Source organism: Melospiza melodia, chromosome 6, assembly GCF_035770615.1.
Source record: "Melospiza melodia melodia isolate bMelMel2 chromosome 6, bMelMel2.pri, whole genome shotgun sequence".
NCBI lineage: Eukaryota > Metazoa > Chordata > Aves > Passeriformes > Passerellidae > Melospiza > Melospiza melodia.
In genome coordinates this window covers 20,575,152-20,719,330 of record NC_086199.1, presented here as the reverse complement: position 1 = coordinate 20,719,330, position 144,179 = coordinate 20,575,152, and the positions used below count along the sequence as shown (strand labels likewise).

Below are 144,179 nucleotides of genomic sequence, written 5' to 3'. Positions count from 1 at the left end.
TAATACTTATTTCAAATTATATATGCTGCACTTGTGTTCTACATGGTATGCGTAACATTGAGAATTTTATATCCTAGTCAACTACCAGAAATAATAGCTGAAATCAGAGCTCTTTACACAAACAGAGCTTTTTCAAGCACAATGTTTTCCAAGGGAAACAGCTACTGGAAATAAGAATTGACTAAAAATCTAGATTAAGAAAGAGAATGCAGGAAAACGATCACATTTCAGACTTGAATTTGGCATGCTACTTCATACTAAAAGTTTATTCACTCTTAATGGACAGTTAATGTTTTCCTAGCCAACATTCTAACCAACTGCAACTAAAAAATCCTTCTCTGATCCATTCCTAGGAGGAGCACATGTAAAGCTATGCTTTCTGTGCCAGTTTTGAAATTCATTTAATTTGGAGTCCATTATAACAGTTGCAGTTTTGGCAAAGTTATCGCAGAGGTCCCCTGCAACAGAGGTAACTCATTAAACTGCAAAAGATTATGAAACTGGTCCAAAACCAGAAGTGTATTCATTCCTTTCTTATGCCTATAAAATTCTTCCCACTGTCACACCTCTGGGCAGTGAGTGGACAGATGAGGTATAGTGAAAAAAAAAGGTATTAAGAAGGAGTGAAAATAGGAGGGATGGGAGGGAGAGAGATGAAGAAGAAAATTTCTTAACATGGAACCCACATATGGGAAAAGGACATAGTACAAACAAATATATATATATTTGTTTGTATATATAACATCATCTCATTGTGATGCAACTGATTAATCTCACTGGAGGTCACACAGCGTAGGAAGAGTTTTCAGTTTCATTTGGAGAAAGATAAAGGTCACCATTCAAACAAACTAGCTGCGGGAAGCTTTCTTGTCTGTGTTTCTTTTGCCAAATAATCTTCAAAATGAGGTTTGGCTCTCAATCTTGTTTAAGGGTGGGACCCCTCTTGTCTTCTTTTCTTGTGGAGACTAGAGAAAAGCAAATAGCTCTTTGGGATGTTTTGTTGTCATGCTAAACCTTTCCCAGGTTTGCTCCCTGAAGGTACACAGAAAACAAGGGTAGACTAGGTGCCCCAACAAGTGAGAATTTCCCCAGCTTTAACTTACTTTGGAGATTTTCACTGATTGTTTTAGGCAAACCTTCCTGACACATAAATCTCACTGCTGCAAACTTATCCAGCTCCTTAGGAGGACCCTGAAAAGATAACAGCAACTGTGTTTGCTATAGGATGGCTTTCAGCACTGATGCTTACATCTTCTCTAGCACATACGTGAGAGAGGAAGGGAGGACCATATTGCTTATCTTTTGAAGATCAGGATAAACAGCAGAACTATATTTGATGTTAAGAGGTTTCAGAAACAGTTTATTTTAATTATGAAAAAGTGAAATTATGCAACAATTCTGTAGTGTGAGTTTGACAAATACTGAATTTAAAAATATCAGATTGCATTAAACAGCCACTGAATCCGAACTCCAATACTTAACGTTAGTTTGAAAAAAACCTAAGTATAAAGAGTTATAAAACTGCCATCTTTGTTGTTTATTTTCACTTTTTGGTCTTCTGTAACTACTTTAGGCCAAGTCTAACTTTCTCTATTACACTGAAAAACATTAGGCACAGACACAAGCCAGGTTCAGAGAATAAATTATGAAAGAGCTATCATATTTCACCATTAAAATAATTCTCTCTTTAGAGAAAAGATTTGAGCATGGTAGATAAGTGACATTACAGACCCACTCTCTGAACATTTTAAAATAATAACAATCCAGCTTTTTACTTGAGTCCTTTCTTGCAAATTCAGAGCAATTGTTTTCAGTGCTGTTACATAGCATCTGTGCTGAAAAGCTGAAGTTGTCTTCTCATATTTAGTGCCACGGTTCAGTTCCAGAAGCATTTCCAGTTGATTCTAGGCTGATGTAAATTCAGGTATGCTTTTCTCTTTATTCCCCTCAGTATAGCTGGCACAATATACAACCCCTAGATAGGTGCACATTGCTGACCTAGCAGTTCCAAACAGAACAAATCCCTGAGTGGAGCTGGAGCTCCGCAGCACAGTGACACAGCATCTGCAGGCTCAGGAACATCGCCACACTGACCTGCCCTCTCCAGTGGGCTTGCATCCATGCACTGACTGCAATCCTTGCTGGTCTGCCAGTGATGGTTCTTATACAGCAGTTAGAGAATCCAAAGAGGCCAGAAATCTTTAGATGGTATTTCCTAAAGATTCTCATTTCCTTGTTCGGCTTCACATACCCTCCCAACATATTTACAGATAAAGCATTAATTTAGATTTCGTAATGAACTGCCTGTGACTTCCATTATGAAGTACTGCAGAAAGATCAAACCAGAGACAGGTGTCCCTTGCCTACTTCAAATTGCATCACATCATTAAATGCCTTTTGTTTCAAGCAGTGACAAGCAGAATTGGAAAATTAAAGCAAAGGAAAGGAGAAAATGCTATGCAATGGCAGAGCTATTACCACCTGCATGATTAGGAGCAGATGCAGCTACTCAATCTCTCCAACTGATAGAGAAAATATTCTCTATCTTTAGAGGAAGGTTGTAGCCATAAAAATATACTTAGACCATGCTATTCCCAGGTCACTGATATCTCAGGAGGCAGACTTTGCCCTCCTGTACTAGCTACTGCTGTGCTGTAAATATCCCTGCTCAGTGGGGAGTGAACAGTACCAAAAAAAGGAGGACAAAATACATTCAAGGCAGGTCTCAAGGAAAAGCTCTTGTGTAGAAGATATGCTGCATATTTGCTGAGGATGTGGGGAAACAAAATTACACAGAATGGACTAAGCAAGAAGTATCAAACAGAAAATGGAATGCTGTTTTTTTCAAAGCTGTTAAACCTTCCATTGACTCTCAGTGTAAAAATAATTTTGTTTTCAAGATTAGGTCAATGACAAAAGAACAGTAAATAGTTCTGTGAAAGAGTACAGTGCATATCAATTCCACAGCCATTACCAGCAAAATGGGAACAAAATATACTTGTTATTTCCAAGTATATTCCATAAAAAACTGAAGTAACACCATTCCACAAGACAATGTGAAAGACAGTCCACTGGGATGACAGAATGTTTACTCCAATTATCTCTCCACCAGAGGGTCCTTGTCCAAAATTAAAAATTCTGCCCTGATAGAACGAGTGCCAACTCAATCTGTCTAAATGACTTCTCTTCACAACTGGTAACAACTGAGGAAAGCAGGGAATCCTAAGGATGACTTTGATAGAGGCATTTCTTTCTTTAGTAGGTCTATCAGTCAGAGGATTTTCTGTGAAAAGGAAGGAATTACCTTACTACAATCAAAGAAGTGTGCTACTTCCCCACACTAATTTGTTTCCTTCTTTCAAGTTTAAAATTAATAGAATACTGCATAGAAGAGAAATTCTAATGAGAATACTCAGACTGTAGTAGTTCTTTGTTGTTCAGCTATTGGCAATTAAAGTATTAATGTTAAATATAAAAACAAGGAAGAACCACATGGGTAGAACTAAATATGAACTGCTAAGGAGCTCTAAATAGAGGCACAAGTCAGATTTCTTTCTGAGCTTTCTAAAAGAAAATGTATCCGGGGTTATGTAACTATAGAGATTGGGTTTTTACTTAGCTCAGAAGTTAATTTTTATATTGCATGTAGCAATTTTTAAAAATTACTCTATGGCATTATTGGCACACGTGAGTTAATGTCTAATAGGTCTAGTGACAAAATTGATCATAGTATACCAAATATATTTTTTTCTGAATTAAATCCATGAGAATCAGAAAGAAAAGCAGCCAAGGGTAGCTACAGCTGAATGATAACAATAGAATACTAAAGAGAGTTTGCCCAAGAACAAAGTCCAACCCAAAAACAAATTGTAGAGGAAGAAACCAGATTAAAAATCCATATAACAGTAATTGCCCATAGCATAATGGGACAAATTAATCCCTGGAGTTTATGAGAGTTGAATTTGGCTTTAAGCAAGATTCTTGTTTATGGAAAATTCTGAGGATGGGAAAGAACTATAACATAATACCACTTTCAATGAAAGCTAACATTCAAAACTCAAAGTAGCATTTCAGAATGTTATCTGAATCATGCAAGCTGTTCTTATCCACATGTTCATTTGTCTCAGATTCAGGCAGTGAAAAAACTATATCTATTCATTAATGAAGCATATCCACAACTACTGGAGCCACCTGCTTGTGTAAAAGTACCAAAGGAGCAACAAGTCACCTACAGGAGATTTCTATACCTCAAGTATTCATGTGCCTCCTAGATATAGTACTGTATGGAGAGCAGACATACTTTATAGAATATTTGGCGTTCCTAAATTCTCACACATCCAATGTATTTGTCTGTCAAGGTATATGGATATTCATCCCTATATGCTTATATATGTGCATTCATGTGCCTTTCTGTCTCTTACTTCTCCATCCCTCACTAAAAACCAGATAGAGTGATGCTTCAATTTTACTACACAACTTTTTGGTCTGAGACAGAAAAAAAGCAAAGCTACAATAAACACAAAAATAATTATGGGACTTGTAAATATGCAAGCACTGAGGCTTTCTCCATTGTGTATCTCAGAAAAAAAGATCTGTCACTACTAGAAGATACTGCAACATAAATATACATGGGCATACACGTCAACATATTAATTTACCTCAAAATCTATAAGGAAAGTCTACAGCCTCAGCATAGTTAACATTTTCACCTGTAGGGGAAAAAACACACACTGCTGCATAATCACTGTTGATTATAAAGAGCCTACAGTGGATGAAGTTGAAGACCAGAGGCTTACATGTTTGATGTTGCTTTATTAAGCCTCAAGGCAGCTTTTAAGTTACTCCAGCCTTCTACACAAATAAAGGGATCACAGCATGCTGGAAGAAGGACAGAGCACTCACACTGTAGGGAGTCTTCAGTGGTAATTCCCAGCACTGAATCCATTTCACAAAGTATTATACATGATCATCACATGTAAGTAGGTCCCCATTTTGCTCACCTAATCAAAGAATTTGAAGACCAACAATGGGAAAATGTAATGGAGAAAAAAGCCCTCTCTCTTAGAGGAGATCCCCTGTTAAATGTGCAGAAGACAACTCTAGACAGGCCTTTTCAGCAGCTGCTTGTGTGTCCTGACCCAAACTTCCAATAAATTGGCTCCTCATCTCTTGTCTGTAAGCATTCCCAGCCCAGAGACAGACATCCTTGCATCACATGGTCCCTTTAATTCCCACTAGTAAATATGTTTTGGTCTTGGTGGAGTCAGTTTTTCCTCAGAATTTCCACGCACATGAGAGGGAACTCTCAGCCACCACAATACTCACAGCCATTAGCTCTGGCCAGCTGCAGTAAATCCTCCCCAGTTCAGTCAGATTATTACTGGAATGAAACATCAGCTTCATTCTATCACTCTCTTTGTTCCTCAAGTGTAAAATCACAAGTCAACTGAGGGTCATACATTACCATAACACCAAAGAACAGGAAGTCTGATAAGAGCCAGAAGAATGACTCATACACATTTTAAAGGATTTTGCCTCAAACCTTGAACAACTTCACACTGGAGAAGTAGATGCAGTCCACAAGGTTAAATCACAGGAGGAGAAAACAGGAGAGTGCCTGCAACTTGGACATAATTCAGGAAGCAGTGCTTGGTGTTTCAGTGTCCATAAGAACCATGGAGGAGACTTCATGGGTACTTCAGTGAGTTTGTGCTGCTCAAAGTGTTAGGAACAGCAAGAGCAGACCCACTTGTGAGGATCCTCCCCTTCAGCTTTTCTTTCAGGTGTGACATTAACTTGTAAAACATCACTGTAGTCACACTTAGTCTTTATTAAAGGCCTCAGTTTGGACATCAGTACATCTTCTTGGAGACCAGCTGCTTTAAAACAGCTCTAACATGGTCATAGACCACTGTGGAAACACCAGGGAGAGGCTACCCTCTCTATCATGAAATCTAAAAACATTCAAAACCAGTCAGAAAACTAGCAAGTCAGCAAAAGAATGCATTACATCACATATGATTTCTTTGTGGCTATCTATAGATACAGGATTAGTTTTTGCTATGTGTATGAGCATTTTAAACCACAGTGGTGATTGAATTTTCCCAGCAGCACCTTTAAGACTAGATAACACTGAACTGCAGTAGAGATAAATTAGGGTCTAAAATTACTTGTGTCACTGAAGTTCATGCTTGGTGCTAGTATGTATGCACATTTGCAAATGTACATCCTAATCCTTCTATGTTGTCTGGTACTCCCTATCACTCCTGAAGCCAGTATTTCATTTACACATTGGGATCTTGGTATCCAGTATGATTTGCAAGCTTCTGAGGAAAGTTCTCAGCTTCAGTTCTCCACATTACCTCACCTTCCAAACATTAAAAAACAATAATTTTAAAGCAGGAGGTTGAATGTGTAATCTTCTCACTGGCCTGACTGCAAATTAAAATGAGACAGCATTGGAAAATCATGCTTTATACCAAGCCATGGGAAACAGACAAAGGTCAAATCATATCTGGAAATTCTTTCAGACATCCTGCAAAGGCCCTACATGACAATGTTGTTTCTGGCTGGTTTTTTCACTCTGGAAAGTGATGTGACCTGGGTGTACATGAACAGGAAAAGGTAATATAGCTCTGCACTGGCATTCAGCCATCTGTGATGTGCTCATATGCCCTTACTTAAAATTACACTAGATATTTAAGCTGATCCAATGGGATATGGATGCTGCAAGAAGCAATACTACATTTCTCTCCCTACTATCACCTGCATGGTACCACCCAGTCTCTTGTCCCTGGAGTGTTTCAGATCCTTTTCAGAGATGTTCTGAAAAAACATCTTCAAAAATAAGCATGTGTGTTTGCTGTACCCCCTTTTGGCTTGTGGTCCTTCTCATGAAATCTCACCCTCTTTGTGTCCTTCCTCTTTTCAAATACATCCATCCTGTGACTTTCTTTAAGGCTTTCTGCTCCATAGCCCTATACTGCTGATTATTGATAGGTTACATAAAATCCCTGTGTGCCAGTTGGAGAGGCAAAAAATGTAACATAAAAAGCTGAAGGGCCTCAGGGCAAAACTGAGTTAACCCCATGAATTGTTACACTTAACTTCCCTACACATACCCAAATCTCTGTCTTCCTCTTTTTTCTGTCTTTACTAAGGGCATTTTATTAGAGTAGAAAAACCTTCATGACTGCAAAAGATGGAGTAATATTTGGCATTATTCATATTTAGAAAATATTCAAGACATTGTGTTTGTTCTCTTGTGCATCTTTTGTGAACATAAGCATTTTGTCACACCTAGGAGTGGGAGCATCCAATTCTACACTATACATGCTAAAGAAAATACTATATTTGTATTACCAGACCAACTGGCAAAGTCATTCTAAAGAAAGAAACTTCAGGTATGGACACCAAATTAAATTATCATAAATAAATTCTTGCTAATCCAGTAGAAGAAATAAAAATATGCAAACCTGCTATGCCTGAACAAGGTGTAATAATCAAGTAACAACATTTGTCAGTGTCACTTCAGCATTGCAGAACTGGCTCAGCCAGTTCAGAAAAGCTGTGGGAAACACACTGAGGTCTGAGCAGTTGCAATTACTGTGGACAATAAATGGTAAACAGCTGGTAATCTCCTAAAAACAGGTGCCAGGAACCACTAAGTTAGCTCTGGTGGCCAATTTCCTAGTAATTCAAGATTTATTTTAAATTCATAAATGTACACATTAAAATTAAAAATACATAGAAATAACATCACATACTTAGTATATACTTTCCTTCCAGATACTTTACACTTGACTGGAAGAACCACACCTAAATGTACTCAGATTCCATTAGGGCATCTGTTACAATCAGTGCCCCTGGTATACCAACAGACAGGGAAATCAAATTCATTTCATGGTGTCCCAAACATTCCAACTGCTGGACGTGGTTTGTTTGTTTATTTTCTCAACTCGCACAAAGGAAATCCATGAAATTCTCTATTGAAGGGAAATCTTTCCCAAGATCTAGTTACAAAAAGAAACTCTCCAAGCTGTGTGTGGCCACATTCCCAGCTGTACCATTGTTCATTAGATGTAACTAAGGAGGAGGCTGAGGATGAGATCCATGAAAAACCAATGCATTTCTCCTATCCTGGGGGCAGTTTTTCACCAGCCCTGCCCTTCCATAGATGAAAGCAATCCAAGGGCTCTTCTAATCTACACCAGCTGCTTCACCAAAGCCCCATGTTGGTCAGGACTTGCTGCAGCACACCAAGGTCAGGTTCCCTTCTCCCTCTCCCCTGCTGCAATCTCTTCATGGAAGGTTGGGAGGCATGAGGCAGGAAAACATCCAACATAGGAGGGAGGTGTGCACAGAGAGCATCACTGTGCCAGAGAAACCTGACTGCTTCCCCTGCTCCTCTTAACATAGCAGCAGTGAAGAGGGAAAGAAAGGGAGATCGGTCTCTAAAATCTGTGCCTATCAGATCTGTTTATTCTTACCCATGGCCCCAGCTCACAGTGGTCCTCAACACAAGCCTGCAGAAATGACCACCTCAAGACTAACAAGAACATGACCCATGAAAACTTATCATCATTCATATGCCACCACTCTCCCCTGGGGATTTTACTTTCTGAATATCTCAGGATTTATGAGAATCATGAGTTCATAATACACATTAAAAGCAAAATTTTTAAAAAGTATGCTAACTTAACACAATTAAACAAATATAAATGGTGCAATGGTTGAAAGGCTGGTTTTGTTCTGCAGCTATGAGGTAATCAAATGCTGCAAACCAAAGTTCACCTGGGAAATAGGGGACAGGGTGGGATGGGCAAAGTCTCTCTGGTAGCCTGATGCCAAGATTTTGTAACCCCAGTGAGAGTAAAGTCATTGCTGCCTGCTTAACAGATCAGAGGCTGCAAAGCCACACAGCATTAAGCATTTTTAACTCTCTGTCCCTGCAATCTACCACATCAACACAGCAACATATTTGTTACAAGGGGGGTAAAAATAAAAAGAAAGAATAAAATTAAAATGCCACCAAAGGCACCGAACTTCTAGTGAGAAAAAAGTATTTCTGTGCAGAAAGTTTCTGAAGATGTCAGAGTGGGAACAAAGCCCAGTGGACCCTTGAATACCAGTAAATGATTTATTATCAAATGGTCACTACTGCTTCTTCTAAGACAGGATCAAAAGTTGTGGACTTTACAAAGGCTGAGAAAAAGGCTTACAGCTCATTGTGAGATCGTCTTTAGAGTACTCAACCATATTAAATCCATCAGGAAAGTTAGCACACGTGGTAAACAGACAGAAAAGAAATTTTAAAAGGTGGGGAGTGTTAAGATTGAAGTAATTTTAAAACTGTGCAGATTTACTTTTTTTTTTTTTTGCTTTCTGATGCTGTATTGAATGTGCTGTTGTATCCAGTAAAACCCTGATATTCCTATTCTTAACCATACAATAGAAAAATGCTGTTTTTTCAAAAAGCGGGAAAATCACAAATGCTACGTGGTACAAGAAAATACTTCTTGCGCTTATTTGGTCATTTATATCTGTGGGGGAACAAAACAAAAACATCCAGACTGGTGAATTTATGCTTACACTAAATGCAGATTAAAAGAGAAATGACCACAATAAAAAAAATTGCCACTGAAATTAAATTTCCACAAAAAGTAATCTTTGGTATCAACATTTTCTGTGTTTTGCTCAAAAAACTCCAAAGACTCCCAAAGTACACAAACATAAAAATTTTCATAAAGCTCTCTGGTGAAAAATTGTTGATTATCAAACCTTTGACAAATTCAAGCTTTACTTCTCTGATTTATTTAGCTTAGTCGTTAAAAACCATTTTCATAGAAAATTAATATATTCACTACTACTCTGTGTATGTAGCTGTTCCTTAGAGTAAAAACAGATTCTTATCAGATTCCTAGGCTGACAGAAATCCTAGGGGTGTAAGACTCTCCAGCACCGGTCATCTCATGGCCTACCTCAAAGGTCAGGCTCCACAGTGACATTTAGTCTAAAAGGTTTTGCTTAGAGATAGAAGGGGAAAGCCCAGATTGCATATTTAAACACTGTTCATTCCATCAGAAAATCTCCTGCCAGCATCGAAAAATAAGTAAAAACTCAATCTCTATTGGACTGAATACAAGACACATCCATTTGTATCTGCATGAGAAAGCAAAAATGTTGGATGGCCAAACTCAAGTACCAAGTTCTCATTATTCAAGAGCAGAAAGTACAGTCAAGTAGGGAGGTACTGGGAGTATGATGAAATATACTGAAATTTGGACAATTTTTTTTTCTAAATAATGGCTGTGAACTACCATAATAAGTGAAGAATAAGTCATATCTTTGAAAAAGTGCCCAAGTGAATTCCATTTTATCCAAACTGTACTGAAAAGACACAGATGCAGACTGATTCCAAATACATGATGACTATTTTTTTAGTAGTTTTAATAAGGGAGAAAAATAAGCTATTTCGTATTTCTATTGTTATCTGCAATAGCCTGAAGTGAATGAACACCATGGCTCCTGCCCAGTATCCCTGTTAATTCCATTTGTACTTTTACAAATCAGTACAAGGGGGAAACATGACAAAGCCTGAAATGCGAAACATCAAACTTTCTGCTTTAACTATTCAGATCTGGCACGAATACACACAGCTTTTACACTCCAGCTTGTCCCCAGAGTGCATCACAGCAGCCCGAAGATTGTTCCAATTAACACCTGCTACTATTGGTCCCAAAGGGTCATTCTGAGATCTGAGGATCTCACAGCAAAGAACAGCTTCAGCAGCTGTAAAGAAAAGGGGACTGGACCTTACTACGCAATTCTTGCTGTGAGAGGGGAGAGATCTTCCAGTGTTTGGAAGAACTCAGCTAAAGGAAGTCTCGAGACAAAGAAAAGTCACAAAACACATTTTGCAGCACTGGAAAAGTCAGGTCTGTGATATATCTTTTTCTGCAAGTAATCAAAATAATTGTAAAACCTTTCAGTATTAGTCAGCTTCTTCAAGTGATCCAGTCTTTGCAAGTGAAATTACTTTTTGGAGACAGGAAAAGGGCTAATTTTTCTCAAAATATCTAAGCAAAAAAAGATGAAAATTGATCAGCCCATCTGAGACAAGATAGATAAATTTTGTTTTCCTTACAAGAGCAAAAAGTAACCTTTCCCATAGCAATCCAGCTCCCTGAAAGTTTCCTAAAGTTAGCCTTCTATCTTCCCATGCTATACAACCACCAACCTGTGGAGCAACATATTTCCATTTAACACCCTCAATGCCCCCAGTCCTCCTCTCCCCTCGTGGCATTCATCCTGTGGACTTTTAGTCTCCCTGGTCCCACTGCTCAGTGCTTGGCAAGAAATGAGTGAGGGGCAGGGGAACAGCAGGACAGCCATGTGCCATCTGTCCATGCTATTATTTTGTCTCCTATTGATTAATGAGTGTCAGGGAAGTCCCATCTACTGACCTCCTTCAGCTTTGGTAATCCTCCTTGGAGTACTTTTATGATAATTTTCAAGCATTTCTTTTATCTTAAGGAAAAATCTAGAAAATTAAATGATAAAAAGCCATCGTGAACGCACTGTTATGTTCTTGCAGACATTTATCTAATGACTAATGTTATCCAAGTATATACAAAGTTATACAGAGGCATAAATGTTTCAAAATCTGATCCAAGTCTGGTAAACCACTTTCAAAATCAGGAAATTCCAATGGAAAGGTTAGCTTCATTTGCATCTGTATTATTTTCTGTTCTTGCTTCCATTTTTGGTGAAAATTTTAATATAACTGTAGTCCCTTAATCTAAAGTATAAAATAAACAGCAGGTTTAAGCTGTCATGGAGTCTGAGGCTAATGATGCCACTCAAGCAAGTAAGAGACCATGGAGAGGAATTTTGTTTGTTCATACTGAGAATATTTTTTAAAAGCTGAAGGAATAAAAACATGCTTTATAGTACAAGGAAATCAGACTCAAGTTTTGCAGAACAGCTGTGGTAAAGACCTCAGATCTGGGAAATTTCTGACTAAGAACCTTTCATCTTAAAAGTCCATTTATAACAGTGGACAAGTCTGTCTCTTTGAGCCTGCCTCAGCAGAGATGAGCTTCAGCACAATAAAGGAAACAAACAAAAAACCCAGAAGAAAATCAGACTGCAATGAATTATTCTTCAAGCATAACTGGTCCTCAGAGTACATCCAGGAACCTGTCAGAACTGAACACCAAACACTGGCTTACACATTCAAGCAGGATGTCTTTACAGACATTATTCATAATTTTTAGTATATTATCAGCACTGATATACATCAGAGTACTCACTGTACTTGAAATTTGGCTCAAATACTATACTACATATGAAAAGGGTAAAGAAGAAAAGGACAAAGGGGAATGAGAAGAAACAAATACTACAGAGCAGTTTGTACTTAACTACAGCCACTCTACGTTTATTGTTCAGAGCCATTTTCCAGATGCACGTGTGCCTGCAAGCAAGAGGAACTTGTCTGGTACACGAGTACACCAGACCAGCTCCTTCTGCTGCTACACATGCAGCAATAGCTAAACCATAAATGAGACCTTGACAGATTAAAAATTTACCCCATTCAGTATTCGTAAACCACCAGTCATTCAAGTTAGATACTAATGTTCTTTAAAGGCCTAGTAAAGATTAAAAAAAAAAATACAGCAAGTTACTTGCATGTCATACCTTAGGTGGTACATGAATCAGCATCATCACAACTTCACATTTTTCTCAAGGATTAATTCCCTCAGCTAAGGAAAGAAAACTATTCTTTTCCTCCACTAGTGATGTACTTGGTTACTAATGAAGCAAATGCAAAGCTAACCAAGAAGAGTGTTAAATTAAAGACAATTTGAAAGATTAACAGCATTCAGCTGTGCTGCTGAAGCGGGGGATTATCTGCTTAGTGCCACACCCTAGCTGTGCTAATTGAAGTGAAGATCAGGAGGGAAAGACCAAGCCTCAAAAGACAAGTCCAGGCTCTGTTTCATAATGCTTCCCTTCAACATCATCTGTTCTACAGACCTTAAAAAACCCAAAATCCAAACACTAGGACCAGTCTCAAATAAATTCACTCAATGAAAGTTGTCAGCCTAAACCAGTGAAGCTTTATTTATTCATAGAAAATGTACAGTGTAGGAAGCTGAACTGAAAGCTTTCTCCATGCCTTCTTGCCAATGGGCCTGCTCCCTGCCCTGGAAGAATGCTAGATATCTTCAGAAATAAGAACAAACATAATTAGAAATATGAGGCGTACATACATTTTCAGCGCATTTATTCACCACCATCCCTCAAAACTGAGCAAGAGTCATCAACATACAGCCTGGATTGGTGTTTACACCCTCTTTTCCAAGCACTGGTATTGTTCACTCTCTCACAGACCATTGCCAGGGGCAGGGACAGTGGGCAGAGGGAGGGGTTGGGTAAGGCCCGTTCCAAGCAATCACATGTCAATCCTTTGTCTGCCCTGTACACTTTGATATTAGCACTTTTGCTGTTTCTGTTCATTTTTTAATCTCATTGCTTTTCCAGTAAATTGTCCTTATCCCAACCTGTGATCCTTACCTTTTGTGCCTCCAATTCTCCTCTCCAGCCTCCCGAAGGGGAGAGGACCAGGGGAAAGGGGGAAGTGAGCAAGTGAGCGGCAGCTTGGTTTGGAGAATTTCTGGGGAAGAACTAAATGGGGAAGCAACATTCCCCATTTGGAATTCCTAAACCACAACAGACTTCTTTGATGGATTATGAAGACAACAACCTGATACAGTTTACCATGATCTGATCTCAAAACTACTTTTCCTATAATTCTCTTTCTAATTATTCATTCCTTTTGCCTTCTTCCAAATTGTACTGTGAAGTCTCTAGAGGAGAACCACTATTTTCATGTCTTTCCAGTTTTTTTTTTTAATTATTAACAAACATGCACAGCTTTTCTGAAGACATCATAACATGTCCTTACACTCTGGAGATTTCCTAGGCTTTGAACTCAATGCATGAAGGATATTAGTGCCTATATGCCCTCTGTGGTCTTTCAGTAGTAAAACAGTTTTATCCAACCAGTGATCAAGTGGCCTAGATCAGAATAAATTTTCCATCCAGAGTTAATGAAGTTTGACGTATTCCACCTCCACCACTCACTGCTAGAAAGAGGTGTAGTATCCCTTCACCGCTAATGGCACAACTGTTTGTAGTGTCTCATTTTAAACAGAAAAAGGGAAATGGTCCTGCTTCAAAATAACCCGTCAGAAAAGAAGGGTGTTGTTTTCAGCCCTTGATCCAGTTTATTAAATGGTCTCAGAAAGATTTGTGCAAACAAACCTGAGAGGGAAGTGCCAATGATAGCAACAAAGTAGGGCAGTGGGTCCTTTGGTTTTTGTCCCATAGGGCATGGCCTTCTAGAATGAACTAGGCTTTTTGGAAACCGATTTTAACATTTGGACAGCACTCAAGTGTCAGTGAGAGCAACCACTGAGCTTTTTTAAGCACCTGGAAGCAGCAGACAAATGATGCAACACATTCTCCTGTTACATAGCTAAAGACAAGACTAAATATTAGGTTGGAGTTGTTTTGGCCTTTTTTTTTTTTTTTGTTAGGAGCTCATCCAAAAAGAAAGCAGCCAAATACTTTTAAACTCATGGCCTTTATGTAAGATGTTTTGTTCTATGTCTTAATTTGTCTCTTTTGTCACTTTCATTCCATTTAAAAGTTTCTGTGTTATAGTAGGTCCATTGTCTATCTAATCTAAGAGGCTGGTATGCAGAGCTTTGAAGAAAAATTAACATCCTGGTGTGCTCTGTCCATCAGAAGCAGCTGCACCCTCAGAGAGTTTCAAGACCACATAGCTGTGCTTCTCCTGCTCCCAAGTCCCAGATTGTCAGGGTTTCAGGGTGCAGAATAGCACAGTCCATTAGAGGGGCTTGTGACATGAGGATTGGCATTTACTCCATTTCATTCAGGACATTATATCAGTTCCTGACACTATTTTCACTGGAAATGCATTACTCAGGAAAGCCTTTACAGAGGTGAAAGGATTTCACACATGGGAAGCTTATCTCTGCTGCTCTTCCAAACTTTGTACTATATTCCAGGAAGTATTGATTTTTTATTTATTTTTACATTTCTGGAATAGATTCAAGAGAGTCCTATTCTGAACATTGAAAGAGGTGAAGGTCCTGCACTTTATCTGGGAAAACCTGGAAGGTCCCAGCATTTCACAGTATTACCTTATCACTTTGCTCAGGCCAGGGGCATATTTAACAAATGTTTCATGTTTAAAAGTTTCAGGGTAAGAAAATTATGGAAGCTAAACTGAATACATTATGTTGCCAGGTACTGTAAAATTATTTTCTTTGCTTCTGATGGCTTGAGGATTGGCAACTTCTAGAGGGGATTGTAACTACAAATTCACTGCACTAAAGTTGGTAGCACATAGAATGTCACAATAAATCTACAAAAACAGGAATAAACTCATTTTTAAAAAGGTGCTTCTGAGATCTAAGTTGTAAAGAAAAATATCTAGCTCAGCTGTCTTCAGTACAAAATAAATGTTAATTTACAACTGACTAATAATTTTCAAGTTATGGCAACAACTAAAAATGGTATTCATATTTGTAGTGCAAAAGTGCATATATTTAAATTACCTGAAGTACCTTCTTTTTTTCTCTTTCATTTCCCTTTCTCCTCTAAAGAGTCTTATGCAGAGGCAGAGATGGCACAAGCCACAAGGGTTTAAAGACAATTCTGTATATCTGAAAGTTGTATCTAAACTTGCTGTCCATTCCTCCATTGTACTTCAGCATGGCCCAAGGCAAGGTAGATCCAAAACTGAACAATGGGTATGAGGCATCTTTAAATGTTTTATATTAAAACTAAATGTATAACTTGTATAGCTTCAAAACACTTATAATAGCATACAATTCTAAAGTCCTTTTTTTTAACTTTTAATTAAATGCTTTTAAAAGTAAGTATATGACCCGTAGTATTTAAGCCAGAATTAACAGAAATGTAAATATGAAAATGCTTTGAATACAAAATAGTAATTGGTAGTTTCCAGTTCCTGTGGAAATGGACTACAAAAGTCAAAGTGGGTCCAGATAGCTTATCTTCATATAGACTTACTACTGAAAAAGAGGAAACTAAAAATACACAACACATACTAAAATCTGATCATGCTGAGGACTTATGACACCAGTCATTTAATGGAAGATGGTTACAAGCACATACAGTAAAAATATTTCACGTTGCATTATGAGTTCCAATTATTTCTACAGCTGGAACATACAAACTAATCAGAGCCTGAAGCAGGAGCAGAAGAAAAGTATCAAATTCTGCACCCCATTTTTAATCAGCAGATAGGATAACTGCAGGTAAGAACCATACATAGAACCATAGGGAAGAACAAATACATCTCCCAGTAAACATTTTTCATTAGCTGATTTTTTATAATGCCCCATAATTTCACATACAAAAATAATGTTCTTAAATTCCATTAAAATAAAATTAATTCTTTATATGAGCGTATTGACATTTTTTTCCCTTCATTCTATGTCTGTTTTTCTACTATTTGCATCTAGCAAAATTAAATCCTCAGAATAAACAAAAATATTGTCATGGATCTTTTTTCTTTGACATTGTAAGCTAGCAGAATAAAGCACTTTTTCTTCCCAAATATTTCCACGCATTTTTTCAGTTTTCTTTCTCAAGGGAAACTGTACACATCCCAGTTGCATCTCTTATACTTCCCCTATTTAATCCTGTTTTCCCACAGCTGCTTCTTGAAGCAACCAGCTAAATGTTTAAGAAAAGAAGCATGCTCCTTGAAAGCCACTGGTCCTGATCTCTCTGGTTTTATTTTCTTTTTTCTATAGTTCATTTGTAATAATATTCAAGCCACTGTTCTAGTGAAAATGCTGACTTGCTAACAGGACTAAGATCCTCCCAGCAATGGCACTTATTAAAAGAGCAAGAGGGACCCATCTGGCGCTTTGGCTGTGTGACAGTCCTGGACCTTAAAGATCTGAGTTCAATTTTCTACTCTGCAGTAAACAACCTGTATGTCTTTTCTAGCAATATCATGAGTCTATCCAAACTCCATTGCTGGAGCATAGGTAACATTTTCCTGCTGTCCTATAAAGCAACATCAAGATGCTTGGTCACTAGAAATATATTCCTTTCCTCTTCACTGCTTTTTTCTTTTTACTTTGTTCTGTTCTACAGCCACTCCTCCTATCAGCAGCTTCCAACCATAGCTTGGAATAGCCACCATCTATTGGATTCTCAGAACAAAGAAGTACTGCACATAAAGAAAGCCTCAGAAAGCACCAGAAGAAAACAGAATAAAATCAGTTTTTAAAGTGTGAAAGCACCCCTTCAGAAAATTTCAGTGGCGGCATGCTAAGTGAAAAAATAGCACAGTAAGGCCAGTCAAAAAGAAGAAGGAACATAAGAAACATAGTAAGAAACTTGCAAAAGACGTAAGAAATTAATTATAAGCTATCATCAACTTCTGTTCACCCTAAAGCACTAAGGTAACTCAAGATGAAGAAGGGAGGCACTAATTGTGGTATATCGCATCTTGTACCTAAAACTGCTATGGTACTAGGAGATGGCCAACAGGACACTGATTATTTTCCAGAAATTTCAGAGACACCCAAGGAAGACCTCACCAATGACCCTCCCAGCCCTCTGAAATGTTAGTGGAATTTATCCTACATATTAAAATTAATGGACATGTGGATGAATACGAATAGAGAAGAGTCAACACTGTTTCTTGTGGGTTTTTTTACAGAAAATTTGTGCCTTGCAAATTTATTTAATTTTTCTGAAGAAGCAATTAAGAATGTGGACAAGGAGTAGACCTTTGATATGGTCTACTTGTATTTTCAAAAGGCCTTCAGTAATATTCCTCACCCAAAGACGCTTAAATAATCTAAGCAACATGGGAATGTCCTTGGATGGATAAAGAACTGTTTAGGAGATCAGAAACAGAGCCAAAGAACAAAAAGACAGTGGAGTCTCACAGGGTTTTGTGCTGAGACCTAAGGTCCTCAGTGTATTCATAAATGAATTAAAGGGGGAAGAATACTGAGGTGACAAAGAATGGTGCTGACACTAAACTATTCAAGGCAATAAAGAAGAGAGACAGTTTCAGACAAGCCTTATGATAATGAGTGGCTTGGCAAAGAAATGACAGTTGAAATTCAGCTTAGATAAATGCCTATGGGGAAAAACAACCTGAACTTCACATATAAACTCTTGTTCTGGGCTGACTAATTCAAGGCAGGATGAAAATGTTGAGGATTTACTGAATAGTTTGATGAAAACATAATCTGAATAATTTGTAACAGTCAGAAAAAGACTGTAGAACACCAGCAGTCATAAGAACAGGATTATCCCACTCTATAACTCCCTGACTCATTGGTATTGTAAAAACTGTGAGTAGGTCTGACCTCTCTTCCTCAAAAGAAGAATTGTAAGAGATATCAAAAAAGGGCATGTAGTAGTATTGTAGGGAGCCCAAACCAGAAAAACACTAATTAACTAAGGTTCCACAATCTGAAACTGAGACCATTTAATCTGAAATATAGTAGTGCTTTAAAAGATAAAGAGTAAAATGTGGAAGAATTTTTAGTAAACTTTTCAATGTAATAACTAGAGAACAGCAAGATGATAAGGGCTAGATTCAAGAGTATCAGAAGGAGGTACTTCTTGATCACTGTGCTCTTTAACCTGTGGCCATAGAAGACAAAGGTCATACAGGTTCAAAAAGGGAATGTACAACCTACAGAAAAAAATTCATCAAAGTCTTAGAGTGATGTGTAGACTCCTGATTACTGGGAGAATATTCTGGGGAAATATCAGTATGGAATTGCCTGTACTTCCTTCTCTTGTCATTGTCTACTGTTTCTGGTTTGGTTTGAAGACATTCATTGGTGCAGTCATGCTACAAATTTAGAACTGCAGATTCTGGAATAAATTCTTGTTCTCACGTTTCCTTCAAACCTTACCCCAGCTTCCTGCTTGGCATCACAAATTAGTATGCAATGTCTGAATGCACTTTTATTGACAGCAGTGTTATGCAAGGGAGCATCAACGTAACAGGGGTGGGCATAAGGTTGTTGTAGTTATAAATCTTAATAGAATACTTCATCTGGAACTTTCTCTACCTTCTCCTGCCCATTGCAGCTGCTTGCTTCCCTGAATAGCAGTCAATACTTGTCATCTTGGAGTTTATATTCTGCACTAATTGTGGTTCTGTGCAGGGAGCAGCAGGTGGTTCCTGAACATCCCTGTCTCAGAGATCCTGGTGCAAAAAGGTTCATGTGAGGGAACCACTTCTCTGCTGACCATTCACATTTTGACTCTTGTGCATAACTTCTGCTTCTTTTCCTGATATGAATCCAAGCAGGAAATGTATAAAGTAGCTGAAGAAAGTTGAGTAAAAGTGGGAGGATGCTGAACAAGGGTATTTCCCAGCCTCCTGTCTAGGCAGCAGCAGCAATAATTATGACTTTCTAGCTCTTTCCAAACAGACAGAAAAAACGAGAACCCTGTTTTTTCATTATTCCACTTTGACAGCTTCTTCTGTTTACAGTGTCAAGTCTTAGCATCGTACTCTCTCTCAGAAGTCTGTACCACTGCTAGCACAAAGGGGCCTTGACACTTGCAAGTGATGTTGCAATGCATGAAGTCTGGTAGTCATGGCTGTTCTTGGTATCTTGACCTCCTGTCCCTCTGCTAATGGGATCTGCATAGGATCCTTCAGATCCTGTTCTGCTACTTTTCATAGCTTTCCGGGCCAGGGAAGTAAAATGGGTGATCTGGCAGAAGGTTTTAATGCAAAAAACAAGAAACCACTTTTCACTCGACAAGTCATTACAATGGGGAATCCATTACAATATGAATTGAGCACTAAATAAATAAATAAAAAGGGTCCAGGAATCAGAATAATGGAAAGTATTATCATTGCTGGAAGTGTTCTGGACGCAGTTTCTAAACCACTGTTTAAGGAAAACTGAATACAGAGTTCACTCAATACATTCATTCCTCTCCAGGCCTTTTCTGCTGGGCAGTGCCACAGACAGGATGACAAATTACATAGATCACTGCTCAGACAGGGAATGGCTGTTCACATGTTCTTATACTGTAATTTCTGTAATTGATTGACATCTTTAACTCCTTGTCAAGTGTTAAAGAGATGAAGGACAGATTGACTAGTAAAGTAATCTTTGGCAGAAGACAGTTTGAAATCCTTGGATGCCATTATAAAAGTCAGTCATTAACATTTTATCAGACTGGGCACTACCAGCACACACCAGTTAAGCTGACAGATTGATACTGAACCTAATAATATCTGCAGGGTGAAAGTTAAAGCAAGAAAGCTAAGATAACTTTATCAAACAATCTGACTGCATTAGTAAGAAAAGGTGTTTCCTACTTAAAAGAGCTAAAGGTTCTAAATAGAAATATATCTGTATTTCTTCACCTAAATTTGAAATAATACACTAAACTATTTGTTCCTTTATGAACAAATTTAGGCTAAATAGTAGGGGGAAAATATTCCTAGGTATCAACATATTGCTATATTATTATTATTTCGTATATGGTTGTAACATCCTTCTGAGGGCTCTGCCAGTACCAGGACCCACTGTATTCACAACATGACACAGATCTTTCCTAAGGCAGTATTGCACTACAAAAGTTTTAGCCCAAGAAAGCACGTACTGCACAGAAGATGAGAAGACAGAGAAGCAGCCAGACAAAATATTTTTGTGAACTTCATATTTAAAGTCAATTACTCCCACTGGGGCAGCTGTGCACTATTGCTCCCTGTGAACATTCAGGAAGAAATGAATAGTGATATTCAAAAATGAACTGTGATCAGTCATGTCAAGGTCTGGATAAATATCAATAGTGGCTGCAGGTACATGACGTTAAAGGCATGTGCTAAATCTGAGATATTTAGCATAAGTTCTTCTTCTCTCAACAGAAATTCATCAGTGAGCACGATCAGATCCCTTCCTAGAGCATATATAATTGTGTGTGAAACTCGTGTGTTGCTGGAGACCCTACACCATGTCTTAAATGAGATTGAAAACTTCAAAATAGAGACATGCTGAAGATTTTTGTTAGCATCAGAAAACAGTTATCCATTAGAGAAGCCAAGGGAAACCCAGAAAAAAAAGAACTCAAAGGAAATTGGCATCTTGCCTTTTAGATGGAAGGCGTTCAAAAATAAGCTTCAGACAATGGCTCTAACACCTCCCTACTGATTTTTACCAGCCAAGTAACAATTTGCAGCCACAGCTCAAAACTGTGCCTGCAGCTCTAAAATGTCATTATGGAGAACTGTTTAATACTAAAGCAAAGATGACAACTGCATTTGTCTCCACAGGACTGAATTCTACAACAATGGAAGCAGACACTGTGGTCCAGATTCCAGAATCTTATGGACTCCTTTCCATTACAGGATATGAAACAATGCAAATTAAACACAATGCTCATAAGCAAGATGTGTTCTACCAGCTACTCAGTAAAAGTTATTTTCAGCTTCAGAGTTTCAACTATTGTTTCAGCCTTGATCTTAAGTAGTATATAAGGTAATGGAGGTTAGCCTACAAGTTACAGAAAGCAGGCTGTAATTTCATTTAAAGCTTCCCCACACAAAGAAAATTAAGAGGAGAGACTGGTCCAGACTCTTGTTCATTAGAAACACATCTGGATAGCAAAACCTGTAATACCAAGTTCTTCTGCAGAATGCAAACAAAACTATCCGGATTCTGCCATACAAATATTAGTCACCTTGCCTCTGAGTTTGCACTTTTTCTGTTACAAAATTACTGAAGTAATTTTTTTCCGATCTTAAAAGTAGATTGTACAAGAAGAAAGTAGAAAAGTACTACTGAAAGTACTTAGGACATTGTTCTGTATGGAATATAAACCAACAAATATCTCTGCACCCTACCAATACCTCTTCATCTTAGTTGAGAGTTATCAGCAATGATTTTCATTCTATTTAATTGTCCTATTCACCCTACAATCTTGACTGTGGCAGAATCAGTCAAATATAAAATTTTTTAGTAGCTCTATTGATGCAAACCTGGGGATGTTGAGTAAAACTTGCTCAGGCAAGGCCATTGGCCATGATGACACCTCTAGTTCCCAAATTTGTGCTGAAAAGTACACATGCACATGCTTTTAATCAGAGCTAGTTAAAAGCTGTAACAGTTCCATAAACTTTCTGGTAAAGAAAGTAAATGCAATTTAGATAAAAGGTACATCCACTAGAAGAGAAATGTACCATATTTTCAGATAATAACCAATAAGAAGTTATAATAATGGGAAAGGAACATTTGCTTCTTAACTTACAACCTTTTCATGTTCAGTGTTGACTTCATAATGTTCAGAAGGTGCCCTGATTTTTACAGCAATCCATACCAGGGATTTTGATGCAGAGCTGGTAAAGTACTCAAGCTTTCAAAGGTGGGTTGGGAATAGAAATCAAAAGTGCTCACCAGTTATTTTTTCAAGGTTAAAGAAATATTTGAAGTCTTTCTTTTTTGTATCTATGGCTTGAAGCAAAGCTCTTTCTTTCCTATAAACATGGAGTTGCATCACTTATGAACCGTAAATGACAGATCAGCTCTTTGAAAGAAGTCTCAGTTGCTGCCTCAACAGTAACAACTGATCCTATTTGCAAGGGCCAGCTCTGGACTTGAACACACTCCATGTCTATGGAGTGGATATCACACTTCTGACTCTGCTCCTATGTTTGGACATACAATCCACAAATGGTTAATGGGGGAATGATTAAGGATCCCACAGCAGAAGATGCCCTTCAGTTGTTGCTAAGTAGTGCTCAGAACCACATTTAAAATATTTATAATTAAAAAATTGTAGCACCAGCCTTAGCATGCCTAAATTCAGTATCTATGAAACAGAAAAAAAACACCAAAGAAAACACAAGAAAACAAATTCAAAAAATCTACACAATTACATTCTCTTTCAAAAGCAAAAAACACAAATACCAAGAATTTTTCTTTTAAAAACAGCTGGAACGAACATCTAAGAGTGGTAGAACCTTTCAAGCAGTCCAGTGTCTATCCAAAGGTGCCTAAAGAGGCACCTGGTTAATGCACACTGACTATTAGGAAGCTTTATGACAAAGCAAAATTACACCAACATGGCCAAGTAAAAATCTGATACACATAATAAGTAAATTCAGAAAAATAAAATGCTATCCAAAAACCCCAACCAAGCAAGCAAAATCATCAACTCATATAAGTCAAAAAATACCATGAAAACTGCCATGCTGAAGACATCAATGTTGGAAACAATTTTCAAAAAACTAAAAAAACTTGGAGAAAAATAGCTACACATGTCATGTAGCCTCTTGTTTCATATGAGCTTTGTCCCTTAGAATGGGAAGGTGACATGTTTTATGCCAATTTTAAAGTAATATTGCAGTGGAGACTGCCCATCTTGTGGAAGTGCCAGCCATCTGAAAGGCTGCTTGGCAGCTCAGAGCAGACATGTATTGTTTGCCCTATTCAACCATGTTCCAGGGCACCAAACTTCTTGGAACACCACTTAAATTTGTTTCCTGCCCCAAGGGACCTTGGTTTGCTCTCCAGAAGAAATAGGACTGGCAGATTCCCCCATTAAAAATCCGTCTCAGAAAGAGTGAATCACTAAAACACAGTCGCTAACCTGAGATCATTTAAGGAAGAGTATGGATCAGAAAACATTCCAGTTTCACAGAGAGAAGATTTCAATTTTCACTCTGAAGCCTCTAGTATTCTGTTCCAATATCCAACCTTTTCTGTTTCTCATCAAAACCAGAAAAACCAGACATTGTTTTCATCTAGATGGTCTCAATTTTAAGAAGATTGAAAATTTCTTTTGCATTCAAGCGCAATTCGGACCATGAAAGACCAGGTATCCTCAGTTGGCATGGCCTGAGTACATGCAGGATCCTCGCACCATCTGTCAGGCTTTGAATGTCATACTCATTTCCCAGATGCTTTGGGGCACTGGGAGGACACTTCTGTGCCAAAGATTTAGCAGGAATTATATTCTGTTGTTTAGCTGGCTGGCTGATTTGCTTATTACTTCTCCCTTCAGATGGCTGTTTCTGATTCAAACCATATGCAGACATTTTTTCAACCACCTTCAGTGTCCTTCTCAAAACTAACTACTCCATAAGGAAAAAAATCCCTGCCATTTATACTGCAGTCCAAAGATAAAACAGAACTGATAACAATATTCAGAATACCTCAAGCTATGAATAATAAATTAAAGTTTTGCTAATATTATGTGAAGGCATCTGAAGTCAACTACACCAACTCTTCAAACTGAGTCACTCATCCTAAAGGATTGACTATTCCACTATAGATATTATTTACTTAGAGCTGTGAATTTTTTTACAGAGCTTTTCAAAAAACATAAACCCAAGATGTATATTAATATTACAGAGTGATCAGCAAGAGTGGAACTGGGATGATATATATGAATTTTAGAAGGTTTCAGGGTCAATAATAGTGAAGTTTTTAAGATAACCAAAATTTGAAGAGAAGAAAATCTCATAATTTGACACTAGCTTCTAGGTTGCAGCATGAAAAACTGTATTGCTACTATTGTGAGACTTCCAAAATCATGCCCATATGGTCAAAGAAAAGATGGAACCTGGTGCACTAGATCCTACACATGAGAACTGTCAGGGTTCCATTCTTATCAACTTACACAAATCAAAAACTGAGATTGAAAGGCTCCTCAATGGCTCAAGTAGGTATAGTCAAGATAAACAAAGGGAATCCTAGTTGTTTGTCCTTCCTGAAACTGATGATAATTTTGGAATGTACTTTACTGTGATGAGATTTCACCCTAATGTGACATCCATAAACTGAACTTTGATGCCTATCTTGCTTTCCTTTTGATTGCAGAGGGTTTATGTTTCTAACTCATTTAATTTCTAATTTTGTTGAAGAGTGGAAGTTCTGCTTCCTACCTAGATTCCTAGACTTCTCTCTCTTCTTTTCAAATGTCAGTTATTATCCAGCATCTCAGAAACAAACCAGTGGGTATTTAAAACATTTGCCAACAGAAACACCTTAATAAAGAAGTCACACAAAGTACAAGCTCAAGCATGACCTAATCAGTTTGGATTAAGCACATCAGGTTTTGTTCACTCAACTGGAAAACTAACATTTGTTCAGCTTGGAAATTCTAATTCTTTGTGCTTACTGGTGCTAAAAATGTGCAGTTATCTCCAGCACAGTGTTTATTCAGTACCTGTGCAAGCATCCACTGCTTGGTTAGATTAAGCTGACAGAATTCCAAAGGTATTTGAAATTCCCAAAGAAAAGTTTAAACAAAAAATCTTTAATACTTGGGAGGATACTGTTTTCTTCTCTTCCACATTCTCTGCTGTGAAAATCGGTATGCTTCTACTGTCAGTAAAGGTTTGACCCAGTCCTATTTTTTCCTTAACGTATGCCATCAAAGATGAACAATTCAGTTAATAAATGCTGCTCTTCTTTTACCAGCAACACAGCAGCTGTGAGCAAGGCTGTTCTACTCAGAAAGGAAACTAAGACAAGCTTTGAGTTACCTGGCTTGGGAGGAAGTCCTGCTGCAGAAGTACAGATTATATATACCCTGGATTAGTTGAAAACCCTGTCATGCTGGCTAGCAAAACATTGTCCTTCATTAAGAGCGTTTCTGAAGAAGGTTGACTTGTTCAGGAGCATGAGAGAAGGTATTTTAGGTTAGGTTCTCATTTCCAGGACAACTCTGGTTGTTGTTTCTCACAAAGCTTTCCATAAACAGCAAACTGTTTTGATCTATTAGTCATAATCTTGCGTTATCTCTTACCTGTTTGCCAATAAACAAAATCATGTTTGCAGAGATATTTTTATATCTCAGCATACTTATCTTTTCACTCTTTTAGGAAGATGAAAAACAATCTAATTGTTCTTTTTCCTCTTCCTAATAAAATCGATATTTCTTCCTTAAGTAATTTCATTGATTTCAGCATGCTCTGTTTAGTTTTTGACTGAGATACTGTATTGGGTCATGTATTATATTAGATCTTAAATCTCTTCCTTCTTTTTTCCCTGCATCTTAACTTCAATTTTCACTCATATTTTTTAGCTCTGTTACTCTTACTCCTTTTTCTATCACTGATAATGTGAAGTTTTTTCTACCTCACATATATTTTTGTCTCACATATATTTTCTTGGCATTAGCAAGGACTTCTCACTTTGGCATTATTGTTTTCATCTCTAAATTTCTCTCCTTGAACTCCCAACTGGTTCCAATTTCCTTAGCAAAAAGCACAGGTTCTGGAACTACTGCACAAACACAAGGCAATGGATGTACGCAGAGCATTCTTAGGTGATCAAGCTGAATTTCTGTCCTCACAAATCCTCTGTCTCTCTCATTTAACATCATATTCTCACTTTGCATTTGATGAATTCTTATTTCACTGTCTCCTCAATTAGACTTTTGCAGCCATCTTGCCAACAATTCTGCTGTTCACAAGTCTCTGACCTTCCTAATTCTTTCCACTCAGTTTCATGCAGATTCCCTATATGCATTCCTCAGTGTTTGATAGTTTCATTCTGCTTGCTGGACATCCATCCATCCATCCATCCATCCATCCATCCATCCATCCATCCATCCATCCATCCATCCATCCATCCATCCATCCATCCATCCATCCATCCATCCATCCATCCATCCATCCTTCCCTCCCTTTGTCAATTTTTGCTCATGCCTTACGGGCAATGCCTTCAGGATGGCAGATTCCCATGATTTTGACTGCATTCCTCTACTCTCTTCATACAGAGAGAGTAAAGCAGATAAGACTCACTGTATTGAATAAGGCAGGATGAGAACCCATTCCAGCCCAAATCAGTGAGTGTTCTGCTTAAGAACCTGGCTCTTTACCAGTTTCTTTTTTGGCTCAGCTAAACTACAAGGCAGAAATCACAGAGATATGTGGTACTGCCTTTTTTTTCTCTGTATGTTGTATAATCTATCATGAGATTCAAATCATACTGTCTTAAACTGCAGAATAATCTGAAATTTTAATGGAAAATACTAGACATACTGTGATAATGGAAATGTAGCATGATTCTTCAGTACAATAAAAGTATTATGTCTGCAGAATTGCAACAAGCAGATAAGGAATATAGTAACTGACTTGTATTATGGTCTCTACACACACAGTATCAAACTTCTGAAGCTCATTATTTTATCAGAATCACAGAATCACTGAATATCCTGAATTGGAAGAGATGCACAAGTGTCACTGAGGAAAACTCCTGGTCCAGCACAGTACCAGCCCCAAGAATCACATCACATGCCCAAGTCCAAATGTCTCTTGAGCTCTTTCAGGCTTGGTGCTGTGACCACTTCCCTGAGGAGCCTCTTCCAGTGCCCAACCACCTTCCAGGTGAAGAACCTTTTCCTTATACCCAACCTAAACCTCCCTCATCAGCGCAGCTTCAGGCCATTCCCTCAGGTCCTGTCACTGGTCACCAGAGCAGAGATGAGTGCCTGCCCTTTCTCCTCCCCTTGTGAGGGAGTTGTAACTGCAATGAGGTTTCCCCTCAGTCTCCTCCAGGCTGAACAGACCAAGTGACCTCAGCCACTCCTCATACAGCTTCCTCTCAAGGCCCTTCACCATCATCACACTCTTTTGGATGCTCTCTAAACAGTTCAATGCCTTTCTTATATTGTGGCACCCAAAACTGCCCCCAGCCCTGGAGGTGCGGCCACCTCCCCCCAGTGCAGAGCAGAGCAGGACAATGCCCTCCCTTGCCCGGCTGGTGATGCTGTGCCTGATGCACCCAGGGCAGGGCTGGCCCTCCTGGCTGCCAGGGCACTGCTGGCTCAGGTTCAACTTGTCAGTGACCAGGATCCATGGTGCTGCTTTCCAGTCTCTCATTCCCCAGTCTGTCCATACATCCAGGGTTGCCCCATCCCAGATGCAGAATCTTTCCCTTGCTGAACTCCATTTAATTTTGGTGACTGTCCAGCCCTCTAATTTGTTGAGGTCTCTCTGCAGAGCCTCCTTGCCTTCTATGGAGTCAACAACTCCTCCTAGTTTTGTATCATCCACAAACTCGCTTAGCATCTCCTCCAGTTGTGCATCCAAGTCATTTATGAAGATGTTGAAGAGCAGAGCCCTGTGGAACCCCACTAGTGACAGGTCACCAGTCTGATGTCACTCTATTTACTGTAATCCTTTGTGCTCAACCTCTGATCCAGCTGCTCACACATCATATGATGCATTTATCCAGCTATATTCCTTCAGATAGTTTGTATGTAACTGTGGAGGTGAAAGCAATATTCAAGAAAACAGTAAATACTGCCAACTGCTTTAAAAAAAGTGCTCACAGAAAACTGAAACTTCACAAAGTCACAAAGGCTGTCTGCATTAGCAAACAATACAAGTGGATCTCTAGATCAAAGCAGTATGTTCTGAACATCCCACATCTCAGCTTTCTGCTTTTTATGGAATTTCATGTCAGGCTAGGTTCATTTTGGTCACTTAGAATGAAAGTGGTCATGAATATGGTTGGAAATTGTCTCAAGGCTCAGTTCCCGCTGCTCGTGTCTCTCAGAGGCTGCTTTGCATTTGGCATGTGGAATGAAACTTCTAATTTAATTTCCATTGAATGGAGCCTTGTTCTTATGCACCAAAACTGATAACTGAACTAATATTTAACACATTTTTTTTTAATCTCTAGAAAACTATACTCACTTTACTTTGACTAGTGGATCTGTGTTGTGGTAAGGTACAATTATCTTAAAAGAAATCATCAATCTCTCCAGTTCAGTATCTAGACAAGCACCTGGAAAATACTAAGAGAACCATTTGCAATTCTGACAACTGAAGTTAGGGAGGAGTGGGCTGGTGGTGTTTGTTTTATTGGAAAGATTGGTGTAAATTAGTTGACTGAATTCAAGAAGTTTGTAAAGTGTCTAAAACTTATTTCACTTTAAAAATCCACAAAAAATTAAAGGAAGCAGTAATGCTAGCTAGCATCTTGTTACATTCTCATCTCTGAGCTCTGATGCTGTTTGTCTTTCATGCGCTCCAAAGTCTCTCTCTGAGTAGATATTTATCCTCCTTCATTCACAGATGATAATCTACTTTGAGACACAGGATGTAATTTATAAATGAATACAGAAAAACTCAGAATGACACTTAACAGCAGTAGCTCCACTTGCACAGTCCCTGCAGCAAAAAAAATTGGAAACAGCATGGGAAAGCCAATGCAATCATTGTGGTATTTTAAATTATTCACGATATTGTGCAACACAAGCATGTTACACTATATTGGAAAATAAATGGTTTTATAAAGCAGACAAAGGTATAAAGGATAAAATGGTTTTATGCAAGATCAAAATTACAACTGGAACTACCAGTTATTCCCTGGAACTATCAGTTATTCCCTGATTTTGTGTTTTTGAACCAGCAGAAATTGTATTTCTTCTCGCAGCCTTCTTTTTTTTTTTTTTTCTTTTTTTTTCCTTTGGCCGGGATATGTGCCAATGGAAAGTCTGATCAACTTTAAAAAACAAATAGTTTTGTGTGGCTGCTAGTGATATCCACTGGCCAATTTTTAAGAGAGGTTAGTGAAATTCTGGGAGCCAAAAGGTAATCATTATTTTTTAAAAGTTCTAATTAAGATGTCAGACTGGGCAGTGGAATGTATTTAGAATCCCATGTAATTTGACTGTGTTGGCCTATTTAGATAAATTGTTTTGGAAAGACAAATAAACCAGCAACTTAAAATGTCCAAGAGGGCCAGGCTTCATTCCAGTGTTTCAAGCAATGACTGAAGCAATAACCTTTTGTAACTATCAGCCAGCCCAACAACAGACATACAAGTGTCAAATTCTGATAGAAAAAATGATACAAGCACGTGGATCACTACCACTAATAGAATAAACAGTACAAGTGTCATTTAACTGCAAAGGCTCAGCTTTTTTCTTTTGCCTTTGAACTGCAGACCTTTGGAGACCATATTAAAGGAAATGAACACCCAGAGTTTGAAGCACCTGAAGCCGAGACATCATCCCACATAAACCCATGGGATTATTTGGGTTTGTTTAGTTCCATTCACTACATGTGCTACATCTGTATAGCAGACCCAAGATTTAGAACATATTAATACTGTGCTATCAGTAACCTGAAGCTCTTAAATCCATACTACTATCCTTGAAAACCAACATAGAATTTCACCCAGTAATGTAGCCTTTTTATTACTTTGTACCACAAAGAACTTTACACACACTCTGTTGCTTTTTCCTTTCATCAACAGGGAGAGGCAAGGGTAGAAAGGGTTGGAAAAGGGTTTTGTTTTCCAGAAGCAGTAGCTTTCTAGCTTCTTGTCCTTGCCTGCACCATTGCAGGGTAGGTTTAGGCATGGACAGCTTTCCCAGGAGGAGGCCAATAGACCTCTTGGTAGCTTATCCCAATGGCACACTTTTGGTGCTCTTGGAGCAGCTTTTCTTTTCTGACTGCCGATTTTCATCTGCTGCACCTATGCAAAGGGCAGAATTTTTTCCAATATTCATGATCCTATGATTTAAATTCTTGGTAGTCTTTAGATTCACTTGTGCTTTCAGATTTTTGTGCTGTTGATCCCAACCCAGTTTCTCCTGCCTTTGCATCTCATGTGACACAACCACAGCTCAGTTTCAGGAGCTTACAAAGGAAACTGTGAAGTTGCCAGAACAGATGAAACAAAACTTCCTCTCTGAGCTGGGGGCACAGCAAACACAGTAGTGCTCTGTAGCACTTTGGCATAGCAGCAGGGGTGTGCTGCCTCCCCAGGCATCCTTCCTGTTCTCAGGCTGTTCCAGGGTAGCGGGACACTCAATTACTGTCATGCCAGGCAGTCCCAAGGAGGAAGGAAAAAGTATTTGCTCTTACTTGGGCAGACCTTAATCATTCCCTTGATTTCTTTTGTTTGTTTGTATATTTTTGCTGCTGCTGTTGTTAAGTGGGGAGAGAACATTTTCCTAGCTGGAAGGTGAAAAAAAGAAAAGCAATTTTGCATGTCTTTGCAGCTGAAGTACCTGTTCCAACACTGCCTGCAAATTTTTTTTTGGGAGGGGTAATTTACACTCAATTTCTGTCCCCTCATTGGCATCTGAGTTTCCACAGCTTAATGAAACAGTTATATTGAATTTTAACCTACTGTTCTTCTCTGCCTTTCTTCAATGACAACAGGAAGAATAAGGCAATATTTACTGGGAAAAAAAAAAAAAAACCAAGTTTCTGCAACCATTAATTTTATGCTGGAACCTGAAGTACTAAATCAACTCAACTTCCAATTCATTAATCAGGTTTAAAGCAATAGCAGTTGAGTGCTATGGCACAAACCTGAATAATCCCAAAGCCTTGGGGAACTGCAGTTCATGTGACAGGCATGTATAGCAGCCTCTGAGCCAGGACAGCAAGCAAATTATGCGAAATATTAGATGCAGAGTAGGCCCTGGCATGGCCTACTTCCATGGCATGTCATTTTACATAATTAAAATTAAATTCTTCATATTTCTTTTCTTTCCTTAAATAGCAAAGAAGGTTGGGAGCAGTATCGATGTTTCCTGACAGCTGTAAACAATCACAGGCTCCTGCCTTTTGAAGGGTTTTTTCTTTTCCTTTTATAACTCATGCATTTGCTTTCAAGGTCTTCCTGTGTTGATTTATTCCCTCAACTGATATCTAATTCTCCTCTGTGCTTGACATGGCTGTTACTCCCAATTGCTCATTACACAAACTGAGAAAAGCAAAATCTACAGACACAATTCAAGGCTCCTGCCAGTTTCAAAAATTTCAAAACTGCAGAGTAGAATGATATCTTACATTTTATGATGAAAAAAGCGCCACTGTGCTCTTTTTCTGTTTAGCCTACTAACAAAGACAACTTGTTAGATTATTTAATGTCATTTTTAGTGCAGATAAAGACCTTTACCCATAAATACCTACATAGATTACTGCAGAGTCTTTCAGATAATGCAATTATCTGAAAAATAACTGGAGACCAGGACTCTTTCTGGTTTAGCCACAAGTTTGCAGCTTTGGTCAAGACACTCTTCATACCTGAAAATTAAAATGAACATTCAAAGTAGATATAACTCCTCATCTGCCATAAGAAACAAGAGGGAAGGTTTCATTACAGACTTGGCACATAGGAAGAAAAGGTACAGAATGACTATGAATAGTAAAACTATGAAAAGTAAAAAAAATAGTTTTGCAGAAGTACCAGCTCACTCATGCCATTCACTGTGCAAGGGGCCATTATTCTCGAGCATAATACTAATTATTTTATTTACCAACCATCTCCATTGCATCCCCAGTGTTTGGCATATAGCATTAACAATATAATAAATAATAATTAAAACTTCATCAAACACACAATAGAGAAGGCAAGCAAACACTAAATAGAGTAATGGAGCATTGAAAAGGAGGCTTTTACATCTCATCCCCCATGTAGCTTCCAGCATCCTGCTGTGGCATTGTTTCAGTACCGAAACAAATGGAGCAACCCCTGTTGAGTCACCCCCATCAGTCCCTCTGGCACCGCGGCAGACACCGCTGTCAGCACCGACTTCACTGCAGAGCAGCCCCTCCCTGCTCAACCTCTCTGCTGCCTGTAGCACACGCATGGACACAAGTAGGTCAAGACTCCAGTGGTCATAGGAATTGTTAAGGAGAAACCCTCCTCTATTCCACAAAACAATGGACTTCCCCAGAACCATTAAGTTTGAAAAAACATGGATCCTTCCAGAAAACACTTCCAGATAGGCAGAGATGAGAACTGATTTAAGAGCTCAGTTGTGCACAGCAGTGGCTGCTATTCTGCAGATTAAGTTTTGTGTGTGCCTGAAAAAAAAATTTAGGTTTGCATGCATTCTGTACTGTCTCACAAAGGGTAATTCCTTTCACGCATCTAACAGGGAAGAAGTTTCCTTCCTAGCTGCAGAAAAGCAGCAGCCTCCCCACACATGCCTAACCAGAAAAACAGAACAAAATTGCAAGTTTCTGTTTAGGAGGTTTCTGAGATACAGTTTGCCAGAAGCTGGGAGAAGAGTTTGAGGAGGCAGTGCCAGATACTTGCCCAAACTCTTGCCTAGCAATGTATTTCTTACCCATGTTGGAGGCAGGACACTGACCTAGATGGCCCTTTGCTGTAGAGCAATATGGAGTGACACACACTTGCTCCCAGCTTTGAAATTAGTAAGTTAGCTCTGAAAAACTGTGAATTAAACTTTCTATTTTAAATCACAGTAAATATGATATTTACTGTCCAGGAGACTGCAGAAACACCTTGTAACATGGTACATTCTGAGTAGGAATGGACAAGGTTGGGCTTGATGATCTTGGAGATCTTTTCCAACTTTAATAATTCTATGATTCTTAATGATCCTGTGTTAGTGCAATCTGCTGAGATCCAACAAAAGATTATATGGGCTTTGAATTTCAGTATAAAAAACCAATCCAATATGAAACTGTGAGATAAAAAGACACAGTTACAGTTATTAGTCCATACCTAATTAGTCTAGGCTATGTGAGGGAACAGGGAACATTGATTCTTCCCAACTTCATTCAGAAACTCCACTTTGAAGAAAGCAGTTTTGCTATGCCCCAGGTATCTTCTGTCCATCCATCCCCTTTGACCATCAAAATGAGCTAGTCTCATTTATTTTATTAGCCAGTCTTATCTGTTCAGAACAGCCTTGGTTTCTCAGAAAAAACAGGTGTTCTCTTGAAACTAGGTTGTGCCTAAGGAACATACCCTCTACCAAAGTTCACAGAATCTGTTTCACATGTTGTCTTCAAAATGCTGTAGAATAAAACCAGAAAATTCCAACCTCTGTTGAGTAGCTAACAACTCTAACAGATCTTTCTTCCTTATAAAAAATTCCCCATCCAGATGGGATCCTTGCTGCTAAAGCACTTGCAACATACCAGGCAGCCACAGGAGAAACTGATGATGAAAGAAACAACTTAAGTCTCTGATTTTCCACATTATTTTTGAAGAGCACTTTTCATCATAAAGTAAGGGTCTTCAGAAGACATAATTCTGTTATTGCACTAAGAACTAGGTCACTTGAATTGGAAACTTGCAGGAGGCATAGTCAGAAAGCTAACCACATCCACACTGCATGACTATGTCACCAAACTCTGCTAAAGAATCTTACAGATGATAAAACTCATACAAGTTCTAAAAGTATCAGAACAAATTCATGGCAGCAAAAAGAAACCTCAAGGCTATCATTAACTAGGAGACTATCACCACAGGTTCAGGAATTCCATGAAACAAAAATTGTTACATGTTGGAAACATATCCCTAAAAACCCACATCATATATTATCATAATTCTAAATATTTTCTTGATGTCTGGAGACAATTCCAGATTAATGAAATATTGTTTGAAATGGTACCACTCTTCCTGGGTTAACACACCCCAGAAATATTGCCTTGATTTGCATTCAGGTACTTTTCGTTTTTAAGAGAGCATTTGCATGTTAGGCAGCTTCCTCTGAGCTCTGTTCTTGCCAATAAAGTATGGGGAAAGTTGGCTAAATCAGGGGTGACTGCCAGCCAGTGACATCTGCAGCCATAGCCTCAAGATACTTCAGCTCAGCAGTAATGGAATATGTGGAATGGCTGGAAATGAGCAAGAAAGGTTTCCTTCCTGAGTCTTAACTGGAAAGATCCCAAAGGAGATGGAAGATATAATTTGCCCCAGGAAGGACTAGGAAGAAGCTCCCTTACTGGGCAATTACGTGCATGTTAAGTAAGGACATGATATCAGGAAGAAGAAAAATCTCAAACCAAATTGTGACTAATTTAATAGAAGACCTAATAGAAGACCTGAGTTGCTGCTTCCTCCAAGGACAGAGGCTGGGGCTAGAAACAGGAAACAGGAAGGAGAATTAGGGGACAAACTAGAATAGCTGTCAGGGAATGAACAGGAACAAAAAAATAAGTGGACAGGTGCATGTAAATAGTCCTGCTGAGCAGAAGGCTTCTGTAATTGTTAAATGTTAAAGGTTAAAAGACTTAAACAATTGGACGTTTGCAAAAGCAGCAGGTGCTTTGCTAAGGCCAGATTTGCACCTCCAACCAAATGGGAGGAGAGTTTTTGTGTGTTGTGGCAAAACCTCAGATCTGCAAAGGAACAGCCCAGGTGCAGAGAGGGTGCACTCCCACCACCACAGGATGATCTAAACAAACCTTAATCTTTGTTTAGCAACAATCTGGGATTTGAGCCAGGTAAGTGAAAAGGTAGATAAGCAGCAGATCCTCCGAGGTGGGAAAATGCTTTTTATCATGCCAATGTACTCCTTCCCCATGGGGCTCAGGTGTAAAATTTCCCTCCCCCCACCTCCCGGGAGGCACTGGGACACCTACACAGAAGTCTGAAGGTGTTCATCACTTCTGATAAGGCACAACTGGCTCAACTATGCAGGTGTGAGAAACAGCCATCATGTCCTAGAAGGGATCATCAACCACCAAAGACCTCTCAAGTGCCCCCAACTAATTTCTGGGGCTTTCCACCAGAGAATTAAGCATGATCCATAGTGCTGCTATGTACAGTGTAAAACAGTGTAAAACTCCCCAACCAAGGCAGGTACCTAGGTGTTTCTACCTGAACCTGAATGTATGGAACTGTTGAACCCATTGAACTTCTTGTTTTACAGGCTCCCCTCACTCCCAACGGGTCAAGACAGCAACCATCACTTCAACCTATAGATATCTAAATTGCATGAACCAAGTATTGTCTGTGGACCCAGGGGTTCCTCTCACACTCTACTCTTGTCCTTTCTTTTTACTTTTCTCTTTTCCTTATGTGCTATCTTTATACTTTAATATTGTTATAGTCCTATAGACAATAACAAAAATGGCTACATACTCCTTTCTACTGAAACCAAATTGTCCCAAAATATATAGATACAGATATATGAATAAAGATATAGATATATGCACATACACACACTGGTTATTCAGTGTTGTTTCACTCTAATGCAGCCCAGTGGATCTATTAACAAAAACCTAAGTTATCCTGCCTCAGGGGTGGGTCCTAACAAATGTTTAAGCAAAACAGAAGAAGATTGAAAGTATCTGTAAAAAAATTTTCTCCTGCTCACAAATGAGTCCTTTCTTTCAGGCTTGGTCTTAGATCAACAACATGATGGTTTTCTGAGATGCAGCACAGTGCCTCCCAGATCCCCAGTAATTATAATTTCAATCACTGCTCAGGTATGGCTTTGTTATCTGTTCTCTCATCTCTGCAATGTCCTATTTTCACCTAATGCTGAGTTCTTCCTGTCCAAGTGCCCCATCTCACATATTGAAAATTTTCTGCCTAAGCACATTCAGTTACTCCTTGGGGAGAAGTCATCTTCCTGCCTTTTTTCAAAGGTTCCTGACCCCATCAGTCTCAAACAAACAAAGCAAATGTGACTCATTGCATGGGGATTACAAGACAAAAGGATTTGAGAAATGGAAGGTTGCATATGCCCTGAGGGTAAGATCAACAGAAGCGATGTCAAGAGACAACTCTCAGGAACTCTGATAAAATTACTAAAAACCTGGCTACAAAATCCGAAAATATATCCTCCTAGCCTACATTATGCTAGCAAATTTTATTATTTTGGTGTATGCCTGTATCCGCCTGTATTTGGTGCATATCTTAAAAGTTGAGTTTATTCTATTTCTACCACAAACATAGTTTACAATAAACTAAGATAAATAACACTGCATTTCTACGTGGGATATATGTGGGAGAATTTCTGGGACCATCTGTTAGTAAAGTCATAGTACAGTTTTTTCTAAGGGATGGTAAGGAAATCATAAGCTGCCATCTATCACTGTTGTTGGTTGCAGGTCTATGCTAGATTCAGTGTTAGATGCATCATTGCCTGTTTGGAAGTTTTGTCACAAAACTGACTATTGAAAATTACTATATAAAATTGACTGTGCTTGCACTTTCCTATACATAGACTGTTTCAAAATTCTCAGCTCCTGAGATAAAATCAAAATTGTAATTTTCAGCACTGTCTGTTGCTTTTATTCACCAGTTTTGGGGAATCTTTTGTAGACCCAATCCTGTACTCTGGTTTAGTTCCTATTGGAATTTGAGTCACCAGGAGGTACACAGGGTCAGGCCAGGAAGAACCATCACTTGATAGTTCAGTGGGTTCCTGGCTTATAAAACAAGGATAAGTTAAGGTCCACACTAACTGAGGGCCAGCTGGGACTTTTATCAGAGGTCACAGCATTTTTCTGAGACTACAACTAAAATTCCTATTAAACCAATTTGTCCACTCTTTTTATCAACCTACTTTCCTTACCCACTGAGAAGTGCTGTTTGAGCTGTAGTGGTTGTCCATTGTCAAGAGCATTAGAAATGTTGACCGACCTGTCCTCATAGGCTTCCTGTCTCCTGTAGAACCATTGATGCGTCCAGCAGTAGTTTTCAGGCAGTTTTCCAGACTTTTCCAGTAGTATGTTCTGCTTTTAAAATTCTACTTAAGGATCACATTCGGAAGGTATCCAAAAGGAAACCAGAATAAACTACTTGTTTTCACTTGTAAAGGAGCCTGTAGGGTATTTACATCACAAGAGCTCAATTCTCAGGGCCAAGGCAATGGCGGTAGAGCCTCTGGAATAGCAGATTTAAGAAGGAGGCAAAAGTGTTGTGCAACAGCTGCTGGAAGAGAGGAATAATCATGTGTGAAAGAAAGAACTCTGTTATCATCAGTGAAAATAGTGAAAATTTCTGGTCCACAGAAAAGTAAGTTTGTCATAATAACTTAATAATTGCAAATCAAAAAACAATGTTAAATACTTGCAAAATCTCTTAATTTCCAAAGGGAAGGGAATATGTAATTGAGGAAAATTAAATTAGTAAAATAATTACAGGTTTTCAGTAACTGATTTCTCAGTATATAAAGAAACTATATTTTGACCAGCTTGTTGTGAGAAACCCGAATCAGAAAACTTCATTATATGCAATTATGCAATACCTTTTGGTTTGGTTTGGTTTTACTTTGTATTTTAAAATACAAGGCTTTGTTTTCCATTAAATGCTTCCATAGAAATTTAGCTGTGTGGAACCTCCCAGCAACAATGATTTTTCTTTCATTAAACACTGTCATGGCTCAATCTCTTTGCTTGTTTAACTGCATCCCATTTCAATGCCTCCAGAGGTGTCTCTTATTTAAGGTAATAAAGAATTTATCCTGGAGTTCAGATAAAGCACACATGGATAGACCCCACTCTGTGGATGGACATGGTTCCTATACTGCAAGCAATAACCATCTAAGGCAGATGCCTGATTCTCCTTTTTACTAAATGGAGACTTAAATTACCTAGTTAGAGCAGTTCACTGCAATTTGATCAAACTCTGACTGCTTACTTTGGTCTGAGATGAAGGACGCTACAGATCCCATTGACTACAAAGCAGGTTCATTTAGATGGAGGCATGTGTTCCATCCACACTCAAGCTCAATCAGATTAATCTTGTTCACACTCCCTAAGACTACAGGCACAACAGCCTCTTCTAATTAAGGGCACCTCTGGAAACACTGTCAGTAATGGCCAACATAAAGACCCACTCCAACTGTAACACCACAATACATTACCAGATTTTTACACAGTGGCATACAAATGGCATACAAATCTTTGACTTAAATAAGTATTTTGAATACAAATATTTGAAGAAAATTATTTATTCTCATAACAAAACTATCATCTTAGTTTTTAAACAAATATTACAGTAGGAGAAAGAAAACAAAATAAAAAATCCAATTGCTCCTAGAGATAAGAAGAAAACTGGGCAATATAATTCCATATCACACATCTATACTTCACAAAACTAAAAAAGATCAATTACATAAAACAGGCCTTTACATAAGTTTGGCAATGTTAGGTAAATAAATACAGATGCCATGCATTGCTTAGAAAAATAATTTATTGTGTTAGCTTAGAAAAATTACAAGTTTTTATGTTATACTTTAAATTACAAGTACAGCTAGCAACTTTGGTCCTGCATAGGCACCAGCTATCTCTGAGATGCAATGAAGACTTGCAACCCCGCCTTCAGGAATTGCTTGGACTAAGCCCCAAGTCAGCAGAAGTGCAATGTAGTTTGATATTTTTGTTACTGCCTCATTGGCTAACATTTTACAGTCTAATTGCAGAAAGTAGGTACAAATGTTGACATTAAATTAACATATGAACTTTCCTAGTACAGCCTTAACCAAACTTAAACATACCTGCAGACTGTGCCAAGATTTCAGCTTGCAGCAACATACTCAGAGCACAAAAGACAGCTTTCATATACTTCGTACTGCAATCACTTGACAAGATCTCAGCACTTCGTACTTTGATTGGTACTTAGGCTTTATGCAAGAGATTTCATTCTGGCTTCATATTGGTATAAATCAGGCACAGATGTTCTGAAGTCAGAGAAGCAACTCAACAATAAAACTGGTGCTCTGGTGCGACATGAGTCACAGCTCGTGTGTAACCAAGTATCTCAAATTTCACAGGTTGGTAAGGACTTGTGCATCAAACCAACATGGTAACAGTTCTTCCTTTTATACTTCTACAATGTATTGTTCCTAAACCTGCATGAGGTGTTCTGAAAATCCAACCTGTAGACTTACTTTTATGTGTATCCATGCGATTTACAGGAAGTAATAGTCAAGCAGTAGTTTGGCTGAACTTGATCGAAAGGATCTTTTTTAACCTAAATGATTCTAAGATTTTTGATTTTGTTTTTTTTAAATTCATTACATACTTCTCAAGATAGTCAAGCTGAACTTTCTTCCTCCTTGAAGATGGCAGATAATGGAAAAAGTGGACTGCAAATAACTTGTGAAGCTATCTATCTTGGAACTAAAATATCATAGGACAAAAAAGTCAAAACTGGTTTTATTTTGTGAGTCTTTTGTTAAGAAAGAATACCAACAGTACTGGAATTTAGATCTAAGATGTAATTGCCTTCTCCCTACACACACAAAAATCCCCATTTTGAGTTCTCATTAAATTACTAGATCAGTTGAAAAACTGTTACACAACAAAACATTTAGTCATGACTCTGAAATACAATTGATACATATTAACAGATGAGCCATCTCTCCTTGGAGATGGCTTCATTACTTTGAAAATACTATTGTAGACCACATAGAAGTGGATCAAAGAGCTGCTTCAGAATTTTTCAAATTTCATAAGCTTGGATTGATGTTATTCAGAAGTACTATGGTTTTCATGATATAACTAACTTTGATTTAGTCTTGAAAAAAACATAGTAACCTAAATGAACTCAAAATCTCATTTCTTAGATTCTGAAAAAAATTAAAATATAAAAATGAGATAGTGTCAAATTATTCCAAGTGTTTTGGAGTTTGTTACCATATGATTTTTATAAGATCATGTATTTTTCGGCAAGCATTTGTTCTTCATCAAACCAACATATATTGCAGACTTGCATACCTTCAGAATGCAATGAAAACAGACAAAAAAAATATTTCTCTCCTCTTTTCTAAAACTCAGCACAAAATTGTAACTCTACTGATAGTAATGGCAAGGCCTCTGCTAGCCTTACTGCAGTCAGGATTTCAAAGCATAAAAGGCAATCTTTCTTTTTGAGCAGTAAAATTTTACACTGCATGAACGTGTTTATATATGTCAATGTCTATAAGAAAGAGATATAATTATGTGGACAGGATATACCTGATGCCTACACAGCTATTAGAAGTCTGAACACACCTTTATGTTACAGAAATCAAGTCTGAAGGAAACTGCAGTAGTTCTGGTTACTACACTAAGGTGAACATCAACATGTACAAAGAGCTGGACTCCTTGCTAAACACTCAAGGACTTTATCTCAAGAAATTATTCAGTATTGAGGAATTTCATTCCACTATGCCTATTTCTATCACGTTAACCAATACAATAAGTTTTAGAAGTATTAAACAGACCTTTCTGACTTCATATCAGCACAGAAACATTTCTCATCCATATTATTTGTTGAAATTCTGCAGATTCTTTGTTGTTACTTTATACTATACTGTAGTGACAATAGTTGACTGGGAAATATGATGTAATATATTCAGTGTCACATGTATGAATTGCCTGGGAAATCTTAGTTGTGGAATGTCCCAACCAAAATGCTAGTTCACAAGAATAATTTTGCTCCAGTTTTAGGACATTAACTGCAAAATACCACTGTATTTCATTCAAATGAAATGAAAACAAAAGATCTGGAGGAAAGTGACTCATGTATTAACTAACTTAATTAGGAGCGCTTGTAATGAAGTATCAGAATTAGATGGTAAAAGTTTTTAGCTAACACCAAATTAAATAGAAATCGACAGCATGAGATGGCAAAACATGTTCCAGAAATCAAAACCAAATAACATATTTTCTTCTCATACGCCCCAAGGGAAAAAAAAATTAAAACAGAATATCAGCATTTGCTAATAAGCACAGATAGAAATGTCAGCCTTAAAAGTGATACACCTTCAAAACCTCAGTAATACACTGTTCTTGTATTGACACCCTCACCTACAATTCAAGTATTTTTCTATTTGTTGCTTTCTTCTGGTAATGTAATACCACAACAGAAATGTGAACATTTGAGCTATTTGTTAAAATACACTGCAAGAGCCAGTATTCCTTTTGTAGCGTATCAGCTGCATCCAGTGGAATTATTTCCACTTTGCTACTCAGTGCACAGCACACATAAGAGACTTACCCTAAGTATGGAACGTAGTTAAGTCTAAATCAAAGTCAGCAAGTCTCACATGTTAAGAGATGATATGCAGTGGGTTGATGTCTGCTGATTAACATATTCAGGAGCTTCATTTCAGTCTGTCACTCCACTGAAATTAAGCAATTACTCGCATTCTGGAAAAATGAAGTGTTTCTTGACTTTGGTACTTCATTTTTTCTTATTTGCAGAGATTTTTTTAACTACCATATAAGAATGATTTGTCTCACTTTTAAAAACCTTTTAGATTAGTTTTTTGTTAATTTGTAGACCTCTAATTGATCAACTAATGCATTCACATTCCATAGCCAGCAAGCCTCCCTGCTAATGGTAGCTCACACTAAACAAAGGTTTCTGCATCTTCCAGCTCTATGACTGCACTGGAGACTGCTCCAGTGAAGACAAAACAAACAACTCCAAGGTTTCTGATGGACTTGTTGACACTCTGTTAGTCAAAACATGTAACAAAAGTTCTGCCAGCTCCATGATGTCTTCATGGTTGCAGCTGTTTGAGTGAAATGGTGCTGTCAGTGCTGCAGAAGCCAGGGAGAGCCTAAATAAAAATGGTGCACACACTGAGCTCCCTACACCAAAAAGTCATAGATGCAAACTGTTCTCTTGGCCACCAGCAAAACACAGCTCATCCTCATCATTTTCCACATTAAATACAAAACTGTACCACTGGTGGTTTCTGTGAAGAGCCTCATACCAGAAACATAAATTGGGCCGTTTCCCAGTTCCATGCTTGTTTAACAGAGTGAGTGATACAGAAATCCTTTTGATCACATTTAGCAAATTTCAGTAGCACTTTTCAAAAATATTTTAGGTGTCAGCAACTGTTTATAAGGAAGATGATTTGATATTAATACACTGAAGAAATACACTTTTTAATATGAGTATTTTAGGTTCTAGAATAAGCACTTAGACAGATGTCCTAAATTTGTAGTCTCTTTTTTTTTGCCTCAACTCAATAATATTTCAGGGGTATTGTGGTAAAGTCTATCCTTTACTATTTCCTTCTACAAACTGATAGTAGAATCAATGCTGGCAATCAGAAAATCTAGATGAATGTAGTAAGAGATATTTACTTTGGCCTGTAGAATAATCTTTAAAATTAGACAGCATGTGACCTGATGTTAGTCCATTTACTATGTAGCTTTTATTTTAGTAAACAAACAAGAGTGTCAGAGTTCATATGAAAAGAGCTTATAAGAAACAACTGCCATCAATACTAATGTAATTCCATGGGAACATAAACTACCAAAATTATTGACAGTGGGTAGGTGAAGAAATTATGGTATGTCTTCTGACACACTAGTGCACTTTAGATGGCAGATGAGAAAAGCAGTCTAACATCAAAACAACTCTGGTCTGAAAAGACAAGAAAATAACAAACTACTCAAGAACAATTGTTGTACTTACTCCCATAAAACACCTATCAAGGAGCCATGTCGCTAAAAACAGACAGCAAAATTATCCTAAAAGAGGTATCTCTATGGAGTTTGTGTTTTTAAATGTAATAATTTAACAAAAACATGTTAACAACTGTGTTAGTTCCAAATAGCACCTCGTAGATTCCCAAATAAAAATACTAGAAATTTAAAAATATGTTCACTGCATATTCTCACACTACAGATTTTGTCATTGTTAGGGGAAAAGAAAATAAAATCTCCTTATTTCAGCCAGAAAAATTACAGAAGTGCAACTTCAGCTTTAGAAACAGGAGAGCTATTGTCGTTAGCACAAATGATAAAAGTTGGATGTTGCTGGATTTTAACCACAGCAATGTCCTTCATTTTTGCCATCAACATTCCCAGAAGCATTGCAGATTTTTGAATGACTTGGTTATTGGATTCTGCTGTGTTGTATTCTTGTACAGAGCACAGAAATATTGTTCAGATTTAAAATCTAATTTAGTTATTTACAGAGAAAAGCAAATAAGTTCATATTCACAGCAGCCCAGACATGCTTACAGTAAATAGTAGAGTTGTGCTAGAGTAGAAAGTACTTAAACATGAAAAAAAGAATTGTCCACCATGGAATTTGGTTTAGGGATCACTTTCATTCAGATGTAAATACTAGCTATAAGACAGTTTTTAAGCTAAGGCAACAAGAATAAAAGTGTTCTTAAATTTTAATTTGATCATGAACTGCTTTCCATCCCTTCCACTGTTAAGTTTTCCTCTACAACTGCTTCTAAATTCCACAATTACGTCAAAATCACAGGACTTTGCATGACGTCCTCCAGCACACCCATTTCCGAGAAGGCTGTGTCATCAGCTATTGACCTGCAACTCACATTAACTGCAGTATCAATTACCTCTGTGGGGTGACAAGGGCTTAGACAGATAAATTTGTTACTAACACACTGCAGACACAAGGAGTTTAACATGGACACTGTAAAATTCTACTGTAAAAGCAGCGCCACAAAAATTTATGAAAAAGTTCTCCTGCATGTTATAGACATGAGAATGCATCCAAGTTGCAGACTTCTCATATTAAGCCATAAAAATTATAATCAGTGTAACAAAAATACCTACTGATCTCCTTTCAGAGTAATACTGGCATTTTCATTCATGAAAAACCACTCAGTGCTATCCAGTGCAAAGACTATGCCTTGCAAGCCGCAGATGAACTGTAGATTCCTTAGCTGAGAAATGGATTTGAGAATTGTAGTTTCTTTGTTGTATGGGGTTTTCATGTATTTTCTTTATTTACTTTGCTGTAATAGTCAGTAAAAATGTGGCTGAGCTTTGAATATCCAAGGAGTATTTTCACCATCACTGAAGACCAGTTTCCATCAAAAATTTGGGAAGTAAATGTAAGAAATTGCTTTGTTTTGCACCGTAAAATTTTATTGTTTATTTTTATTTTGACATTTCTTCTTAGGATGACATAATTACACAATAAAAATAAATTATTTTGTCTGTTTAGTAAATATAGTCTCAAAAGTAATTAAGTACTCTCAAGTCTGCTATAAAACATTAGGAACTGAAGGGCATAAAATTTCTAGCTTATTCATGTGACAGCTATTTGATGCTAAAATAGAGGGCCAATACATTTTGAAAGCACAGTACTGAAGCACTGTATTTCACTGCAGTATTAAAAAAAAGAGTGCCTGATACTAGCTTATAAAATCTGTATGTACTTAGTACATACATAAAAAATATCCTGATTTACCAAATGCTAAACAGAACAAACATCATTTTTTGTGTGTACAATACCACATTTTTGATTATTGAAAATGACTGTTTTGGGTATGAATTGAGTAATAGGTCGTTAAAGGGTTAAAGTACAAAAACATCTGGCTACCAGAAGGGACAGTAATTTTAAAGATGTGAAATATACAAAAAGTTGTATTTAAAAATTTCTGCTTTTCTACTTTAAAAACTGAAATTGTGCAGAAGAATATTATTTCAGACTAATATGGAAAAAATATTATTTCTTAAACCACAAAGGGACAGTTTCATGTAATGTCATGAATGGAACTTTAGCCTTCAGTAAAGAGGAAACAAAATTCACTTTGTAATATGAACCTCTATCAAAGGAGAAAGAGAGACAAATATTACATGCTATCTAGACTGCCATGCCAAGAGGGTAAACTTAAGAAAGGGACTCCAAAGCCAGGAAATTCTAAGTCTACTCAGTAAGAATTTTTTGCGAGTGTGTGTGTGTGTGCATGGTTTGACATCTCTTCTGTTCTTCCACTCCTTTTAGAAAATTTTATAAAAGGATATAAAACTGATGAAAACCCAGTCACATGGGCAAAGGCAAATATACTAAGCACTGAACATACCTAAAGTTTTAAAGCCAAAATTGTTCACCCAGTAGTAATTTCTGTCCTATGTAGTACAGAAGTCGAGTCAATACTTGATGTAATAGTGAGGGAGATAAGACTGCTCGTCCTTAGTTTTCTAACAATATAAATCTGTGGTGATCCTGTTTTAGGAACACATACTTCAGATTTCTAAGTTACAAGTCAGGAAAAAAAGTATAAATACATAAAATGGTACGATTTTTACAAATTTCTTAGGAAAAAGAGAGGACATTATATTTCTGGTCTTACTTCTCAGCTAAGACTCTCAAAGGCCCCTTTATTTACCTACTTTCATGTCACAAAATCATTTAAACTTTGGTAAAACAGTTAGGGTATACATTTATCCATCAGCAATCCATGCACCAGACCTCATTACCACATAAGGTGTTTTGAGAACATGATTTATTGCTTAATAATATATTTTAAAGTGATCATTCTATGTTTTGGCCCTAATTTGTAGGTACCATAAAGTCTGCAAACTGCTAACATTTTGTTTTGCAATTTTTAAAGTTTCAGCAGACCAAACCAGTTAAAGTGTTTTAAATGCCATATTTTCACCTCTGCTCTGATCTAATAAAAAAATAAATTCCAAATGTTGGATCCACTTAAAGTAAGTTTAGTTTACAGTAGCCATGGCTTGAGCTAAACACTGTTTCATGACATCCACACTCTTTGTAGAGAGCAGTTTATTTGTTGATTTTTTTTCTTGTTCCTGTCATGGCCATTGAGATCAGAACAGATGGATGTGCCTGTTTTGTTTTCTTGACCCTCTGAATGAGGAGATATGCCAGAAGTTTGCAAAAAGCCAATGCCAGCACTACCATGCACAGCATAATACACAACAAAAGGTAAAGAAAACTTTTAACCGTGTCAGATTTTTTTTTTTTAGTTTTAAGCAATTTAAGTTCATGGAAAATGAACAGAGAATAAACTCAATCTTTTTCTCATTTCTGTGTCTGATTTTGATGTTCTCAGCATGTTGTTCTGTTTGAAACAGGACGAACACAAGGTGATTGTCAAGAAGCGCAAGGTCCAGAGCACCCACTGGGACTACAGAACACTTCATCAGAGTATTGGAAAAAAAAAAACAAAATAGTCCCCTTTTGTGATGGCACATCGTGGCCTATGAATTATACCTGAGACACCTACAGTGCTAAAAAATAACAGTGGTTCAGAGAAGAAATAGACTTCCTAAATATGACAGAAGTCTGCAAAACAAAATTGTTTGAGTGGTGTTAATGTTGCTACAGTATCCTGGTAGCTTTGGCAAATCTTTTAAGGCACACTAGCAGTGATCCAGCCAGAAGTAGCTGAGAGGAAAATGAAAGTAGAACCATCAGAAACACTTGCATTTCTTTAGACAGCAGAATTCTTACACAGAAAATTCTTTGATTTGCTCTTTGAGACCACTGTAACATAAAATTGTGTCTAATTTGTTTAGAATAGTGATATGTGAACAAATACAAATGAGCAATATTCTATTTCCATAGTATTTTACAATCAATATAACACATCTTTTGTAATAGAGAACAAAAGAGAATAAATAAATGAACATTAAACATTGCTTTTAAAATTTACACAGCCACAAAGAAGTGCCATTCAACACTCCTGATACAGATGGGTGAGATTCAGATTCTTTAAAGTGCCTAATTGAGGCCATCTAATAAAAGTGTTCTGGCCAAAAGAATAATTCTAGACAACTTATAATACATATATGCTGAACCCAAAACCAAGCTGTCAATTTTTAATTGCTTTGAGAAAAATTTGTTTTATCACTTCTTTTTGAAATGATTTTTTCAAACTGAGGGACCTAAAACCACAAATGTATCTGTACAACACTGTATAATTATTCTCTATCATAGTAATATGCAATTTCTGAATGTTTTTTTCATTATTAATAATGTTATTAAACATAATTAAAAAACAAGTGTCAGAACAATTCCTGTATAGGGGTAAATAAGCTCATAGCAAAGACTAATGTCACAGGTATTTCACTTCACAGTATTTCAGGAATACAATAAATATAGTCTAAGAGGACTGCAGAAACAAATACAAGAGAATAGCAAAATCTCAGAAAGCCTTTGGTGTGCAAGTCACCTAAATTATCAAAAGAGTTCATTAGAATTAGTCTTGGTGCTCTTTCATTTGAGTGTTTGGCAATTGTTGAATCATTAAGGGTGCATAACTCCTACAGCAGATGGAATTACTACAGTTCAAAACCAAAAAAAAATTGGAATGGAATTTACCACAGAGAAAACTGGTGTGGTTTCATAAAATATTCTACTGCTTTCCCCCTTCTGCTTGCAGCTTCTTTTCACTAACAGCAACATTAGTAGCATCTTCCTTGGTGCCACTTGTATCCAAAGGAACCATCCCTTTCGTAAGTGCTAGAAATAAGTCACACAAAAAAGGTGATTAAGCATTTTCAGAATCATACATTACGTCAGTTAGACTCAATGATCTTAGAGGCCTTTTCAAACCTATGATTCTTGGATTTGGTTGACTGGCCATTAGTTTTTATTTAAAACATGTATTTCATTATATGATATTAGAATTTATTCAGCAAGTAATATGTTCAATATTCATAACTGAGAATATAATATTTTGTTTTCTAGAGAAATCTATTTTAATACTCTATAATACAGGCATAGCCATGAGCTTTCTTATACACAAGAAATGTAGACGCTGTTTAAAAAACTTTGATTCTTACACTAAGAAATATTTTCCATTTATTTTTCCAGAATTTTTGTTTAAATAAGAAAAACCTCTCAAAAATTTGTGAAGGAATATTTTTACCAACAGAATGGACTTAAGTCACCAAGTGACACTGAAGAGGTGCTCATACAATGTCATACTGTGTATATACCTTCACAGCAGGGCACACATATGGTGCTTATTTCTAGAAATATTATATTGCATCAAAATCCAAACAATATCAATTGACAAAACATCTTAGCATAAAAAGCTGAAGAAAAAAAAATCAAATACCCAAACATTTAGCAAAAGGCAGAAATTAAGGGAAGGAAAGTGGCTAGCAGCTTATATATACCCTTCTTCTAATGGCCTTCTTTATAGCACAAGCATGGAAGAAAAGTCATCCTGCTGAATATCCAGAGTGCAATTTCTAACAATCCAGTAAAATTGTAGCAATACATAACCATAAGTTATTTAACAAGGAGCAAGACTTCACAGTTTGGTTAGGAGGGGTGAGATGTTTTCACTTTCAGAAGAATGAAATCACTGTGCTCGGGACACTGGTATAACAGTGAGTTCTAAGTATTCACCATAAAGTTTTCAGAATTGGTTCAAAGCTCTGCTGCTGTATGTTATGTCAATGGTACCTCCTGTGGACAGTATTAAAAGCAAGGCAAAAAATCATAAAGTTCATTGCTTAACTACTTCAATTTGCATTTTTCTAAATGATGATGTCAAGTTTCCAGTCATTCCAAGTTCTTATGCTTAAGCAGACCTAGGTTTTGTTCTAGAAGGGTGCCCACAGCATAGTCACATTGCAATGTCTTTTTACTTGTAAGTACATTACATTATTTATAAATGCCAATAAAAATAGTCTTAAGAATTTATGAAAAAGTATACATAGAGGGATAAAGACAGGCACCACCAATACAGTGCAGAAGTTAATTGTTCTGACAATAAAGCCTACATTCAGGACAGCTTGGTTTTATTCAGCTGTGGTATCAGTCCTACTACATACCATGTTGACACAAGAGTGTTGTCCATCACAACTTATGAAGCCCTGCAACATAAATTCCCAACAACAATAGAAAACCTCTAAGGCATATGGTTTCTGGGAAACCATCCAGGTTAAAACCTCAAAGGGATGAAATGTGCAAAGAGAAAGGCAGGACTCAATGCACAAAGTTAATGCAAAGCATGTGTAACCCAAGGGACTTTTGTACTTAAAATTTCAGGAAAATACAGTGGCCGTAAAAACAGTTTCTGAGGATTATTCTTTAGATAACAACCAGTGACTGGCTGGACCAACCATTCTGGTCTGATAATAATATCGACTGCAAACCACATCTAGTGAATGTTTCCTTGAATAAATTACTTTCTCATTTCAACTTCTTAATTTCTAAGAAAATGGGTACAGAAATAAAAGCACATTCCCTCAACATATTTTAAAATATGTTTATAATGGAAAAGCTGTTATAACTGAAGAAATTATACCAGAAGCAAAACACAATGTTGATGTTCATTACTTTCCTTTTAACTACATTGGCAAATTTTTGGTAAACATATATATATATATATGGAAATAGATTGTTGTTCCCTTATTTATTTTCCCATGCTATTTGTTCTTCTTTCGTCAACCAATTTCAAACTTAAATCCCACAATCTCCCTCACAAATAAGTTAATTATAACAATGAGTCTGCTCTCCTTCTGGGTACTCTCCACAAGTCATAGGAAACTCACATTGGGAAGGAAGCTTCTAGTATTAGTTATTGAATCTACAGTCTGTAAGGCTGCATGAGTTGAAGAGAGATGGAATGGGGAAATATAAATCACAAAGGCTTGCAAACTGCTCCAAAAGGCAAATGAAGGAAAAAAATTTCCATCCTTCTGTTTCTGAAGAAGGAGACAATTAATCACAGAAAATAGATGATGACATGTATAGGAAGATTTATTAAAAGCTACAGTAGGTTTGGGAGCAAAGATGTCAAATTATACTTCACTGTCAAAATCTCAAATGAGAATTAATTAATACCATTACTGAAATTTAAAGTTCATTATGTTTTTGTGACTATCATGAGTGAAGTAGCTGACTTTTCATTTGCCACTCACTGAAAAATCTCCTTAATGCTCATACCACAGCAGAATTTTCACTGTCCTCAAGAACTATACCAACAACTTCAAAATACACATTTGACTGGTGGAAATCAGTTTCAGCATAAAGTGACAATCAGTCAAAAACCAAAGTCTGTGGAGTAATCCACATGTTTCAGTGCCATAAGGACTAAGTAGTGAATTGAATCACCACTGTCTTTTGTTAATAATTTATTTTTTTATTTCCAGAAAATTTAGTTGAAACTTAGTTCCAGAAAAACAGTTGAATCAGAGAATAAACATGCACAACTGCTTCATCAGATTGGTATTCAGATCACATGGATCCTATTTCTCTTAGAACCCCGTAAAATTTATTAAAAAGTTTTAAAGCAACAAAGTTCTAGCTTGTTTAATTCAGGTTAAGCAGTATAAAGATATTGAAATAGTTTAGGAACACTTATGCTGTATTTTTAAATTTCAGTAAATTTTTGCAGTGAACAGTTTTGGAATTCTTGGGACAGGAAGGGACTGGTGGAGGCCATTCATCTGAATATTCTGTGGGGCATCTGTTACTTCTTTTCTATACCCAAAACAGGTTCAGCTGTACTTTGATTTGCAAGACTTTGACAGGGATGAGGTTTGGGAAAACAGAAAAATCAACTCTGAGTCAAGGTAAAGTGTTTATGCAGTACAGATGATACAGAGGTATTATCTCCTATGCTGTATTCCCACTACTCTTATTCAATATGTTCTGCAAAAAGATACTAACTCCAGCCCATAGATTCTGAAAGGAAGAGAAACCAATTACCTTTAACCTCATCAGATCAGCTCAAGACTTACTGGTGAGCAGAATATACCACAGCACTCATAGAAAGATGCAACATTTCAAAGTGCAATGAAGCCTGAAATAGGCTTCAAGAGAATGCAACTTTCTAAATAGGTTCCCAGTACACAAACTGGCTATACTGAAAATAAAGGGAAGATGATACCCTTCTGAAGAGAAGTATTTTGATATCCTTGTACTGATATGCTTAAAAACCCCCTTAAAAACCTGGGTTTTATGTTACTTGTGACACTCATGCAAAGGTGTGCTTACATACCCAATCAAGACCTAATACGCCCTATGTTTTATTGAGCATTTCTCAGCTGAATCAAGAGATCCCATGACTTCACATGAACACAAGTTGTATATGCACATGGGGGTAGAGAAAAAACAGTTAAAAACACTATTGAAGTAGAATTAGTGAATTCAACTTTCCCTGAGAAAATGCTACACAAGCATGGGACTAACTGGCACACATAAAAGATCTTGGAAAGAATCCATGTCTGAGGATATCTCTGTGGTCCCTCAGAAGACCAGAGAGTCTACACAGCCTACAGAGGGATGACTTGTTAAGCAGAGATTCAGAATTCAATGGCAGCCCTTTTCTTTGCAATAGATAAACAAAATATATTTAATGTCCCAGCCAAAAAAACCCAAACAACTGTCAGTGGGATGTAATGAAGTACTTCCTAGGCAAAGACATCCATCCAGCATCTAAAACTAAAACACAGTAGGATACTTAAGATGGTTCCAGCACTTCTGAAAACAGCATCTCACTCATCCAGGAAAAAAATTTTTAGAAGAAAAAAATGTGTTACCATTTTTTTTCTGTGCTATAATACTTACAACCTGAACTTGAAAGCGGTGAGCTGCACAAAAAGCTGTTTTGAGTTCGCCAACTAGAATGAGCAGCCACTTCTACATCAGAAATTTCAGCATCCATTTTCACATCCTATGGGAATCAGATAAAAATAATTTTATCTATCACTATCAAGCAGCTGCAAACTTCAACAAAAACTAGTAGCACACAGACAGGCACATGCTGTGATTTCATACACACTGAAAAAGACTGATTTGAATTCTCTGAATTCTCAGTATTGCATTTAGGTTCAAATTTGCTTACAAGTTTATCTCCACTTCACCACTATAAAATGTCTGTGAAAAACTCCTTTGCCTTGAGAAAAGCACTGGCATCACTGCAAGTCTTTGCCACTACCGCATGTTGTAAAAAGCTCTTCCCTATTCACATCACATGCACAGCTCAGCACACACCATATCAGCAGGGCAGACATCAGTGAATAATGACTTCCTCATCAATGAATGGTTCATACTAATTTCACAAGGAGTAATAAATATAAATCTAATTTCACTGCCACTGAGGAAACCTAAAGTTCATAGATTTCACATGTCAAAATACTTAAAGGTGCTTTTGAATGTTTTTGTTAAACCATTACATAAAGTCTTAAGTACAATGTTACTATTTATGGCCAAACCCATCCAGCAGAGCTTCTTGGTGAGGAAAGTCATTTGGTCTACAAGCTAAAAAGAGAAGATAAATTTAAAAATTTCATTTAAACAAAAATCCCTGAAAAATCTCTATTAGCTCTGCAGTAAGTAGTCCCCAGTCACAATACAATCCAAAATGAGATTAAAAGCTTGGCTTGGTATCCAAATTACTCAGTTTCTTGAAATGAGAAGAAGTCATAATGAATAAATGCATCAATTCATAAAACAAACAATATTACTGCTGAATTCTTATCATAAAAAGCCTCAAGGAATTTTGTTAAAACATATTGCAATTTATCATTTATGTTGATACTTAATTTTACGTTGATACATAAGATTTGAAAACTAAACAAAAAAAAAATTACATTAATTTAGAGATACAATAAGCTTTTGTTCCATCACTGAAGAAGGATTTACTCCTGTTAAGACTAATGGGAATTATACATATTAATCCCCTTATGTGCTGATGAGAGACTTAATACCTAAAGTGTTCATAGCACAATAACAATTTTTAAAGAATAAAAAACGTTTTTGTCTTTCCATTCTGCTTCCAGAAATGCTTTAAAAGAAGAGTTTTTAAACAAGAAAGGTGCTTCTACCAGTACCTGCAAAACAAAATGGCTTTCTTTTCACAGAAATATTAATGTAAAGAATGTGCCTTTTGTCATGTGCTTCATGGACAACTTCATCTGCTGTGTTTGAGTGGATGGTCAATCATCTGTGGCAGGGAAACTCTCCTAAAATATTTATATCTCTACTTGAAAACATTTATCTCTAGCTTTCCTCTGGCTTTCTGCTTTGATTTTGCTGCTGTTGCTATTTTCTTTTAATATGTTATATTTATGAAGTTTTCCCCCAATTTCATCTTCATCTACTATTATTTGGCCCTTTCTTCATTGAAAAATCAAGATTTTTGTGCCTGATGGTATCGTCCCAGCCTATGGCCTACTTTTTTTACTGGAAATCTTCCATTTTAAAACATACAAATAGAAAGTATGATTTTTCTGGACTTCTAAGCAACAGGTATTTTAAAGCCATCTGACAAGACTACAGAAGAGTAGGAAGAGATTGAGTAGGGACAAAAGAAATCATAAGAAAGAAAGAAAAAGACCTGCTTTTAGAGGAACATTCAACTTTGGTTTAATTTTTCCTCCTTAAAATGAAAAGACTGGGACACAAGATTAGATAATGCCTGTCTGAGATCAATGTTGGCAAGCAAGCTGAAACAAGTGTAATATAAGAAAGGCTAGAAAGAAAAACATTAACAGAGGAGGAAGTTTAATATCAGAAGTAATTCCATCTAAAATGATCAATGTAAAAATTTTAATAGAAACATGGATTTTCTTATCATCTATTAAGTATCTGTCTAGTTTGTATACCAGGGGCAGTATGTACACAGCGTGAACCAAAAATACCAGAAAGAATCAACTTTGGTGTCCTCAAACCTACAGTCTTCCAGCAATCAATTTTAGAGACTCCCAACTGACAAACAGAAAAATAAATAAATAAAAAATGGCATTTGAGTTAGTTTCAAAGGAGGGTAAGAAAGGCAAGCATTAAAAAGGTTTTTCTTTAGTCTAAGCTAGCCTGATCACTGAAATCAGATTAGCACCCGTCTGTTACTTGGTTTTGAACATTCTGTTCTATTTGCAGCAGCCGTGACAGCAAAAAGTACTGTATGTCATGCAAAAACCCAATTAGGCCTGACTAAATGGAAACCATTAAATGCTCTCAGTTGTCTAAAGAAAGAGAATTGTTTTGGAATCAGCTTTGTACTGGATTCTGATTATTGAGTTCAAATCACACAAGTTCAGTAAGTTCAGTCAGCTTAGTGCAATGTTATGTTCTACTGTCAGCTGATTGCATTCCACTTAGATTTTCAATGTTTTCCAAATTTCAGTAGCTACTGACTTAGTAATGCTTCTGTGGAGGGAAAAGAAATTCAAGATACTGAAGATTATCACCAGCAACATACTGATTTTGCCTGTTTCCTCCTTTCAATTCTTTCTCACAGAAGAGCAAGATAGCTTTCTCAAGTAACTTAGTACCTTCTCACAACAGCAACTTACTAAGCTAAAACATTCTGTATTTATTTTAGCTTTTCCACTTTTTAAAAGACATGCTGTAAGTATGTCCTCATTTTACAATAGGAAGACGGTTACCTATAAGTTGGGGAACACAAACATCTTTCTATCTTTTTCATGGAGTGTGTGATCCTCAATTTGAGCTCAATTGCTTAGAGACACAGGTTTGATGCATTGCCAAAGAAACTGATTTGACTGAGACATGTAGCAGAAATACTAGTATGATTCTTCAGGTCAGATCACTTTTTTCAAACACTTGCATAAGAAATCGTAGTTGTGCTGAAGTAAGCTGCTATTACAATGACAGCGATATGACAATCAACAAGCTACTAAGGGAAAGAAAGCATGTTAATAATTGGAAAGTTGAACTCATTACAGGCAAAGTTTCTAAAGAAGAGCACTGGATTTGTATTGTAGGGAGTTAGTTATTCATGCTTAGCACTGCTGTAAGTCCAGTGAGTGACCTTTAGCAAATCACTTCCCTTCTGTTTGCCTGGATTTCATTTATGTATGAAAGAGACCTCACATAGAATTGCTTCCGATAAGTGCAAATATCAACTACTGAAGAATTGCTACATGTAATTTATAAATTAGTCAACCTTTTTATAGGGGAAATAGATTTCTATCTGTATCTTTAACTTGAAAGGACAAGAGAAATTTGAAAAATTAAAAATTGCTGTAGACAGCAATTTGACAAAGCAGTAAGAACTTCAGAGAAGTAAGACACAGTAAGATACCTTTTTGTGAAAGCTGAAAGATTTTTTGGAAAGTATCCATGGCATGGGTACAATGAAAGCAACCTTTAATTCATCAAATTTCATGCCATGTCAATATACCTGCCATGCCATCAGCCATGGCAGCTATTTGAAACAGAAACATTCATGCATGATTTCAGTCTGTGTTTGTACTAGGAGTTAATAAGGTAAGGTTATGTTGCTGGTTGAAAGCAATTGGGACACAGAAGTGGAGTACACACACACACCTTGACTTGCCCAACTCTTTGCTTTGAATCTTCCAGCTGCTGCTGCAAAGAAGTCACTATGTCTTTATACCTCATATACCTCTCCTCAATCATCTCCTTTCTGCAATGGGACTCCTAGAAATGAATTTAAAGATTTAGATGATTTCATAATGTAAAAAGTAGCTAGAAATTCTAACTATTGTAAACACAGATATCATCAAGGATTTTCATGACAGCAAGAATGAATTAAGAACTAACTTTCAGAGGCTGAACTACAGGCATCATACAAAAGCATAATGCTATGTACAGAAAAATAATGTTAAAATACATGCAGATCAAAACGAAAATGGTCTTATCCTTAATTGTTGAATGATTGCTTGTAACACTTTCCAAACTTCGGCAATAACATACCTTCTATGAAAAATTCTTCAATGGTGGAAAATTAATTTCAACACTACGGAAACAAGCACTTGAAGAAAAAACGGTTCTAAGGATATGGACAAAACAGTATTTTCACAAGAAAACATAATTCACTTGAATTAACAAAATCTCCTAGACAACCCGAGAGGTTTACCAAAACTTACTTCCTCTTGCCTTCTCCCTTCCTATGAAAACATTGAAGGAAGAACTTGCTAGGTATTGTACAAAAAAATCCAATATGTTATTTGCAAACAGTAACGAAGCTCCAAACTGACATCCTTCTCAAAGCTAAGGCATAAAGCCTTGCCCTCTTGAATAATAAATTATTTCTTAAACAAAACACTGTGTTGATAGGGGCTCATCTTCAGAAAACCATATTTAAAAAATTAAGCATGATGGAGAAGGACAAAGCCCGACTGAAACCAAAGATTTTGCATTCCAATCTCACAAATATTGGCTAAGGTATAACTACAGCAAACCAGAAAATTACAGTGGAATTTCATAGTAGTGTTAAGTGTGAGAGGGCAAGTGTGAAGGAGATTGCAGAGGCCTGCTGAGAACAAAATTTTTCTTTTAGTAGAAACAGAAGGAAAACATAAACCTCTGTCAGAGCAAAAATGCTCTTCTGGGGATATGTGGAATGTGAAATTAAAACTATACACCTCAACAATATTGTTCATAAAAAACCCAAATATTTTAACTGGTATGTGCATTACCAAATCTGTTCATGATGACAGCAATAAAATGGCGTAGAATCATTATCTGATGATCTCGTGCAGGAACACAAAATAAATAATGCTCCAAACAAGTATATTTTGAAATATTTATGACAACCACAGGTTAAGAAATTTTACATATCAAATAAAATGCAAATCATTATGTATTTATTGATCTGTATTTAATACTGATTTAAAATTTATATCATTCAAGGCAGCTACAAATTTTTTTTCTATTAAACCACCCATTTCATAAATGGAAAGTAACTATGGTACAGGGGTTTAGGCACTTAGCCACTGAAAATCCAACGTGAGCTTTATCACTCTTGACAGTATGTCATTGCTACTGTCAATATGCCCTACTATGTCCAAACACATCTTGATTGGATAGTGGTGCTGCAAAATTAAGTAACAAGTATTGTAATTATGTCAAAACAAAACAAAAAAGTTATGAAGATCATCTATTTTCACTCGTTGAGTTAAATATTGAAACAACTGGCATAATTCATTTAATTATAAAACTTTCATTTTTTAACATGTAATATCAGAATTTACCGCTCCATAAAAATATTCTGAAACAGTAATTAACACATGACCTGTTATGCCAAGTTATCAATGTTTGCCTACATTATGGAGTAGTATTAATAATTAGAACTAAATTTATAACTTCAAAAATATCCATATAAACATGAAAATAAATTTCAGTATGTTTCTGTCTATATAATACATACATATGCAACTGTAAATATCTTATTAAAGAACTTATCTGTACATCATAGATATTGTTAATTAACCAAAATATTTTACAAGTACTGAGAGAGTCAAATGAAATCTTTCTCACCCCGGTATCTCTGCACTCTTCTAACAGGCTCAGTTTCTCAGGCACAGATTCCAGGTGATTTAAAGCCACTCGGGTACTCTAAAGAACAGAACACAAGTTAAAACATTAAAAACAAAACCATTCTTTCAGCCATCTCACATATTACAAACCCAGTCTTATTAGCATACTAGTTCAAGCTTCCTCAGTTAGGGTGCTGACTCACCCTAAAGCTCAATCAAAGTGGCTGTGGCACTTTGATTTCACTGAAGCAGCCATGCCAGAGGCTCCAGCCAGCCAGCCAGACCTGCTGATGGGAGATGGAGCTCTCCAGGTCAGAGGCTGCCACACGTGCCTGGTACCTCTTCATGAGGCTGGGGCTCACCATTCTTTTGCAGAAGGTGAGCTGTGCTTAAGGAGCTGATCACCAGCTACAGGAGGAAGTGAACAGGCTACATAGTGTTTGAGCAAACAAGCAAAAGAGAAACTGATTATTTTCAGAGTCTCAAGACTCTCAGGAGTCATGAACCTCCACTACAGTGGAGAAGCTGATGCACTCAGAACCCTGCAGGGGAATTAGTCAAAGGACTGTTAGCCAAGGGTCTGTTAAAAGGTGAAGGCTGGAAGCGGGTCACAGCATGTACTAGGAGGAAGGTTCCTCCACCTCTCAGAATTTGACAGGCAGGACTGGCACCCTCTACAATACATGTGAGGCTCTGGAACCAGAAGGCCAGACTACTGATGAGGTGGGTGGAGGTCCTTCTGGGATAGTGGGGCCTCCTAAAACAACACCACCCGTACTCTGCACCAAGACCACTGTTAACAGGAAAATGAAGGGTAGTTGTAATAGGAAACACCCTTCTAAAGCAAATGGAGGGCCTCCTTATGCAGACTGAAGCCAGCTCACAGGGAAGTCTGCTGTCTCCAGGGACTAGAATAAGAGACATTACTGATATGGGAAGAACACAGAGTCAATGTACAGCTTGTCACTGTAGGGAGAAAATGCATGGAGCCAAAGCTCTACTGGAATTGAAACTGGCCAGAAATGTGGAGGAAAATAAAAAGAGTTTTTAAAAATATATTCATGGCAATAGGCAGTGCAAGAAAACACTAATCCCTTTACAGGATGAGGATGGTCAAACAAGGGCAGAGAGAGGCAATGGCATTTAATGCATTCTTTGCCTCTGTTTTCTAACAGAGGATGATCGACCAAGGGGATCACAGTGCCCTGAGCAGAAGGACCATGACTGTGAGATGATCAACTCCCAGTCGACACTGAACTTGTGTGGGATTCGCTGCTTCAGTTGCATCCCTACAAGTCTACGGGGCATGAAGGCATTCATTCAAGATTTCTTCAAGAGCCAGTTGATGTCATCAAAAAACCTCTCTTGATATTTTTTGAGTGGTCTTGGGAATCTGGAGCGGTTCCAGATTACTGGAAGCTGGCAAACCTTGTCACAATTTTAAAGAAGGGCAAGAAAGAGGAACCCCAGGAATTACAGTTCAGTTTCTCTTTACTGCGTGGTGAAGTTATGGAATAGATTATGCTAGGAGGTATTGAAAAACACCTGAAAGACAACAACATCATTGCTCACAGCTGTCTTCATTTCATGACAGTAAATTCCTCTTATTATCAAACCTGATTTCCTTTTACGACCCCCTTGAGTCCTGTGTGCAGTTTTGGTTACCACACACACATATGGTATGTACTACTGAAAAATTAGGCATACTATATTAGGCATATGGTGAGTACTACTGAATTACCACTCTAGGAAGAGTTAGGGTTGGCCTCAACATTAAGATTTCACATTCACACCCACCAGACAAAAAATGCAGCCTATTGAAAACTGCAAAGAACTGAAAAAATAAATATAATGGTTTTGGTTTTGTGTCCAGATGAAGTTGGTTATCATGCACAAAGAACAGTCATGTCCCACAGGTCAGATGCCTCTGCAGCTTCTCAAAGGCTGCCCTTCTATTATTTGCCAAAGAGCAAGTAAAACCAGAACTGTTTGTACTTTCTGAACAACAGTTAGTATTTCCTCCATAATTCTCAAAATCACATTTCTATGCTTAAGTTTCTGCGAGTCTGGTATTCAATCTACCAGTAATGGGCTTCATTAATCATATTACTGCCTTGGTACTTTAAAGCAAAATCTTAAAACAAATAAAATCCATCAATCCTGAAATCAAATATTATGTTGTAAGGCCTGTGCAAACCAAATTAACTTGCTCTTAATTACAAAACCTCTGTTACTAGTTCTGGAAAATCTCAGTCTGACCACCATGAAAAACATTCCATTTAGATCCCAGAGACTAAAAGTTTCAGTCACAACAGGAGAAGAAAACTCAATGAAAGCTTCTCTGCACAAGTGGCAACAACTTTAAAAAGATGGAGACTAGGAGTGAGGAGTGTAGAATCCAAAATGAACAAGGTAACCTAAATGAAGACACACCATCTGTTTAAAAGCAGTGATGTCTACCTCTTTGTTAGTTCCTAACATTCTGGTTTTAAGGTTTTAAGAAATATTCATAACAATAAAAGGTCAAATTTTATAAACAATGGGATTCATCTGCAGCTAACATGGACTGAACTTGTAGTCAATATTCAGTACCAATAAACTAAATTAGATAGAGGACATGAGACTTGTTATTTTGTTTCTGCAATTACATGTCTGCAAAGATATGTATATAGATATTTACCTATCCATTTACCCACCTTGTTTTAATACAGATGACCTCTGATCTCTTCTCATAAAAAAAAAAAAATAATTCAGGCCCTAGGTGTAAGCCTATGCCTTAAGCCATTCATTTTTCAATTCCTTCTCTAATTTCAATGCCAAGACCTCATGTCAACACTGTCTGTAAATGAATTTAAGGAAGATGTTAATCATCTGTTCTTCCAAAGTGTCTCCTAAATATGTCCCCTCTATTTCATGCACTTTTTGTAGTGGAAAAAAAATTAGCTGTTTCTCTGCTAATCCTTATTAGTTATGTTATCAAATATAATCCTGAAAGCAGAAGACCAGCCTTTGGGTTAGATGCATAGTCAGTCTTTGGTTTTTTGGTTTTGTTGAGAATCATGTGGATAAAGAATGGTACAAGCTACTTGGATTTCTGAAAGGTGTTTTAGACTCCTAAAGTTTAAATCTAACTTCACATTCAAAATGATGGGCTCTAAGGTAACCATTGCTGCTCAAAAAGCAGATCATGGGGTAGTGATGCATATTACCAAGAATCTGCTAATGCAGTGCTCAGTATCAATCAGGAAACCAAAATCAACACTCAGTATAATCAGGAAAGGATAAAAAAAGCCAGAAAACATAACTGTCCCAAATCATTAATCCAATTGTATCTTGACTGCTGAGTGGAGATGTGGATTTTTATTTCAAAAGGGAAAAAGGGAAAGGTCAGAGAAGTTGAACAAGAATTTTCAAAGCCATGGAGTGCCGTCTCCAAGTGAGAAATTATAAACACAATACTCTAATGAATAGAACTCTTCAGCCAGTAAGAGAGATGCCTGAGAAGACTGATTACCAATTTGTGTAAAATCACAAGTCACATAAAGATAGAAAATTTTATATGGCTTTAAGCAGAAAACTGGGCAAGTTCATGAATGAGGAAGACCATAGAATGGTTCCAAATTCACAGAAACTACATTAAGTCTGGAAGCCTTTGAACAGCTGGAATCAGAATGAATAAATGGGAAACAAAATACATGTTAGTCCTGCTCATACAGTCTTCCCTGAGCATTTTACTTGGGCCATTGTTGCAATGTCAATAGCTGGGCTAGACTGACCTTTGGTCTTGACCAAAATGGTTCTTTTTATATTGTAAAATTCTCACAGTCTTCTGAGCAGTCTTGAGGGACTTGAATAGGATAACTCACACACTAACATTTTCAGGGACAGAAATGTGTCTTTTCCATAAAACAAATGAAAAGAATGGTAGTGATGTGCAAATATAAACAGAAAAAAAGCAACTTTTGTTGTTAGGAGAGGTTCAGTAAGGAAGGTGGCAACGAAGAAATACATTGAAGAATGTGAGGGAAAGATGATGAAAGACCTTTTAGCTGGTCCACAGAAGAGGCCTGGTAATTAATGAAAATCACAGCAACCTCCTCAAGATGGTTCAAATGCCATACTTGTATCATTAATGACTACACTCTATTCTATTAAAAAGACAGATTTAGCCACACAGATAAAACATGGAAAAGGATGTTAGAAACACCTGATATAGAGGCCAATTAAGTACTGTTAAATTTTTTCCCAGAAATCAGAGAGCTGTATGCCATAATGCATAAAAATAATCCTAAAGACAGCAATCACATCTGTCTACTTCTGTATAACAAGCAACAGCAGGTACTGACCAGTGCACTGATGCTACTGATAAGAGGAAAAAACACCCATTGTACTGTCTGAGGCAGTATTAATGGCATTTTACTTAACAGCAGTGCTCTTCAATAGACTGAGTGCTACTAATCTTTCTGTTTTTAAAATAAAGACTATTTACTTTTAAAAGGGGCATTCTATTTTCCGCAGAGAATGACAAAACAAATTACTTATTTTCCATGACTTCATATAAACACTTTGATGTTTAAACTGCATGTGAACAGTTAATCCTCCTATTCTGATGTGTTCTTGGTAATTCATGGTTTCACACTGTCTCAAGGGACAGATCTAAATCAAAATAAGACATATTTTATTTTTAGTCTCAAAGCTGCAATGCTAAATGCAAATAAATCAAAGCAGGTTTGTATATAATACTCCTGAGGTTTGCCTTTATAGTCAATATATTGCAAACAGATAAACATAAACCAGAAACCAAACTTCATTGACTTTCAAGTACAGTGCTCCTTTCTTTTCTGAAGTAGGTAAAAACAAATGGCTATCTGTATTGCACAGATATTTTTTTTTTTAAATAAGAGTTGATTTAAGTACCAGTTAGCTAATCCCCAAAGAATAACCATAAAAAGATTAAATGCAACATCATTTTAACTGGCTGCAATGCATGTCAGCAGGCAGTTACAATTCAAACGAAAAATACAGTGTTGGAGGTGACCTAAAGTGACTTATTTTTAAATGACCTTAGTGTATTGAATACCAAAATAGCAAGAACAGGATGCACACAGCATGTTTAAAAGTATCCTTTGCTTTCCCTGTTAAGATCTGTAAAACTATGCACTATCAGCTTCAATCTCTAGCTGTCCACTGATAAATCAAATACTTTTCTTTTAAGCAGGTGGTTCTGCTTGAGAGGCCTGAGGTGCTCTGCTGACTTTTATACACCAGGCAAACTCCACAACAGCTGGAACATTCTGTGAATAGTACATCATATGTAGAGAGGGAAAGTTCAGAGAAAACAGAAAAATGTATTTTATATCTTTATATTCCACATATATCATAACTCCAATTATACCACTGTTTTGATGATTTCAGCACATCAAGAAGTTAAATAACCTATACAAAGGTAGGCAACACATGTAATTTTATCAAATTACAATTTCAATGCTCAACTGGCTTTTTTTTTCTCTATTACATTGTTTCATGAGTTTCAACAAGCAAAATTTTTTTAAGCAAAAACTACACTAATGGAAAACAAATGACCTTGCTAACAATGCATTGCCAATGTCAAACTACTTGAACATTCAATTTAGATTCCAGATGTTTTTGCATGGGGTGGACCACATTTTAATTAAAGGAACTTGATGAATGCTTCCTTTCCTGTTTGCAATGACATGGACTGTCTTTTCTCTTATTCATAAGCACATGACATCCCTGTGCTAACTAGGGGAATATTTACATGGGAAAATATTAGGAAACTATTTTATGAATTTGCAGTTGTTTGATGCATCCTAACAGCTGGAAACATGGAGGAAACTGCTGTCTTTTGGCAAGGTAGCTTTCTGTGAATCATCAGTCAGTGTTCCAACTACTCTGGGGGTCCATAGGAGTAATTTTTCAGAATCCATTCTTTATCGTTTACTAAGATTTTGATCAGAGACATCCAGATATAATTCCTAGGAACTAAAAGAAATATGACACAAGAAGTAGAGTGTGCAAAGTAATGCGATGTTAGGGAGAACACATTCTCAAAAGGTGTAAAGACTTCCTTGTTGCTCATCTTTAACATTATGAAGCACTGCAGGCTAAAAATCTTTACATGTAATTTATGTTAAAGTTTTTTATGCTAACAGTATTTCATCAAGCCTTCCAGAAAGCATTGCAAAAATTCAATTAACACAGCCTTCATGGGAAAGAAGAAATATCACTCAGTTTTTCAGGTGAGAAAAATTAAAGTAGAAAGAGAAGTTATTTAAACAAGGATTCACAGCAAATCAGTGTCAGAGTAGGAAAAGAATTAGGAGTTTTCCTTATGGATTTCCCTATTTTAATAAAAAGCTCCCAATAGTGAAAGAAAAATAGGTGTAATAGGTGTAACTGATGCCTGTGCTCCTATGGTTATACCTAGATCAAATAGGAAGCATTTAAATCTAAAATGAAGGACCTAGCAGCACTTAGAAACATCTAGTCAATAGTCTGCTGTCAAACAAAATTTAACTTATTTTATGATATACAAACCAAACCAAGAAAAATAAAGCACAAATCTATGTCTTATCAAGTTACAGTCTGTGGAAGAACTCAGATACATACTCCACAGATTAAAGACCAACATAATTCATATAAGAAGCAGCTGAGGGAGCTGGGTTGTTTATCATGGAGAAAAGGAGACTCAGGGGACATCATCACTCTTTACAAGTGACTGAGAGGAGGCTGTAGCCAGGTGGGGGTTGGTCTCTTTCCCCAGGCAAGTGACAGGACAAGAAATGGTCCCAAGCTGCTCGAGTTGGACATTAGGAAGAATTTCTTCACTGAAAGGGTATTAGAACGGGCTGCCCAGGGAGGGGTTGGAGGGTGATCCCTGGAAGTGTTCAAGAAATGACTGGACATGGCACTTAGTGCTATAGTTTAGTTGACAAGGTGGTGTTTGGTCAAAGGTTGGACATGAGGGTTTTAGAGGTTTTTCCAACCTCAGTGATTCTCTGATTTCTCATGAAGATCCTGTGGAAGGAACTCATAGAATCTCTCTTTAAAATTACATTTACATGCATATATCACTACTTTAAAGAAAAATGAGAATGCTGTATACTACTACTCCTAGTTCAACTGAAATAATTTTAGATTACTTAAATCTTTTGCAATAAGCATTTTTCCTGAGATTTTTACTTTCTCTAATTTAAAAATGAAGGATTTTGGTTTATTAAACATTGGCAAAAATGTTCTATATTTGCAACATGTGGAACAAATTTTCCTAATTTTGAAAGGAACATAGATAGAGCATGTAGGGGTTTCACTAGGAGCATTGCCAGCAAGTCAAGTGAGGTGATCCCTCTCCTCTAATCAGCCAACATTTGGAGTGCTGGGTTTAGTTCAAGGTTCTTCTGTACAAAAGAGACATACAAGAGCCAGTCCAGCAACGGACAACAAATTTTTAAGGGACTGGAGCATATCTCCTGTGAGGAAAAGCTGAGAAAGCTGGGATTGTTTAGTGTGGAGAAAAAAAGGCTCTGGGAAGTCTCATCAATGTGCACACGGATCTAAAGGTAAGGTGTAAAGAAGAGGGAGCCAGGCTCTTTTCAGTGCTGCCCAGTGACAAGCACAAACTGAAACACAGGAGGTTCCATCTGAACACAGGAAATGCTTTTCACTCTGAGGGTTAGAAAACTAGGGGTGATTGCATTTGAAAAAACCTGAAAGAACAAGTGAAACACCAAAGAGTAGAGGGCAGAGGGTGGACAAGTAGCTGGGTATTAAACAAGAGCAATAAATACATAGGGTGAGAAGATAACATCAGGGAAGAAGGGAAGAGAAAGCTGAGCATTAGGAGGAAAGAAGCGGTGGGTTGCGAGCCCACAGGACACAGAAGTCACTTGGTGGTAATGAGCAGAGGAAAGGCTCTGGGAAGCCCAGCAAAGGGAAGTGACACACTGGCTCCCCGATGAAAGGAAAGGAAAGGGCGAGGCCGGCAGGACAGAGGATCTCAAACTGCTCCTGGTCATTTTTTTAAGATCAAAGAATGGCTGTTTTCTGGGAGGACCAGAAAACCTTTGATGTAATAGTAGTTTTGGCAAGACACTACAGAATTAAAGAAGAAAATAAAGTATTAACCCTTCCATTCAGTATTTCCTCAACATTCATACAAGCAAAGTACGAAAATCATGAAATAATCTCAAGAGCTAACAGCACGACTTACTTATTGATGGAAGGCACACAGAGAGAGACAGAAAGGAAGAACAAGCACATAAAAATGGATGGTGTCAGGCAGTCACATAATCTCTCTACAAAATGCATTTGGTATTGTTATCCTTCCAATTCTTCTTTTAAATTGGATGATAAACCATAAAACTGATGCAAATTTGAGCATGCTACTACAAGAGAATAATCTAATAGCTTTTACATTGCTGAGTGGATGCAGACAGAAATTTGTTTTACTGATTCAAAACCTTACTTTCTTGAACATAAAAATGCATTACAACAACAAAATGCATAAATGTTCATACTGAACCAAAAATTCATATTAAAATAACAATTTTGCTGAATACTTACAGCATTACCAACATTAACCTACATTTATGGACATTGTAACAAAAAGCTGAATTGTGTCCAGAAAAGTCTGATCCAAGTATTCTTAGAAATGTGGTAACCTCACTCTGGGTTCTCTACTGAAAGCAACAAGCTGTTTTACTGATCAAAGGATATAGAATGCATATGTTCACTGGAATAACTTCAGGATGTGGTTGACTTAAAATTAAATTTTGCAGTCTTCTATGTCAGACTAGTACTCGTAAGGCAGAGGAACATGACTTGTAGCTTTTGCAAACAAAGAACAGAATACTTTATAGAAACCCATTAAAATCCCAAGCACAGCACAGTAGCAGTGTGCACCTACAAAATGCATCCTGACATCTTTATGAGAAATAAATATGCTTTCCACTGTAGCCTCATCTGAGAATACAATGCAGATTTTTTTTTCCAAAAAGTCATACACCTTTCTCTACAAATAGAGCCAAATCTTGTATGTAACAACTAAACTATACTCAAAAATAATCTTTCAATTAAATGAGTTAATCATATTCATTCTCTCAAAATGTCAGACTAAATAATTGATTGCTAAAGTAATTAAGATATTTACTTGTTAATAGCTATTAAATAATTAAATTCACTTTAATTAACAGCATTAAACCAAATAAAAAAGCCAAACAAAACACAACCTCTAGATATGCAAAATCTCAGTTTTGCCTATATCTGTTAGTTCTCTGGCGCTTCTCAAGAGCTGAAGGATTATTCCAGAAAACATCTAGGTTCTTCATCTCCTTTTATATCCACTAGTGAGTCTGTCTAACAAACCATGCTCTTCCTTACCTTCCAGCTTCTGCTCCTGACCTGCACAACTTGCTGGAGCAAGAAGCGGTATACCTATTGAATCATACAGCAAAATTGATCTGATTGCAAAAAAGCACCAAAATATCCAAAAAGCTTCTAAATGGGTACTATTTGTTCTCAGGCTCCTTAAGGGGGTGATCAGATCATGTGTAGTATCTTGAAGGAGGTTCACAATAACAGCACTTTCCTCTGGGAACAGGAGCTGGCTAAGGAAATAGAAGACCCAAGAAACTGCCAGGTACTGTAGACAGGAGATGGAGCTTCCAGCTCAAAGAGACTGCTGAGAGGAGAAGGAGCTGACAGGGCTCAGAGAGAGGCAAGGGACCTCCTCGATTGCTGCAACTCACAAAACCACTGAGTTAAATTAAGCTATGACTGGAAGGTTAATTCACTCCGAGCTCTGAATGGAATCTGAAAGGTTCACGTTACAATTCTTTCCTAACATATTTTTTTATTATCTAAGTTGGCAAGATCATCTCATGGCCACTACAACAATTTTACTGGCAAGTGCAGGAGTTGGAAGTGAGTAGATTGTAGAGAAAGGGAGAACAGTGGGATAGTATGATAAATAGGTCATCCCTTTCTTCTGTCTGAACAATATTTTACAAATCTTCCTTACTAAAGTCAGAGCCATTGGGAGTATAAAAAAGGAGAAAAGTTCTAGAAAAAATAGAAATAAAAATTTGTCAGAAAATAGAGACAGAATTTGCATGACATTGGGGTACTTGTCCTCTGCCTGTGTAAAAATAGCTCTGGGAGCAGAAATGACAAGGAATTTGCAGGCAGTTTAACTCATGGTTTGTGAGAAATGGATGTCAGTGGATACATGCCTGACTGGTTGTCATGTAAGCAAACCATGAATAAGAGAAGGTCCTGAACAGAATTAATGTCCTGTCAACACTGACACAGCACCATGTGAAGTGCCAGGACACTGAACATCAGCGTTCGCTTCCTGCTTCCACAAGGCAGGTGTTGCAGCACAGCACTCTAATTTCCAAAGGGCCTTTCATGACTGAATGAAAGATGTTTTTAACAGATTGAATACATTTAAAATACATTTTTGAAATCGGAAACTGTTTTCAGAGATGCAGAGACTATCAGAAAGAATAAAGTAATAATTTGACAAATAAATTTTAGAAGTTTATACTTGCAGCATTGATATTGTCTCAGTAGTGGTTTCTCTAGATGAAGTTTTCTGGATTTCTCATGAAAAGGAACTGTGGGCCTGATACATACAATTTGTGATATTTTATTGGACATTCCTACGTGAAGGAAAGGAGGATGGTTCCAAATTCATAGGGCAAGCTAAAACTCATTCCAGCTATTCCACCTGACGGACTGACTACCTTGGGACATCTGGAAAATGCATTCACAGCATGTACAAGCATAAGGTTTTGTTCTTCCAACTTAATGTCACATTAAATTATATTAATTAGTGGTTAAAGTTACATTCCTTTACTCTTTTAGTTGCAGTGTGGATATGAGCAGATGAACTGATTCTGTCCTGCACCTCCCTGACCAAACAAGTAAGCACACAGAGTAGTCACTGAAATAATTAGATCTATCACATGGACCTCAAACATTAGAAGTGTTAGAAAAATAACACCTTTTGTATGGATAAAATCTACAATATTTCTCTTCCCAGGGATGGGATGAGGACTGAACTGTATAGAAAAATAACAACACTGAAATACATTGTATTTCATATAAAGAGTACAAAAATACTGTAGTAAAAGATCTACATAGAGAGCTGCAATGCAAAATTATCCCATCTTCTCTTAAAAGTAAAATGACAGTTAAAAACCCAGAACGGCAACTTTTTAAAAAGTATATATATAAATAATGTTCTCATAATTTAGAAAAATTATCAGCAATGTAATTGGGATTGGTTTGGAAATTAATTTAAGAAACTTACCATTTCTAAGGCCATAATACGTTCCTAAAAACAAAATACAAAATGCCATTAAAAAGCAAAAAATATAAACACAGAGTAAGTCAAAGAATGATGAATAGGATTAATTTTGGGGTTTTGGTGGTCTCATACATAGAGTCTTTTGTAAAAAACTCACTGAGTAGGAACTGTTGTACTCCACTGGATGTCTTTATCACACTATTCCACTTAGAAAATTGCCCCAAAAATAAGAAACCATCCAGAAACAAGGTGAGAAAGGATTTTACAAAAATTACTCCACAATATATTTTTTAATTAGTGCATTAGGTTTTCAATATTGCTGATTTTACTCCTACATACCCCCCAAAAAATTTCTTTTTTTGATCATCTCTGACTGTAAATCTAGCATGATTTGGAATTCATATCATCTTAGCATCAGGCTTAGTTTTCTTTTACGCATTTCCTTAGAAAACTAAAAAGTAAATTCTTTATCATTATTCTTTCATCCAGAAATAGCTCTGAATAATGTTTTATTAATAACAGGATGACATTAGTCAAACAAATAGAACAAACTTGTGTCAGTTTTAATCCAGGACAAAATACAAAGAACACAGAATTAACTTATTTATTGTGTATATTTCAACATACTTTTCCCTTTTTGAAGTATTTTTAAGAAAAATATGAAGTTAGTAAAATCAAGATAGTACTATATCCTGACTAAGTATGGTATTTTAAGTTATTTGACAAAACATATATTCCAGTGTTTAGGTGAGTCCCCATTTAGAGTATGTGACCATTAAGACATTACAGGAACTCTAACCTTACTCAAATATTACTCAATGTTTTCTTAGGCAAGGTAGCCTATCACCTGCTAAAGTCTTTATTCTTCCTTAGAACTAGGTCTGAGATACAGATTATTTCCATGCGTCAGAACAAACTTATGACAAAAAGTATTATATTGAAAACTCAGAAATTTTTATTCTGAGATGTTTGTTCCTCCACAAAATTGCAGTGGCAAACACTCATATTTATTTAAAGATTCTGCAATGAAGTACATACTCATTACCATGAAAAAGAAGGTATTTACAGAGCTCATAAACTTTTAGTAATAATGAACATCAATTCAAATAATTTTTTTTCATTTAAAGAGGACTATTTTGAAAAAAAGGTCTTAGAGTGAGGATGTTTCCAATGATAGAATGAAGAGTGTTTTCAAAATGACTCATGCATTAAAGTGCATGATATAATTGCCAAATTCTAAAAGTATAATAAACTCTTACAATCTCAGCAGATAATTTTCTGGACTAGCATCTAATGTATTAGGAAATTTACCATGGATAATTTATACACCACTTGACTGTGAAAGCATGGATATCTGAAGGGAGAAAAAACTGCTATCAAGCATTTGAATATGAAAGAACAGCAGCCAGAGCACTACAATTCACACACTTAAACAGAACTGCCAGCTAGGGAAAGGAATAAAGCAATTTAATCAGGAACATGACAGGCAGGCAGGCACATAGAGCCATGCAAGATACTACTATGATGCAACTTCCTGCAGTCTAAAATTACTCCTCGTTCAATCAGAAGTAATATCATTAGAACAATTTGTCAACCATGAAACTTCACATGAAAGCAGATGCAGAATTGCTTCACATGAAAGGAGATCTTTTTACATTGATGTAATTAGATATGCACCTGTGTAAACTGCTTACGCAGACAAGCTCTCAGCCTTGTTGAACTTGAGCTGCCAGAAAGCCAGGCCAAGATTTTTGTTAGAACAGGAAACAGCTGGATTGGTGTGTTGTGCAACTTTTGGGTCTTGCAACTTGTCTCTTCTTACTGGATCAAACTGTTTGTACACTAACTTCTTTGGTACCTCTAACCCTCAAAATGCCTTCTATTTATTATATGAGAAGAGAAGGCTTATCTTCAAACAAAATCCTATGGTCAAAACTGAGGTCAATACATAATGTCATTTTCCTTATGAGCCTTATCTTCATCAATGCCCTCACAAATGTCCTGCTTTCAATACACTTACAAAATGCTGACTCATTGATACTCTTCACACTGCATGCAAATTTTCTTTATGTTCATACTGGGTATTGTTTGTAGCAATTTGTTGTTAAAAATTACTTTTTTTTCTTTCTTTATTCTTACACATTATTATATGTGAAGAATACACACATTACCCTCCCTCATAGCCTCCTGAGCCTCACAATTCAGAGACATTCCAGCCTGGTTTTGCTTTCTTAGTCATTTTAAATTAAAAGGTGTATGTTTTCTTTGACTGCAACGCTTAAATACTATTCCAAAGCTGAGCTTAGGGTAAAAGTTTTTAAGCACAAATTTAAAGTGCTTAGCGCAAACAACTTTACTGCTAGATGGCATACAATAAGGATTTATAATATTGTATCAGGTCCTAGCAAATACTGACTGCTCGATTCTTCCTCAGAAAGGTGGCTATGAACATTTAGTGCTTCAGAGGCTTTAAATATTTACTTGGAATACTTTACTTTCAGTTTTATTCAGTTTTACAAAAGAAGGTAACACAGCCCAGAGAATTTAACCCAACCAATGAAAAAACTCAGCAGTGAGTATTACCAGCCATTGGGTCTGGATTTGTCTGCATATATTTCCAAATCTGAATTTAAGCTATAAGGCAGTTCAGAAAATCATAATGCTGTAATACATTATGTTTAAAGAAATTTAACAATAAATGTAGCTAGTTAATTAAGCAGAAAATATACCTGGAGAGCTCCCATTTCTTCTTCTTTTCTGTGTGTCTTCTCTAGTAGCTCTGCAAACAAAAAATGGAACTTGTAAATTCAAATTCCTGTCTCATGGCCTGATAGAAAAAGTATTGTGTTAAACAGTCATTGAGTTTTTTTAATTTACAGATTTCACAACACCCCTTTTCAGCTGATCAAATAATAAATTAAAAGTGTCAGTGATATGATTGTTTTCAAGCATGGGCTGTTGAGATGACTAAAAAACAGCCTCAAGAACACAGTTTGACTTGGGGGAAAAGAGCTTTAAGATTTACAGATAAACTTTTCTATCCTGAAATAAATATTCTGGTGCATTTTAGAATTCTGCCTAAAAATTAACTAAAACTGACTGTCAAAGCAATGCAATTGTATATGAAAAGCTACTGTAGAACACTGCAGACTATTTTGACTCACAATAATTACCTCCTCTCACTAAAATGGAACAATTTTGCTAAGGAAAATAATTCACTGTGACAAAATATTAGAAAAGCTTCTTACAGTCTCTACAAGGTAAAATCCTAATATCTTGTATCATCATGTGTGACAATTATAGACATTAGCACATATATGCACATATGTAATTTTTCACATTTGAAATTTTATTTTGGAATTCTGTGGCTTATGCCATGAGTTCCTTTTCCCTTTTTCCTTCATTCACATAGTTTCATGATTAAAATCATGTTTTTGATAAATTGTAACATATTTAGAATTCTGGGACCTTGAAGTTATAACCTCATAAAGAGCAGGAAAAACAAAAAAACATGCTGCAGGCTTATGGCTATTTCAGCTATCAGAAGTTCACTCATAAGTTCTGCATGAGAAGAATATTGCTTTATCTAAGCCAGAGACTGACTTTGAATTCAGATGTGCTTCAGTTTGGTAGCAATTAGGAGAGTTATGAGATTATGAAACTGCCTTGACAACGTCAGAGGACTGAATTCTGCCAATTTCCTCAGCATCTTAGTACAGAACAGCTAACTGAAAGTATCTGTGTTTGCCTCCATAAGAAATAAACTTTACTGATACTTACATAGTTCATAAAGATAAGCTTCAATGATTTACAGTAGTAACTACAGAAAATATTCTGATATTAATTTGTCATTTTTCCTTTGTATCTCTGATCTTTTCTTCTTCTCTTGTTATGAAACCTTCCTGTGAGCACTCCAACCCTCTTTTTTCATAGCTTATTATTAATTTCTGATTGCATGTGGATTGAGACTTATTTCCAAGCACCAGTCCTTTAAGAGATGTAGATACCATGTAAAAATTTTTACTTAATTCTTTCACAAGCTGAGAGATCGACTCACTATTATTTCTTCTTGACATCAATGCCACTTTTTCCAAATCCTTTTTAAAAATTAGTCAAATTACAATTTCTTCACTTTGTTTTGGTGCATCTATGTTTTTCTGGATTGTTCTTTGGTATGCTTTTTCAGTGCAGTGATCCAACTGCCACATAAATTACTCTAGCCAAATGCACTGCCATCAACATTAGTACAAAAATTTGGGTTGAAAAGTAGCTGCCCTGTATGTTTACCTTGGGTATATTCCAGTATTAGATCTAAGTTGATAAAAAATTGCATTGTAATACAAGCTTTAAAAAAAATTAGGAGCAATGAATAAGTTATAAGAAAAAGGTGGGAAATGAAAAATTCATCCCCATGTCCCCTCTGACCAAAACCCTTCAATTATTATTACTTTGCTTTATTTTCATTCTAATGTAGTAATTAAAATGTTATTGTATAGGCATGACTGTTCTAAGTGAAAAGGTTGCTATTACAAGGTTCCCTTCAAACATCTTCCACAAATGTAAAATAAATTGAACTGATTTCTGCTAACAGTCTCTAGATTTGAAAGCTCTGCACCTCAAATTAGGATTATCTAGAATCCATTTACTTTATCCTACTCCTGCCTAAATCAGTTGTCCTGCAGGGTGCTTCACAAAACTCTGTCCCTGGAAGGGCAGGCGGGTGTTCAAGTTGTGTTAACTGACAAAATATACACCCGTACAGAGGCATCCTTTATCAACATATATTTAAAAATCAAGTTCTGCATTTCAACTGATGATTCCATTTAGTATTCCATGGAAAATAATGACACGTTTTCTCTAAAGCTGAAGTAAAAAAAAAAAATTAAGCCATATATATTAAACAGCTATACAAAAAGTCAAGTCATATATAGCATATATCATTCCTCTGGACATCATTTATCATGACAGAATAACTTTGCTTACTTGATCTGAAGAGCTCTGTTCATTTATTTTATAATTTGTACAATACTTCCCATATTTAAGTTCTTGTGCAAACTTATATATATGTTTTATGCTTTATGTCATGTGCCAGAAAATAATGTTGCAATAAAGTTAAGACAGAGAATGCATTATGTCTGCAATGAGCAGAGCAAAGATAGTCACTGGCCCTAGTGGAACTCCTTTCATCCATCCTATGAACAGCCTCTGAGCTTTTCTAATTCAAATTCTGTTCATAAAAGAAGTTGCACAGTGGCATGGGTTGCTACAACAATCCTGCTACCATCTTCTTTCAAGGCCTAATGTAACCACAGGGTACTTGGGGACTTTTCAAAGCAATGCATCATTATTCTCATGGGGCACAGAACACATCAATTTATAAATCTACTAGAAGAAATAGCATTATTGAAAAAGGAACCTTTGGGCATTGATGGCTCTTCTCAAAAGATGAATAATACATGGGAAAAGACAACAAGAGAAATGAGATGTAGAAACAAAGATATTCATCAGTATATTCCCTTTTTATTTCTAGCTAAATTTGATTATTGCAATCCAATAAGGAACTATAAGCTAAAACTATTAAAAAATCAGATATATTTAAGATGTTCAAAATCAGCAGCAAGCTCAGGACATTGTCTGTAAAATTAGGGATCATGCTTTTCTGCAGCCATACAAAACCAGTTTATTTACAGTGTCTAAATTCCAAATCATGTAAAGATTATATCTCACTGAGCTATGCATCAGTATACACCAAATGAGTGTCCTTGAAGTTACACTACAGTGACTTAGATGTGACTAATCAAAGTTACAGGAAAAATATAGGTTATGATTTAAAACATTCTGTCAGAATCATTATCTCTTACAGTTTTCCTGACACTGAACCACCACAGTATGCTTCAAAACACTGCAAATACTAAGCTGGAGATAAAGATTATATATTCCATCATACCACACTGACAAGTGAGGAAAAAAGGGTTATTTGAAAGGATTTTTCACACACAAACTCCACAGTTGTAAATTTTATTGCTGGTGAAAAGTATCAGCAAATAGATTTAGGAGCAGATATTTATTGATTTAAATGAGTAAAATGCAACAGTACTACCTTATTTATCCTAGCTGATCCATTAATATGCCACTAACTAACGAGAATGTTAAAATTCTTTTATGAACTAAAATGTTCAACTCCTTTAGCTTTGTGCTGGGTGCAAAGGTGGGAAACAGGAGATTGACTTTATAATAACTGGACCATCAATTTTTTTATTTCAAACACTGCATGACCCCCCATTTTAGAAACTGAAGAATATAATAGACAATATTCCTCTTCACATTCTCAGAGAAGATTGACATGCCAGAGAAAAATCTACAAATTGGACAAATACCACAATTTTATGTTTATCTTCTTCTAGCCAAGGAGAATGCACAAATACAGAAGTGCACACAGAGTCAATTCTTATAGCCATAGATATCTACTCATACAGTGAGAAACCCTAAAATGCGATTCAGTGAGGTGATGAGGACATTCACACTACAGCTCAGTTTTGAATTCATAGGCAATATGCTGTAAACTACCCTAGATATCTTCAGGCTACTGGTAGGTCTGACTGAATACTCTCACCTCTCCCTAGCAGTTGCAGATCACACAGGAAAATAAAGAACTCACATAATACAAAAAATACAGCTACTATGTGGCACTAAAGCAAGAAATCCAGGTTATTACCAGAAAAGAATGGCAGCTTGGAAAAAAAACTGTCAGCATAATTTTTGCATCATCAAGCTAAGAAAAGCTCTTCTCCAAAACACAAGTCAGGGATTTTGGATTTCCAACTATTTTGGATTTCCCAAAGTTTGTAACCCTAAACATTAAGGGTTTAAGTTATATAAGTGGATATCAAACTCTTGAGAAGTCACTTAATTAGACACTCTGATCATATTACCTTTAAATTTGCTTTGATCAAAAAGTGTAAGGCTTTTTTATGTCAAGTATTTCCCATCATTCTCACTTCAAATATGCAGCCTACAGCTTTCACTCATTTGGATATAATTCCCACAAAACTGCTGAACAGATACTGCAGCATTCCTGTAGATGCACAAGGCAGCCAAGCAGGTTTCCATCAAGTATGAAGGAATTTTCAAGTAGCTGAATATATCAGTTTCTCTCAGCTAGAAATTACTTATCTTGCTCACATCTACACAGTCAAGTTTAATCACACACCACTTACAAGTTCTTCCCTTCACACAATGAATCTGACATGAAGGCCCTGTTTTGGGGGTGAATAAATATATTTCTAGCTGAACCTGTGTAACCAAAGTGTTTCACAAGATAATACATATTAATTCATGTCCAGTAGAGGCAGAACAACTGCAGTTTTGCCCTGTACCTGTGTTAGGTTGTGATGAATGGCTCCACAGTACTGTGAAAACTGTCACAATCCAGAAGCACTCAGTTCTAAAGGATGTTTCAATGAGGCTCAAGCTTCCTACTGTCAGGCCCAACACTACAAATCATCCTGGCACTAAAGCAACTGAGATGTAAAATAGCACTGGCACCTACTTCACACTATTTTAATTGTAACAGTATTTGCCACACATGCAAGCCATGAAGGGAATTTCTACATAACCATATTATTATCATCTTGAAGGAGTTTTATAGAAATAGGTATCTCTTAGAACATTAATTTTTGCTAGTGTGGAACAAGGTCCATACATTATTTGTATTTCAGAACTGAGGGTTTATATAAATCTAAAGTGTTTATGTAATCCCAAGCAAGATTTTAAAAAAGAAAGGAAAAAAAAAAAAAGTCTCAAGTGATTTTTAACACTTTTTAGAGCTTTCCTAGTTCATTACCAAACTGTTATATTATACTGAGCACATTTCACTGTCTTTAAAGATTTTAGTTCAGTTCCCACCACTGCAAGGAATGCAATACTCATGATCACCAAGACCAAAAAGCTGTTGCTCTGCATCTAAATCAAAAGTTTTCTTATCCACATTGAAAAAGAGCTCCAAACTTAAAAGAATACAATTTTAAAAAACGAAGTGCCTTTTGAAATATTCTTTGCCTTTTCAGCTCCTAGTAATTTATTAGCTACTGTAGTTAGCAAGTTACATAATCAAGAATTCAAAATAATATACTTTACAGAAAACTTGAACTTTTTTGAAATTAATTCATTCTTTTGATAACTTTTAGGTATATACTTGTATTTTTACTGTGTAAATTCAAAGCAGATTCTTCAACTTACAGTGAGGCATTGGCTTACCCCAACCTGAAGCAGCACACCTAATCATAGCAGAAAAAGAAATAGAAGAAAGGGGTCAGAACTTAAAAGAAAAGGAAACAATTCACCATTCAGATTCCCTAAGAGACTAAATACTATATAAGAAACAGAACTGTTTTCTTTCTACTCCCTGAGGCTTAGGCAGGTCTGATATTTTGTAGCAAAACTTTTAAACATTCGCATCTCCAGTCTGGCCTTGTCTATATTTCTCTATTTGCACAGAAGCTAATTACTACTGGGGGGAAAAAAAATAAAAAAGGATAGCTTATAGAAGGGAAATGTAATCATTTAGGAGCTGTGTGGGACAACAGAGAAGTGTGATTTAATATTCTCAGAGAATTTCTATTCAAGTTATACTCATGAATTTTAGAAGACTTCTAGGAATGAATGATACATTATTGGGTTATTTTCCTTTCACTTTGATTGGTATTTGATATAGATATGCATATCTCCCACACTTCATTTAGAAAACCTCTTCCAATTTTTTACTTTTCCCAAGAACCAGTCCAAAATTCTCCTCATCAGTTTTATAACCTCTCTGTACCTTTCATTATCTGAACTACTACAGTGCCTGCCTTACAGTGAATTCACAAGTTCAAGACTGGATACATACATACATACTTTTTTTTTTTTTTTTCAAATACACAGCTTAAGTACACAAGATCCTTGGCCAAGTTGCTGTAACCTCTTCTACAGTCCACATATGATTGCATTGGAATAGTTTGTCTGAATATGAGATTAAATATATTAAAAAAACTAAACTATAAGGTTACCAATCAAAAAATTATAGGTCCTAATGTGCTGCTTTTTAAGAGGCCTTTATCAAAAGAATGAGAAGGCTTTTTTCCCAAGGCTTACATGAGATCTTTTAGTTCTATTCCTGGCTTCCCTCTATTCCTGGGAAATTTTCTGTGCTTCATTTGAACATGGCTAAAGAAAATATTTCTCTATCTTCTGACGTGAAGCTCAAACAAAGTGAACTGAAATCCACACAAAATATTCCTATGAACTTTCTTATGAATACAAAAGGTGACGACAGCCCAAAACTCCTCTATGTCAGCAACTGCCTGAGGTATGAGCTGGGAGAGAGAGCATGACTATTATAATTGTTTAGGACCATACTGATTCCCAACTGAAATTAGAGTAGGAGGAGTATGAGGGAGGGTTCACTTCCTAGATGCTTTAGTAAGTTCCAGTAAGTTTCATTAGGAAACAGTTAGTGACACAGACAAATAAGAAGGTTAATCTTGAAGTGAAAAAATAAAAATGCCTCATTCTAGTTCAAAGACAATTTCATTATGAAAATATGCTCAAGGTAGATCTTCTAGCTCTGTGAGGCTGAACTTACAAAGATGTGTGTATCTATTTACCATCAAGTTGTATATTCATATGTATTTACTGTTCATATAAATATAAATAAATATACAATATTATCAATAAATATACATATATTAGGGCAGCATGCTCATGAATTTTTTACCAATGGAGCATGCAATCAAAAAGTTTGGAGACTAGTACTCAGTATTTAGAACCTTTGAACAATCTCACTGTTGAAGTAAGCAGACTATGGCTGGCAGTTAGCATTCAGAATTTTTTTTAATAAAGGCCTTTAGTTTTTATAAAGCTGAAATGTTTTCTAGCCTTTTACTCCAAAATTCTTTCTTCTTAATACACCAAGCAGCATACATCGTAACACATGGAATTGAGAGGAAAAAAAGCAAAGTTCAAGTAAGAACAAGGTCAATTGAGAAGGGTGTCTATGGGAAGAGAAACTCCGGTAAGAATGAGGAAGAGAAGGGACTAGAACTATTTACAGTAAAGGGACAGAATGTGTTGCTTATTATTCAAATAGAGGCTCTCCCATGAGCAGAAGATCATATCCAGCATATCTGGATACGTAGCTTTTGAGCCATGAAAGATTGGCATAAACTAATCTTGAAGTGCCAAACACATCTTTGTATGTAGAACAGGAACAGTCTGTATGTTAATACAAATCCCTACAAAGATTTTTTTTATCTAGAATTATGTCATCTCCTAACAGCTGCCATTATGAAAAATTAAGAGGTGGTAACCCAGGTATTGCTTGTTCTCTGAAGAAGTGTCCAAATAAGCAAGCTGAATCACAGACAGAATAGAATCAAGGGTCTCTTCTAGAATCTAGACAGATGTTACATCAGAATTAACACAACTGGGATAGCAATAAAGGTATTAACTCACAGTGAGTCACAACTTCAGAGCTATAGAAAACCTTCTGTTTGCATTATTTGCTCAACTGTTATAAAGTCAGACCACTGGAATTTCAGTTTCAGGCAGACTCATTAATCAATCAACTTGTCTCAGTCTTAGGCAGCCACTTTTCATTGCCAGGAATACTAAATCTTCTACATCAGTGTCCTTGCACTATGGATATTAACCTGCTTCACTGCTACAGGATGCCACCACCATAGCTTTTCTTATTGAAGCTTTTACTAAGCCATGATTCTACTGACAGAAAAAAACCACTGCAGGATAGAATTTTCTTTATGCCTCTATTTAACAATTTCTTTAAAAACTCATTTAAATACACATATTTCACGCTAAATTAATAATCAGATATCAAGAATGATAAAACAACAACAACAACAAAAAAAAACAAAACAAAACAAAAAAAAACCACAAGAACAAAATCATGGAAAATTGATCCAGTAAAGCAAAACGTTTATCTGAACGGCGTGGCTTCTGCCATGAAAAATAAAATGGGATACACCAAATGCCAAAAATGCAGTTGACAATTTTTTTCCCATTATGTTTAATTAATGGCTTGGATAGCTGGTTTGGAAATGGCTTAGTAGTTTCAGGATGTTGGCATTTTCGGATTACAAATTATCTAGCTATAAAAACTGTATCCACAAATCTGCAACCTTCTACCAGAAGGTGTTGGTTGAATCTATGCTTAAATTAACGTTTTAAACAATATTAAAACAACCCTAATAATTGCAAGTTACCCTCCTTTTGTAACATCCTTTGTGTCAACATTATGGTTTTTTTCCATTTAATGTGCTTAAGGATAAAAAAAGGATAAGAGTATAGCAGGAAAAGCCAGCATTGTTACTGCCTATGCCCTCCTCGTACATGAGCTAAGAAACATTGTCTGTAACTGCACTTTAAACACAAAATCCAAACTTCAAACAGTAACAATGGTGAAATTCCTCCAGTCATTACAGATTCTGGATTATGCCTTTTATTTGCAGGCAAAAAGAGCAAAACGTTTTTAACTGCAAAACAAACTCCTCATAGCAAAATTTTTAGTACCATTAAAGGTAGTAATAAAATAATAATTTATTTCAGTAACCGAGACAGTATTTTCAAATTTCATCTTGCTTATCATCAAAGACACATATGCCAGAGACAATTTATTAACACACATACAAATGGTATTTGAACAGTTAAACACTAGATTTGGAGTATGCTGCCATACTTTTTTTTTTGGCTACTATTTATTGAAACATCTATCAGAAAACTCCAGCTCTTCTTTCAGACTATCATTACAGTGGCATGACTTAACTACAATAACAGAAGTCTCTTTTCACTTATAACTATACAGAATTTCTTATGAGGAAAAAAAAAGATGTAAAACCCTAAAAATAAAGATAATTGAGAAAATAATTGAGATTTACTGCATTTAGAAATTATTCTCAAACAAAACACAAATAGCGACATTCTGAATTTCTGCCACTGAGCATTGTGTGATGGTCGTTAATGTTTCTAAGGCCTTAAACATCAATTACTTGATCATACTTCTAGCTGAAACTGTTACCAAATATATAGGTATTGATTACTCATGCAACAGTAACATAGTCAACCAGTGCTGGAATTCAGGCAATAATGTTCCTACTAGAAATAAATCTTGAGAACAGACTTTAAAAAAAATCTAACATACAATGATTGTGAATAAACACTTCAGATTTTACACTTCACAGATTTGGCTGAGAGGCCATCAATTTTCAACCCTAACAATCTAATAGCACATTTATACTACAATGGAATTCTTTACTAATAGCTTTAAATAAGCTAATTTGGGTACTAATGGCTACGTAATCATTCCTTCTTCGTGTTCCACAGAAACCAGTCCAACCCAGCTGACAGGGTGCTAGCACCAAGTGCTCCAGTCCTGCCAGATGTGCTCAGATCACATTCTAGATGGCATTTGCAGCTGCATTTGCCAAAATGCAGGGAGGTCGCTTTGCTCCCTGCCTCTGGTTGAGCATTGCTCTTGCTTACTTCGTCCTGCATTGGCAAAATGACAAACCTGGACCTCCATAAGGTCTTAGTTCATTACAAGAAGAACAGCATACTGGCAAAAAACAGTCCTATGTGGCTAATAGAGTAATTTATGCTTACAGGAGGAGGAGAGGAGGAACAAGGGATGGAGACATGGAGCAAGGGATGGAGAAAGTAACACTGACAGGAGTGAGAGAAACAGAAATAAGAATTCTGCCTTTTGTCTGCAGTGATATTAAATGTCTCCATGAATGGAAAACTGCAGTTTGACCCACTAACTCATGATTCACTTGGATTAGTGTGTGTGAGCTATCATCACATCTGTCTGTAGCACAGATCTATGCAAGGAAACCAACAATGGCTTTTTCTCCCATAGCTTTGGTTAGAAAACCTATTAAATAACCTGGAAAGGAAAAAAAAAAATCAGCATTATATAAAATAAAAAATAGTAAGAAATGCCTGAAAGCAAGGTCCTCATAATAGTTCACACTTTAAACAGAAAATGCAGTTGAACACTTTTATCACTGCATATAATACATAACTCTTATAATTCTCTCCTGAATGAAGAAACATTTCCTTGCTGATAATGAATAAAAGTTTCCAGGAGCACACAGAAAGAAATTGAAATGTAATTTGTTTTCATTTACCAACTGCAAGCTAGAAAGATAATTTGTCATTTCTTGTTTTAGAAAATTTTGTTGATATGTTTATGGGCATGGTAGCTATATAAAAATCATTGTATGGCATATGTAAATGACAAACAGGAAATTGAATGCCACTTGCTCCAGTGAGCTCTCTCTTAATATCCTAGGATTTTCTTGTTTTGATGTTTATCATCCCAACCATATTTATGTGTATCAGCAAATTTCCTTTTGGCTACATCTGAAAGACAGCTGCAGATCTTAATGCAAATACATACAAAACTGATTTTGGACCTATCAGCTAAGGAATGGTCAATGATTAAGGGTATCCAGCGTTTTGAAGCAGCTAGTGCAGCTCATTTGAATTGAAGTAACTGGGCCAACCAAAGGAGGCCAACAGCTGCAAGACAGAAAGCATTTCTAGCCAAGGTCACTTGTTACTTGAGATGAGAAATTCTCCCAAGCCCAGAAGTGCATTTCTTAATTGGGCTGTTTGAAGATCAGAACTAAACAATCAAATTTGCAATGTTCACCGCATAGGAGAACAGGTAATACAAGAAGCTCAGAGATACTGGTCCAGAAATTAAGTTTCCCTACCAATCTCAGGGAAAAAAGGGAATTTTTAAGCAGCTTGGATGTTTTGTCAGAAGAGTAAAGCATACAAAAAGCACACATCCTATCTCCATGGGATTCACTCCTTGACACATGCTGTAAGAAAGCTTTTAATTCTACTAGATGGCACTATGTATCACTAGGACCCAAACAGCTTCTGAGAAAACACTTACTTCAACCAAACAAACATACATACACAGAGGTCAGTATACCTTATTGACACCCAAGAAAATGCAACTAGAAATTATATAATTGTCTATTACACATACTACATAGGAAGATGCAATAAACTGAGCTGGCAATTATGAAGAAAGCTCTAATAGCAATGTTTACTTGTCATTTTTTCAGCTGCAGTTAGGCTTTAAGTTTATTCCTTGGTGAGACAATCCTGTTTTTGTACTGTCCCACGGTAACTGATTATAGACAACTGAGACTTACCAGCTCAGCTGGCAAACATTTTAAGTTTCAGTGAATGGCACATTTTGCTTAACATCTAAAAAACTATTTTGAAATTTACACTAGCTAAATGCACTAACTTATTATTCCTTCTGCATAGTCAATTGCAAAAATTTACAATACAAGTCCAGTAAATTTTTTCAAGAACTTTCTATACATAGATTTGAGGAAGAAATCTCTCCTATATTCCAAAATAGAAGATAATATTAAGAGGAAAATTACATATATAATATTATAAATGAATAGCAACATCCGAACTTTTTTCTTTTCTTTCTCTTGTGCAGTGGAGTATGTGTAATTTTCAACTGACACTTGACTTTCTATTTCTGATCAACAGAATTTCTGGAGACTGATCACAAAAAACCCAAATTTACACTGCTGTTTTAACTGATTTAAAAGGTAAGAAGGCAATTATCTCACAATGGAGATTACATGGAGAAAAGTATATTAAGTATGAGCAGTATAATAAATGTACTAGAAAAAATTAATTTGTTTAAAAACACACTGCAAATCTTATTACAAGGTTGATGAGAGCTGCAAATAAATTATGCTTATTATAGAATTGCTTATCCCATTCTCCCAACACTACATAATTTTGACAGATATATTGAAATAGTAATCAAAGAAATGGCAAAATGACTGTCAAAATCCCACAAAAATACCATTGTAAATGGGAGACCACATTGAGTATTCTATATACCTAATCCTTTACCTATTTGCATTATAGTTGCACATCTGTTTAATCTCAGCAATGCGAATGCAAGGAACAAACTGAATTTTGCTAAAGTATTAAAATATTTGGTATGTTTTTATATCATGCCTCTTGCAGCATACATTATAAGCTATGTTGGCAAACAGAAACTTGCTGGGGCATCATCTCCTAGGTTAGGCATGGGTGGTACCAAGCAAACAGTAAATGTGCTTCTCTGGAAATGCCCCTCATGTATAACTGCTAAGAGATATAGGTTATAATGTGCATTGATCTGCTCATGCCTCCTGAGAACAGAGAAAACGACAAAATACTACTCTCTTAATATACAACCAATGTTGAAAATTCATACTGTTTATGTACAGTTTTTATACCCTCTAGCCATCTTTTCAGATGGCTAAATTTCTCTTCCCTTGTGTCTTTATATTACGTATAATAAGATATAATTACAAAAATTAAAGCTCCTGAGACCAAAAGTAAAGGTTTAAGCCTTAGCTCTAAAATATATTTTGTACTGCGAAAATATGGTTCTAAACTTTCTTCAGAAAACAAGAAAATAACGAAAATGAAAATCTAAGTGTGCTTTTCAGAAACTTTTTTCTACCTCTTACCCAGAAGTTTGTATGCTTTTCTGTGGCTTCTCTAATTTTACCCCTTTTTCTAGTATAATTTTCCTTTACTGCAACAACATTTGCTGCCAGAATATTTTTTTGACAACACCTTTTAATTGACACAAGGATCGTATCTTTTTTTCAGTATGACAACCTACTGTTTTAATAATGACAATAAAATACAAATCATAGACAACCTTCAGTATCAAAGTAATATTTAAAATGAATCATGCTGGGTTTCTCTACTCTGTCAAGCTTTCTGACAGCATCTTTTCCAGACCTACACTTTACACAGTACAATGTAAGTGCCACACACAACTGTGCTTCTCCTCTACACACTTGGTCATCAAAGTTCATTTGTCCCAAAGCACTAGCATGATCAGTAACAGATATTTTCCCATTTAATAAAAACTTGTTTTACTGTAAATGTGTGTCCTTCTGCTACCTTGATGTGTATTTTATACACCAGGAAATCAGTTTACTTGAGCTGAAATACACCAGCATTACAACTTCTGGAATAAATTCTTTCTTTTGGATCTCGTTTGCTCTGCTAAGGCAGCGCAAACAAAGTCTATAGAGCAATTTAAAATAAGGCAGTGCAAACAAATCTTTAGAGCAAACGAAAAAAACAGTCATCTCTTACAGGACACAGATTAAAAACACTGCTCAGGAAAAAGAATAAAGTCAGATAATCTTCTTGGAACCAGAGTACACGTGCAACTTGCACCCTATACTTCAGGGCACACATCAGATGAGAACAGTACATATGCAACAAATTTTAAAGTACAAGACACCTGATACTACTTTTTCTTGACCTGGTGTTATAAAATATTATTCGCATTGCTAATTCAGACGGAAAAATAAACTACCCAGCTTCTGATGATCACACACATTTACAGAGCTTATACAGGTCTGTAAAAATGCTCTGACTATAGCTGATCCCAGTGATACTATTCCTCTTAATTGGATGCAGTGTGGTTCCTGGATCTGTCCAATACTGTTACACTACAACTCAAGTAAGTTAGATTATTACAAGTTATTGAATCATCATCAACAAAATTTTCAATGAACAAAAAGAAATTAATTATGAAAACCTTATGAGTAGCAACAAATAGAATGCTCAAGTTCAATCACACTATATTTGTACATTGCCACTTCAGGAAATATGAGACACTAATTTTATGAACTAAAAGCATTTTATGTTGCCATTCTTATAGTAAGAGCAGATTAACGAATGAAAAATGCATAATCATGCTGCTGAATGGCCCACATAATCATACCATTGATTCTCAATTACAGTAAGGATGGAAATTTTCATAACTTAGTAGTAATAACACTGTCTTTTTTGTAAATAATTATTTGGAAATCAAAATTCTTTCCAGATAAAATTACAGCAAGACTTTAAAATATTTACATTAATCAAGTTATTTTAGAAGTCACACACTGAAGTGTTTTAAGATCAGATCAATATAAGAGTTGCAGTGTACTGTAAAAACCTTAGATTTTAAAATACAATCATTCCTGAAACAGCCAAAAAAGAAATCTTAAAAGCTTTCAGTTTTTGTACCCCTCATCATGCAATCTTCCCACAATATCAGAAGCCAGTCTGAAGATTTTATACTATATACATATTGTATATAACATACATGTATCAGAATGGACAGAGTATTTTTGTATTTTCAAATTTGAGATGTTTTTGCAACAACTTAAAAATACTTCAACCTTAAAGTTCAGATCTTAGCCTACTGTTGCTTATTTTCTCTGTTTCACTGTAATACATGAATAGTGCATGGTAGAAACTCATTAAACCAGTCTGTGTAGATAAGTCCCATTGACCAAGGATGAAGTATTAATATTTCTCCAACTTTTAAGAGAATAAGTATGTATATAGTAGAATATTCACATTCCACTCTTATGTAAGAAGCCACTTTAATAAAACATAGCCCAACATACTTATAATCCCTTTAATACACCTGAGAAATATCAGCTCAACATTCCCAACAGCTTGGAGAGGAAAGCCCCTTCTTCCTCAGACACGAGGATGACACCAAGCTGTGCAAAACAAACTCACTCTCAAGTTCCATGACTCATGGCTCATGTCTTTACAGAAGCAAGGCATCTGAAAAACTAAGTTCTCTCCCAATTTAAATATGCGTCTGCTAAAAAATAAGCTGGTTTTTAATAGGCATTAAAAACTTGATAGGGTAACTGTGGATTGCCAAACAGCTGTAAGGTCATTGCATTACATTCAATAACATCCTAACTAAATTCTACCCTTTGATCTCTTCCTTAATAAAAATGTGCTCCATGGATTTTAAGCATGTTGCATTAGAACAAAATCATTTCACTAGGATTTTTCATTTCATAGTGTGTCTTGCAAGAAACAGTATACTGTCTGATCATTTGATTTCGCAAGTAGAAGCAGTTTCCCATACAGAAAACATTCAAGCCTTATTTTTAGAAAATGCTGCTACAAGAATTTCAATCCAATCAAGAAAGTAATGTTCTACAGTCAAGGCATCGAATATAATTAAAATCAGGAAGACAAAGGTTTATCCTGGCAGCTGAAGAACATACAATATTGATGCAGTATGTACATATGCAGGAAGTACATACATATATATTTCAATGAACCTGTTTTCTTGGGTTTGCACTTCGTCTCTTTTTTTAGTGGTAGGCACCTCAATTCACCAGGTATACTAAAACAAAAAAACAAAAAACATATCCACAACAAAATCACAAGTGTTAGAATCGTGAAACAAAAAGTAAGGTCATAAACTTTATATTTAAATGTTTTCCACTAAACACAGATTTACATACTAGCAATACATAATGTTGCACAAAGGCACTGCTCAAATACCCAGAAATAAGTACTGCAATATGAACATGTGTATTTTCAAAAATAATTCTCAGAGTAGAAAGGTAGTGTAGAATTAAGAAATACAGTTGAGGAATAGGAGACCAAGCTTTACCCTCAGTTCTCTTTTTTTTTTGTTTGGTACATAATCACGAGCAGACACATTCTCTCTGACTCAGATACTGTACCTGATTAAGCAAACAAATAAAATTTTACAGCAACAATATTTACTAACAGTGCTTAATGACCCGCAACTCAAGTCCTTTAAAAAAGGCAGAAGTATCCAAATAATGCCCTTGACTATGTTATGGCTTTACCCTAGAGACATAATAGATGCAGACAAGAAAAATACCATGACATTCTCTCCACTCTAAAGATTCAGATCTATATGCCCAGTATTATGTGTCTGTAGTTTTAAAAAAACTACATAGAGGAGCCTGTTATTTAGTAAAAACAATTAGTAGCTAATTGTTCTAATCACTCATACTATATGAACTGTACAGTTAATTTGCTTGTCTTGCTTGGCTCTAAAACATTTTTAAGGAATTTCCCCTTTAACTACAAAATATGTAAAGCATTTAAAAGTAGCAATCATGTCTAATTTTCTCAACAAAAAAAAAAAAAAAAGGAAGGAAAAAAAGATGTTAGATATAGATAGTTATTACCCTGAACATGCTGATCAGAGTAAATATCCAACCTAGGAATTTGTCATATTTAACCCACTAGAAGGGAAAAAATGGGCAAACAGATTAAATATCACTTATTTAATTTTTATATAGAAAAATCCAAAACCAGCTAGACTTCCTTTTTTTTTCAAGAATTTGCTTTAAATGTATATTCTGTAATTAAAATTATTTTGTTGTATACAGTCAACATTAAGAATTGGTTTTACTGATGATCAATTCTTCTCAAACTGAGGAATTGTTTGGTATTGACAAAAAATTCCTCTGTCAAAGTGAGGAATTTTTTAGTACTGACATAGCACTTAAACTTCAATTTTCCACGTACACCATATCATTAGGACTCATTTTAGGAAAAAAAAGGATCTTGAATATCATGTTAGCTGAAAGGATATAAAAGCTTTTAACATAGCAATGAATTACACTGAAAATCATACTCTATTACAGCCTGAAAAATTCTAGGCAAAATCATTACAACAAGCACTAATTTTGAAAGACATTGAATCTATGACATAGCAAGATGCAAGATTGTAAATACTTCTTTAATTTCAAAAAGTTTACTATACTAAATCATAGCATTTTTTTCATTTCTGCTCAAATATCAAACATGATTCATTTGTATTTTAGACTAAGATGGCTTTGACCAAGGGAATAGGCACAGGAGAGGAACAGGAGAGGAACACAGAGCCCTTGGTTCAGTTTTATTTCCTATAAGACAGCGTATTATTTAAATAAACTGACATCTTCTCAGATATTGATGAGTTTCTTCAGGATGTCATTGTTACCTAAAGAAGAATAAATGACAGATAGCATGCTTCTGTTACATACTTCTCAGAAAAATATTGAATTCAAGACAAGTGTGGAAGTACCTGTGTTGCTTGGAGTAGAGTTTTTTTGGTTGGGTTTTTAAAATTTAATAGCTGTAAAATGGTGATATCAGTTTGGTATAGAAACATAGTATATAACCTGAAAGCATCACAGCACCTTTCATATTAATTCAAGGAGTCCTGATAAAGCTGTACAGTTGATTACAAGATTCTTTTTATTACACAGTGTTAAATCACTGTTAAGCTGTAATTGTGCTTATAAAGAGTCCAATGCCATCATTTCAACAGCTGTAAAAAAAACACAAAAAAACCACTAGATCATAGAACACCAGCTATTTTAGCTTGGTTTAAAGAAAAAAAGTCATAATTCACAAAAGAAAGAAAAAATGAAATAAAACATTTTAATTATTTAATATACACTGAATCCTCATCCCCCAGGTTACTTTTGTTAATTTTGGTTTAGTTTCTGGTATGTACAGGTAAACCAAGAAATTAATCTAATAAATATAGTCTCTTACTGTTAATGAGCAGTACAAACTCACTAACTTAAAGGACTCATCATGCTTTCCACACCAAAAAACTGTACATAAGTTACAGATAATCATCTAAAGTATGTGATTCAGAAAGAAAAAAGAAATCAAAGGAAGTCTTTAAAAGATCTTAGCTACAGTTTGATCCCATCTCTTACCTTCTCTTTTTTACAATGGCAGCCATATTTTTATGAGTGCATAAAAAGATAATGTCAAATGAAAATGGTTCCAGAAAACAAATAAATAATTACAGCAATGCACGTCCAGTTAGATATCTCCAGTTTTCCGATTTAAAAAAATTCCACAGGGCATGATTTCTAAATGATTTGGGTTTATTTCCATTCTTCTAAGACTCTGAACGCAGGTTCATTTTGGCAAAGTTTAAAAATAACTTAGAAGTCCTCCCTCCTCCTTCCCCCATCACATTAAAAAAACCAAGCATTATTTAAAGGGCAAGAACACTATTAAGAAGAAATAAACTATTTCAACAGTAATGATTTTCAACTTTATGAATTTTGAAGCTCACTATGAAAACCAAGTACTATGAAAAGTTTCTCTGAAATCCTTCAGACTCCTTCCTGTATGTATGCTTAAAAGAGTGTTCTCTCTAGTTGATGCTCCCATCCACTGTTCAATAAAAGATGACCTGAAAATACCTTGTGATGTTTCTTGTTGCCACAGAAAGGACTCTTGTTCATACAAGGGCAATATCATGCAATATATGAGAAAAAGAAATTTAATAAAAAAGAAAGAATCAAAGCTGAAAGGGCAGATTCATGCTTAAAGTTGTCTTCAAAACAGCACATGTACTTTACTATTTAATGAAACATAATAGGTCATAATTGAAAGATTTTAGACTGTTTTGATTTTCCCAGGTTTCCAATTCCTCAGTTTAATAGCAGAGATTGCTCAGTGTCAGTATATTTACATTCAATGTACTATAATGTTTCTTATTTTAAATCTTTACTCTTTCTGCTTTAGTGTCCCTGACTCAAACAAAAATTGGAACTCCTGACTTTAAAACAGAAAAAAGAGAAATATAATTTGAAAGATTAGGTTTTGTCAGAGCACGGTTTTACCTACATTTTTAATCTACTTTAATATACCAGGCTGTTTTGAGTTTATGTTATCCACAGCAGTTGAATAACAGATAATCCTGACTGAACATAACAGAAAAAAAAGAAATTAAAATCAATTGATGTCCTGCTTCAGGAATCACTTCCCAAAATCTTTGCAAATTTTACTTGTTTAAAGTGATGAAACGAAAGGTAACTGTATGATTCATAGAGCTGACACCACCACTAAAACCAGCTGAAATATAAGTCTTTAAAAACTGGATTTTTGTATCCTCGAATATAAGACAACGCACAATGATAAATGCATGAGTGATAACCTTAATACATAAAGAAAAACACCACACATTTGCCCAGAACAGTTTTGTACTTGTGACAAAGGCATCTAACATTAGTCTATCACAGCTCAGGACTACAGCTCTTAACTTCCTAAGCTTTACTTAGCAGTATAAATATATATATATATAAGTATAGGTATAAATGTTATATAAGAGATTCTAAATATGCAATAATTCAGATGTGATTGTAGAGCATTATATCAGTAGACACCGAGAAAGGATACAGAATACATCCTGCATCACCTGGGACTTGGTGTGAAACAGTTTTTGCAGAATATTTTGACACCAATTAAATCAGTTGTGTAAATGCAAGCAATGCACCTCCTCTTCTTACATCACTATAGCCATACTAACATTGTTTCATTAAAAAAGGAACAGATATGGTCTTCCCAAATATGTCAGGTCTTATTTTGCTAAAGATTTATTTGTTGACTGTCCGTGTCTTCTCTGAAGTAGCAGTATATTATCCTGAAACAAAAGAACTGTGTAGACTTCATGTCCACCACTATATAACATATTCTGTCTAGCTATATGCATGTCAATATATTGCAAGATTTTCTTGGAAAGGCAATTAAAGTATATCTGAGTTTATAAAACCATTGGGTCCACCCAGGATCAAATATAGACTTTCACTGATTTGAATCATGAGCTTTTCAGACTACACCGTCTGGCTAGATCATACAGAAATACAATAAATGAAAGAAATTCGTGCCAGGTCTTGGGTACAATTGCTGACAATGGCATTCAAAAAATAATAAAAATAAAATTCTTGTTAGCTAAACTAATTTTAAAATTGTTCTTAAGAACACCATGGCATGCTCAGTGATTCCAGAATGCAAATTAAATTCTTAGCTAAGAAATGGGAACTTATGCATTTTATTTCCTCAGACCTTTGTCTATTTTCTTAACATATTGAATACCTAGTGCAATAAATTTGATTCTAAGACCAAAACCACTCCAAGATGAACACAGAATCCAAGCTGTTACTGAAATATTCCATTGTGTAGCATGCTAGATAAATACCTTATTAAGTAGTGAACTGCATCCAATGTACCAATCTACAAACCTGATATCAGAAGTCAAATCCTCTTCAATTCTTCTGTATTTATAAATATTGCTAGACTTCTGAATTTCTAAACTCACCATCATGATATTCTTATAAAGAAAAGAAGACAAATGTAGCTGATCTTGAAGCATCTCCAGATAACTATGAAACTCCTGCTACTCTGTAAACAATCCTGAAACTCTGTGCTTCACAACTATATTTTCCCTCATTCATATTCTCTCATGGATGATTCTCTGTGTTAGCTTACTTGTATTTGTCAGGATTATACCACATGGACAGCCAGTTTATACCACCACAGGTACCACTGTGATAAGGTTGACACTTCTACAGAGATTTGTAAGTAGGTTTTAAAAGCCTACAATATCCCAGCTATTTACAAATGCCTTGGTGAAGAGAAAATACAAAAAAATACATAGTTAAAAGTTTTAGTAAATCTATTTAAGCTAATAAAACTTCCTAAACATGTTCATCAACAAAGCAATTTAAATATTTATGCCACCTACTTTTGATATGTCCACCATAAATCTCTATTTTCATTCTTTTTCCCCAAAAAACTCCATTAATAAATTACATCAGATCCACAGAAAGGAAATTAAAAAATCAATTTCTTGAGAATATAATTTCTCTGTCTCATTTTCATAAGTTTTGATTTATATGAACTTAAATTAATGGACTACTTTCAGACTATATCAGGTACTCAGACAAGAGGTTTGTGTCAGTGGGGACAGTCAACCACATCCATGGATATTCATGGTTATCAGAGAATCTGATAAAACGCTCCATCTAAAATCAGCACCATTGCAACAGAAAATATTTTCATCCATTTGATCAAATTTGACTTAATATCTATTTTATTTAGCAATACCTTAAAGGATACTTTGGTGTTAAAAAAAAAAAAAAAGTGAAGGGCTTTTTAATCAATTAAATACATTCTGCCTTCATTTGCTTTATTCCTGTACCTGGGATTTGCCTGTAATTTCAATACTGGGTGCCTTAGTACTGTGTAAATACTTCCATTTTTTATGCTTAAGTAAGAAAAGCCAACCAGCATTCTGTATCTTTAATTTAAATTTCTTATCATTTTGATGGATTGCTTTCTCCTTTTGGCTTAACACCTTTTTTATGCTTTTAGCTGGGTTTTCTTTTTTCCCTCTGGGAAAGTAGCTTTTCCAATTTTCATGTTCAAATCATTTATCCATTAAACTATTTACATGTTTACATTCTTGTATTACTTGCTTCATAATCAAGGCTGGGCTTCTCACTCATACTCTTACAGTATGTAAGAGTATTCGCTCAAATTATAAAAACAGTCAGACTCTGTCTTGCACCTTTTTTAAAATAAAAACCCCTTTTAAACATTTAAATGTATCCCTTAGTGAACGACAGTACTCAAAACTCAGATTAACAGATGTGCATTCTGTTATTTCTCTACCTTCTGCAACTTCTGAAAAATAACTGGTTTGGTATAATGAAGATCATAATTTTCAAATTAAAAAGAAAAATCTAAGCTGACATGACTGTAAAACAAATCAATTAAATTCACGTGGAGATTGTAAATCCATTATTCTTGCATACATGGTCACATGCACTGTCATGACACACACATGTCAAAAAAGATATAAATAAAATTTAAAAAAACCCCAAGTGATGTACAGTGTCACTGCTCACCACCAAGCAATGTCCAGCCCCTTCTCCAGCTGTGATTGGCTCCTCCCAAACTCTCCTGTGTTTGTACACTGGGAATAATATTGTAATACATGGAATATACCTTTGCCAGTTCCCCTGGCCTGCCCATGTTCCCATGCAGCTATTTGTGCACCATCTCACTATTAGAGCATGGAAAACTGAAAACTGCTTGACTTAGATTGTAACAAGTAAATCATCAGTGTGTTTTCAACATTACTACCCATATTAGCACCAGAACACAGCACATTTCAGCTACTAGGAAGAGCATTAACTTTATTCTTACCAAAACCAAGCAGTTTTGTTTTTTGTTGCAATTCACAAAATGTTTTCATTAAGTCAACTGCTAGAAGCTGTAATTACATTTACTAAAAGTTTACACTTAGCTGAATCTACATCTATCAGCACAAAGTGACAATGAACAAAATAATGAAAGAGTATACTTATTCTGCCCAGTTCTATCAGTATGGAGTCCTGAATAAAGGCTGGAACAAGATTTCTGAAGAAAATCTAAAAGGTGACACCTTTCTTCCAAAACTGAGGGAACAGAATACAATGAAAGATCGTACCATGACACAGTGAGCTGTGCAATAGCAGTCTAACTCACACTGCCTCAAACTCTTGTATAATCCCTTTTTGCCCAGGTCGTGCAATGTCCCAGATGGTACAGCTGGGAAATAATTTCTCTATCCACTGTGTGTGATGTAAACTCGTGTGTTACTCAGCCACTGTATGGGTTTGAAAGGTGGCTGATTGCATCGGCCTTTTTGTCAGCAAGGGAAAACAAAAAACCACAAACAAAACCTTATTCTTGGTTAGCACTAGCCCACTGCAGTTTGAAATAATTAGCTGATAAAATGACTGTGCCATGGAAATTATAATTAATAGAATATTAAATTCTTTATCCCTTTTATTAACAAAAACGGAATCCATAACATACCTCTTTTTTCTCTGTGAACTTCTTCCAAAAGTTTTTCCTGTTTTTTTATCTGTTTAAAGAGAGACTGATGCTCAGTCTCCTTTATCTGTGTGAAGTGCTTGAGCTGTTCTCGGCTCTGCAGCAAGTAGCATCGCAGCTTTTTTTCCTTACTTTCTCTTTCCTTTACCTCCTCACAGAGCCACTGAAGCTTAGTCTACATTTAAAACAAAAGGTACAATAAAAAGTAAAGAATTCTAATAAAAATAAGAAGACATAAATGTTCACTGACCAAATGATCGTTGGACTCACAAATTACTCATTTCTAGCTATCTGAACAATAATAACAGAAGGCATTTAGATATATTAAGAGAAGAAAAGTTGATTTTCAAGAGACCCAAAAGACATATTTTGGTTGATAATTATATGAGAAAAGTGATTTTCTTTAGTTTTATTTCTTTTAAATCAGAAGCATGAATTTGCTAGGGTAGATATGGAAATTCACATTGAATTAGTGCACACATATGCACCAAGAGATAGGCCTTCCTTTCAAAGTACCTTTTTCTCTCATTTTAATGTTGGCAGAATTTTAAAATATTTCCCCTTTCTAAAAAAGTGACATCAATCCTTTCTAGTCAGAAAAAGCCAATATTTAAGGTTCACTCAGAGGAGAAAAAGATCTCATTGATAAGGTTGTGATCAATTTAGTAAATCTAGAAGTGATGAAATGGAATACAGTATGGAAACTTTCACACAGTATTTAAAAACAAAAGAAAATAAAAGTGGCACTTTAAGCAGTCATTCATTCTAAACTTCCCTCTAGCAGCTAAACAAACTTGGGTTTGCAAAGTATTAATAGGTGGTCTTTAAAAAAACATTTTAATAATATGTGTCACTTTTTCAAATAAAGAAAACACTTCCTCCGTAACATTTCTCCCTTGATTCCAATCTTATTTCTGTTATCTATGGTGGAAGCCTTTCTTGGTCTACAAGTCTTACAAAGACCACATGCCATGAATAATCCTCTCTTACATGCAAACATTTGCAATTTTTTTTCCTTACGTCAATTCTCCTGTGGCTTCGACCTTTCTATATGAAGCAAAACCACCAGTTGTATTCCACAGTATGTGATCTATTTTAATAATGAGAAATTTACTTATTTTAAAATATATTGGGTCAGAAGTGTGCTATGTGTGTGAGTTGAGGGAGCTGGAGGAAAGCTGCCAAATGAAAGGCAAGACTTATGAGTTACAGTCATCACCTTGAAGATGTTCTCAAGCATGTGTGTCCCCATATTATAGGATTTGAAAGCTTCAATGGGGAAAGAAAAATCGTTCATTTTCCAAGAATCCAATCTAATATATTTTAGACTGAACAAATACCAGCCTTATTTAAAATAATTTCTAGCCTTGTGATACTGCTGTAAGAGAAACTTAACCTGCTAACTACATTCTCATGCTTTACTCAAAAAATTTGAACCAGATCTAAAGGCTATCACTGCTCTTACTTATATGCCTTTTTTTTTGTGAAAACAACATTGCTATTTATTTTGCTATAGAGATGGCTATTTCTTGTTAATAGAAACATTTGGAAAATTATTCTATCAGTTGAAATAAAAGTCTGGAAATATCAGAATAATTGCCAAAGGAATGCTTTTGTATTTTTTCTTTTACCCTTGAAATGCCATTTTAAACGGACTTTCAACTAAACCAGATCCATCCACTCACAGACTCACCCCCTCACTCGAGTGTAATATAGGGTTAGGGCTGAAAAGGACCTTAAGGATCATCTAGTTCCAACTCCCAGATATGTGTAGGGACACCTCCCACTACATCATCAAATGCTGAATATTAGCTTACTCAGTAAAATTTCAGGAGGTTTGACTATTACCTTTGTTTCTGCTAACCAGCGATGAGGATCATTCGGTACTGTTGGTGTAAGGGATATCGCCTATGAAAAAGCAGGTGACAAAGAAACAGACATAAAATGGGAATTAGGCAGAGGAGGAAGAAAGTCTTTTCTTCTTACTGGAAATTCATCAAAGAAATACATTTCTTATCAAGGAAGATTAAGCCTAGTGCTTGACTTCTCTCAATACAAATATTTATCCATCAAATTCCTCCTGCTTACTCAAGTTGCAGTGGCATCTTCTTGAAGTAAAGGGTGAAACTTTTCAGAAACCTTAGCAATACCCGAAGTACTGGGCAGAGGAACAATATTATAAATGAAGATGCTTATCTTTAAAAAAAACTAAAAATTCATACTAGGACCACAAAACTAACTTTTTTTTCACATTAACTGTCTAGTCAAAAACTCACACTCAGAACTGGTTTAAGTTGGCCAGCGATAAGAAACCAAGGAGAACTGTATAAACAGGGATCTGCAAAACCTTATCCAGAAACCAAAAAAATCTTCACAAGGTGAGGAACAAGTCCAAGAAGGCATGGTTCAATGATCAAAAATCTGGCAACCACAGCAGATTATAAAAGTTAATTTTAAAAAAGACCTATCTGTAAGGATACAGAAGAGAAAGCTTGTTTGTAAAATACATTTTCTTAGAATTCTCATCTAGTTTTGTGCTGCAATACCCCAACTCCATGTATAAGTGGAGAAATGGTGTCAATCACGAAAAAAAAAAATCTATTTCAAAAGCAGCCCAGCCCAGTCAAATGACCAAGAGCGACAAAGTATTTTCTGTTTAAATAGCAAGACAAAAAAAAAAATGTAATCTGAATGTACTCTGGGTTGTAGCTAAGGCCAAAAGGCCATTAGGTCAAGTACTTGTAAGTGTGGCGACAAGCTGAGTCAGACAGTCTGTTCTCACTATTCTCAGAAATGTACAACGTTGATTTAAGAAGATCAGTCATGTAGAATCATATGGAGGGAGCAAGAGTGGTTTCTCTACCTGGGGAGCAAATGAGAACGCTCAGAAGAAAAGCTACAGGGAGACAGGGGCTGCAGGAGAAGTAGCAAAATAGCAAAAAAACGTTCCAGCAAGCTACCAGTTTCCTGAAAATTTGAGTCTGAGTTTTCTGGATACAAGGACGTGCTCCTCAAAAGAGGAGGGTATAAACTCTTTCCATTTTCACTATTCAGTTCTCTACATAAAAAAACAAAGCATCCAAGTGATTTTTTAACAAAAAATTTCTTTCATTTTCTCCCAGTTTTAAAAGCATTTTAGGTCCTTCTTAAGGATTTCCCAATTCTAGGAACACGGCCTAAGAAAACCTACCACAAAATTTTGGCTAATAAAAGGTCCTTTCACAGAAACAAAAGGAGAACTATTTCTCAAAAAAGAAAAAAAAAAGGAAGCAGTACCAACTAATGCATGGACAGTCCTTCATCGTATCCCATTCTAATACATAGCAATGTCCCTCTGTACCAGCTAAATATCCATAATTCTGTCAGAATGATTATCTATGCAACAGTGAAAACAATGCATGCAAGTTCCACTACAAATTTTCATCAAGAAAAGAACAAAACCTGCAGCATACTTAAAATTTAGAATTACTTTGAATTTCTCCATAGAGTCCCGAGAAATGATTTCACAAGCGGCATCAATTTCACTGCCTATCATGGAGAGAATGGATTGCTGTTCCATTTCTAATTGACGTAGCTGATCTTTAAACTGCAGTCTGGCCTCACTCATCTTTCTCAAATGATCTTCATTGCTGATCTGTTTTTCCTGGAGTGAAAAAGTAAAAACAAAACAAAGATAAGTAATTGCATTAATAATATATGTCATCATCCATGTATCATTCAATCTCATAATCAGACCATACTCAGTCATGCTAAGTTCAACTGCTTGCCATGGAAAAATAATACCTTCTAATAGCACTTGTAAGTTCCTCCCTTGGTTCTCCTCATTATCCTGTAAATCAGTTATGAAGAAACTGCTACTAAATCCAAACTCAACAATCATAAAGCCTATTTTCAAAGTCAAAAATAGATGTTCTAATACAAATCTCCTCATGAGTAGAAAAAGAGCCCAGACTAAATACTCCCATTATTATCTTTTGCTCTCAATCTGTTGTAGGCATGTAATCTATTGTCAGAAAAGAGATCCCAGAAGGAAAATTTTATTGGCAGTCAGTGTGCCCTCCAAGGAAAACTACTCAAAGAATATCTCATAGGAGAGTGAGTGGCACAGAGGAAAGTGTTTACGTTATCAACTAATGTCAGAAAGTTGATTAAATATATTACAGGTTTCTAAGTCAGACTATCTTCTTTTATATCTATGACAGAGCTGCCATAAAACCAAACAAAACTGCTGCTAGATTACACAAAACATTGAATTATGCATTATAAATAATATAGAAAAACCTATCCTGTGAGAATAAGAGAAATGGAAACGCACCTGTTTGCTGCTGAGATCAGGAGGATGTAATGCAGCAACGGGCAAACACTTTAACTGTGAGTTGCACCAAGAATAGTGAGAACAGCAAGGTTTTCAAAAAATTATTAACTGTGGACCTCCACAATGACAAGGTACAACTGCTTGAAGTCTATTTGTTAGAAATCTTCATACACTGCTCTTATGAGACACCAACACAGAGTTAGATAATGTCTAACACTCAAGTTCCATGAATGGGATATATATGGAATCACAGAATCATTCACAGAGTCCAACTAAAAACCCCATACTGCCAAGTCCACCACTCAACCATATCCCCAAACACCACATGTACATGTCTTTTGAACACCTCCAGGGGTGGTGACTCAACCACTTCCCTAAGCAGCCTGCTCCAATGCCTGAATACATTTTTCCTAATGTCCAATCTAAACCTCCTCCCACACAGCTTAAGGCTATTTGCTCTTGTCCTATCACTTGCTAATTGGGAGACAAGACCAACATCCACCTTGCTATCTCCTTTCAGGAGGTTGTATACATATATATGTATAGGGGTTTATTTCTACTAGCCAAACAGGCATTTTTAATGTAGGTGGCCTACAAATGTGGAACACCAATACTTGATAAGCAGTCTGATTTTTTCACTTAACTAATACAAAAACACTTGGGACAGTAGTTATTCAAACTGAAGAAGTCATAAGATTTTTTAAGATGGACAGATTCCAGTATTTCTTTACTATAAAGATGGGAGTTGAAAGATGGGAGTTGAAATAATAGTTTTAACCTAGACTCGTATTCTGAAAGCAGTAAAATTGCACTGTATATATTTCCAGTACCTGTATTCTGTTACCCCACTATTCACTGAATGCATTCCAACACATGTCAAAGTTCATTCCCAAAGATCATGACTAAAACAGAACACATAGCTTTATTTTTTTATTTATCTGCTTGATTTTCTGAATGTGTCAACATTCGTTATCATTCTACATCCAGAGCTTACAGGAGAAAAGAAGTCACAAATGACTCAGAAGTGCACAGAAGGAAAAGGAAAGAAACCAACCATTATGCTCTGCTCCTTCACCTTTCAATTAAAAAAAAATCTAAGCTAGCTATAATACCTATGCCCCTTTGAATTAGTATTTGCATTAAGAACAGAATATTAAAAGTATAAAAAGCATGGAAAAGAAGTAAAATACTCTGTAACACAATAAGCTTCTGCTGTGTTTCCACAATTGTATGCTAGCATGAGGTTTCTGAAGAGGTAATATTATTTCCCCCATCCGAACATCCCTTTTGACAATCCACAAAACCAAAATAGCAACTATTCTTTTAAGTTAACCTTAATGCAAACTAATAGAAGTTCCATCTGCCTTTACCTGCAAAAGTTGAGACCACAGGATTGCATGCTTAAAACCTTCTCTGATCTTTTTCAGTTTAGAGATAAAAGATTATTTTGATTCAAAAATTGTCTTCCCAATATTAGGTAAGGTTGGAGCTAATACACAACAGACTACAGAAACCTATGTACATTCCTATAAACACACTTTCTTAATGATAGATATTATACAACTAAAATGCCAACACAGAAAAAACACATTTTTGAATTTTCATTTTAAGTACTTTTTACTAGTCTGACAAGTTGAGCTTTGAAACCACTTCCTGATAGTTTAGCAAGCTAAAGAAACGCCAGATTTAACATTTTTCTAACTCTATACTATGAGAGAAAATCTCAAAAATCCAAAAATCCTCCACCCCAACATTACTTAGAATTTCTTTTACTATGCTTACATTGCATATCTACTTCAAATTATTTCTAAATCATTCACAGCTCCACTGCATCTTGAAGAAAAATATGAAGAAAACAAAAAGTAGCTGATTAAACACTTGTTGGTTACCTACATTAGACATCAGGCAAGTAAGAGGATTTATATTTCTAGTCCTAAATAACATTAGCAAATCTTTGGAGGGATACCATTCATAATCCAGGCAAAGCATTTTTGTCTTCTTTCATTCATAAAGAAACCATGTACTGTGGCACAACTGGGTGTATTCTTTAATACATACAGGCTGGGGTTTTTTAGGTTTACCACCTATTTCTATAATCCATCATTTATATTAGGTATTTATCAGCAGAGAAACAAATCATGGTTAAAATCAATTAATTTTACCTTTTTCTCCAGTTCTTGTTTTACAAAGTCACATTTCCGTTTCAGTTTTGTATTTTCTTCCTTATTTTGGGTTAATTCTTCTGTCAACTTATCACACTCAACTTTTATTTTTTCCAGTTGTCGACACTGAGCCTTGACTATGTTTTTCTCTTCTAAAAGTTCCATCTGATGGTAAAGGGAAAAAAGATTACAAAGTTACTGTATGGGTTATTTTAAAACACATCCAAACTCTAAAGTTTTATATCAGTGGAACACTATTGCCAAATGATAAATGTAAAAAATTAAATTAAGTTCTACTAAGTGCAATTACTTATCTGAACATGGAAAACACACATCACAAAGTTGCAGAACCATACAGTGCTTTAAAAGCAGAAAACAGAAGTCTCAGGTTCTTCATTTCAGCTCTGCTACACTCATCAGCTTACATCATCCTGAGCCTAGTATTTATGCAGCTTTTCCATTACTAAAATAATTTGGAATCAGAAAGTCTAAAACTCATTTAATTTCAGGAACCAGTGCTAAATTTATATCTGCAAGGAAACAACAGCAAAGATTTAGTATTTTTAAGTTCTAGATTTGTGTGGGTTTAGTGCTATTACTTTGTACAATTAATGCTACTCATGAAACTTTGCAGAGAAAAATGAAGAAAACATGTAAGGATCTAAAAAGCCCCAAAACAATGAGTAAATAATGTATATTTGTTTCCAGTGAAAAAAATAATTGACTGAAAATAAGAGATTTGAGAAATGCTCCATAGTATCTAGAAAATTTTTAAAAATACAACAAAGAAGCAAATTAACGCACACATTCCTCAAAACCAGTTTAAGATTAGATGACGTGAGGGATGCAGTTAAACAGAAAAATAAACTTGAGAGGTAAATTTCTTTCTGAGGAAAAGCAAAAATTCTATTTCCCAATTACACTATAAATATAAGTTCTATGAAGAAGAAGGGTAAGGAGAGAAGTTTTATGAATTAATTTAGACACTATATCTAGACACTAATTTAGACACTAAACGGATTACAAAAACTCTTCCAAAGGACAATTTGAGAAAGAACTTTGGCATTCACAGTCTACAAAGATTTAAGACCACAAAGACAAGCCTGCAATGCCCAAAACATTTTCTGTGAATATGCTTATAAAAATCAACTTTTCGGTTTCTACTAAAAGTAATTGCATTATAACATCTATGCAGATGGAGACATTTCAAGAAAAAATCCTTCACCTGTATTACCCTTGAAACACAGAAGAGAAAGTCAATACTTATTAATTTCCAGTATAACAAGGTAGATATGACTGTAATTTAATTGATCTTTATTGAACCCAATTTTAACATTTAATACTCCAGGAAAAATGGGATGGCACAATTGTAAAATGTATAGAAAACAATTTAAAAAGAAATAAACACAATTTAATGTGTATAGATACATATCTCTATAAGTTTAGATTAGAGATTAATATTTCAAGTACTTCCATACTGTCAGGGAGCAGGAAATTTTGTATGTTATCATTCTAACAAGCATGTTTTTAAAGCAAATGAAGGTATGTATTAAAATTAGGGGACAGATCCAGAGTTTCTGAGCACAAAGCCAAATGGGGATCACTAAGCAAACCACTTGATTTCCTATGCCGAGTGTATCAATCCTTTTAAATACTAAATAAGACATCATAGAGGCATTGGCTAGGAATCATTTAGGTTGTTCTAATAGAAACCAAATTAAAAGTTTAAGCATCAGAACTTCAGTAATGAAACAGTAAGTTCCTTCTTAACACTGGTATCTCAAAAAACTCTGTTTTTCTCCGGTTCTCTTGCATCACACAGTATTTTATGGTACCTTCCCTACTACTGCAAAAAATCCTTAACTACTTAATTATTTTTCAATCCAGTGCTGCAGTACAGGAAACCAGGCAAAAGTGGGGCAGAAAGTACCACACAGAGTAGGCAAGAGAGGAAAGAACAACTAAAATCAAAAGTCACTTCTTTTTACAATCTGTGTAGAAGTTAGTTCTCTAAACACACGACTCTCTACCCTTGATTTCCTGGAAGTAACTCATAAATGCATCCTCTTTAAGTTTAAGGCTTTGGATTCTACAAATATATCAAATTTCCCTTCACTCCTCAAGTCTCCCTCAACCAACCTTTATTTTTAAAGCTTTAACTATCTTTGGACAGGATGTGTGTAGTCCTTTCCAAAAACAGTTACAAAGGTTGGACACAGCTGAGGTATAAATAAGGTCAACTATTACTGTAACAGTAAGAGACAACCGGTTGCTAGCCACAAAATCTTAGCAGCTTAAAAAAAAATGTAATAGGTTATAAAAACTCCAACTTTTTCTGTTGGATTTCCCCAAAGACTACTCTAAGAACAAAATACTTATTTAAAAAAAAGGGGTAAAAAAAGATTAAATGTATGTTAAGTTTACCTTACTTTAGAAGAAAAGTATGTCCATAAAATTGAAATCCAAATGCAATGTAATGATGAGTTCAGACAAAAAGTAACCAAATCACCTGCAGGATGACATGTTCTCATCAGATCTTCCTAGAGACACATGTGATTTTCTAATTTTTTTCACTTATAGTCTCTTAATTAAGAGAATCCTCTGCATTATCATTTCGTATACTTCTGAAAAATTTGCCTACCCTAATATCTTAGAAAATTCATCTCCCTCAAACCTTCTGCTCTTAAAAAACATGTTTAGGATTCATGATTCTGGGGAAGTCATGGAACTGTAAATGAAATATGGAAGTCAATTTTTTTAATACTCTGTTTAGGTTCAACAATCAGTAAAGGTAAAAAGGTCCTAACAGTAGGATTTGCTGCTTCATAGAAAAAGACAGTCACGACCAACTTACTTTTTCTTATTTGCATCCAGAATACACTTTCCTTCTCCTCACTTGATATCAAATGTAAACTCTTAATTTCAACGTCATTGCCAAAGAAAAAACCACTTTTAGACAGACCACTTAAATAATGACACACACACTAAAAATTAGTTTTACAATGTTAAAGCACTGCTGTCAAAATATTTGATTTTAATGACCCTTCTACTAACAACCACCTAGGGGGGTTTTTATTGCTTTCTTCACTTAAAGGTTTCCATGTTACCAATTGCTTAAGAATTATTATCAAGACATGAATGATATATTACATAACTAAACACTAGTCCCAACACAGATCCCCGAGGAACACCACTCATCACTCCTGTACATCAGGACTCCATCTGGACTCTGAGCCACTGACCACAACCCTCTGAATGTGACCATTCAGCCAATTTATTATCTACCTAACAGTCCACCTACCAAATCCATCTCTCTCCAATTTAGAGAGAAGGATGTTGTGGGGCACTGTGTCGAACACTTTACAAAAGTCCAGCTAAATGACATCTGTAGCCCTTCCCTTGTCCCCTGATGCAGTCACTCCATCAGAGAAGGCCTCTGGGTTGGTCAGACAGGATTTGCCCTCGGTGAAGCTGTGCTGACTGTCTCAAATCACCTCCCTGTCCTCCATGTGGTTTTAGTGTAGCTTCTAAAAGGTTTTGTTCCATGATCTTCCCAGGAAAAGAGAGAAGGCTGACAGGCCAGTAGCTCCCATACTCCTCCTTTCTACCCTTTTAAAAGATGGTGTCCTGGGGTGACTGTATGATACAATGCTTCCCCTACCCAGTCACTTGGGACTTCACCTGCCTGCCATATTAAAACATTACATCATCATAAATTTCCTTTTATTTTTATTATATCTATTTTACTATTTTTGAACTAAGATTTTGACCTAAAACTGGTACTGTAACACTTTTACCCTGAACTTTAAACTTTTACAATGGCTTGCAAAACATCTGTGTTAAGTGCTTCAAAGTCCATGCTTTATTACCTTCATCATTCAGTGGCAGGGCCTGTGTGTGGGGTGTGTGGGAGGAGGGGGAAAATCTGACATTGGAATTCTTTGCAATAAGTACCTTTAGCATTCTAATCTGAGCCTCTCCATCATCTTTTTCTTGTTTAAGGAGTTTCATGAGCTCTTGAACATTTTGTTCATGTTTGATTTTCACATTTTGTAACTCTGATCTAAGATCTGCCAACTCCTGTTGGTGAACTTCTCTTTCCATCTTCACCTGCCTGTTAGCTGAAATCATCTCTTCATGACTAGATTCCTGCTGTTTCTGGAGGTCTGAGAGGCTCTTAAGTAATTCCTTTTTGGCTTTCTCCTCTTCTGCAATTCTGTTTGCTAGTTCCACACGTACAGCACTTAAATGTTTTACATCTGCTTGCATTTCTAGGAGTCGTTCTTGGTCTTTTTTATGAAACAAATTAATAGTTGCAAGTTCTGTCTTCAAGTGCTCCTTCTCAGCTTGCATTTGGTTTTGTAGAAAGACTTGCTTTTTCAACTCATTCTCCAATTTTTTTGCAGTACCTTGCACTTCTTTGATCTCTTCTTCAAGAGATACCTGGTGTGACTCCATTTCATTCAGTTTTACCTCTTTACAGTGGAGGAGTTCTTCCTGCTGGGCTCTCTTTGTAAGCACATCATTCAGCTCTTTCCGCAGGTTTTCTATTTGATTTATAGCTGAGAGAAGCTGACTTTTGAGATCATCTTTTTCTTTAAGGGCCTAGGAAAGAAAAAAAATCCATTCTGATCTGAAGTAATTAAAGACAATTGCTGGAAGGATATCCTTAGACATCAGGTATGTCTATGGAACAATTAACATATGTATGTGAAAATACAAAATTTTTGCTTACTACGAACTCAGTTCAAATGTAGTCAGTGTTTCTTTAAATTTACCCACTTTAGATCATGTGCAATCTAAAACTTGGACTTGTCCTTAAATTATAGAGCCTTCTAAATAGGGATAGTTCTGGTTAATTCCCTGCTTCTCACACTCTCTCTTTGCAGACTGAGAAGTGTTTCTTTATTGGCTCCTCCAGAAAACAAGATGGAGAAAATAAGGTAATAGAGTAATGCAGCAGCATACAGGGATGATTACTGGAAATATAAAGCATACCTATGATCCATTCCATATGCTGACTTATTTTGTTTATTTTCTAAAATATTACATAGAAAGTATACCAGCCTTAACCTATGTTTGAAATTATGCCCAGTAGATGAATTAGTAGCAGTTAAAAGCTTGGTTCACTTATGCATCAAAGCCAAGAAATAACGACATCATCTCCCAAATAGAAATCAATCAAATGCAATAAAATAATAAAAAATTCCTGTGTTTTCCTAAGATCTTCAGGGCTTGAGTGTTTTTTCAACATTGATATATTTAATGTAAAAATTAGCAGAGAATCACAGAATGCACAAGCTTGAAAGGACCGCAATGGGTCATCTGGTCCAACCTCCCTGCTCAAGCAAACTTTTCCTGGAACACAGACACAGGATGGCATCCAGATGGTTCTTGAATATCTTCAGTGAGGGAGACTATGCAACCCATCTGGGCAATCTGTTCCAATTGATCAGATTCTTTAAACTGACTTAATAAATTTTATACTAAATTTTACTGAGTATTTTCATCAATTCCACAAGCAACACACATTTCTTATGGATATAGCAAAATAACTTGAAACAATCCAGAACAAAAAGGCAATTAGGGTTAAAAGTGTGCAGTTAAAAATAATAAAACAGTTTGCAATTACAACAAGAATAAGCAACACAAAGCAAAATACAAATGTAATAAACTGAGGACATGGACTGATGACCATCATGGGTTTTTCCAGAAAAAAAACCTACCCAACAAAAAGACTCTCCTAAACCTATTTGTAATTCTACTGGAAGAATTTGGCTTAAAAAACTCAAAGCATCACCAAAACCAAACAAAAACAAAACTCCAGAAAAATTTCAAACTACAACCTATTAGTTACTTGCTTTGAGTATGTTTTCTACATTACATAACTTAAAGAACATGTTTCAAAAGATGTCAGAAACTCCACTGTCAAACAATATTAAGGACAACCACATGGGCAAAACTTCAACCAAATTATCCCAGTAATTCCAAAAGAATGAAACCTAAACAATCTTTGTATAGCACATTTGCTGTCTGCCAATTTTTCAAAAATCTCAAAATTGCAAGCTATGATTGCAACCCAATTTTGAAAATTTTCCATCAACCCTTTGAAGTCTTCTAACACAAATCAAAGAAAACAAACTGCCTTTATTGTTTTTACAGATTTCTTCCTTTATTGTTTTTACAGATTTTTGTCTCAATTGTTAATTGCCTGCATTTCAAAGGTAGTTAAATTATGTTCATCTAGTTACCTCAAGTTCATACTAAATGCTGCATCTAGCTTGATTATATTCCTATAAGCAAAACTGCTTCCAAAAGCAAAACTGCTTCCTATAAGCAAAACTGCTTTATATTGAGAACATGAAACATTGTTTGTACTTTTTTCTCCTTCACAATGACACACAGTTCATTTGATCTTCTATATCTTAAAATAAAGAACTTTCTTCACCAGACAATTATCTCAAACCTGTTGGCAGGACGGTCACCACTTTAAAAGTAAAAACAAATACTGACGGCATTTCTTAAATGGAGCTTAAGCCAAAGTTTAACCACTGCATTTAGCATGTGAATATACTTGCCACATAAAAAGAGGTAAAATCCATATTAAAGAATCTTGCATAATAAAGAAAATTTCAACATGGAAAGTGTTATCTAGTGCCTCTACAACGACCAGCCTATGTGTTTAAAAGAACAGTGATTCCAGAACCTTTTTGGGAACTACTGCTTCTTATTCACAATTTGTCTCTACTTTTTGCTTCTTATTTGTCCATTTAATAGACAACCATGATTTTGAATTTCTCTCTACTTTTTGCTTATTTGTCCATTTGATAGACATACATGCTTTCCCAGACAAGCACTAGGGCAAACAAATACAAGATTACTATAGAATGGATTGTTGGAGCATGGAAAGAGGAAATAATAATAAAAAGTAAGGAATATGATAGGCAATAGGAGAGAAATAGCAACAACAGGAATCAAAGTTTAGTTTTGCTCCAGTTTATTAATTTCAAATCAGTGATAGCCCCATTGTGACTTCTCCTGTGCTTTGACCATGCTTGTGTTCATGTACCAATCTCAGAACAGATTGCTGGATCAGAAACAACACAGGATTAACAGACATCCACCACTGCGTCCCATTTAGTCCTTGAAAACCTCAATCTTTGAGCAAAACCAAACAGAGGATGGAGCCCTCTCAAGCCCATCACATTCAGTAACTTAAACTGAAAGGATGCCATGAGAAAATATGTGAAAAGAGTATAGCACTGTAAAACAAAAGCCATACAATATGACAGACTGCACCAGCAGAGCATGTAAGTTAAGATAAAAGCTCACAGCATAGAGTTAAGCACTATATCAGCCACTATTAGAAACAAGCAACTTTTGACCCAGCCACTGGAAAAGAGACCCACAAACTCATTGCCAACAGAATGGTGGTTTCTACCATTATTCTGATAGAGGATGATAAACATTAGCATTGATGTGAGTGCTTGTCTTTAAAACAGTGTCAGCAACTGAACAAATAATTCTTCTAAGTCAAAACAAAAAAAACCAACCTATTTTTTTCCTGAGAAACTCTAGAGGAGGAAAAAAAGAGGAGTAAGTGGTCTGCCATACTGAACAGAGACAAACAAAAACCCCAGAAATGTTACACAATCAATTTTCAAATTGATTTTTTAAAGAAAAAGTTCTGAAAATTATACAGAAGAGGTCCAGAACTTAAAGCAGAAAGCAGTTTAAGTCACAGTTTGCATATAAACTCCTTCTCTTCATTTTCAAAACAAAGGGAAAGGGTACCAAAAAAAATCAACAAATCTTACCTGACTATTCTTGTCCATCAGTTCACTGATAGTTTGATTTTGCTTTTCTACCTCACGATCCAGTTTCTTACACTTCAATTTCCATTGGCGGATGGTTTCCTGGGCTCTCACCTTCAAATTCTCTCTTTTTTTCTCAATCTCCAGCCTGAGTGCCTCCGAGTGCTTGAATTCACTGAGATACCGTTCTGCTTCCTTGGTACTTTCTTCAACCTGTTGAGCTAACTCAGCAGACTGGAGTTCAGTTTGTCTACGTCCACTCTCACAAGCCTTGTAGCAATTCTCTATCTCCTTTAGCTGATCCAGCATTTTTTCCTGCTGCTTCTCCCTGTTTTCCAGGTCAGATGTTAACATCTGGAATGATAATAGCAAAATACAAACATTCTCTAAAGATGTGCAGTATGAAACTTTATCAAATAACATACAGCAACATTAAATCATATTTTTTTTAAATATGAACAGCATAAAAGATCTTCTTCACTATCAAGGGAAATTCTGTTAGCCCAGAGAATCTCCCCTTCTGCAAGAGTAAAGAATTCCAACACAAGACATAGAATACATACTACTCAATTCTTTCTGCATTTTTTCCTCTTCTAGTTGTTCTTGTTATTTTTCTGTATTCTAAGTTTGAGATCAATCACTGATTATATATTACACACTACACAAATAAGAAATAAACCAAATAGTAAGATATAAGGAGATTAATGTAAACAGATGAGAGGAAAAGAATAACTGGAAAGGACAAAACAGCAGTCACCACAACAACTGGAATTTATAGTTTATGAGCTAGTTGTTACCCAGTTTTATGCTGGTTGCCTGTATGAACACAATATGCTAAATAAAGGTATATTTCTTAGCATTGAATACAAAGAGAATACAGCAGCTGGGTAAATGCTTCTAGAACAAAGTGCAAAGATGTTTGAAAATGTCAGAGGCATATATAAGCCTTTCAAAAATTAATTAAATTGAAAACACACATTTTAAAAATAAAATATTCTCTATTTCTCAAATCATATTTCTCTGAACAGTCTCATAAGAAACTCAGGAATAATAGTGTCCATACACATTCTGAAAGGACATGCTCAGAAATCAGTTTTTGAAGGTACACTAGCAAAATTGTATTGTACTGAGATCATGATGCAGAAATTCACATTAGTATTCTGCATTTTGGGCCTATTTAGATTGCTTTCATACCACTCAGCCTTTTCATTATGAAAGATAAATTTGATAGACCTGATCTATAGCCAGTCAAACATATTATCAAGCCTCAGGGGATTGAAATACTTTTAAGAGGATTAGATTTCAGAATGACTGAAAAAAAAACAGTGGATGTAGCCTGAAATAAACAGACTGCAATTCAGAATGGACAAAGGAAAATTATTTTATCTATGAAAGATTGGGCAACTTTACAGATGGACATAGAATGACTGTTTAGACAAGGATGCTTCCACAAGGCTGGGGGAAGGAGGAGACTCGGGTTTGTTGGTAAGGACTCTCTCCTTGTCAGTTTGTTAGTTTGGGGTTTTTTCTCTGTCCAAACCAGGCCAACATCTCCTGGCAGGCAGCAAATTGTAACAATCTCTTTGAGATAGTATTTGCTGTACTAAGAAGATAACCAAAACAAGCTCATAAGCTACAACTAGCAAAATTTAAATCAAAACAAGCTTAATTTCCAATGAAAACAGATTAACATACTTCTTTAAAGACAAAGATTTAAACTGAGTATAGCAGAAGTTAAAAATAACCTCATAAAATACAATCAGATAGTACATTTACCGTTCCACAGATTTTCTAAAATGGGTCATCATTTTTTTAGCCCTATGATTACACATGCTATTATCACTTCCTATTTCATGTCTTTCTGGAGACCATAAAGGATGTCAGACTAAATTGATGTAGTACTCAACACTGCACCACTAAAAATAGTTATTTATATATAATTTCCCCAGAGTACACACTTCATTAACAAAACTACTGCTCCCACAAACTTTTTAATGAAATACGAGTCTAATCTTAAACACATAAAATAATGTTCAATTAACTATAAACATTCCCCTTATCGTGTAGAAGTAAATCAACCTCCAATTTATTGATTTACAGTATAATAAAGAGGAACATTTGTTTTAGGTATTTACCTTGATGCAACTAATTTATCAACACTAACTATTTGCATGAGGAGGAAAACTGGATTTTGACATGGATGTGCCAATATGAAGTGACTTTTAATGTTTTATTTTTACAATATGTGTAAATAAGATAAACCTTAGCAAAGAGTTTGCACTTTGCTTAAAAAGGTTAAGCCAGCACAGAACCAACAGTTGAAATCAGGTAGAAAACAGCATAATAGCAAGTCAGTATTTCATGAAGCCAACCCTGTAAAGCAAGAGGATAGAGGAAGTATCTCCACACTTTGTTTCTATATCAAAACACAAGTCCCAAATGGACTGATCTGTACTTCTGAAATCCTAGTTACGCGCGATAAATGTGTATCTCATCATGTGTTAACATGGGTGCAGTTGCCAAAATTCTTTCTAATCTATAAGGGCTTGCACTACTGGCATTTAATTGGCTAACAACTTCATTTGTAGAAGAAAAGTAAAAGTAAATTTTAGTGAGAATATGAATCAATCTTTATAAAACTGGAAGATTTATATTACTGAAGAATTCTAACATATCAATAATTTTCCCTCAGAAAAACTGGAATATTTGAACAAACTGACTGCTGTACTGGACAATACTATAAGAATACTAACACCAAATCCAAATGAAGAGTAATTAGTAGATCAAATAAGTTTCCAGGCTAAAAGAGTCTAAAAAACTCTAAAGAGTCTAAAAACACTTACGGAGAAAGTAGGGTATAGCATCTTTGTAATTTGTGCACTTTAATTATTTCTTAGTCATAATAGTTAAATCTTAATAGTTAGCCACAACAGCCCCATATCTATTTGGCTTCATGCAGAAAAATGACTTGAAGATGATTGTAAACATTTGGAAGATAGCACAACCACTCCCTTAAGTAAACTAGAGTAGCTGAAATAAATATTAAATTTAAAATCTAATTGAACTAAGATTGAACTCACTTCTAAAAATGAGTTTAAGAATATGTTTTAACGTTTTTCATCCTGTTCATTTCACATCACACTGTAATTTTATGGAAACTGTAGGAGGCTAAATGTACAACACACACAACTCAAATTGTTGCAAACAATGATATTTTAATAAATCAAAAGAAATTTCTAATATCACATGTACATCAGAGGCAAGTTAGATTCTCCCCACTAAACAAAGATAAATCACACCCAAGTCAAACATGACTGGTCACTTCCAACTGGGAATCAGACTATCTGATAGGAGCAGCTGTCAGAACAGGCTTGACAAAATGCTTTGTTAGTACACAAGTTTAGAAATTCACATCCTTGCATTCCTTGATGTCTCATTAAAAGAAAAACACAGTAGCTATTTTCCTGTTACTGCCCCTGTAGGAGAACGGCAGTGGGAAGCAGATAAGAAGTACAAAGTATTTTCTGTTGAGAAAATGAGGGAAGTCAAAGATTTCTAACTCAGAGAAATGACAATGACCCCAACTGAGCAGTATTGCATGAGTATTTTCAGGTCAGGAAATTAGTATTATAAAATCATTCCGACCCTTAAGAAAGCATGTTCTACAAGCAGAAGTTTAAAATAATTTGGTTTATGTGGGTTCTTACCCCATTAATTCCTGTCACCAAAATCATTTGTTTCCCAGGCACAACAAAATCAAAACCCAGAATGTTTTCAGTTACTCATGGGTTTTATTAACCAGCTAGAATACAAATGCTGATGGACACCAGGAAATGAGTTCTGCTCATCTTACCCTCTACAGAAACACTTTAGGTTCTTTTAAACCTATTCAATAACCAAATTTCATAAAGCTTGTAGGAACTTATTTTCAGAAGGCCATTTTTTTCCAAGCATAATTTGATGTCTTATTTTGATTTAAATCAGCAGAGAACTGACAAGGTAAAGGAGCAACAGAAGTAAACTGAAGAGTATAGTCCTGTAAATCTATGAAGACAAAAAAAATCAATTCCTACCTTTGAATTTCCAAAGATATGCAATATCATTTCATAGATAAGTACCTTCATTAGGAAAATACATACAAAATTCCTTGCTTACAGAATGCCAAAATACAAGCTGAACAAAAAGTGAAATCCTTGACTACTGAAATAATACACATGGTTTTGCAAACTCTTTTCTCATAACAGTCACAGCAGACAGAAGAAAATTGTTACTGTTCAGCCATTCTACTACCAATGACAAATCTAGGCAAGAGCAAGAAACACAGAAATTTCCCATCTTAAATAAGAAGGCTACTGCCTACTTGGATCTCATTTTATGGTCTAAGTCTTCTAACTAAAATTCCAGTACAAAAGACTGCTCTCATCCTTCTCATAAAGAACCACATAAACATTATAATATGCTTACCATAAAGAAGACTACTAATATTTATGATTATATTACTATATTGCATTTAATTACTAAAAAAAGGGAAATTGTGACCTACTTTTGTTACTCCACTACACTCTGCTATAGAACAAGGCATTTCAATTTTTAAAGTTGAACTTCAGTTCTGTGGAATGATGGAATAGGGAATAAGAAAGTAAGTACTACCTTACAAAGTAGTTCCAAAAACCATTATTAACAGTAAGTGCTGATAAAATCAGATCAACTTCTCTTTGCACATGGGAAAGAGAAGTAATCCAAACTATGGAATCATGGGCAACAGCAAATACCTCCTGTAGTATTACATGGGAGAGCAAAAAAGTTGGCAAACACGAATCACTTTTCAAAGTTCTTCACACAATAAATAATAAGCATGACTGTTACTCTTAGTTTTAAAGGTTAATCCCTAATCTGATACATCACCTAATGTTAAACAGATAAATTATTTAAAAAACAAAAATGCCACCAAGCAAAAAGCAGCAAAACCCAACTTACCTGTATGTGCATCACAAGCTGTGCTTTCTCCTTGTCCTTACGCTCTATACATCTCTTCAGTTCTTCTACCTCTGACATTACAGCATTATGACTCAGCTTTGCTTTAAGTTCCAAAATATGTTTCTCTAGATCTTGCTTCTCTCTCTCATATCTTTCAGCTACTGTAAAACAGCAAGAACAGAGCAACACATTCAGTAGAAATACCAACTCATGGTAAATTAATTTAATCTCAATAATTTTTGGCAATTTGTTTCTCCACTTGAGACTATTCTACAACTACTGATTTTCACCAAAATATGTGTGAAAAATTGTATACCTGTATCATAAGCTAATAACATTTTAATAACAATAAAACAGTACTTTTCCATCATTTTATAGGGGTTTCCACTCTTCCTCCTGCACACAGCTGCTCCCTCAAATAAAAAGCCAACCAAAACAACAAAAGCCACAGCAAAACTGAATAAAATAAAATAGGATGGAAGAAACAGCGGGGAAGTTCTGGTGTAAATGAAATTTGGCCATCACTTTCAAGGCCAAGGTTTTATCTCACCAGAGTAATACCTCCCAATTTGAAAGTCACATTATCTGTGAATTTCATGTCTGAATCCTGAAACTACAACCAAAGATTGTGATAAGAGCAAGTTATAAATTCTCTCAATCAGAAATTCAAAGGTCTTAAGTCATAAATAACTACTGGAAGCAGAAGGAAAAAAATCGCTACTTTTCTTCTTCCCATATTTCTTTGATGAAAAAGGAATAACACAGCAAGGTGAAACACAACAGCAAAAATTATACAAATGCATGCATGTATTTTAACAGTTACAGTACATTATAACTTTCCTCATATTTTTACAACTGTTTTGATTTATTAGATTAATAGGAAAGTTAAAATATGCTTTTATTAATATGAAAGGCATATTGTTCCGAATAAACTAACTTTTAAGCAGATACATTAACATGATTGGAGAAAAAACTATTGAAATTATTATTTTGCATTACACTTCTGAAGCTAAGCCCATTTCCAGTGCTCTGTATGAGGTTTGTAAAACATGGAGTCAGAGTCCTATTTTAAAAACGAAGATATTTTTGTACTTCAGTTTCTGAATTAAGAAAATATGTCATTAGTCAAACCAATTAAATAGTCCCATAGACATTGGACTCTAGAATAGAAGAACTGTTTCTCTATTACCTTGAGTAATACATTGCTATGCTAATAAGGAGAAAGATAAAGACTTTCTCTAATACCTATGTGATTATGTTTGAAAAGTTTAAATACAGATAGATAACTAGCAATTAATTGAAGACCTTGCTAAAGTGGTAATTTAATATGCAATTATATCTCGAAATTGTTTAAAGTATTTGTCTTCTAAATAAAACTATTCCAACTCTAAAACTCTAACATAGTGCAAACAGAAGCTCTGACTGCATTTATACAGAAAAATTTTCTAAACCACTCAGGAACATGTAGCTTAAAAATTCTACCAGAAAGTCATCAGCCTTATTAACTAACTAATCAATGACTCATGTTATCATTTTCAAGATGGCAGAATTCAAACTGCAAATGGACTGACATGCCAGTTTTCTGGAAAATTATTACTTAAAAATAAAGCATGTTTTTCTTCTGTAAAAACACCATTCAGTTTGCTGAAATTGTCTCATTGGTTTTAACCATGCAAGTCAAAATATTTTATCATAAATTGATTGTCATTGCTATTTGTCTGTTAATATTCAGGTGCCAATATGTATTAACTTAAATCTGAGGAATTAATTGGCTGGTTTTGTCAAAACAATAGAAGAATTAGACTGCAACTCTAAGATAAAATGAATATCCATGCCCACTAACTAGCTTGCAGGTCTCCAGTGCAAAGTATTAGCTGTACCTGCTCTAATTCTCCTGTCATCATCCTGTGCATCCTGATAGCTCTGGCGATGCATAGCAGCGTAAGAGATTTGATGTTGCAATTCCACACGGTCCTCTTCTGCTCGCAAAAGCTGAGAATGAAGGTCCTCAATCTAAAATATATGCACAAGCATCAAATGTTTAATGAAAAACAGAACAAAAAACATAAATAGCATACTTCTATTAAACACTAAAAAAATATTGCACACAAAAAATATTTATAAATACATCTTGAGAGTACTGCAGATGGTAAACAAAAAGACAAACTACTTCCCAATTACAGGCCATAAATTGATTAATCAAAATTAAAGGAAACCTTTTAATTTATGTTGACCACAGATGAGCATTAATTTCTTTAGACCAAACAAAATGCTACCATATTATATGTTGCAATTGTCTTTTCTCATAGCTAGTGAAAATGTCTATCCAAATTTAATAAAGAGTATGTTTTATTTAAATTGTGCTCCTTAAAAATTCAATGTATTTTTTCATAAGAAACACAGGGGTCTTCACATTTTCCTTTCTATCATATATAGTATAGCACTTACAAAGATGACATGTAGGAAAATAGAGAAAATCCAACATGCTAAAGTTGAATTGAAGAAAAATATCTGTTTTTCATATTAATCTATATGCCATTTACAATTATTTAAATTCAAAACAGTAATATAGCTAACTCAAAACTAGTATTCTGCTAGATACACAAGACAAACAACTAATGCTAAAAGATAAGAATGCCAATTGCCCCCTCCCTAGTTATTTCAGTCTTTCTATCCAGTCCCTCTAAAGGAAAGATATTTAGGAGAAAGGACTTCTTTCTGAAGTTATAATCCAAATTCCTACAAATTTTGAATTTAATCATACATGCATCAATAGCTATTGTTTAAAGCACACTTTAGATACTTTTTTCAGGTAATTATTTACTTTTATTGCATGTTACAATGTACCAAATACCTCTAGGTCACTGATTTATCTGATTTCACCAATTATAGCACATGCTTTGCAGAACAATGATTACTAATATAGGAGTAGTTCTAAAGCATATTATGAAAGGAAATTTCACAGAAGGCATTTATGTACTGAAAACATACCATTACTATCACTACTATAATTAATACATATGAACATATACACATAAGAGTTTGAAAAGTAGAAAAAGTATAACGAGCTCAGTCCACATATTATACACACTTAAACCTGTCTTCCTATACCTCATGCCTTCCTTCATAAAACCATTTTATCAGAGTATGAGATAAGAATACTAAACAAAAAGACTCAGACACAACCTAGTATGAAAACCTTAGGATTTTTACCACACTAAAGCAGTTACCTGATGCAAAAGAGCTTCTCTACTGCCTTCAGATTCACTCAACTTTTTCCGGGACTGCTCCAATTCCTGCTCAAGCTTGCATTTCAGAGGATGATGAAAAAAGAAAAGCAATGTAGGCATTGTAATATTTAAGTGTATTTTACCATTTAATTTTGACACAAATTCCTCCATACAAGCATCTATCTAAAATGTGGTATAATATATACAATATTTTTATTTGTCCAAAATTTTAAGTAAACCTTCATTTGTACTAAATCCCTGTAATATTTATTTAAATTACATAAAGGGAATTTTACTTACAGTCTATAATTTTTCCATAAATATATAAATTTATTCATAAATATATAAAATAATTCATATCACCCAAAACAAAAAAAATCACAAAATTAAATTTTTACTGGGTTTAAAGTAAAAAAATGGAAGATAAGTTTTAACAAAGTTTCAAAAACATAGTCCCTGGATTTGAAACATACTTTCAAACTCAAAATTAATAATGACTTAATATTTTAAGTCACCTTTGGTAAGTAGTTTATTCCTAGAAGTGTTAAAGATGACACGCATTGGTAGAACTGTAACAGGTAAAATCTATGGGGTTTCCGTGTTGTGCAAGATGATGTATTTGAATTATTCTGGAAACAAGATGACTAAGAAATTGAAGTGCCCTAAATTTAATAAAACTGGAAGTTTTTAGGAAAACATAATATTCAAAATGTGTAATCAGAAATAGTGATCAAATCGATGACCATGAAAGAAAAAAGAAATGAAAGCAAAAGCTTCAAAATATTTTTTGACTTCTTCCATAAATAGTTCAAAGATCCACTTGGAAATAAATAGAGGTTTTGACAGCAGAAATTGTTATTGTTGAGATAGCAATCTGAAGGAGGATGTTGAAAGCCTGGCAAATGGGCAAAGTAAACAGGACCAACATTAAGGGAATGAAGAGAACAACATAACATAAAACACTACATAAAACACTACACTACATAAAGGCTTGGCATAAAGGGGTTATACCTTTGAAAGATGCTAAACTTGATGCAAGTAGAAAAAAAACCAAGGAAAGCATAATATAGCCCTAACATCCTGCTAGAATAGAAATACAAGAAAAGAAAGAGTGAAATATGGCAACAGTTCAGTAAGAGTAATTAATAATAACTATGGTGCAACATAACCAGCATGAGCTAGTTGCAGGGATGAAAAAAAGCTGCTTTGAGCTGCTGCAAATAAGAAACAGCAGACTACATACAAATTCAGAGACAAAGTAGAGAAAGAAATCAAGGATTATGTCCAAGTTATAAATCTGTCTGCCTGGCAGGATGGAAGAGCCATTAGAAGTAACATACTATAACTGAAGAGCTTTGAAGCAGGGACACAAGCAGAGCATAGCTATATTCACAGTGCCTCTGATGCAGGAAAAAAATCCCACACCTTGAATTCTTAAAGAGTAAAGAAAGTTTTGTTCTGCTGGTTTCTCAGAAAAAGAAAGCATATACTGTAACAGATGACACTATACACTCATTTAAAATCAAACAAAAAGGAAAAATTAAGTCTTACCTGGTGCTTTTCACTTTCATATTTCACAAGTTTATTTCTCATGAGTTCTTCTGTTTCATCTGCTTTAACATCTTGCTTCCTTAAAACCTTTAGAGGAGAAAAATATATTGCAAACATCATCACAAAATTTACAGAAGCCATCATTCCAAGGTTGTTAAAATAAAGAATTTTAAAAATCTTAAAAAAAAAAAATTTAAAATAAATTTTTTTTAAATTTTTAAAAATAAAGAATTTAAGAAAGAAGATCTTGACAAATGCTTTCTGTCTGCATCTAATACTTCTATGTAAAGCCAATGTATATTGTTATGAAAAGATAAATATAAGTTCATGCATACATAAACACACCCATGCAGAGATCAGGGACAAACACAACGTCTAAAGCAGCACTAACATCCTTCCGATGTATAGAGCTCCAGACTCTCAAGCTGACCCCAAACACCTTTAGATTAAGGTCTAAAGGGCTCAAGAGATCCCCTACAGACTAGCTGTGCACACATCAGAGAAAAATAATATAGTCTCTAACATAAAGTGTGCATGTTATGAAATTCAATGCACTGTGGTCAAGAAAACACTACCATAAGGTTGTGTGAGAAGTCAAAAGCAAAAAAAGGAAAAGGTTATTTTTTTCTGAATCTGGACAGATGCTTAAAGCCATAGAACTACAAATGAATCAACTGAAACTTTCCTGATCAATAATTACCAACATTGATGTGCCCTTCCTTGACAACAATAACAAAAAATAGAAAAATTCCATGGAGACTTTTCCCATTCCCTCTCAGACTGAAGTATCTAAAATCACATTGGGTCATTTTAAATATCACTTAGAAATATCAGCTGAAAGAGATCAGTAGCCACACACTGATAACTTGCCATGAATTTCTGTAACTGTTCATAAATCACAGTTTTTATCTGCACAACATGACCAAGCATTTTTCACACTAGTCACCAATCAATTAATTAGGTACCTGAGCACAAATCTTTTACTTTCATCCCATATCTTGAAACATAAGTACATTTATTGCTTTCATAATTACTTGCTAAAACAACAACAGAAAAACAACAAAAATGCACAGCCTTTCCAGAAAGAAATTTCTTTTTCCCAGTCTGTCATTCCCAAGCAGCATTTTCATTTTACATTTATTGGAAAATCTCTTCTTATCTTCCTTGAAATCTGTCCCTATAAATTGTGCCATTTCATTCAGTTTTGAACATTTTTCTCTTCGCTGTACACTGAAGAGCAATTTCAGTGTATGAAAACAGAATACAAGATATTAATCAACTTCAGTGAGGCCAGGCATTCAGCTTTAGAAGTTTTGGCTTTAAAAGCAGCTTTCTGGAGAAAATAAATGGCTTTATATACTTAGCTTCCTCTTACAACCTCACCTCAGAAAACCTAAGGGTTTCAGTACAGTTTGGATTACTCTTCTGCCTGAACAGCTTACATTAAAATCTGAGACCATGGAAGACATCAATCAAAACTATGCCACTGAAAAGACTATACCACATAAAGAGTTATACTTTTAGTCATACTGATCCCTAATCAGATAATAGAAGACTGTAGCACATTTAAGGTACTTTCCTAAGTAATCAGTAGAGATTTAAATCCATCATTCCAGTCAACTGTAAACTCAACACTGCACACATTTTACTCAAAAAGGCTCCTGAGAGAAGTCCCAAAAAGCAACATGAACAAAAGCCTAAGATCATCTTTTCAGCTAATGCTGTTTTGCATTACCCAAGTTCATTGGGTTTTTGTTTTGGTTTGCATTTTTTTCTTTGTTTATTTTTAATGACAAGAAGTATCGGTTCAGAACAGCTCAATTGGAATATATGATGTCTATTAACTGCAGTCAACCATCAGTTTTACCAGCAAAATTAGAAGCTTTGCTATAGACAGTCAAATTTAGGCCAATTTGATTTTTGGCACTAAATTAATAATTAACATAGCACCAAACGCACATGTTATCATGTACAAATTTGGCTAGAGAGGTCAGAATCACGATGAATACATTACAGCTGGGCTGGATTCAGGAATACTAGTAAAATTTTCAAAAATTATTCCTGCTAAAAGCAAAAAATATCTCTGCATCAGTAGCCCATCCTAATTCCCAGAAGAAACCATGGAAATAAATATGCCATTTCAACTTCACTGACTGATATTCAGGCTATTAAAGAGGAATCATTTCAAACAGAAATGCATCCTTTACTATAACTGATATTATAAATAAAACTTTCCATTTTATTTTCTGCATATTGTAAAAATAGCCCATAGCCATTTCATTTTAAGGAAAATAACAGCTCATATATATAGAGAGATATAGATAGATACCCCAGAGTTAAAATACTGCAAAAAAGAAGTAATGTTACAGTAAATGAAACATACTACATGTGCACTGCCTGGAGTGTGAAACCTGCATTGTACCAGTATGTGCCAGGTAAGCAGTTAATCAAAATGTCATGGGGCAATGGAAACATCTGATCATGCACAGCCAGACAAACGTCAGCTCTTACTGACAATTCAGAAATTGTACAGGTAAAAGTTAATTGTGTTTTGCCTCCTTTCTGTACTCTTTTTTAAAATAATTCTCTCCTATTGTTTTAGGCCACACTCATTTTTTCTCCACTAAAGATCGCTATATAACCTTTTTCTTGGGAGGGGTAACAGAAAAAACCAAACAACAGATTTAAAGATCAAGCTGATTCTTTGATTTCATTTGCTGTCCCCAAAGAAGGGGCTGAGGAAGTCCAATGTCAAAAATGGGAACTAGGAAAAGGATGCTAAGGACATCAGTTCAAGCACACACTCCTCCCTGATGGCTCACAAACAGCAGGCAGACACTGCCCAGAGAAGCTGAAGCACCAAGGAATGGGACCAGGCCTACAGTCAGCAGGATCCTCCTACCAAGATCCTCCTCTGAAAGCATTCATGTCCAGGTTGGTCTGGAAGAGACTGACCAGGTTGATGAGGCCTTGGAGGAGGCAGGTATATTGGAGGCCACAGGAGACAAAGAACTTTCATGTACAGAGGTCTTCACAGCATGGCTTTGGAAAGCACCAGCCACGAGTTCCACTGCCTGCTAGGTGGTCAGGCTAGATGAACTTTTGATTTTACCAAGGAGGGCTATTCTTATAGGTCTTTATAAAGAGCTCACCAGCATAAGACAGCATTAGAATACAAATGTAACTGGTATACCCCAACTGAGCATACCTCATCCATACACACTGAATATCTGTTGAACCTCAAAACTTCAAAATCATAACTTACTGCTTCATAGATTCATTTTTCTTATACATGAGAAAAACTATGGGGATGATTGTGAAACAACTCAAGTTCTCAATCTTTCCAACATATGGTAACCTCTCAAGAGCAAATCATAACATTTACAACAACTTAAGCCTACTAACTTTTCTTAGGGTTTGGGTTTTGGTCTCAGTTTGGTTTTGCTGTATTGTTTTTTCTTTTTAAATAAAACCAGACTTTTTGAAAGCTGTGTACAGACCACAAACTGAAACTTGCTCTTTCAAAGTGAGACTGATCAGTGAGTGTTTCACACTATCACAAACATACAAACAGAACAGCCACAAGCTATAATTTAAAGTAAGGCAAAAATGTACCACATCCTAATCTGAATGAAAACACTTTCCCTAACTTGCTACATTAGTGATTAGCATGACTCCAAGTATGCTACCTAAACATACCAGCCAGGCAGTTAAAAAGAGACTACCTAGCTATTTCAGTGACAGATATGTATGAGACTTGCTCATGTTCCAAGCACGAGTCAGATTCAAACTACAATCAAAACAGAAACCATTGGCCACAGGTGGCATAGCACAGAGCCAAAGAGCAAGTATCAACAATGCACTAAAATATCCAGGTGGCTTAGAGCACAGATCAAGTTTATGTTTGTCTAAAAATATCAGTGATAAAGAAATGCAAAAAACATTGTTCAATAAGACTTTTGACCATCAGTTTACCCCACCCTCTGTCCACCAGCTTCTTGCAGTTCACAGTATTTGCAGTGGGAGGCAAACAGAGTCTAAGTGTACAGTTGCACTAGGAGAAAGTTAAAAAATGCTTCCTGGCCTACCCAAGTTGCTAGCTTAAGACATAACTGCAGTCACTGCCTTACCACAGTCAGTGGATTCAAAAGGTTCTATAATGATGAATCTGTTTACCTAAAGCATGCCAAGCATGAACACACAGACACATTTCACCGAAGTCCAAGAAGCCAAGCAGAGAATTTTGTAAAGCCATCCAGGACACCCAATGCACAGAAAAGAATGCAAAGAAAACATTTTTAAGAATGATACTTGATCTTGTTTTAGAAAATAGATGTAAAAATGCAAACAAAAGTAAGAGGTGATGGTGTCTTCATATATAAAAAAAAAGAAATGCTGAAGGATCTCAAGATAGTTTTCATTTACACAACAAATTCAGTTGTTACAGCAATTCACACAGGTCAATACCCCTGGCAAGAAAAGAATATTGGTTGTTCTTTCTAATCAGAAAAATACTTATATCAGGAATATAGTAAAAATTACGATAATACGATTTGCATGAATTTGTTTGCTAATTGCTATTTTCTAATTTGCAGTAATTGCTGATTAAATGTACCAATACACACTAAGGTAAAAGAGACATAAAATGTGCAGAAAATAGGTTTCTTACGACTACACACAGCACAGACAGGTTAAAGATTTAAAACAAAAATGCAAATTTAAAACTTAAAGATAAAACATTTTATACATCAAGCTTTCTTAATGGCCAGTATACATGTAGATATCTTCCTGGTTCATAATCAGTCTATGCTTATAGTAATATGTAATACTACATTGCAAATCAGAAGTTTGCACATTATACAAAAAACTGAGAGAAAAGACAGACAAGAGAAAGGCTAAAATAAATGTATCATGTTGTGTTAGATCCTGCACATATATAATTTAATAATTGCAATTTAGGAAGGTGATTCTCTTAAGACGGTAAAACACTGACAAGCAGTGGTCAGTTACAGGCACTGCACTTCACTGAAAAACAATAGCATTTAATCCTCACAAATGTCACACAATTTCTTAATTAGAGCAACTGCTGATCACATGCAAAAGAAAAATTTTATTTCATTTGAAATCTGTAACAGGCAAACTAATGAAAAAATTATATCATTCAACAGCCACAAATGCTTTAAGTAGTATTTCTCTGTAAATCATTCAGGCTGTATTAATGACAGGATTTCAAAACTCAGTCCAAACATTACCCTCCTTCCCAGTTATGTTACTTGGGAAGTATCTTGGAGAAATAAATGAAAACCGAAGTAGACCTCAATAGAACATTATGTCTGTGCAATGATTACCACAAGACTGAGGCCACTGTCAGAGTTTAGAGTCCATCTAACTCACTATTTGAATTACAAAGGACAATAAACAGAGTAACAAAGTAACAAGCTCAAAATTATACAGAAACATGTTTCATCCAAATAACAATTGTAGCAAAATATTTATTTACTTTATTCTCACTAGGCTATGCAAAAGTACACAAGGCAGTTCAAATATGTTTTTTCTAAAATACAGCAACTTTAACTGTATTTTAAAAAGGTGCTCCTCAAGAAAAATAATTTACAAAAATAAAATAGAATTTACAGAAGAAACTATTAAAATCTTAATTCACAGCTGGACACCTCAAGGGAATAGAAGGTCTAGGATGTACTCAGTATTTCATATTCTTTTTGCATGAAATTCAAAAGATAAGCTACCAAGAATAAAAGGCACCCAACCTGGAGGCTCATGATCACACACACTATGATCATTCTCATGATCTATGAAAGATCATATGAAAATTCTTTGAACTACATTTGAACCCATTCACTTGAGTTCAAGTTTTCTTTCTAAGGAAACTATGGCAATGTATCTTTAGAGAACACAAGACATCCTCCGTTTAAAAGGATAAAATAAGAATGTTCCATTCTGCAGATAACACTATCCAATCACACCAATGCATTAAGCATCCCTTCCCCAGCCTGAAGACATAACTGAAGAATCTAGAAGTGGACATAGGCATATTAAAGAGTGATGAAAACTGAAAGTCAGTACACTAGTTCTTCTCACCCAACAGGGCATGAACTGGAAGGAAAATGAAACAAAAAGTCTTTCTGAAATACTGGCAGAAGGATCCCAAGCCTTTTGATAAATGTTACTTTTTATCTATATTTTTAAAAAAGCATATAATCTTCTAAAATATGACATCTTTGAACAGTCTCTAGCTTTACACGAAATACGTAGCATCATGAACAAGGTTCCTCAGTATCACCACACAGTATCAAGCCTTCCAAAAAGCTATGTTACAAATACTAAGAGTGAAAACCAAGGAATTACATATTTCTTTTCAATTTTAGTATCCTGCTGCACAGATAGAGATAACATTGCAAATCTTAAGTGGAGTGAAATAAGTCACTCTATGTGAAGAAACAGATTTTCCAAAAAGAAGTAAAATCAAAAAGAAGTATTTTTCATATGTTTTCTAAAATAAGAAGGAAAAAAGCTAATAGCTGTCCCAAACTTTAAATTCTATTCTAAACATTTCTATTTGTCTCCTAAACAGTAATTTTTATTTCATCAGGTATTGCTGAATAAAACTGAAAGCACTGAAAAGTTGTCTGGCCACTACACAGTGCTTTAGATTGCTTGTTGAAATAAATGTAAGTGTTCATTTGCATGAGCAAGCGAAGTTTACCTTTCAGAAAATAAAAGTTATACTTTTAATTGAAAAAACCCAGGTAATGACTTGCTTTTGTTTGCTTAGGTTTTCAGGAAGGGCATAGGGGGTAGGTTGTTAGAAGATTTGTGGCAGTTACCAAAAAGGTCCTAATATAGTCAAGACAATATAATGAAGGACAGAGACTGTGCTTGGTATTATCTGATCATCAAAACAATGTGAGCTGGACTGAGCTAAAACATGTGCCTAAGATATGAGCACTTCTGCCAATTTGACAGGTACAGGCTCACAAATGCAACACATTCATAACTAAATCCAAGCTACAAGGGAAGCTTTCATTTCATACCTCCTGTAATTGAAGAGACACATGGCCCAGCTGGTCCTGGCGCCTTTCTACGAGCTGTCTTTCAGCACGCATCTCTTCTTCTATCTCCTGAAGTCTCCTCTCTACTCGTTCTGATACCTTCACAAGGAAAAAAACACATGCTGTTGGAAATTAGTGTGCCTTTTAATACATGTGAAAATATCAATAGCAAAAATGTAAATAGATCATGGGACAAAATGAAAAGAGAACACCATTTGTATTTTATTAGAGCAGATTTAGAATTGTAGAGAAAATAACTAGTTATAGCAGTCAGTACTCCAGAAGTACTCAGGCAGGGAACCAAACTGCTATCTTGCTGGCAGGATTCTCCTGTATGTGTATGCATATTTTTCTCTACAGTGGTGGCTCTACTCAAGGGTTAAATATCTCATTATCAAGGTTAGAGCAGCCTAATGTGAAGTTGCAATACGAAAGTCTTAGCTACTCTGTCACAAGCCTGATTAACCTCTGGAAGGACATTTATTTCATATCTCCAGCCTGCAAAACAGACCAATGTTTGCCTCTTTAAGGACCCAAAATCTGTGAGTAAAAAGTTGTAAACAAGAACTAAATACATGAAAATGAGTGTAACAACACAAAATAATTACATCACTTAAGCTTTTTCCCCAGTATTTTGTGAATCCATGTAGAAACTAATACAAACAACAACAGGTGTTTATTAAAGCAACTTGGATTATGAACATAAAAGTTCAATCAGACTAGAATACCAGAATTACTTCACTTTGGCAATTCAAGCTGCTAGCAGACAGCACCCTCTTGAGGCAGCAAATTAAATTTGTTTCATTAGAGATTAGTAAGAAAAATATTTATGTATCATTTCCTCCCTACCTTAAAACTAATTTTTTTAAAACACTAGAAAACAATATATCCATTACCAAATTATAATTAGATAAAAAGAGAAAGAGATAAAAAGAGATAAAAAATAAAGCACCATTTGACTATTAGCTTTTGATGTACGAGGAGATGAGCAAGTTCTCATCTTTCCCTGTTAAGCACACTTCTATTAGGACTAGGCATATGCATGCATAGAAAGTGTTACCACAAGCAACACAATTCATGTAAGCAAGAGAAACACAATCAAGGCTACACTTATAATCTGGGCTTCACAAGGCTGGATGAACAAAACACTTTCTTTACAACAGAATACATCTCTCAGAAAACACTTCTTGTTTGTGCAGCCAGATGAACAGTCAGCTTGCAGTCTGGAATACTGTATTTTTTCCTAAAACCATCGGAAGATGCCTGGTACTGCATCAAACCACACACTTTCATGAAGCTATGAAAGCTCTGCAGTCATAATCCAGAAAAATTATTTACTAAAAACTAATGTATAAAAAAAAGAAAAAGACCACATGGCAATGTTTGTTTTGACAAGTACCACTTAGCATTACTTCTCAGAATTCATAAAATACTCCAGCTAACAGAAACAATGATACTAGGTAGTAGGAAGAGAAAATAACACTGTCATTAAACTTGCTACAGCTTTGCTGAAACCAAGCAATAAGCTGTCATCTTTCCCCCCATACATATCTAACATAAAGAAATGAAAGAGTAATGTTTTAACATTTTTTGAAAAAGTTTTGACTATGTGTTTCTGAAGACAGAAGCTTTCTCAGGTCTCTCATGCACCTTTTTCAATGAAGCACTTTCTTAATAGCTTTAGTGCTATTAAGCACTAATTTAGTGCACTAATTATATTGCACTATTAAGAAAGAAAACATACAATTTTGACTTGACAGAAGATTCAAAAGTAACATCACCCCTGAAGATGACATCCCAAAGGAGACTTCAGTAACTTTTTCACTGTCATGGGTCTAGCATGCACAGCAGATAACAGAACACAAGGCAGCACTAGACAGGCTTTAGATTCCTGCAAAGTTCAGATTTCATTACAAATTATCACTAACTCAGAACAAGTAAGAAAGTAACTTTATGAGGTGATTTGCCTTGCCTCTGACTTCCTTCAACTCACTTTCAGGATACAACTGTTGTATTATTTCTAACAAGGTACTACAAAAGATGGATTATATATCATAATATTTGTCATGGAAATTTCAGCTACAGACATAATCCTCTTTAAAAAAAAAATTAAATCCCCACAACCAACACAAACCATCAAACATTTTGATGCTACTTATAACTCCTATTTGTTTCCCATACTTTCTATATTGGTATGGTATTGGTAACACCTTTGCACTACAGCAAGGCTTTAATGTCCCATGAGAATTATGTTCCCTGTTTTTGTAGCCTCTCTGACTTTTCTAAGATTGTCACAGAGCCTGCAGCATATAACAGTAGGGATTAAAAAGAAATTAGAAACAGTTAATTTATTAAGAAGTACTTGCAAAGTAAACTTAAAAACATACTTGTCTTCCTTTGTTCCAAATGACCCTGACTGAGAACAACACCTCTACCATGAAACTGTATCTTGACCTCTGAATGTTATCAAAATTCTTAGTGCTTAGTGTAGAGCAGCGCTTCACCAAAGGACAGTACAAAGATTATAGAGGCCCTACACAATGACACGAAATACTAGCACTAAATTACTGCATTCAGAACATATTAGAATGTGATTTCAAGCATGCATTTTTAGCAACAGACTATCTGAATAATAATGATGATACTAGAGCTGTGTCTCCACTCCAGCTTTCAGGTAGCTTAATCTGCTTTCATATATTTTGCTGCTATCAAAAAGCTCCTCCCCTCCCCCACAATTAAACACAAAGAACAGCATGTCCTTTGTAAAACTAGGGTGACATTTAAGTCATGCAGCTAAATATAATCTCATGGAAGATGCTGGATGCTTACTGTACGAAAAGCACCATCCTACTTATTGAATTTCTGACCTGTTTTTCAGCTTTCCACTGTTATTTCTAGTGCAAAAGTCCTGCTAATAGAAATCTATTTCAACAGATTTTTGCTGCTGTTCTTGCTACGACCCATTTTATCATCAATGCATACTTGAAACAGGAGTATTAAAATCACAAAAGAGCAAACTATTTTCAGAGATAGAACTTTAAATATTGTTTTAAACTTTAAACTTCTCCCTCATGGCAAATGATAATATGTGTTCCTTTTACAAGTCACCAGTGCAGCACGAAAATTCCTTATTCCAGATCTTCTGAGGAATAGTTCATTATCTGACAACAATCCTGGCTCTCTGAGGTATCATAACCACAGTAACTCCATGTAAGACCAATTTCACTTGACACTGTTTTCTTCCAGAGACAGTCTACCATCATTTCATAACAGCACCACCTCAATCAAGCATCTACTTAATTTTAACTAAACTGTGCTCTGATGAAGTTGCTTTTTATGTATAAAGATCAGCATCTTGGGCTATTTGAGATGTGCATCTATCCAAGCAATTGCAACAAAATATCCAAGAGGGCTATCTTATATAACCATAAAGTAAGTAAATGTTCTTTCAATTGCTTATATGCCTGTCTAGCGATCATCCAAACCCTTTTCAAGAACAAAGGAATCTCACAAAATGTCTAGGTAAGAAAGAGATTCTGATATAGAGAGTTGCAGAACCAGAAAGGCTTTTTAGTAAAACTGCACATAAACTCTCAAGTACAAGGCCATGAAGAGTGGTTGACTTGAAACAGGCACCCAGCTATGCTTGAGTCACCACCTTCAATGTCATCTGTTTTTTATATTGGCATGGAAAAGCTCTCTTTTGAAGTAAAATAATGTGCTGTGATTGTGATGTATGACTCCTAAAGTACTCAAATGCAGCATCAAAAAGGCTCTAAGAATCATAAACCCTTATAAAATAAATCCTGAACTAGTGACTCAGAAGAACTGTAGTGACTTAACCTTTATCATCACACATCTACATTCAGGCAATTTTCAAACAGGACCAAATATACCAAACTGCAAGAATTTAGATATATGTCTCTAAAAAATAAAGGACTTAAGGACACTGAACCGAAAAGAATGTTTCTACCATGAGCTCATCCTGTGAAATTTATTGCCAAGAATCATACAGCAGAATATAAATACATGGATGGCAATGCCTGAGGTGATAAACACTCCCAAGCCTAAAGGCATTAAGGATAAAAGTTCCCAAACAACTTTGCACAAAGAAGTTTAGTATTTTGTCTTATCCAGCTCATTTTCACCAATGACGATCAATTCTGAATTAAGCAATCTCATTAGAAAAATTCCTAAATGAATACACATGCTAAAAGATGTCAAATATCTACAATAACAGACCCTAGTTTCTACATGCACTCTAATCTCATGCATGCTTTGCTATGCATACCATGAGAGTTATTTTTATTTTTAATATCCATACTAAATTCCCCTTTTTTGCATTTACCTCATCTCACTGATTCTGCCAGCCTCATCAGGTAATAGGAGATCAGAAGGCTTTGAACAAGGGCAAGAGATCCACATCTAGGATTGGAGAGCCCTGGCAAAGCAGCAGTGCACAATGTTGCTACCAGTATGCTTTTTAAGCGGTGGGGAATTGGCTGGACACGATAGTGCATTAAGTCAGAATTTTTTGGCCCAAAAAGTAACACTCTGAAAAGCCTCTGAAGAAACTGAACAACCTCCCAAATTAAAATTAGGGATGAAAAATCAGATTTAAAACCCAAACAAATAAACACCCTACAACAACAAACAAAAAACCCAAGACAAAACACATCAACCAAAACACATATACACAAAAAAACCCCAAGAAACCAGATCACCAAAAAAAGCAGCAGCTCCTCATATAATATATAATCTATTTTGAGAACCCCTTGCTATGAGACAAGACCATAAAGACATGCAAGTTATAATAAAGACTGGACAAGTTTCAAAAAAGAAATCCACAGAGGGATTATTTCTCAGTACAGAAAGCAGACAGATCACTTCCAGACCAAGAAGCTCCTAACTCAGAGGTGATTAGACTTTTATTGTACAAAATTATCATTAGATGACTGTCTTATATTGTACAGTAAACTTCCACTTTTTGGGCATTCATCATACATGGCTAGATCCTTCCTAATGACCTGTTTCTTGTGCAAACTGAATCACAGCTATTGTTCTGTCTTTTTGAAGTCTTTGAATTAGTGGCCTTTTTTATTTTTCCCCTTTTTCTTTTTCCCCCCCTCTCCTCTTTCCAGTCTTCTTTCCATCTGGCTTTATGATGTTCTTCATAAAATCAGCAATCAGCAATGAGCAGAATATTCCAGGTGAATTCTTACTAGTCTTACACATAAAAATCATCCCACTGCAGCTTACTGCAGCATTTGTGTCTTCACTAAAAGAATATCAGTAAATATTTCAGTTTTCATAGCTTTATTGCATTATAACGTTCCCTCCCAATTAAGAGACTTACTCTTCTGATATTGCCCTTACCATTAACAATCTACAGAAGACTTCCTTGTTATACCTCACCTCTCTCAGTTTTTGCTTCTCTCAGGTCAAAAGATGTAACTTTCAATTTCATATCTTGAAACCCTACTTGCTGTATTGCACTGAGTAGTGTAGGAGGTCAAAGAGCTAGTTATTTCTTTCATTAATGAACAGACAGTGCATGCCTCCATTCCAGAGGATTGAGGAACATTTGTTTCTCTCATGCAATGGCACTGAACAGTTGTAATGTAGCCAGCTGTAGCAGCTATTTTCTTGAGAACCACCTTGGTTAAAATTGAGTTTGCTAATTCCTGGTACATGGAAGAGAAAAAAGTAAGTATACTGAGAAGTCTGCTACAAGAAAAACACAGCATTTTCCAACTATCAAGAATTCTTTATCAGATAAACTTATTTTATCCTACCAGGCTACTAGGAGAAATCAAAATTAACATTCTAACAAAGACAATCCCATCATATTTTTCTACAAAGGCTGTCAAGGCAAGTCTTCTTTCCCTGATAGACCCTACCATATCAAGAACATAACTGGTACAGATAGTGTCTCTTGAATCAATCTCCAATTTAATCCAGTAGCATGAATTTACACAAGGATATTTATTAAGTCTGCTGGTACCAACAAGTGGTCCACGCCAATGATATTGTTATCAGTGACAAACACACCACTACAGCCCTTGGCAGAGCATTTAGTACCAATTCATGCAATTTTAGAGCAAGATGAATCACCTACAGGAAAATATGCACGTATAACACCTGCTCTGGAAAGTCAGCTTTGCTACTAGTATCACAGTAAATGGTTACATAAAGCATACACACAAGTCCTACGTGTCAAGAGCTACCTACAGGATTCTCACCTACTTATTACTGGTGTGATTCTCAACTTCTCTTGTTCCTACAGCAATATGATGTTTGACTTCGATCTCAATAGCAGATCTCTCTCAGATTTAAGTAACATAGAGTGCAGTTAGTCTGCTTCCAGCAGATACAGGAAACAAAAAAGAAAAGACTGTCACGGCTGTCCTCCCTCCTTTGCTACATTTCGTCAGGAAGCCTTTAGAGAAGAGTACAGCCCAAAGAGACTCCTTCCATTTTGCTACACAGATGATAAGGATTGAAAAGAACAGGGAAGGAGGGATGAAGGAAGAAGAAACAAATGTATTTATCATCTTAACACGGGAAAGCTTGTATCTTTCCAAAGGTACCTTGAACAATTATAGGCATTCAAACCAATGTTCAAAGTTAAAATGCACCTTTCTCCAAGGCTGTATATTTTGAAACAGCAAAACACACAATACACACACCTGCAAAACATTTGTACTTAAAACAAGCACCTGAAGTATAAAACTTGCCTTGCTGATTTCATCATCAAAGGGTAACATTTCAACAACCTATAGCAACCCAAATAAGATCATGTTCAGATATACATATCAGTATGTCATACCAATTACCAACAGATACTTTAAACTAGAAGCCCACATCTTGTTTAGAATACCAGATTAAAATAATCCTTTTCATGTGAGTCACACTCACCGTTTCTTGTCTTTGGGACTCAGTGAGTTTTTCAGACAATTCTTCTAGAGTCTTTCTTAATTCAGCATCAGTCCTTCATAGAAAAATATAAGTAAGACAACATTCTACAGTGTAGAAGCTAAGTAGCACCCATGATAGTTTTAAACAGCAACAACTCCCCCCAGAACTTTTTGCTTCCTCAATTTGTTCTATAGCCAATTCATAATAATTTATAGCATAATGAGAAACAAGCCCCAAGTGGAAAATTCATTATAAAAAGCATTCCCATTCCTCAAGTGAAGAAACAGAGCATATAAGTATCAGCCAGGTATCAGGTCAACAAGTAAAAAATTATGGACACATCTACACAGTCCTTTTGAACAGTCCTTTCCTACTAGGAATTAACAGTCTAACTTCTGTTATTGCTATTGAACAAAGCACCACATGTTGACAAAGTACATACATTACGGTCTGCAGGAGAGCTTGCCCTGAAGGGACTCAGTTACAAGAACAAACTAAGAGCACAGTTATAATAAAAGAAAATCCCTAGACCTTGTTATTTTGTGCATATATTTGAAAAAGCTGAGGAAAGCCCCATTTTTATACAATTTGGAATCAGTAGGTGTTATTAACATTTATAAATACTGCAGAAGATGACATAAAACAAGCAGTTCATAACCCTGCTTTCATCTACATGTTGCACAATCACTCATTCTCCACAAAATTATTTTCTGAACTAAAAGAGTTTTTAGAATTTTTTTCCACACTGTTCTCCACACGGAGTTTTATTCTGTTTGTACCGATTTCTTCTTGAAAGCTCGCGACTGATGTCATCTCCCAGGCGAACCTGTTCACTGCTGAGATCCCGAAGAGACTGGTGGAAAGAATGCAGCTGTAAATGAAATACACAAATTATGCCAAGGCTTAGGAACCCTTTTTTTCTGTGATATTTCAAAAATAGATATCTACACATTACACACTTTTTAAAATAAACCAGATAAAAATAACCTAGAAAGACTAAAACTCCATGTACTGTAGTTGAGCCTGGATGACTGGATGAGGCTTATGCACTTCTGTTTCAACTCACCCTTCACAATACTTGCTCAATGCAGTTTCCTAACTATGTTTTTTTAATGTGGTTCAGAGCTTACAAACTATACCAGCTCTTCAATTCAATGCAAAGCAAATTGAAATATCTGAACAAGTAATGTTCAGGAGAGACATATTTCATGTTGATACAAGTATTGGTAAAACAAAGTTCTGCCCAGCTATATATGCTACTATAAATAGATTACATAGGAACTTGAAATGAAACAAGCAGAACAGCATAATAATCTACCAAGAATATATATTTTACCTTGCCCAAGTCTTGACATACTTTTTTTTCAAACCTCAGGGAAAAAAAAAAAAACCAACAAAGAAACAAAAAACAAAACCACCCATCTACTTTCTGAAAAGTACTTTCTGACAAAGGAGGTTTTTTCTGAAAAACCTCCCATTCTCCCCATTCAGCAAGCTCCTCATTTATCATCAAAGTTTTAGGGAGCAAATAAAAAAATGAACAGGTCATTCATTCTTCATGGAACAGAAAGTGACAGTTAATCCATCCTAATGCAACCTATTGATGTCAACAATTCCATGGCCAGGATTATCTTTATGAAAAAACCTAATTTATAACATTCCTTTGTTCTGTGTCCTAGATTTAAACCTGGATCTTCCACAATCAAGCTGACTGCCCTCAACATTCAGACACAGGCACTACTACCTCCCCTGTGTGATTAACCATAAATTCCCACCTGACCTGAAGGACTTTGAAATAACACATTGTATTTTCAACATGTATGTGCTAAGAAAGAGAGGGACTTGAATGAGTTAAAAGACCATTTGGCTGAAAAATTACTTCAGTCAGAAAAATTCAGAATGGGAATAAAGAGAACAGTGGTTGCAGAAAAAAGAAAAAGCCACAACTTTACTTAAGCAGTACAGCTTTATCTCTGGTGTAATTTCTACGTATAATCATGATCAATGGCTACTTCTAGTTTACCATTCCTCAAAGCACTATATTCTTCTCACAAAATAGTTAATGACAAGAAAAAGGCCACATTCACCCACTGAAAAGCAAGAATAAGGAACAAACATAAACCAGCAGTTATCATCAAAACCAGAAAAAAATGCTATTTGCCTACATAGTTACTTAATATTAAGAACTCAGTATGCATTGCAGGAACTCCCTTGAATAAAATTTCCAAGATATTTATAGAATATCAAGAAATAATCTAAAATAGTCCTAGGGATTTTGGATGGTTGGGAGGAGATTCCCATATAATATTTCCTTCCAAGGATTATTTTCTACACTTACCTTGGGAGAAGAAGGAATAGGGGGAGAACTTGATTGAAAAGACAATGAAACAGGGTAAAATAAGTGTCCAAAATTTCTATCGTTTCCCAAAAAGTCAACTGAGAAAACTTGTTGTAGTTAAGTTTAAAATTATTTGGAAGCTGAGATTGATTTAATAAAGTCAACGTGAATACCTTACAATCAGCTTCTTTAACATTAGTCTACACAGATTCACTCAAGCAAGTCTATCCACCCTGTCTGAAAAAAGCAAAAACAGGTAGTGAAATCTCCTCTCTACCTGTAGGATAACAGAAACACTATAATCTTATCCATTAAGGTAATTAATTTATTTTTTCTGAAGTCTGCAAGCAGATACAGGTTAAGGAATATGAAAATTACCTGTGGCACATACATCTACTCCTCCCATCATCTCCCTGAAACACAGGCTCAAATTATCCCACTCACATGTCAGACCAAGAACTAAGATAAAGAACTACCTGGTTCAAAATCAAGTCAAGCTACACTGAACTAAAAGCAAAAGCACTGAGACCCTACACCATTAGCTAAAGCAGAATAACCCCCTTCACAGCCTCACTGAGCTTCAGCACAAAGGTGAGAGTTAACTGCCTGGAAGGGACCTCTGGAGGTCATCCCATCCAAGCCCCCTGCTGTGGATACTGACAACCTGGTCAGAGAGAGAAAGCAAGATAAACAATCCCAAGAATTGTTCTGGGGAGTTTTGAGAAGGCTGAGAGAAAGAATTAAAACAGCCTTGCAGCTGGTGTTTTGAACAGTTGTTTTCCCATAAGATGTTTACCAAAGGGTGTCTCCTTAATTAGCCAATCATGTGAGCTGTGTTGATTAAAGGACCAGTCAGGTCCATCTGTGTCTGAACAGGGTATAAGAAGGAATGGGTTCCTAATAAATTTATTAGCCTCCTGAAGAGATCTGGAGTGTGTCACTCATTCATCCATTCCTGATTCAATTGTGACACTCTGCCAAAGGAGGGTCACCTAGAAGAGGTGACACAGGAACTTGTCCAAGTGGGTTCTGAATGTCTCCAGAGGGAGACTCCAAAACCTCCCTGGGCAGCCTGTGCCACTGCTCTGCCATACTCACTGTAAAGCTCTTCCTCACACTGAGGTGGAATTCTTGTGTTTCAGTTCATGGCCATTGCTCCCTGTCCTGCTACTGGTCACCACTGAACAGTCTGGCACCCTCCTCTTGACACCCATGTTAGAGATATTGATATGCGTTACTGAGATCCCCTCTCAGTACTCTCCAGACTAAACAGGCTACTCAGAGATTATTTTTCTTTGTCATTAGACAGCCTAAAAAGTAGGAAGATTATTTTCATATTTTACTTTTGATACCACTACCATCTGCATCTTTTTCTCTATAATGATTTGCACGAAATTCCATGACAGATACAAGAGGTTACTGCCTAATGAAAAAAGCAGGTAACATTGAAAGCACAAATCATAACTGAAACATTCTTAGCTGCATCTTCAGAATCACCTCATTTAATGTAAAAGCAAAGAGTCTTTGAGACTCTTGGACTCTCAAAGAGCAAACATACTGCCTGTTTGGAACAGCAGCTCCCATTAGTGCTCTGTACCTGCTCCACATTGTCTGCCTCGCTGACAAACCGAATACTTGCAGATCGAGACCTTCGGTGCTTATTGCCCTGTGCGCCTCCGTAATCCCTGAGAGGAGAAGTGGGCAGGAAGTGGTGGTTGGCTGCAGGAGATATGATACAAAAAAAAAAAAAAAGGCAGGAAAACAAAATTTAGTATGGGAAATTCTGCATTTTGCTTCACAAAAAAGGCTTATTTCATCTTGACAATATCCTTCTAGGTCACATTACAGACAAAACAACTACTGAATTACCTGTATTACCTATCATGTATATGACTCTTAGCTCTTCCCAGGATTCTTCTTCACTTTAAACATTTCTTACCCATGACATACAAGTATTCCAGAAAGAGGAATTCTTTCTCCAAGGAGTAGTTTTGCCTCAAATTTTATTTGCCCAACCAACCACTTTTTCCTCCACATGAATCTATCAGATCTTCAAACTATTATATTTCACAGCTTTTACAGAGAAATTAAATTTTTAGAGCTTTCTGCTAAAATATATTTAATACTACCTCTAAAAGAAACACTCCTCCCAAACATACCTTTTCCCAAAATACTAATGAATTTTGTGAGATATACAAGGAAAAAAAACCCTACTCTTTTGTGTATCATAAATAATTTCTGTTTTTTCTTTTCCACTGTTTCCAAACATCCATAATCTCATGCATTTAAAATTTAAATTCCCTTTTTGCTGTGAAGCAAGCTTCAGAAGCTGCAATATCTTTTGGATTTAGTTTTAACCTGTATGCACCTACAACTCATGCAGTGGAAAATTAATTTCCTCAGCTGAAAGAATCAACATTTCATTTAGATCTCCTGGGATGCCGGCAGAAAATACTAACAGAAACACAAAGCTGGAAAAATTTACCACATAAACAACTGCATAACTTAATGCAGGTCTCCCAGATTTCTAAACTCGGTTTCTTTTAAGTCATCAACGATGACTTTCCATAAGACCATCTCTACACATTTTTCCTAATTTCCTTTTTGCATAGCACAGCCATATGACATAATTCAAGCATACTCAAGCCCTTCAAGTATTTTACCTGATGTTCCTTCTCCCTCCAGGTCACTGGGATATAAGCTTGAGAGAGATGCACTTCTCATTCCACAGTTTCGTGTTAGTCGCTGGCTCCTCAACTGACCTATAGATTGCTCCAGTGTTTCTTTCAACTGTAGAAAAGTTATAACTTATTGAAATATGAACACAGACTTGTTTTTTAAAAAGCATGGAAAATATTGTTTATTTAAAAGTCATTAAGAGTACAAAAGCTATTTTAAGCCAATTACAGCTATGAATTAATAACAGCTTTTCTTCAATATCTCATGTATCACATTCCAGTAAATATAGCAAAACATGCTTCCAACACTGGCAGCTTCAAATATCAAGTTTCTTAAAACAGTGGTGCACCACATGGTGCACCACCATGAAAACTCAAAAGTTTATATCCTACAACCAAAATAAGACTATTTGCCAGCAATGCTCATTAACAGTTCTACAAAATTCAGAAAATAACTTCCAAGAAATTATTTTTTACCAGAATTCCTCCTCCAGCCCTATCTGGAATCAATTTTACATGGCTATCAAATTTCCCTAAGCAGCTTTACAGAAACCTCTATTTTTAGAAGTTTTACTTCCAGGAAAAGGAAGCCATTCCCAATTTAAGACTACAGAACTAGCTATATTCAAAAATTAGTTCTTCATTTCTCAAACTTACATCTCGTTTTTTTAACAATTGCATTTGTTAACTTTGGTTCTTAGCCACCTGCCTTGTTACACCTTTATTTGACAATCCACAAAACATCAATTTCTAAAGGTTCTCCTTTTTCTAAGAGAAGCTTTTATACTGGCTTGTATGTATATTGGTTAAATTGATGTTTTACTCCTGCAGAATTATATGGTGTTGGATCTCTTTCTCTGAAGAAAAGCTTTCTTTTCTACACATTTGCTTCTTCACTCTACCTTCACATGTAAAATATTCTACATTTCAGATGTATCTGTTTTAAGGCAGCACCTGCTGCAGCTCGTAACCAAATTGTAATCCTCTCTTGCCCTAGCAGCATTAATTTGTTTTGTTTTCTCTAAGACACCTATTTTCAAGTTTGTACAAGTTTGAGTTTCTAAAATGAGAAGACTAATTTTAGAATTTTGCATCCTTTCTGCAATTTAGAGCAAGCTGGTCAACAGGTCCAGAAACTGTTGTAGAATGATAGGAAAAAAAGCTACACCAGTATGATCACAATCTCATTCCCTGCTGTCATTCAGCTTTTATCTTACCACTTCTTCCTGCAAAAGAAACATGCTCCCTAATGCTCTATTTCAGCTACACATCTTGTACTTTGCATAGCACCATAACATAATCTACTGGGTGCTTATAAACAGAGAAGTAACAAGCTTACAAAACCTGTCAGAGTTTCATTACATAACATATTACTACATTATGATTTAGTTTGCTCAAATAAATATTAGAAGTTTCTGTTTACACCTACTTAACTCCTTATATATTCTGTCCATTAATACCAAGTTTTCAGCTATGAATTCTACTAATGGAAAAGGCCAAAAAAGATAAACTGAAAGTTGCTCACAGTTGTTATTGCTTTGGTTTGTTCCTTGTTGTATTCTCTGTATTGTCCTAGCAAATGGTCAACGTGTCTTAGATTTCTGTTGGTATCCTTAAACAAAAAAGGTTTAGAAAAAAAGTCAAAACAGAAACTTCCTCTAATCAAACATTACTGTTGCCTTTATTCTTATTGATTACTAAGATTAAATTGAAACACAAATGCTTTCTAAAGGATCTAAGCATTCAAAATCCTATTCAAGTAAACCAGAATCTGAAGGGATACAGCATGGCTAAAGGGAGGAAAATTAAGAAGAAAAAAAAAAACCAACCAGATTCTGTAATTTCAGTACAACAGCAAGGCCTCAGCATCAAATAAAAAGTTTTTTTTAAGTTTCAGCCATTCTGTAGAAAAAACTTTTTAATCCAACAATCTTAACATTACCTGCTTGTAGAACAGAATAGTTATCTGAGAAATAACAAGTTTTTGAAGGTGAACACACTAGGTAAGGTCACTCCATGAGTATTTTCTGACCAGATAAACAGCTAGATCAGATGGAATATCTGCTGAAAAGCAGTCCACAAAAAGCAATTTGCTTAAAATCAGAATTTCAGAAGAGCAGCTAGAGGTTTGACAGAATCAGAATACCAAAGAATCCCTTTTAAAAAGTAGTCAGACTGTATTCTTATTATTATATTTTTTCTAGATTGATGTTTATTTTCCAGATAACAAGTTTTAAATTTTAAATTTACCATTCTATATTGATTTTTCTCTTCTCATATATTAAAAAAAATATTTCTACCCAAATAATAAGTAATAAAATATACACCCACCCACTCTAGGTAGTCAGAACTGTCAACTAGAGTAGAATGGGAATAAATTCTCCAGCACTAATGGTGTCAGGATAGCTGAATGTCTCCTTCCATTTGCAAAACAGATATTCCCTCTACACCCTCCACTTTTTCTTGCTCTCTTACAAGTTTAGAAATAATGCTTCTCACAGGGCTTTTTCACATCTAGAAAATATTTGAAATGTAAGCTGTCTCCTGAAGGAATTGACCACTTACATATCTGTCAGAAATTTGGAAATGTTACAGAGTACAAAGACAACCAAGACAAGGCTGAAACTTTCTGCTAGAAAATTTCATGCCTTTTGTGAGAATCTAACAAAGCTGATCTGCCCTTACTCAGTTTGCTCACTTTATAAATAATATTCCCCAACACATCATTGTTTCTAACAACACTCTATTACTGTGTGAAACAGCAACTGTATAGAAGTGCAACAAGCCACACACTTTCAACTCAAAAGCAGTATGAATTATTTCCCAAAAGATCTTTAGTTTGAGTTTGCAGAGAAAGCAATGTTTCCCATCTGTACAGTACATTCCACAACTTTAGAAATGAAAATTTGACTCTGTGTTACAGAAATGCAGGCTCTATAAATACTTTAAAGTTGTATTTTGTAAACTACCTGCAAAGTGCTTGCTAAAGTATGGATCTTCTCTGTAACTTCTTCAGCACCATAGTTCTGAGCTCTGCTGTGGGATGCTCTCAAAGGCCGCCTTCCAACCCGACCCGTAAATAAGTTGTCTGAATCACTGGATGAATCTGCCATCAGTGTCTTGAAGCCTAGGCAGGAAGAAAAATTAATGTGTGTTAATTCCTGTCTGTAACTGAAATCTTGCACAACATTCCCAAAGCAACTTCATAAACTCAGATGACATTTGCCTTTCTGCTTTGGGTCAGCAGGATGTACTTCTGAAGCAGATCTTCCAACTGCTCCTCAGTTATTGCCTTTGCTCCCACTCTGAAGCAGGGTCAAGATGCAGAAGGAAGAGCCTCTTAGGAGCGAATTAAATCAAAATATGCAACCTCACTGCTTCCAAATGTTCAGTATCCATGATCAAATCACAGCCCAAAGCAAATTCTCCCCTCCCAAACACAGTGATAAAACATCAATGTTTCATCAATCTTCCTGGTGTGCAGAACCACTCTCTCCTTTACCTCACACTACTCACTAAGCTGTCTCCAGAATGGGGATTGCTAAATCTCAAGGACAGCAAAATAGAGGGAAAATAGGTCAACAATCATCAGATGGGTGAAATTATTAAAAACTACAGACAGCTGTGCTTAGTATAGTAAAATCACATAGTAACTGATTAAAATAACAACCCTCAAAAGGTAGGTTAGATCGAAATTTTTTCTTAAGCTATTATACACTGCAGCAGTTTGCCTTAAGGTCATGGAATGACTTGGTGAAAGAAGAAATAGACTAGCAAACTCTTGAACCCCTGTAGCCAACAAAAAAGTCACAGTAAAGATGACATTCTTCTAGCCATGAGAGCTGAAATTTACAAAAGAAACCATGGATGGATTCAAATCTTGTATTATATTTTATATAGAGGCAACTTGATGTTTTTCCAAGTCTTTATATTTTATTTTCAAAAGGTTGCACGTTTGTGTCCCCCACAAAGGTGGATAAAAACCTTTCAAACATGAAAGAACAGCAGATCAACATGCTTAGTCTGTGCTCAAGTATATCAGTATTCCTTCTTTTACTGAACTGGTGAATTTAACTCATCTTTCCTCTTCTTACCTCACCTCACTAAAGCACATTTTTACCAACAGTATCAGAATTTGTTATTCCAGTGCCTCACTCTAGTCAGCTGCAATGAAGTCTTAATTAGACTGAACATGAATAAACACTAAACACTGGGAAATAGAAATTATGGGATATTTTCAAAGACAAAGAAAAATAAAATAAACACTGGTATATATAATAACATGGAATAATATTGGCTTTACTGCAATTTGGTAAAAAAAACAATCAGCAAAACCCAATAAAAAAGTAGACTGAACCATAAGAGCCCCAACTACTGAAAAGCAACAACTGAAGGAAAAAAGGGAAATAATTATTTACAGCATGAAAGATTAATGGGTTTATTTTCAGCTGTCCAAAAATAGGCCCATTAAGATACATACAGCCAAAGCATAGAAGAAAGGGCAGTAATCAAGGTAAAAATAAAACAAAGCACAGGATAAGGAGGACATTTTGTCTGAAGAAAACTTACTATTTATGGTTAAGCATTCCTCTTTGTTCTCATGAGCAACCTAAAAGGAACCACAAGTACTTTTAAGGTGAAGAAGCTGTTTCACATAAGGCAATATCCTCATTTTTAAAGGAACTGCGCAAGTTTCACTTTGGATTAAAGAAAATCACAAAGAAGTAGAAATTTGTAGAAATGTTCCATATGCACATCCGCCTATTAATTAAAACAAACAAACAAAAAAAGCTTATCACTTTTCCCAAAAAGCTACACTAATTTCAGCACATATGCCCTACTTGACAGTAAGAGTCATTTAGTTCTTACTGGTTTTTAGTTCTACCCAAGCAGATCATAACCTTTGCTGAACTGATGAAAAGCATCAATACTCAGTATTTTCCTTTTCTGTAGGAAGCAGAGCATTTCAGCTTCACTGAGGACTTTTCAAGAGATCTGCCAGGTAAGTAGAGCTGACAATCTCAACGTCAAGCTCTTCAGCTCAAGTAAACAAAAGATAAAAGTCAGTGTACACAACCTGATTATTCCTCAATTGTTTTACTTGTTCAGCTCCACACAGACTAATCTATCACTAGGTAACTAACTTAGTGTTAAAGGAATGGTTGAAGCCTTGTAGCTAAGACTGAGCACAACGAAAAAAAATTTATAATAATTTCAGAAAGGAACAACAGGACACCTGAAAGGCCCTTTCCTTCAGTGTTTGTATTTGAGTCTGGAAAAAGACAGGAAGATGATATTTCACCATCGTGCCTTCAGGGACCAGCACCCCATTTTACTATCAATTTGTCACACCGTGCTCCCAGCACTCTTCAGCACCACAACACAGAAAGGGTTCCTTCGCACTGTTCATTAGCAAGTAATGCCCTCGGGGAATCCTCCTCCTGCCGGGCACGCAGGGAACTTCACTAACACCCGACTCCAGCTCCGAGAGTCCCCCGGTTCTTTGGCGCAGACAGGAGCCCGGAACGGCGCCGGGCACGCCGCCGGCCGGGCCTCCGGAGCGCCCCGCGGCACCCCGCGCCTCCCGCCGCCGCTCCCAGCCGCGCCCGCCCGCCCGCGGCGCTCATGCCGGACAGCCGCCTCCCGCACACCGCCCTGGCCGCGGCCCTTCCGCACCCCCAGCCCGCACCGCACAGCGCTCCGAGGCGAGGCCGCCCCGTCCCCGCGCACCTCCCGCCCGCCTCACCTCGCCGCTATGGCAACTTGAACTAGCCGCCCTGCCGCCAGCTGCCGGGGCCGCGGGCCGGGCGCCGGGTCCCCCGCAGCGCTCCATGGGACACCGAGTCCACAAGCCGCGGGCCCGCCGTGGAAAACGCAGCATGCGGGACTTCAACTCCCGAGAGGCTTTGCGGCGGCAGAGCGGCGAGGGCCGGGCAGGTCCCGCCTTGCTGGGAGGCCGTTGGGCCTGCGGAGAGCGCTGGTGGGAGGTTCCGCAAGTGACCTGGTGTTTATCAACGTTGTTTTGTGAAACGCTGAGTTTTTACAAAATACACATTGGTGTTTACAAACAGGTCAGCTAGCTGTCGCACTGGTAAAGCCGGCGAGTCTGTTCCGCTTGCGAGCAGATGGCTGATAGGCTGGGTGGGGAAAGGCATTGAGCTACCGAGAGCGGCTGTTCTTACAAGGAGGCGTCTCCCTTCCTGGTTCGTGGCTTTTTCTTGTTTCCTTAAGCCACGCATTCCCCCGCTCCCAAATGTTGTATCCATTGTCCTTGTGTGCAGTAAAAACGACCAGGTATTACACACTGCTGCTCTGACTGACCTATAAGAGAGAAAAGGGATAAGGAATGTTGTGACCGATTACAGGAAATGTCTCCTGGGCCTCTGAAATTTGGCCCAGCACACTGTGTTCATCAGTGACAGCAGGATATTGAGAGAGAGCACA

At 35.9% G+C, this 144,179-nt stretch overlaps 1 protein-coding gene across 1 annotated transcript; it reads right to left on the bottom strand.

Moving 5' to 3' along the window:
• Window positions 1–38,759: 38,759 nt before the first annotated feature.
• On the bottom strand, window positions 38,760–142,424 carry CEP128 (centrosomal protein 128). Its single transcript, XM_063160173.1, has 24 exons — window positions 142,305–142,424; window positions 140,705–140,862; window positions 139,261–139,347; window positions 137,721–137,847; window positions 136,655–136,776; window positions 133,499–133,590; window positions 132,720–132,792; window positions 125,784–125,900; window positions 118,732–118,818; window positions 117,181–117,255; window positions 115,831–115,963; window positions 113,951–114,111; window positions 108,977–109,327; window positions 105,114–105,764; window positions 101,160–101,324; window positions 98,152–98,325; window positions 96,531–96,590; window positions 94,665–94,857; window positions 71,837–71,886; window positions 69,111–69,134; window positions 57,777–57,854; window positions 55,821–55,934; window positions 52,095–52,200; window positions 38,760–48,026 (listed from the first exon to the last, which is right to left on the bottom strand). The coding sequence occupies exons 2-24, from the start codon at window positions 140,846–140,848 to the stop codon at window positions 47,920–47,922; spliced, it is 3,291 nt and encodes a 1,096-aa protein (XP_063016243.1). The 5' UTR covers window positions 140,849–140,862; window positions 142,305–142,424; the 3' UTR covers window positions 38,760–47,919.
• Window positions 142,425–144,179: the final 1,755 nt, after the last annotated feature.

What these genes read in the sequence shown, in the direction of transcription:
- CEP128 (XM_063160173.1), bottom strand. Translation starts at nt 140,848, where the DNA reads ATGGCAGATTCATCCAGTGATTCAGACAACTTATTTACGGGTCGGGTT. An exon ending in CTTTAGCAAGCACTTTGCAG is followed by an intron (nt 139,348 to 140,704) that starts GTAGTTTACAAA and finishes TTTTTGTTTAAG; the next exon opens with GATACCAACAGAAATCTAAG. An exon ending in ATGAAAGTGAAAAGCACCAG is followed by an intron (nt 117,256 to 118,731) that starts GTAAGACTTAAT and finishes CTGAAATGCAAG; the next exon opens with CTTGAGCAGGAATTGGAGCA.